Genomic DNA, 144179 nt, shown 5'->3' with positions numbered 1-144179 from the left:
TTGGCCCCGACCTGCTCCTTGGTGCAGCAGGGTCTCCCAGGAGGCTGGAGGGCAGGATGGCAGAGCTGTGGCCTGAGCCCTGGGGTCTTCCTCACTGTGAGGGAGCGAGGCCTCATCTCCCATTCTCCACTCACCCTCAAGGCTCTCCCCTTCCTGGCTGCAGGCTGCCCCTTGGAGCTGGGCTCAGTCTGAGCACCTGGTGTTCCAGGTTTCCCACCAACCCCACCTGGCCCCAGGCAGAGGAGCCCAGGGACAGGGACCCTCCTCATGGAGAACATCACATGACCTGAGTTTGAGAGAAGAAGGCAAAAGGGAGTGGGGAATCTTGCCATGGGGGTGCCAGGCCTCTCACGCCTGTGTGCCACGGGTGTGCAACCCAACAGAATTTTTTTTTGAGTGCACTGAAATTTTGATTTTTTTTCCTTTTTCTCTGATTTCTTTAAAAACTAATCTTTCGTGTCCCCATCACTAGACTGTGGAGACCACGGCAGACAATGTGAACCCCAGAAAATCGCTAACCTGGAAGCATCATGCTTTTCCTGTCTTTGTTCTAGGTGCATGTGGTTTTTAACGAAAAAATGAGGCCTTTTTGTACATTCTGTTTCATCCAGTGTCTTACTTTTCTTACAAAGTGACCTTTTCCCATTCGGTTTCTTTCTTTTTGTCCTTCTGGAGGTTGAACCCAGTGGTCCTCTACCCTGATCCACATCTCCAGCATTTTTATTTTGAGACGGGACCTTGCTAAGTTGATGAGGCTGGCCTTGAACTTGCAATCCTCCTGCCTCAGCCTCCCAAGTCACTGGGATCATATGCATGTGCCGTCACACCTGGCTCCTTTTCCCATTTGGGAAAAATCATATTCTATGACAGTGAACAGCTGCACAGTATGACGATGACTTCATCTATCAAGCCCATCTTAAGTCAGGTGGGCAGTTTCCAATTCCCTGCGATCAGAAAATAGTGGATTTCTTTAGGATCCATTCCAAGGAGTGGTATCTCTAGGTCAAAGAAGGTGCAAATTGAAAATATTTTTGGTTCATGTTATAGAAATTGCACACACTTGCTATCCTAAATTTCAACAAGCAGGGCGTGTGTGCAGTAGGTGCCCTGGCTCTGGGAGGGGTGGTGCAGGGTTGCAAATTCCAGTGGTCACTGCTGATTGGAGAGCAGAAGCATGGCAGGGCCGATCTAAGCCTGCTGGCCAAGGGAGCCTAGAAGATTCCATACTGGAAGAGGCAGGGTCCAGTCCTACTTTTGGTTCCTGCAGGTGTCCCTCCTCCTGCAGGCTGCAGGGACCCAGCACCCACCAAAATTCAGACAAGTCAGTATCGATACCTGGAGGCCTGGGGACCTAGGGCCCCTCCTTCTCCTCTAGGCCAGGGGTTCTTTGTTCCCACTTCAAGATCAATCACAGATCTAGAGGGGACTGTGGGAAATCAGGACCCCAGCCTGGCCTGAGCTGGGGATAGAGGATGCAGGTGGAAGGTCCATCACCAGTAGAGTAAGACTATCATCTGAGGGACTTTGAATGTCAAACTTTGCTTCCTCGGCAGACACAGAGGAGGAGGGGAGGCCCATGGGCCCTGGGCTCCTACTCTCTCATTTATTCCCACTGATCCATTTACTTCCACTGTTCTTCTATTTATTGATTGATTGATTGATTGGTACTGGGAATTGAACCTGAAATATTTAACCACTGAGCCACATCCCCAGTCCTTTTTTATATTTTATTTGGAGACAGGGTCTCACTGAGTTGCTTAGGGCCTTGCTAAATTTCTGAGGCTGGGAGTTGGGGATGTGGCTCAAGCGGTAGCGCGCTCGCTTGGCATGCGTGCAGCCCGGGTTGGATCCTCAGCACCACATACAAACAAAGATGTTGTGTCTACCGAGAACTAAAAAAAATAAAAATAAAAATAAATAAATATTTAAAAATTCTCTCTCAAAAAAATAAAATAAAATAAATTGCTGAGGCTGGCTTTGAACTTTTGATCCTCCTGCCTCAGCCTCCCAAGCCACTGGGATTACAGGCATGAGCCACCAGTCCAGGCTAACTTTTATTTATCTATTTATTTTTTAGTTATACATGACAGTAGAATGTATCTTGACATACACACGTGGAGTATAACTTCCCATCCTCGTGGCTGTACATGATGAGGAGTTACACTGGTCATGGATTCATATATGGGCATAGGAAAGTTATGTCCGATTCATTCTGTTGCCCTTCCACTTCTTACTGCCCTCATTCCCCCTCCCTTCCCTTCATTCTCTGTTGTCTGGTCCAATGAACTTCTATCTCCCCAACCCCTTACTATGTGTTAGCATCCACCTATCAGAGAACATTCGACCTTTGTTTTTTGGGGATTGGCTTATTTCCCTGAGCATCACATCTACTCTTCTTAAGGCTTCCTAGAAAGATCTGAGAAAAAGCTCCCAGGGCTGAGTGTGTTGCTCAGTGGTAGAGCTCCTGCTTAGCCTCCTCAAAGCCCTGGGTTCCACTCTCAGACAAGAAGAAAAAAGAAAAGAAAATCTTCAGTCCGACATGGTGACCCCTGCAATCCCAGCTACTCTGGAGGCTGAGGGAAGAGGGTCCCAAAATAGAGACCAACCTGGGCAATTTGGGGAGACCATGTCTCAAAATAAAATTTAAAAAAGGCTCGGGATGCAGCTCTGGTAGAGCACGTGCCTAACGTGGATGAGGCCCTGAGTTCAGTCCCCAGGACCATAAAAAACAAAAACCCCTCCAGCTTCTAAAGTTAAAAACATTTTGAAAAAGGACTCTTGGTTTCCTTTGTCCTCCATACCCCCACTTTACAGAGCAGGACGCTGAACCAGAGGTCAGAGTGCTTGGACCAGGCAACAGTGAGAGGCAGAGACGGAACCAGACCGAGGTCCCATGGGACCCTCCTCACCTGCGGAGAGGTTGCCCTTCAAGACCCAGCACCTCCCATCTGCCACCCTGGGGCTTCCAGGCCCCTCGTGGAGGTCTTAGGGATGGCAGTGTCCCCTCCTGTGTTCTGGGGCTGCTCAGCTTTCCCCATGCCCACTCCTCTGCCTGGCCCTCCTTCAGCCAGCTCCTTTGCCATCCACCCTAAAGGCTGTCCTGCTGGAAGCTTCCTGGCCCCAGCCACTGCCCCCCTTGTGCTGCCTTGGACAGACCCCTCCTCTCTAGAGGATGGTGGAGGCTCCTCCTTCCTAAGGTTTGGGGCCTCACGTTGGAGAGGAGTGGCCTGGTTGGCGGGAGCCCTGTTTGCCTGGGCAGGAAGCCCGGGGAACAAGGTTGGGAGGAGTTGAGGTTGACATCGTTCCATGTGATTCTGTAGGTGTCAGCAGGGTCCTGGACATGAAGAAAGTGGTCTGGTGACCAAGCAGAAGGTGGACTGGAGCACAGGGAGCAGGTAAGAGGAAGCTCTGGAAAGCCCAGGACCTGGCATGACCTGGTACCCAAGGTCCCCGAGGATGCTGGCTGTGAGCAGAGGCAGGGGCATGCAGGCTGCCGGAGAGAGGTTTCCAGAGCTGACTCTTGGCTACCACCTGGGCAGCACTGAAAAGGAGTATTTAAAGTCCCATTTGGGCTGGGGTAGAGCTCAGTGGTAGAGCACTTGCCTAGCAAGTATGAGGGGCCTGAACATCAAATCCTAGTAGGTATTAACCGTGCCCACCAGCACCATAGGGGGACAGGTCCCCTGTTCAGGTGTCCTGGCTTCTTCGTGACTGTCTGAGAGCCAGACAGCTGGCTGACCTCAGGTAGACACGCCACGCCCTGACCCATGCCTGGGCCGTAATCAGAGTACCTGCCTCAAGGGATGGTGAGGGGGTCAAATGAGGCAATGGGTGGAGAGTGTGGGGGCCACCCAGTGCTGTGCACTGGCACCATCTGTCCCTGAGTCTCATCTCTTAGGCCAGGTAAATGAGCACAAGGGTGCCCGCCTCACAGGACTGTTGTTGGGAGGGTAAAATGAGCCCGAGCAGCCCAGGGGTCAGCACATCTAATCAGTGTGAAAAGCTGCAGTGCCTAGCAGTCTAACTCAGGGCCCCAGTGGGACCTTCTCTGGGACCCCCATGTGGTCAGCCCGGGACTCTGCAGTGTCACCCTGGGAGGGCCTCTGCTTGTCAGCCCAGGAAGGGCCTGCCCTCAAAGGCATGGTGAGGGACAGGGACCCACTAACCCCCAGCAGCCTCAGGAGCCCAACCAGCAGGGAGAGCTGCCCCCACCCCGCAGCAGGAAGCAAAAGAGGTGGGTGTGGATATGGGGAAGCCAGGCGCCTGGTCCCCAGCCAGCCTGGAGGCCCCAGGGGGCACAAGATAATCACAGCAATTGCGGAAAGACAGGACTTCCTGCGGCGGGTGGGGCCCTGGGAGGCTGGAGCTGGCAGGGTTGACAGGATGGCAGGAGGATCCTCTGGGCAGAGCTGCTGCCCGCGGGTGTGGAGTGAGGCCCCTGGCCCTGGAATCCTCCGTCGGTCAGGTCAGTCGGCACTGCCTGGTGTCCCAGGGGAGAGGAGGAAGGGCTCCGAGGCCTTTCACACAAAGAAGCCCAGGATCTGCGGCGTGGGCAGCCTGGAAGTGCCTGTTTAGAGTTCAGGTTATCTTTGTTTACCGCTGAGGGAACATAAAGCCCTACGCAGGTATTAACTGTGCCCACCTGCGCCCAACATTAATTTGTTCCTCCAGAGATCCAGCCAATGGCGCCAGCAATAAAGGAAATTGCTTTTGAAGTTGACAGAGGCCGGGGAGAGAGCTCCAGGACAGGCCTGAGTTCTCCAGGTGGCGGTCGGCCCCTCCCTGTCCACCTGTCCCCCAAAGCAGAGGGTGTGTACTTGTCGCTGGGGAGCTGGGAAGAAGCCTCCACTCCTCAAGTGTAATTTTTACCAAAAGACCCTTTGCCTTTGGTCTCCCGGCCCCCAATACAGTGCTATGCGACAGGACTCCAGCGTTAGGGCAAGAGGAGACGCACTAAGCAGGATTTTCTGGGGACAGGTTCTTGAGCATGAGGCAGAGTGTGGGATCTTTCCCTCAGTTCTTTGAGAAAGCACTCTGGGTAACACGGATTGGACAAGGGGGCCCTCCTGTCTTGGAAGCACTCTGCTGACCTCCCATGATCAGCCTGGTGAGGTCCAGGAAGGCATTCCTGTCTCAAGGGAATTCTCTGCTTTCTGCTCCTGAGCTCCTACTTCCCAAGGTGGGAGGCCCTCACAGAGACGGATCATGGTCCCAGGGCTCACAGCGCCCTCTCCCAAACCCTTGCTCCTGTCACCCCAGACCCAGTTTATTTCCGTCTCCCAGAGTAATGCTGTAACAGTTACTACCATTGGCAACCACCACAGTCACCCATTTTACTCCCCAAACAATGGCCCATGCGGCAGGTCCTGTTGTCTCTTGCCTCCACCACTGAACTCCCAACCCAAACCAGAACTTTCAAACAGACTTCGCTAAGACTCAAAGGAAACAGAAGTGGCATCAACGGAAAGCAAGGATGTGTGTTCCCACCTTCTCCCGTCCCTAGCAGGTCCGCTGCAGTCTTGTGGCATCAATGTTGATTCTCAGGGTCCTTGCCTGTTTTCTTCTCTTTATTATGGGCATGGTGGGTTAAATGGCAGCTCCAGTAAGGGACATCCATGTTCTAATCCTCAGCACCTGCAATTGGAGAAAGACCTTGTTTGGAGAAAGGGTCTTTGCAGATGTGATTTAGTTGGCGATTTGGAGGTGAGATGATCCCAGATCATGCAGCTGGGCCCTAAGTCCAATGACAGAGGAGGCAGACTCAGCAGAGGAGGAGGCAGAGCTTGGAGTGACACGTCTATGATCCAAGGAACCCTGAGGACTGGTGACAACCACCGAAGCTGGGCGAATCACAAGGACAGATTCCCTCCCGAGTCTAGGAGTAAGCCACCGTTGCCAGCACCTTGATTATGGACTTCTGGCCTTCAGAACTGTGGAGAGGATAATTTTCTGTCATTGCAAGTGACCCAGTTGAGGTCATTTGTTACAGCAACTTCAGGGAATGGAAACAACCGATGTTCTGGGATGTCCTCAATGTCCCCAACTTCCACCTCCACCACCTGCTGCTGACAGCCAGGTCTGTCCCTCAGGCAAAGCTCCACCCTGAGTTTCAGATCTCAGTTCCCTGTGGCCTCACAGAGACCTCTGTCTCTGTTCCCTCCTTAGCCATAGGAGTGATTTTCCTTATTCTTAATGGGCCCCTTTCCATAGCACCCCAGTTTATGCTGATGAGGTGGCAAGTTAGGGCCCCTGATAGCCTGAGGGTAAGGCTGCTCACCAGAAACAAGTGATTAGAGGGTTGGGACACTCAGCCCCACACAATTCTGGAAGGGGGAACAGGTGCTGGGATTAAATGCAATTAAACTCTATAGATTCTTGAATGGGGCTGGGGCAGACAGCTCAGTGGTAGAGCGCTTGCCTAGCATTCTAACTCTGGGTTCAATCCCCAACATTGCAAAAATAAAATGCCCTCTTTAAAAAAAAATGTGGTGTTCAGGATTGAACCTAGGGTGCTCTACCTTGAGCAACATGCCCAGACCTTTTTAAAAAGTCTTTGAGGACACCTGCAATCCCAGCAGAACCCAGGCTAAGATGTGTGAGGATTGCAAGTTCAAAGCCAGCTTCAGCAACTTAACAAGGCCCTACACAACTCAGAAAGACCCTGTCTTTAAATAAAATATTTAATATTTTTTTAAAGACATTGTCTTTGAAAAAAAGCAAGGGGGTGGGGGGTGGGGCAGGGCTGGGGATGTGGCTCAGTGGTTAAAGGGCTCTTGGTTCAATTCCTGGTGCAAAAAAAAAAAAAAAAGTTTTTGAGACAGGATCTCACTAAGTTGCTAGGCTGGCCTCAGCTTGTCATCTTGCTGGGCATATGGGTGCATACCTATAATCCCAGTGATTTGGGAGGCTGAGGCTGGAGGATCACAAATTTGAGGATAGCCTCAGCAATTTGGTGAGACTCTGTAAAAATTAAATAGGGCTGGGAATGTGCCTCAGTGCTAGAGCATCTCTGGAGTCAATCCCCAGTACCAAACAAACAAAGACAAACTTGTATTCCTCCTGCCTCAGCCTCCCATTGCTGGGATTAAAGGCATGCGAGGATTATACCTGGCTCCTCTTGAGCACTAAGATTTGATGAGATTCCTGCCCGGTTGCTGAACATGTGGAGGTGACATGCCTGGAGAGAGGATGGATTCGGAGCTCTTTCCTGATCAATTATTGACTCACTAGGGAGAGAGGTGTGGGAACCCCCACTTATAGCTGATGGGTCAGAAGTACAGGTGACCACCTGGGACTTGTGATTGGCATCTGAAGTGCGGCCAATCTGTGGGACTGAGGCTCTGCAGGTAGACAGTTGGTGTGCATCTGCTGGAGGGAGGCTTCGTGTTTGTGGTGGGGAACCCACATCAGGAGTCAGAAGGGTGTGTGAGAGTGTGAGTGAGCAGAGTGTGTTTTCACCCCAGACTGGGTCCTTTTTCCCTCTTGGAATTGTGGATAATGATTCCTAGGGCACTGATTGAGACTTGTTCTCGGCTGAGAACAGGAGAAGTAGGAGAAAGACTCACAGACAAACAGATCCATCTCTTCCCCCAGTTGGCAGCTGGGAGGTGATAGTTATAGAGCAAAGGAACTCGGGGTGGGGGGACACACAGGCTAGTAAGGGGGAGGAATATTCTTTTCTGGAAATGGGCAGAGATTTCCTAGGAAGTTACCATCACCGCGTTTTTGTTCCTTTTACTTTTTTTTTTTTTTTCTGGTCATCCTCATGGCAATTGTCAACTGTCATGGCACTAGGGGTGTGTCCTCTATGAGGCCAATTTGGGCAAATAAATAAATAGGAATGGTATTGCTCTGGTAGAATGCTTCTGGGGTCAATCCCCAATACCTCAAAAATAAATAAATAAGTAGGGCTACTGTAACAAAATACACCTAGCGTTTATTTCTCACACTCATGCAGTATGCAGGCTTCAAACTGGCTTTTTTCATGATTCATTTAAATTTAAATTTCTTTCTTGTCTTTCTTTTTTATTTTTGGTACTGGGGATTGAATCCAGTGGTACTTTACCCCTGAGCCACATCCCCAGTCCTTTTTATTTTTTATTTTGAGGCAGGGTCTCACTAAATTGCTAGGGCCTTGCTAAGTTACTGAGGCTTATCTCAAACTGTGGTTCTCATGCCTTAGCCTCCAGAGTTTCTGGAATTACAGGTGTGTACCACCACACCTTGCCAGGCACTTACCTTGCAGAATGGGCCTTGTTTGGGGTTTATCTGGTGACTCTTCATGATTGAAGTCCTCAGGATGTGCATCTTCTGCATGAATGCTGGGTTCCCACCATATCCTACCAGAGAGATGAAGTCTCAGGATGAAATGACTCTTGTCCGCTTTGTTAATGATACGTATTTTATGAGGAAATGCTTTGGCACTATGTAAATATCCTGTTTCTCACCAAACTTTCAATTAGTTTGTTCATTAGTGTATTATATATTTTTCAGTGCTGAGGATCAAACCTAGGGCTGCGTGCATGCTAAGCAAGTGCTTACAACTGAGTTATACCTCCCACCCTAATTTGTTTATTTACAGCAGTATAAATTCATGGATTCAGATTTTATTCAAGGATTCTCATTTGTTAATATCATTAGATATATTTGATGCTAATTCACCTTTGATTTGGCCAGTGGGACCCCACTCAAGTAGGCTCCTGTGTCCTTTTGACATGTCCCTATATTTCTTTGAACATGTCCTTATTTGTTGCCTCAAGGTATCCCAAGGCTTATTTGTTCTTGTTTATATTTTTATTTTTTGAGGTCCTCAGGATGAACCCAGAGTCTCACGCAAGCTAGGCAAGTGCTGTACCACTGAGCCACACCCCAGCCCTCATTTGAAAACATTTCTTGCCTGGAATCAACCATTGCTCCAGGGAGCCCTGGGTCCTTGTAGTGGAAAAAGGTATTTGTTTGTACTGCGGGAGAGTAGTTTATTCCAGTCCTTCCTTTTAGTTGACATTTGGGTTGTCAGGTTTCTTTCTGATGAAACTGGAAACTGGCACTTGGAAGGTTTTGTGCCCACAGTCCTGTTCTGTGCCAGCTGCCCCTGATTAACTGCACCAAGAGCTGAGGCTGGAGCCAACATGTTGGACTTCAGGGAGGCCAACAGCCCTTGAGGTTTCGTGGAGCCCAACAGGGGGGCTCCACACTGGAAGGTGATGAAGAACCCAATCAGAGCCTCTGCTTTAGGAAGCGTGACCTCCAGTAGTATATAAAGAAGGAGGTCACAAGTGCCCTGACTGTCCCAGATGGCCTGAGATCTGTTCCATAAGAAGGGTTTTGGGAGAAAGCCAGGACTCCACTATAAGGAGACGGTTGCCTGGACCTTGGGTCTCCCTGCTCTGGAAGGCAACCTTGAACTGAGTGAATTGGATTCTTGTAGGATATTAAGCCTTGTTCTCAGTTGTGCTATTTATTTACTCAAGATTAATTTTTTGCATATAGGGTATACAGGGGCATTTCTCCTTGTTCTTGTCATTAGAAGGTCAAATTATGAATTAAAGAGGTTTAAGGGGCTGGTGTGTAGTTCGGTGGTAAAGTGATTGCCAAGCATACACAAGGATCTAGGTCTTGTCCTTACCACTTAAAAAAAAAAATAGGGGCTGGGGATGTGGCTCAGCGGTAGCGCGCTCGCCTGGCATGCGTGCGGCCCGGGTTCGATCCTCAGCACCACATACCAACAAAGATGTTGTGTCTGCCGAGAACTAAAAAATAAATATTAAAAATTCAAAAAAAAAATAGTTTTCTTGCACATGGTCTTGCAACAAGAGCAATGTGTGCACGTGTGTGTGTGTGTGTGTGTGTGTGTGTGTGTGTGTGTGTGTTTGGTGTGAAAGTCTCATATTTGCATTTGGGCCAGACCTGAATGAATGATTTTGAGAATGAGACTCAAGTCATTATGACACAAGGCAACTTGAGGGGGAGGACATCCGTCTACCTGAGGACAGAAGCTTTATTTGACTTTGTTCTCTCCAGGAGGGGAAGACACTGGCGAAGCATTTTGAAGACATGGTCCTCCGGCTCACAGGAGCATGGGCCACCACAGTCACAGGGAGCACAGAGAGGCTGGCGTCAATGTTCCAGAAAGGTGAGACGAGGAATGTGGTTGCTGATGGCCCTGCCGGCTGGATGCAGAGTATTCATGGGGCGGCACATGAGCACAGTGGAAAGCTCCCTGGGCTGGTGATGAGATGGAGGTGTGCCCTTGGGTGAGTTTTTTGACCTTGAGCGAGTTGTATTAGTTCTCTGAGCACATGTCAATGCACAAGTGACACAGGGCAATGAGCCTGTCCTCAGCACCTTCCAGGACTGAATGGGACACTAGGTATGAATTTCAGTCCTTGCAGCAGTAAGACAAGGTATAGACAACAGCTGGACAGACGATCACTATACCCAAGGCATCAGGGACCCAGTGGAGAAAATGAGGCCCTGCCCAGGAAAGCCCCATGCCCAGGAAGACAGGAAGTGCCCAGATCCTACCTCAAGGAGCAGCAGACTGCCTCCTGGGGGCGGCTCTGTCCTGAGTAGCCCCTGGGGTGCTGGGAACCTTGGGATGAATGAGGAGACCATTCAGGTGGAGGCCCGAGAAGGAAGGCAGGCCATTTCCCTTGCAAAAATGAAATTCAAATCCAAGGAGGTATCAGCTCCAGGGGAGGCAGCTGGGCACAGATGGGTTCTGGGAGGCTCTGAGGGGTGGGGATCATGTCACACAAGAGTGCTGGGCCAGGATTCTGCCTGGCCCCTCTTTTTTGCTGTCTGAGCTCTCAAGCTGGGAGGGCTAATTGTTGCCCCAGGTCAGTCTTGGTGTTTCCCCAGGGCTGTGGCTGGGGCCAGAGGTGACCATGGGCCTTGGGCCCCAGTGCCTCCAGTCCCCTCCTGGGGCCACCTGGGGAGGCTGAGAGAGCTGGTCAGGCACAGCCAGCACATGCATTAGTAATGGCCACCGATCCGCTGGCCCCGCGCCCTGTTTCCAGAGGAGGATAGTAACCCAAGCCTGGGCGCCCCTACCCGCCAGACTCCACCCTACATTGGTGGGGCCATTGGACACCGCCTCTTGTCCTTAGCCTCTGCATTGAAATGAAGAGAAATGCAAACAGGTTACCTCTCCCCCAGCGGGTGTTGTGAGGTCAGTTCTTACAGAGGCTCCCGCCATCACAAGAGTGAGAACAGAATCTGGAAGGCCTCTTAGGACACCTTTGCTAGGGTGTGAGGCCTCCGTGGGCTGAGCCTCAGCTTCCTCTTGGGGAGTGGTCGGGTCTGTTCTGAGGCCCTCTCTGAATCTGGATCTGACCCCCTGCCCTATTGGAGGTCTCCGTGGTGGGGGCCCCAGCTGAGGCACTTTAACTAAGCAGGCCAGGACGATGAGAGGATTCAGGGAGAGCAGGGCAGGGGGCCTGCAGCTCAGGGGCAGGCCAGGGCCCAGCTCTCTCCTGACGCGTCCTAGGCCTGGTAGAGGGAAGCTATCCAGCCTGGGCCTGGAGGCAGCTCCTTCCCTTCCTGGGCAGTTTCCACTCCCAGAGCAGCTCTGGGCTATCTCCTGAGGGTCCCAGACTCTGTCCTAGGCTTGTGGCCTGCCTCTAGCAGCTTTCCTTGGGTCAAAGGGTCCTGGCTGCCAAAACATGCTTCTCCTAGGAGCCCTGAAACTCTCCCTCAGAGAGATAAGGCACTGTTACATGACCACATATCTGGCTGGAGGAAAAAACCGCCTCCAGGAATTAGGCCATCAGCAAGGGAATTGAGAGGCCTGTGTCAGAAGGAAGCCAGAGGGAGGGGCTGCATCCTATGTGGGGCAAGTGAGGGCTTGGGAGAGCCTTGAGCACTGAAAAAGCAGGGTCCTACAGCCCGGAGTGGTGGTGCACACCTGGAATCCCAGGTACTCAGAGGCTGGGGCAGGAGGAGCACTAGCTTGAGGCCAGCCTCAGCAACTTAGCAAGATGCTGTCTCAAAATAAAAAGGGCTAAGGATGGCTCAGAGGTTCAGAGTGCTCCTGGGTTCAACCCCCAGTACCAAAAGGAAACAAAAACAAAACCAGAGAACAGTGGGGTCCTAAAGGGGAAGTGGGGAAGACTTGATTCCTTATGGAGGGTGGGACCAGCCAAGGCTCTATAGGTGTGACCCCCTCCCTGGGCAGCTGGACCCTAGAGTGTCTCCTACCCCACCCCCCAGGCCAAAACTGCTCCTCCAGCCCTGCATTCCCCACAGCTGTGACAGTACCAAAGCCATCTGTCCCGCCTCTCCCTGGTCCTGAGTCGCCCAGCCTTTGCAGTTCTACCAAAAGCCCTTTGATACCTCTGCACCCCTCCATCTGCCTGACTCTACCATGGTCCAGGCCAGCACCCCACTGTCCTCTCCAGGAGTCACAGCCACCGCCTCATGCCCACCGCCCCACCCCCAGAGCTTCCTGTCTACAGAATAGCTGCCAGTCACTCTTCTGGTGACTACTGCCCAGTCACTTTTCTGGTTGCTTCGTAAGTTTTTCTTTCTTTTCTTTTCTTTTTTCCTGCAGTTTCAATGTGAAGTATGGACGTGTAAATTTCTTTTCATTCATTCTGCTTGGGATTTGTTAGACGTTGGGGTCTGGGTACTGGTATTATGCATTGCGCAGGAAGTTTCTTGAGCCAGCGTTGCTCCAGCTGTTCCTTGTGCTGCATCTTCTCTCTGCACTTTAGATTCCCCTGTAGCTGTACTCTCTCCCCTGACCTTCTGTGTTTTCCACCCTTTCTCTCTCTCTACGCTCCGATGGAGAATTTCTGCAGGTTCACTAATTTTTTCTTCAGCGGTGTCTAATCTGCTGTTAAACCTACCCATTGAATTCTTTTTTTTTTTTTAAAGAGTGAGAGAGAATGAGAGAGAGGGAGAGATAGAGAGAATTTTTAATATTTATTTTTTAGCATTTGGCGGACACAACATCTTTGTTGGTATGTGGTGCTGAGGATCGAACCCGGGCCGCACGCATGCCAGGCGAGCGCGCTACCGCTTGAGCCACATCCCCAGCCCTACCCATTGAATTCTTAATTTTGGTCACAGTCTTTGTTTTCCAGTTCTAGAAGTTCTGGTTGATTCTTTTTCATATCTACTATCTCACTTTTTATTTCTTCTTCCTTACAGATATTCTCAATCTTGTCTTTCATTTCTATAAACAGAGTGTGTAGGGTTTTTTTAGCTTGTATATGATAATGCCAATGTCTGGAGTCTTTGTGGGACTGTCATCTGTTATTCATTTATTTATTTTTTCCTGCATGTCCCAGTTATGTTTCCTTGTTTCCCAAGCTACTTTGGATATCTTTGCCTCCGTCTTCATCATTACATTTGGTTATTATGGGGCAAGGTATAGAGAAACATACTAGCATGGCTGATGGGAGTGTAAATTTGCATAGGCTCTTCTGGGGAACTATATGTCAAAGTTTAAAATGTACGTATTTTCTCAGTAGTTCCATTTCTAGGAATTTATCACATATATACATACTGAGATGTGTGACATACCTTTTGTACTGTTGTTCTGCTACTGAGGGTTGAATCCCAAGCTTCACACATGCTAGATAAGTGCTCTATCACACTGAGCTACATCCCCACCTCCTATATTGTTTATAATGGGAAAAGATCATTTATCAACAAAGGATTGGTTACTTAAAAGAGTAAATTAATACAACAGAATTGGTTAAAGATATCTTAAGACAATGGACTAATACACAGCTACTAAAAAGAACAAAGCAGCTCTCTGTGTGCTGTTATAGAATTATTGCTCTATGAAACAAAGCAAGATGCATTGCAGTATGTGTGATTTCTTTCTCTTGCATATAAAGGATCTGTTGCTGCAGGGCAAGGTGCATGCCTGTAATCCCAGAGACTCGGAAGGCTGAGGATGGCAAGTTCAACACCAGCCTCAGCACTTCAGTGAAGCCCTAAGCAACTTAGCAAGACACTGTCTCAAAATAAAAATAAAAAGGGCTGAGGATGTGGTTAAGCACTCCTGGGTTAAAAAAAAAAAAAAAAAAGATGGTAGGCTCATCTGTAGCAGGCACCTATGAAGCTGTGAATGTTGGTTGTCCTGAGACAGGAATAGGAATGTAAAGTATAAGTGGGAGCAGAGAGTTATTTTTCACCATATATATTTTTGCAATTTTTTGAAATTGTGTGCTTTGTTTCTGTATCATCTAGTCAAAAATATTTTTAAAAAATAATACTCCCAGGGCTGAGGGTGTAGCTCATTGGAACAGCACTTACTTAGCACACACAAGTCCTGGGTTCAATCCCCAGCACCAAAAGTAAATGAATAAAATTTCCTTATTCCTGAATTAATAGACTAAACATTATTTAGGTATCTGTTGCCTCAAATAAATTTATGTTGCTTTGCAATCCTTATGACTATCTCAAAAAAAATTGTTTGGGTCTTGACAAAATACGTGTACAATTCATTTGAAAATAGAAGCAGACAATCATTTCAGATATTACGACATAATGGTGGTCTAGCCCTATACCATCAGAATGTGTTATAAAGTGTTAGTGTTTTATTTATTTTTTAATTTTTGTATTTGGAGACTCATTTGGGATAAGCAGTAGTATTTTTTTTTTTTTAGTTGTTTGTTGTTGTTGAGTTGCTGAGGCTGGCTTTGAACTCACCATCCTCCTGCCTCAGCCTCCTGAGCCACTGGGATTACAGGCATGTGCCACCGCGCCCAGCCAAGCCACAGTATTTTAAACAATATGGTGCTCAGCAAAAAATAGAGACATCAATAAATGAAACAAAATGAAGCATTTAGAAGTAGGTCTAATGGGGCTGGGAATATAGCTCAGTTGGTAGAGTGCTTGCTTCACACGTACATAAGCCCTGGGTTCAATCCCCAGCACCATAAAAAAAGAAAAAAGTAGATCTAATGAACATAAATATTTAATATAAAGCAAATTTTCAAAAGCAAGGAAATAGGAAGGAGAGTATCCCTGTCTCCTAAGGTAATGTCTTCCAGTTCCACAGGCTTTCAGCGTTGTCTGTGTGCTAAGGCCTCCTGGGTTGGACCTACTCACACAGACTCACTTCCACAGTTTCCTCCGGACACTTCCACTTGCTAAAGGGTGCTCCTCAACTCGCCATGCCCCCTCCCCAGGTGCCTCCTCCACCTCCTCTCCCACTGCAGTGGGTGGGATCCTCACTACCCAGGGATTCCACAGGTTCAGGTGTAGTTCTCTGCCTCCGTCCCCCCAGCCCCAGCCCAGGCTACTCTCTCTCCAGCCTGGACTTTGGCACGGGCCTCTGGCTTCCATGCGTGTCCTCAACCTATGTTCCATACAGCAGCTGGAGTACACAGACCTTTCCCTCCTCCACCTCCCTTGGCCCAGCCCCGAGCGCTCCACCATCTATGGGTTCTCACAGTGCACTGGGATCCTGCGGGATGCAAGCAAAGGCACACCTTGAACATCTACCTGCCTTTCAGTTCTGGGTCTTCGCTTGTCCTAGGTGTGCACCTATCAAGGGAGAAGCAGGTATTAAAAACTGTGCTCTGAAGTCCGCTAGGGCATAGGCAACGCTGGTATCAGTGACAAATCCTGAGCGCTAAAAATGGTGCCCTGCTTCATCCCACCCTCCTCAGCCCATCAGCCCAAACTTATTTAAATGTAAGGAATGAAGGCCCTGGGTTAGAGCTTCACCTGCGTGCATGAGGCCCTGGCTTCCAACCCAGCCTCGCACACACAGAGCTATTTCCAGACTAATCTCAGTGTCCTTCTGAACACACACCACTGTCTGAGAACATTATCCCCAAAATACAAGCACCATCTCTCTCGCACACGCCTATTTGTCCCCTTTCCTATTCCTTTTAAACCCAGGGTCTTGGGGTTCCAGGAAAGAGCTCCACCACTGAGCCACATCCCCAACGCTTTACATTTTTTCTTCTGAGACAGGGGCTGGAACTGCACAACCTGCCCTGGGATTTGTGACCCTCCTGATCCGTCTCCTGAGAGTGGGGATTGCAGGTGTGTATCACCGTCCCTGGCTCAAGATTCAATTTTTTAAAAATAATTTTCCCTTAATATTTGTTTAAAGATAATCCTCATCTGTATATTCTGGTGTAAGTTGTCATTTCCTCGCTGTCTGTGAATCACGTGTTTCTTTTCTTTCCTTGGTGTTCTACCACTGGGTACATCCCTGGCCCTCACCTATTTTCTTTCTTTCTTTTCTTTCTTTCTTTCTTTTCTTTTCTTTCTTTCTTCACTAGGGATTGAACTCAGGTACACTTGGACTCTGAGCCACAGTCTCAGCCCTATTTTGTCTTTTATTTAGAGACAGGGACTCACTGAGTTGCTTAGCGTCTCCTCATTGCTGAGGCTGGCTTTGAACTTGTGATCCTCCTGACTCAGCCTCCAGAGCCGCTGGGATTATAGGCGTGTGCTACCACACCCAGGCTGTTTATTTTCTTAACAATGGACTTTGGTAAGCCATTTTAATTATTTCTTTTTTCCTCCTGTTCCCTTCCCTTTATTCTACCATTCTTTCTGTTATTTACTTAGAGGTTTTTGGTTGTTTTTTTTTTAATTGCAGTCTTGTGGATATACACTGAAGGTGAGATTCACTGTGGTATATTCATGTGTGCACAGAGGCAGGTTGGGCCACATTCATTCCACTCTTCTTCCCTTATCCCATCCCCCTCCCTCTTCTTCCTCTACTCCATTTATCTTTCTTCTATTTTGATGGAATTCCCTGCCCACTTTTTCCTTTCTCTCTCTCTCTCTTTACTTTGGATTAGTGTCTATATATCAGAGAAAACATTTGCCCTTTGACTTTTTGGTCAAATCCACTTTTTGAATTTGCATATGATTGTGGGTTTTTTTCCAAATTAAAATATGTTTTATATACTAAGGTACTTAAAATTTCTTTTAAGTTTTGTCATAAATTATTATTATTATTAAATATGATTTTGCAGTCCTGGAATTGAACCCAGGATCTCACATATGCTAGGCAAGTGTTCTGCCACTGAGATATACCCACAATCCTAAAAATTATTTTACTATAATGTTCCAATTCTAATTAACCTTTATTTTATCTACTAATATTTTTAATGTTTTCTTCTTCTATTAACAAAAATAAAATTATATGCCAGCTGACAGATTGATTACTTCTTTTGCTTTTCTCTTTTAGAATTACTGGAAGAGTTTAAATATGTGCATAACAAAAATGATGGCCTTCTTTTTTATTTCCAAATACAAGATTCTTATTAATTTCTCCCCAAAACCTAACACCAGAGGTTATTTTGTTGTTGTTGTTATTTTTTTTTTCAGTACTGGGGACTGAACCTAGGGTCTCACACATGTTAGGTAAGCACTGGACACTGAACTACATCAGAACCTCCCTAAGTGCCCAGGCTGGCCTCAAACTTGCCATCCTCCTGTCTCAGTCTCCCACCTGAGTAGCTGGGATTACAAGTGTGCACCACCACATCTGTCCTAATACCACATTGAAACACTCATACACATTTATTGGAGGAATTCTGTGCCTACTCATGATATTTAAATCATAAATAGCAATGTATGATTTTAATAATTATTAAATTTATTATTTTATTAACACTTTAATTGCATTGCTATATCTTAAATATGAGTGGAAAAATAAATTATCTAAACATGGAAACCGGTGAAAGGATGGCTTTGTATTTTTGTTTTTAAATGACTTATAAATATTTTCTTTCACTTTTTTATAGTGTCCTTTGAAGAATAAAAGCTTTTAACATTTTAAATTGAAAATAATTTATTTTTTCAAAATTGTTTCAAAATTGCTGGGTTTTTTTTATTTGCATGTTCTTTTAGTGTCATACCTAAGAACCTATTACCTAATTTTCAGTGGATGCAAACAGCCAGATGTGGTGGGGTACATCTGTAACTCCAGCTACTCAGGAGGCTGAAGCAGGAGGATAGAAAGTTCAAGGCCAGCCTGGGCAACTTGGTGAGACTCTGCTTAAAAGCATAACAATTGCTGGAGCTTAGCAATTGCCTAGCATGTGTGAGGCCCTTGGGTACATACCACCAAAAAAAAAAAAAAAAAATTTACACCTGTTTTCTTCTAAAAGTTCTATAAATACTTAGATTAACTTTGAGTTGATTTTTGTATATGGTGTGAGATAGGTATCTAGATTCATCTGTTTGAATGTGCATAACCAGTTGTCCCAGAAATATTGGTTATTGGTTGAACTGGGAATTGAACCCAGGGGCACCTTACCATTGAGCTACATCTCCAGCACTTTTTATTTATTTTATGACAGTGTCTCACTAAGTTGCCCAGATTGGCCTCGAACATATGATCCTCCTGCTTCAGCCTCCCCAGTTGCTAGGATTACAGAAATGCACCCCTGGACCTTTATTCTGATAACATGGTATATTATATGAATTCTTTTTTCTTTTTAAAGAAGATACTTCCCAGTATTTTATTTTATTTATTTATTACTTTGGGGCTGAGGATGGAACCCAAAGGTACTTGGCCACTGAGCTACATTCCCAACTCTTTTTATTTTTTATTTTGAGACAAGGTCTTGCTAAATTGCTGAGGATGGCCTTGAACTTGTGATCCTCCTGCCTCAGTCTCCCAAGTCTCTTGGATTATAGGTGTGCACCACATTAATTCATTTTTACACGTTAAAACTATGTGGCAATTCTGGGACTAATCCTAGCTGATCATGGTGAGCAGTTTTCTTATAATGTCTTTGGCTTCAGTATCGTAATGATGTTAGCTTCACAGAATGAGTTGTGAAGTGTGCCCTTCTTTTATTTTTAATTAAAAAAATGTATATGAGTATAAAGTTGATATAAATTCCTCTTTACATTTTCTATAGAGTTTATCAGTGAGCCTTATGGAGCCTAGTATTCATTTGTGGGTGGTTTTGTAATTACGGATTTAAGCTTTGTTGTAAGTCTGTTCAGATATTGAATTAGTTTGTCTCTCAAAGAAGTTGTCAGTATCATGTAAGTTATCAAAATTGATGGCTGTTGTTGTTCATGATATTCACTTTTTTCTTTTCTTATTTCCTTAAGGTTAGTAATAATGTCCCTTCTTGAGTTCTTTGTTTTTCCTTGAGATCTCCCCTTGCCCCTGGCCTTGGTACTGGAGGTTAAACCCAGGGTCAGTTCTTTGTATTTTTTTTTTTTTTTTGAGAGAGAGAGAGAGAATTTTTAATATTTATTTTTTAGTTCTCGGCGGACACAACATCTTTGTTGGTATGTGGTGCTGAGGATCGAACCCAGGCCGCACACATGCCAGGCGAGCGCGCTACCGCTTGAGCCACATCCCCAGCTCAGTTCTTTGTATTGTTTTGAGAGAGTCTTGCTAAGATGCAGAGACTGACCTAAAACTTACCATCCTCTGCCTTGGTCTCTGTAGTCTCTGGGATCGACTTTAGTTCCTTTAAATGCATTAAGGTTTGTTTTTATGGCTTAGCAGATGTACCATCCTAGAGAATGTCCCATGTGGCAGGCACAGCGGTGCCTGTAATCCTAGGGACTTGAGAGGCTGAGGCAGGAGGATTGCAAGATCAAGGCTAGCCTCAGCAACTTAGAGAGGGCCTACACTACTTAGTGAGACCCTGTGTCAAAATAAAAAATATAAAGAAAGGGCTGGGGATGTGGCTCAATAGCGGTGCACCCCTGGGTTCAGTCCCTAGTACTGGGGGAAAAACAAAAGTCAGGGGGTGTGTTCTGTGGCTATTAGGTCGGCCTGGTGTACAGGCTTGTAATTCCCTGCTTATTTCATTTCAGTTCTATTTCCCTGTGCTCTTCTATCTAGTTTTTCATCTATTATTGAAAGTGGGGCACCGAAGTTTCCAACTATTATCACGGCAGGGTCTGTTTCCTCCTTTGATGCTGTTTTTTGCTCCATGTGTTTTGCGGTTCTGCTGTAAGGTCCTTAGATGTCTGTAACAGGGTGTTCCTGACGGAGTGGCCCTTGGTCAATCAAAACCTCCCTCCTTTCCTCTAGTAACATATTTTTCGTTTTGAGACAGGGTCTATGTAGCCCAGGCTGGTCTCAAACTCCTGGGCTCAAGTGACCCTCTTGTTTCAGCCTGCTGGGTGACTGGAACTTCAGGTGGGGCCACTGCACCCAGCTTTTTGTTTTAAATTCTATCTTTGCCTGATTTTAGCATTGTGACTCTCGCTTTCTTATGGCTGCCATTTGCAGGATGTATCTTTTCCAGTCTTTATTTTTAGCCTATTTGTATCATTGAATCTAAAGTGTGTCACCTTAGATAGCATGATATTGGAACCTGTTCCCTCGTATTTAAAATAGGGATATTAAAATGCTGATCAGAAGCTCTGCGTGTGTGGGTGAGACTGTCAATGGGTGATGTTCATTCATTGTGATCAGATTTCATTGGGACACTTCTAACGTTAGCATTTTTGGGTTTTTCTTCTTGAGTTGATCAAAGTGTCCAAAGAGGACCACTTCCATTTCCTGCCTGGCTTTTGTGAGAGAAGGACGTTGAGGTACTGCTGTTTAGTGTGTTGACTCTCACCTTGAGCCTGGGTTTCTGGGAAGTTCATATCCCCTAACTGTGCTCCTGTCTTTCTGGTTTACTTTTTCCTTAGCAAAATCCTCTGGTCATCTGTTAGGTTGGGAGAGGATCAGAGACCGAGTGCACAAAATTGGGGAGGGAGGCCCGGCCTCTGACACTTTTCTTTTTTTCTTTTGTCGGTGCTGGGGATGGAATCTAGGACCTCACAGGTGTGAGGCAAGTGCTCAACCACTGAGCTACATCCCCAGCCCTTTTTATTTTTCATTTTGAGATAGGGTCTCACTAGGTTGCAAGTAACTTGGGATCCTCCTGCCTCAGCTTCTGAATCTCTGGGGTTACAGGCAGGCGCCGCCATGCCTGACTGTGTTACAGATTTTTGAGAGGACAGAGTAAACTTGGGTTTATAGCAGCCCCTTTGGATTTTCTTGCCTAATAATGAAAACGCTGATTAGTCAGGATTCTTGGCTGTAGGTGACAGGGAGACAATGCCACCTGGCTTAATGCGGGCAGGCTCTCCTGGCCTGGCTCCAGGCTCCCATCAGCTCTGTCACCGAGGGGGGAAAGAAAGTCTCTTCTCTTTCCCAGTCCTTCCAACAGCAGCCCTGGCTTTGTTCTCCTCTCTGAACAAGTCAGCTGCCTGTGAGGGAGGGAGAGCGGAACCTCCAGAACCCATATGGCTGAGAATGAGCAAAATGGCATTGCAGTACCTGTGGCAGCACAGGAGGCAACAGCTGCTGGGCAGGCAGGAGTAACAGGTGTCCTCTGCAGGCTGATGCGCCAGCCTCGAAACCCTGATGTAAGTTAAGCCCTCAGCTCAGTGGCTGGAACATGACAGCGTTAGCTGCTGTCGCTGTTGGTCACTGTCATTATTGATGAGAGACTTCATGGCCCAACTTTTTATGCTGAACCTTGCAACAGACACAGAGGTACCGTTTCCTGTGGCCCCAAGTCACACTGTGGGCATTGAAGCTGGGCAGAGCCTCCTGATGGAGTCAAGTCAGGGCCCAGGCCTCACCCTTTTTGACAGCACACGCAGTGCGCTTGGCCAGACTTGGCTCCTGTCTGGGAGTGATCCTTGGAGCCTAGGCTCATTGCGTGGGCCCTGGGCAAATAAATGAGAAACCGCTTGGGCCAGGGCTGGGGTCTCCTAGGCCTCCAATGCTGGCTTTCTCCCTCCTCCCAGGCCCATAGTGCAAGTCTGGGCACATGCAGGTCAGTGAAGTGTCTGGTGGCCTGGCATGGAGAGCAGGGACAAAGCTGTTGGGGACACTGGATCATGGAACGTCACCTTCTAGTAACTGACGCACAGACTGCTCTGCATGTCCCCCAGAGCCAATTTCCCCTATTTCTTAGAAAAAAAGGATCCCAGTTTTTAGGATTCCAATTTTTCAAATATGGATCTTAGTACTTTTACTTAAAAACAGAACTTTAAAGAAACTTACGATTGTGCGGCAATTGTGTACAATGGATCAAAACGCATTCTGCTACCATATATAACTAATTAGAATAAGTGAATTAATTAAAAAAGAAACTTACGAAAAATGTTTCATCTAATCTAAAGCAGAGAGAATGGCATAAGGAACTCGCAAGTAACTGTCACGTCAGCAACCAGTCAACACCGTCTTCTCCTTTCCTCAGCTTGTCACACCCCCTCCCACTATTGTATTATTTTTGAAACAGATCCAGACATCACATTGTTTCTTCCACAAATTCAGTGTTTTTTTGTTTTTGTTTTTGGTACCGAGGATTGAACTCAGGGACACTCAACCACTGAGCCACATCCCCAGCCCTGTTTTTGTAGTTTATTTACAAACAGGGTCTCACTGAGTTGCTAAGCCCCTCATCATTGCAGAGACTGGCTTTGAACTTGAGATCCTCCTTACTAAGCCTCCTAAGCCACTAAAATCAGTGTGTTTTTGAACATATATGAGATGTGTCATTTTTTTTTAAAAGCTGACTTGTTTCAACAGATTCCAAAAACAAAAGCTCCACATGTTTCATTGGTAGAATCCTAATTTTGTTCAAGGGGACAATATGCTCTGCTGAAGAAGTAAATTTCCCAACTTCCCTGAAGCAGGGTGTGGCCATGTGGCTCAGTTTGGCCTTGGAGATGTAAGTGGAAGTGGAAGTGTCCAAGAAGACTTTTTATAAGGAGCTGTCGGCTGAGAGAGGAGCACCTTTTATTCTTCCCTTCCTCCTTCTACCTGGAATTTGAGATATGATTTCTGGAACTCTAGCAGCTCTATCTTGGACCAGGAGGTAGGTGACCTTGCAGATGGAGGCCAAAGCTGGGGTTGCAGACAGAGAGATGGAAACTAACCCTTCTACTGTTGTTTACAGTGTTTGTGTGTGTGTGTGGGTGGGTGGGGGGGCAAGAATCAAACCCAGGACCTCAGGCATGCTAGGCAAGTGTACTGCTACTACTAAAATACATCTCCAATCCTTCCCAGACTTTATTATCAAATAATTTAAGGTTAGTTTCAATTGTAATGAATAGAAAACAAAAATATTAAAGCAGTGGCTTAAATATGACAAATTATTTTTCTGTAAGGCTAGAGATGTGCAGTCTCGGGCTGAAACAGTGCTTCCACAAAGGCATGGAGTATTGGGTGTCTATTGCTGCATAATGAATTACACCCAAAGCTTCCAGGCTTAAAACAATAAACATGTCTTCCCATCCAATTCCAAGGGTCAGGAGTTCAGGCTGCGCTCAGGTGATATGGCCCAGGGTCTCCCCATGGCTGGATTGGTCTTGGGGATGGACTTCCAGCTCATTCCCCTGGGGGTTGGTGGCCCTTGGCTCTTGCCAACTGCATTTTCAAAGCTTCAGTTCCCAGACACGTGGGTCTCTCCAGAGAGCTGTCAGCGCAAAAGTAGCAGTGGGCTTCCCCAGAGCTGGAGATGCAAAGCAGAGTGAGGAGTGAGGGGGCCGCCTCAGGGTGCAGCCTAATCTTGGGCTCAGTCTGCCACTGAACGCCCTGAAGCCCCCTTTCTGCGTCCTGGCCCTTCCTCTAGCCCAAGTGCGTGGCTCCAGGGCCCTTGGCCTGCAGCCCCGAAGGCCCCTGCGCTCAGCTTCCTCCTGGGCTTCACCCTCTTGCCCCTCACCCCCAGAACGCTTCAGGTCCTGGCCATGTCTCTTCTGCTCTGTACCCTTCCTTGTCCCTCTGATGCACGATCTGGTCCCAAGGCACCACTCTCTTCCCTGTAGTCCTGACCAGCCCCCCCAGTCCCGTCCTCTCCCACCTCCCTGCACTCCCCGGCACACCGTTCACCCAACTCCTTCCCAAAGGCAGCCCCTCCTCCCGGGAGCCCCGACCTTTTTATAGTGTCTCCTGCTTTCGCCACCCCTTTCCTCCCTTTCCCAAAGGTCACAAGTCAGAGGGGAGGTGGAGGCAGGAGGGTAGGGCAGTCTCCTCATCTCGCCCTGCTTCCCTCGGCCCCTGGCCCCTGCGGGGAGGGCCGGCAGTGTTGTCCCGGAGGCAGTGAACTTAGGGCCTTACCCCGTTTCCGTCGGGGCTGGTCCCCTCCCAAGCAGTGGAGTCTGTACCTGCCAGCCAGGGCGGGGCTGGCTCCTGGGCCTCCAGTCCAGACTGGAGTCGAGGCTCAACGTGAGGCTCGGGCTCCCCCTGGTGGTCAAGGAGGGGACAAAGCGAGCTCCTTGTTGCAGGTGGCAGAACTCAAGGGTCCCCGACCAGTGGGGATAGTTGGGGGACCCTTGAGTTCCGAGGAGAAATGTACCCACAGAGTGACTCCATTTGGGCCGTCCGTTTCTGGAAGTCACCCTACAGGGGTTGGAGGTGCTCCCCAAGAGTCCCTGTGAGCCTGTTGTGGTCACCCAGGCCACAGGCACACAAGGTCCCAGCTGCAGGGACATCCCTTGGTAAGGACTGGCTACTTTGCTTCCAGACCCTGATCATTCTGTGGACTGTGAGGTCCTGAGTTGACTCCAAACCCCCAAGAAAAGCAGCGTTTCCACTCTTGTGATTCCCCCCCAACCACCACCACTTAAATTCTTGCAGAAGCGGGGATGTTTCTAGGGCTACCTGTGCAACAGGTAATCATGTGTCTATTGAGTACCCAATGTTTTATTTTTTGCGGTATGGGGCAAGCACCAGATTTTTCATGGTATGTAATTTCAAATAAATTAAAATCTGAAAACAAGCAGTGTTTTTCTGCAAAACAACTGTTTTGGTAGGCCTAGGTATCACTTTAAACAGTGAATTGAAGATTTAATGTCCAGGGGCTGGGATTGTGGTTCAGCAGTAGAGCACTCGCCTAGCATGTGCAAGGCACTGGTCCCATCCTCAGCACCACATAAAAATAAATAAATAAAATAAAGGTATTGTGTCCAACTACAACTTAAAAAAATATTTAATAAAATATTTAATGTCCAAATTGAGATATGTTATGTGAAGTACACACTGGATTTCAAAGAAGTAACTATAAGATTTTAAAATAACTAATTAATTTAAAATATTAATTATACACTGAAATATTTGGAGTATATTAATTTTTAAAAATTTTTGCTTCTGGGGAGTGAAACCAGGCACACTCCACCACTGAACTACATCCACAGTTCTTTTTATTTTTTAGATTTTTGAGATAGGGTTTTGCTGGGTTACTCAGGCTGGCCTTGAACTTGCTATCTTCCCACCTCAGCCTCTGTGCCATTGTCTGGCTTAATTTTATTTTAAAACAAAACCAAAAATATGTGGGCACTAGAAAGTTTTTGGTTACTCACGTTCACGTAGACCACATTCTATTTTTATATTTCTGCTGTAGGGAGCAGGTCCCCAATAAATCTGGTTTTATTTTCTGACTCCCTTGGAGGCCTCAGAGGTTGGGGATGTATGTGGGGATAAGCCCTGATCCTTAGATGTAGCACAGGGTCAGAAGAGGGACCACTGGACAGCTCAGGTAGGTGACATCTGATAGGGTCCCAAATAGCAGAAGGTTAACAGATAATAGGTGCCCACAGCTAGTGGGGCTGGAGATGGGACCCCGGCTTAGCACAGCATAAGCTCTTGGAAAGGCACTCAGGCGGGGCCTGAGGCCCCAGGTTCAAGCCTCAACCATGCTTCTCCCTGTGTGTCTACACTGCTTGGCACCTCACAAGAAGTTAATGGGCAAAAGAGTCAAAGCCTGTTCTGCTTACCAGAGTACTCTCCGTGAGGCTCACAAGGAGAGCCCTCTTCAGTCATGGTTGGTGGTGGGCATCACTGGAGGGAGGCATTATGGAAAAGTCTACATGTTTCTGGAATGATTTGATGGCACATTTTTTTAAAAATCTGTAGAAATGGGGACTGGGGTTATAGCTAAGTTGGTAGAGTCCTTGCCTTGCATGCACAAGGCCCTGGGTTCAATCCCCAGCACCACCACCACCACCACAACAAAAACCTGAGAAATGTATTTTTTAAAAGGCTCATTTCAGCCTGGTATAGTGCCTGTAATCCCAGTGACTCAGGAGGCTGAGGCAGGAAGATTGCAAGTTCAAGGTCAGCCTCAACAGTTTAGTGAGGTCTTGAGCAACTTAGTGAGACACTGTCTTAATAAAAAAATAAAAAAGGGATGAGGATGTGGCTCAGTGATTAAGCATCCCTGGGTTCAATCCCCAGTACCAATCAATCAATCAAACAATCAGTAAATAAGGCTGGATGTGTTGCTCAGTGGTAAAGCACCTGAGTTTAATCACCAGTACCCAAAATGAATTTGTGAATGAATAGGTCATTTCATGCTTTTAAATGAATTCAAGTGGCCTATAGCTGGCCAGGGATATAGGAGGGCAAGCTGAAGGAGACCCAAAGCCCAAACTGCATCTGCCATCTGACACTGCCTCTTTGGTTCACTGACTACGGGGCACCCAGAAAGTTTGAGTTTTTCTGTTAGGGTGCCCAAGTCTGTTCCTGCTCTGACTACTTGACTTAGGAGCCAAGTCCTGAACTCCAAAGAGCTCTGAAGAGTCCAGGACCACAGAAATGCCCAGTCTTTGTTCAAAATAAATATCCCGTGGGTTCCGTGGCACAGGTCTGTAATCCCAGCCGAGGAAGAAGGATTCCAAGTGTGAGGCCAGCCTGGCAACTTAGAACTTGTCTCAAAATAAAAAGGACTGAGGATGTAGCTCAGTGGTAAGGCTGCTCCTGGGTTCAATCCCTAGTGCTGCCCCCGCCCCAAAATCATTCATTACACACACACACACACACTCCCACCCACCCCCCCACACACCACAGCCAGAGGGAAAATGCTCCTTTTCCATCTTTTAATGTTAAATCCCTGAGGGTCAGGGGAAGACTTTCTTCCATGAGGTGTTAAATCCCTGAGGGTCAGGGGAAGACTTTCTTCCATGAGGTATTGGGCTAGAGAGCAGAACTTGGCCTAAGGCAGGCTACCCTGGACTCCTTACAAATAAAACTGCTCAGTCTGTCTGGTGGCTCCAGGGCATCTGCAGGTCCAGAGATGTGGGCATCCTAAAAATCCTGTCTGTTCTGGTTCTAGGTGGGGACGGGGACATCCCAGAATCCAGTGTCACATCAACTTACTCCCTGGGGACAGCAGCCTTCAGAGATAGCAAGTGAAGTTAGAATGAATTCAACTTCTGGGGCTCTGGGCCCTCGACAATGTATCTTAGAAACTTGGGATCCCCCTTCCCAGGAAAGGGGCGATGCCTCAGGCAGGAAGTGGCAAGTCACCTGTGACCCAGGGAAGCAGCTGAGGGGTGAGTGATGCTGGGCTCTCACTGGGTGGGGAGGGAAGGGGCACCAAGCTCCAGTGAATGCAGAGACTGCTTCTGGGGTAGTTTCAGAGGAGCTGCCCTGGATCTTGTTTAAGCAGAGGGATGGGTCATGTGACCCAGGCTTCTCTTCTTCCTTTGTCAGTTGAATAGCGGATGCTCAAAACTCCCAAAGCTCTTGGGGTTTAACGCTACCTGTCTTGAAACTGGTATCCCGAGGATTCATGTAGTGTCCTCTGGAGATTGAGATATGGTGCTTTGGAGCACGGAGTTGGAGTCACAGGTGTCAGAAGCACTAGTCTGGAGACCTCTCATTGTACAGCTGAATGCCTGAGGCTCACTGAAGCTCCATCCAGGAGCTCAAGGTCACCGCTGGTAATTGGAAGGGACTAGAACTAACAGCTCTGGTGGCCCGACCTCTGGTGGGGGGGGTTGGTGAGCACCAACTGCAACACACAACCATGCAGGGAGAAAGAAAATTTGGGGAATGAACGAAGGGGAAAGTGGAAGAGGGGATGGGCAAAGAGCAGGAAACCAAACGAAAATTCTTCCCTTTGTTTTACAGCTTTTTAACAAAGCCACGCACGGGCAGTGCTGGTCAGACTGCCTGAGCAGCATCGCCATCTGGCGGTCATCAAGGGCATGCGTACTAGGAAGGAATGTCCAGTTGGTCTAAGGCAGCGATGGCTCACTGGGGAAACCAGCTGCTGTCCCACCTGAGGCAGGGTGGAAGCTGGCAGAGAGCCGAGAAACTACTGTTTTGGCTGATCCTCCCAGAAGAGATGGCTTTTCAAGGTACTAGTGGAAACTCTTCTCAGCCCTATTTCTAGCCAACAGCCATCCTTATCTGAGGACAGAACTGTGGGCAGGGCCTCCTGGTTATTATTACCTGTGGGCAACACATTCTCTTCCCACACTAATCCGGTCAACTGTCTTATAAAAGTTGTTCAGAGGAGCTGGAGGAACAGCAGGTTGTTTAGGTACCAGGGAATTAATTTAGGGACTCTACCACATCCCCAGCCCTTATCTTGTATTTAGAGATGGGGTCTCACTGAGTTGCTTAGTGCCATTGCTGAGGCTGGTTTGAAAACTCCTCCCTCAGCCTCCGGAGCTGCTGGGATTATAGGCGTGTGCCACGGGGCTCAGAGACATCATGGGGGTCTTATCTTATTGATCAAGGTCCAGCCATTTGCCAAGGTATATACACATTTTATTTAAAAAAGTTTACAGTTTTAATTATACACAACTATTAAGAGGTTATAGTCAGAGGAGGCATTTGTCTTGGTGACAGACATGCCACAAGATCATCACAATGCAAGGAAAAAGGTGAAAGGAAGGAGATGGGGCAAGGAAAAAATAAGCAATAAAAAGCTTCGATTTCAATGAAGGGCTGGTAAGTCCCTTTTCTCTCTTCAAGTATCACACAATATGTACCAAATACAATCAGTAAATAATGGCCATTTCTTCCCAAGCCCACAGCCAAGATGAGTATCTGCTAAATTAAGAGCCCTGGCCCTTCCTCAGGTGAGCAAAACCCCTCCTGCCCCAGAGGGCTCCACTCCATCCAGTCCCTGGCAGGATCACAAGGTGTCCAGTGGCCAGAGGAAGTATGAACATGGATTCAGAAGTCCAGAGAAATGCAGTTCTTTGTGCCCAATCAGAATCTGATTTGATTTTACTCAACAAGGCTGTGAACCCAGTTAGGAAGTTGATGAAATGAAGTAAAACTCTTGCTCACTTTTGTAAATGGCTTTCACTTTTCTAATCGAGTCACTAAAACATTAAAGGGCCACATGCCATTTAAAATCAAAAAGTAGTTCCCAGAAACATGTGCCTAGGAACTTGACCCACAGAGGCTAGCAGAGGGCCTGTCATGATTCTTGGCCATCCCAGCAGGAGGCCTAGGAAAAGCAAGCGTCAGGCCAAGGCCATCTAGGGCTTCAGGGAGCCTTTTTGAGGGCAAAATTCCTTCAAGGGGAGACACTCCTCCGCAGCCTAGATTAGCCAGTTGGCAATTAGAACAGTTTTTGAAGTGGATGAAAAGTATCAGCATTGGAGAGTTTATATGGCAACTTTGATAATTATCTCACTAGTAGAAAATGCTGGTTGAAAATGCACAGTAACCTCAAGAAGGGTGACGAGACTGAAGACAAGCTCAAACGCCAGTGTCTGATTGGCTACCGCTGAACATGGCCCAATGGTCACCATGCTGGGCTTCTGGAGGGCATTGGGTTCATGCTGCAGGGCTACAGTCACCTGGCTCCTTAGTGCTTGGTGAGAGCTTGAGCTGTCATTTAAATAGGGGCAAAGGATAGTGTGTGCTGGTAAACCAGTTATGATTTCAAAAATTATGGGTACCAAGAGTAATTTCCAGATGCAGCTTTTGACCAACTTCCATTGCCTCTAAAGCCAAGCATGTTCAGCAGAGTACACACACACACACACACACACCCCAACACCCTGGAACCATCTCTGGAGACTCGAGTGTTAGAAGGGACACTTTTGGACAGTTCTGAAAGGCTTTTGGTATTGTAACCCCCGCCCCTCTCTACTGCAGATTTAACTCCTCTCATAGGTGAGCAACTTAGAGACCCAGCCAGGCCTTCTTCCTTTTCTGTACCACCTGTATCAGCTCCTATTCCACCCTGCCCAGGAGCTGGGAAGGAGCAGTGTTACAGAAGAGATCCTTCCAACCTACCAAAAGCCAATTTACCAGAGCTGAGGAAAAGGCCGAGTGCCAAAACATGCCTGCGACCAGGGTTAGTGCCAAGATGGGGTTAGTGCACAGAACCAGGGTAGTGTGATTTGGGTGGGAATCACAGGAGCTTCCATTGCTAACAGAAGCCCAATTAGACCTTCCCCACAAACTCAAAAACACGCACTCCCGCACACTCCGTAACCACACTCAAGACTTGCTGCTTAGCCCTTGCAGCCCCCACCTGTCTTCACGTGGAAATCCCGCACTATCAGCCCCGGACTGCTGCCACTTCACGCCAGGCAAGCTGATGGCTTTTCCCTGAAGCAAAGTGGAGATGATTTTCCAGTGAGGGGCAGAGCTGTGACGCTGCTCACAGACCTTCCCTAAACTTTGTTCTATTAGAGATTTTTTTTTTCTTGGACAAGATCAACCAATTATTATTTTTTTGGAAAGGTAATTAGAACACTATTGTTTGTACAATATTGAAAAAATACAATTTATTGTTTGAACTCAAATCATCACCCAGCACTTCAAGCCTACTCTAAGTAGCACCGACAGTAAAGGCTACAGAACAAGCAAACTGCTAAAGTGCAGGGAAGCAGGTCCCACAGGGCTGGCAGAGACCCTCCCTCCCGCAAGGCCATGAAAAGACAGCAAGCCAGGTCAAGTACACCATCACATGTTAAATAGTTAATACTACCCTTCCAACACGCCACAAATGCTAGCAATAGTCAGTATAGTTAACTAACCACAGCTCTACAGAACTGCATTTTTCAAAAAGAAAACCTTTTGCCTTCATGCCCGTAATTAACATAAAATTAGTAAATTCTGTGTCTTTTTATTTAGGAAAATAATCATGCTAAAAGCAAGTTGTACTTTATAGATTTTCAAAGAAAAGATTGATTGTGCTTTTTGAATTAAAAAAAAATAGGGTATTCTTCCAACCTCACTGACTTAAACCTTGTGGAATACAGCACTTCTAAACTAAAGACACACATCAGAAAGAAAAATTATCCCAGGGATACTCAAAAGTTGTCTTTAGAGGCTTTTAGGATTGACTAATTCTGCTTTTGTCCTACTGGTTGCAGGGCAGGGGTGGGGAGCTGCTGTCTATAATGTCTCCAAATTCCCCTCCAGATACAGCAGGCAACACTCAGATTTGAAAGAAAATTCCACCGCAACCTGGACGCAGGGTTAGGTGAGCAAACACGAGACTAGCAGGCATTTTAAACTGAATTGCTCTGAACCCACCCAGGACAGAAAGAGACCTTCCTTCACAACCCACCCTACTAGTGCATGTTTCAGGATCCCTTCTTCCTTGTCAGTCACTCTCCGAAGACAGCGGTTTTTCCCATGTAGAGCCACTTTGGGTACAAGAAACTTTATTTGTTCCAATTATTATGCATCTTAAATTTAGCATGTGTGTTGGGTCTGAAATACTCATTTCCCACTCCCACAAGCATATGATGACCAGGCTGCTGCCAGGAGCAGCAGCAGGAGAGAAAACAAAACCCAAGCATTAAAGAGAGCCCAGGGCCTTGCGGCCACCAGGCAGATCTTCTTCCCAGGTCTAAAAGTCCACTGAGCGGCTTGTCCAGCGAGGAGACCATCTCTTGGTAGGTGAAGTTTAAGTTTGTTACCTGTCTAAGCACAATTCTCACACACATCCACACACACCAAAAAAAAAAAAAACCCCCAAAAAACAAAAAACCAACAGTAAAAAAACAAACAAAAAAAACAACAACAAAAAACACCACACACACACACACACACACACAAAAAAAAAAAAAAACCCAAACAAACAAAAAACCACCACCAACAAACAACAAGCCCCTCCAGTTTAAAGCTCTTAGTCCAGGGCCGTGGTCTCAAGCTGGCCCAACACTAGGATGTGACTTTTCACTGTTGGATGAGAGGAAGCATCTTCCAGTCACTTTTCTCCTCCTGTCCACTCAAAAAAGGTCTGGATTACAAGCTGTACCCCAAGAAAAAGAATTGGGTTCAGAAAACACTTCCAAAAGCTTCTCCAAAACAAAATGCTGTGGCCACAGGTCTGGTAGCGTGAAGGGCAGGAATCTATGTATAAAAACGTACTTAAAATCAGTCAAAAAGATGTTTTAAGTTTCAATTCTCCAATTGGCTCCCTGTTTTACACTGTTACTCCACAGAAACGGGCCCACTGAGGACTCTCGGAGGAGCAGCTGATTCGTACACGGCTGGCTCTACATGCTCCCACAGCAGGCCTCTTCCTCCCCAATTTTTTCCTTTCCACTTTGAAAAAGCACTATTCTATCTTCATGTCCAAGAGCTGGTTGGTTTGGTTTGTTTCTTTGGAACCATCAATAAAAGAAGCAACTTTTTCCTGTTAGTTTTACTCATGTCTACCTATCGAGCGGCTATTTCTTTTGACAGTTCAGTAGCACATAGGCTGACTTGGCCAAATGGACTTATGAATGCATGCATTCAGACCGCATATTGCTACCAAAATGGAATGTGGGAATATGCTATGCACCTCAGGTTGAGAAATGACCAAGAAATCAAGATCTAAAGGGTGATATATAATATATATATATCAATGCTATTATTCATAAAAACCTTGTTTAGTAATAAAAAAAATTGCTTTGTTTAAATATGAATATTATAGTCTGCTTCTCATGGTTAGGAAATAATAGTCTTTCTGAAAAGCAGGTGCTTTTTCTACTACAACTCCATGTCCTGGGCCTCATCTTCCGAAAAGTCAGACATAGAACTCTCCGATGAGCTGTCACCAGTGCCCTCTTCTTGCTCCTTCAGGGCCTCCTCCGTTGCATATTTTTGGATGTACTCTGCATGGGGTGGGGGAAAGAAAACACCAGTAGGTGAGTGGGCAGACATGTGCTTTAGTGACCCCAATGCTGTCAACTCCCACAGAGGTTCAGACTCCTCTTCTATAGCAGGAGCGACAAGATGACATTTAGTGTGGTCATTGTAGCTAAGGGGGATCCTACAGGGGAGATGGCAGTGGCAACACGGAATACTTGATTTTCAGAAGGATAACTACCTTTCATCACCATCCTGGAATGCTGGAGGGGTGGGAGAAATGATATTTCTCCACACTTGATATGTTTTACTTTGATGTTAATAAAGCGACTCACACCCCAGATACAACAGGACTAGTTAGGATTCCACAGAAATTTATCAGAAAATCCCCATCGTTTTCAGATTTGCAGTTGTATAATTACAGCTAGATCTATTATTATTTATTTTACACAGATCCTGCTTCTCAGATTTTGGAAGCAGCCAGCAAAAATCATCTCCCAGACTGTTCATCAGAATGAGCTGCTATTTGGAGGCACAGGAGCCTCTGCGTGATTTTACCATGCATTATTCACCTGAAGATTTATGCTGCTAGTGCCTAGTCTCAGTCTACTGGCTGAAAAAGAATTTAAGAACTGCTGAATAAACAATGAACATGTTCCTAAAACTGCACACTGTTTTCAAGTAAATCACACACAATATGAAGAGACAGGCAGACAGTACAAATCACATCAAGAATGCAAGCTGGTGCCAGTAGTATGCGCCTGCAATCCCAGCAACTTGGGAGGCTGAGGCAGGAGGATCCTAAGGTTCAAGGCCAGCCCCAGAAACTTGGTGAGGCCCTAATCAACTTAGTGAGACCCTGTTTTAAAATAAAAAAATTGAGCTGCAAATGGCTCAGTGGTAAAGTACCTCAGAGTTTAATCCCCAGTAACCCCTACCCCGATAAAAAGATTGCAAGCTGTTCAGGCACAATGGTGCACTCCTGTAATCTCAGCAAGTCGGGACATTGAGGCAGGAGAATTACAAGTTTGAGGCCAACCTCACTGACTTAGCAAGGCCTTGTCTCAGAAAAAAAGTGGGGGTGGTGGGGGTGGGAGTGGTTTGGTATAGCTCCATGGTAGAGCAACCTGAATTCCCACTACCACACCCACCCACCCACCCACAAATGTTAAGCAGGACACACACAAAATCACGTGTCCTTGTAGTTTTGTCTTTTCTACTATGTTGTTGCAGGGATGGAGATAGGCAGATGGCTTCATGGACTGCCAACTTCTAGGAAACCACAGGGCTATAGCTAAGAATATTTTTCATATTTTCTTTACAAAGTTTGCAGACTTGAAACTTTAAGCCCTTTAAGTTCATTAACAAAACTTGATACCAAGATCATGAAGTTTAACTAGCCCTAATCTAGGTAAGAATTTACTTTTTGGAGTGAGAGAAATATTAAAGCCTTAGAAATTTTATTTGTGCCTGGCTATTCTGCTTCTTCCTTCACAGAAATTGGTCACACTGACATTGTTTTTTGACATTGTAATTTGATCTATCAGCTTTCTTTAGTATAGTCAAGGGACAGAGCTGGCCTATAATCCTGGCACTTGGGAGGCTGCTCAGGCACCAGCAGGGAAGCAGCTTGGGAAGAAATCAGTGGAGGGTCCTGGGAGGGAGGTCACAACCACACTGATCCCAAGCTCTGCTAGCTACAGCATAGGACAGGCCATTCTAGGAGAAAGGCTTGGAAAAGGTAAGTGGCTGGGAGTGAGAGCACAGCAACAAAAGAGAACTGTTTGAGTCTTCTTTCTTGAAAGAAATCTGAAGTACATAAGGCAGAATAGTGAGGTTTTGCCACAGGTCAGTGGTGTGTTTATGGTAACTGTTTTTCTCCATAGATTTGAAACTATCCATGACAATGAAATTATCCATTAACGAAAGAAAAAGAATATATCTGGGTGTCTGAAACTCTTCCAACTTGATTGTCACATAGTGACACATTTAGAGAAGTAAAGGCAAAGATGTCGATTACCTCAGTAGCAGAAAACCTGGAATGGCACACTTCATGCCACTCAGTAAAGGTTTTTGAGCAGAAAGTGACATCTTTACACAGCTCCAAGGGTGCCCAGTTCTTCAGGCTGTTCAATATTTAAACCTGTTTTCAGGTTTCATTTCACATGTACACTCTAAAATGGCACTGACAAGTTTCCAGGACAGGAAAGGGTTCGAAGTGATGTAAATGTGCTGCTTTTGTGGTGACTGCCACACAACAGCTATGCCTGTCAGGCAGCCTGGGAATGGGTCAGGCTGAGACACGCATTGACCTGGAGGAGTACCTGATACGGAGAGAAGTAGATAGCTCCCCAATGGGGTACAGAGGGGTCTAAAGACCAATACATATGAGAATAGTCACATTTGGCAAGTGAAATGAGAAATTTTCAGAAAGGTAAAGAGTGAAAGATCAAAGCTGCAGAGAGGTCGAGGAAAATGGAACTTGAGATGGGTCCACAGGATCAGAAGAATTGAGGTCACAGATTCAGGAGAAGAGGGGAAACAACTATGGAGTTTAAGGCAAGGAAGCAGGAAGTTTGAAGATGAAATAGATAGCAAGATTCCTAGAGGACCCCACATGAGCAGATAAAGGCTTCTGAAACAGGGCAGCTCTGACAGCTGGGATAGAAGAGGAAGGGGATAGCGGGGAGTACAAAACACAGGCTGGTGAGAGGAGTGAGTTTCAGAAATAAAGTGGGACACCTCTTATTCCTGTGAGGACAAAGAAAAGGTGGGAGGGCTAGATAATAAAGGCACAGCAGGAAGCAGGGATGCACTCAGGTCTGATGGCCATGAGTCCTCAGGTCACCAGGAAGATAAAATGATCACCAATTAACAATGGATTCCTTTTGTAACTGGGACCAGAGAAGATATGCACAAAAATAAGGCTAATGTTAAACTGCTGAGGCATAATGAATATGAGAGCTATAGAAATATATTCTGCACTGAGATATCTGTGGTTTGCAGATGCTGTTAAGCGATTCCTATGTCAAATTTTAGTATGTTCTCATAATAGAACTTTATCTGGTTGAAATGACTGCCTCTTTTTTGGAATACCTGTTCACTTGGATATGCAGATACTGTGCTACATAAATTAAATATTAATTTGAGATCTAAGTAAATTATACTAGATTTATTTCTGCTTTATCTAAAGAAAAGCTCCAAACAATACCCTACAGAGACTACAGAAAATGAGGAAACAAACAGAGGAAAATAACTGTTCAATAAATACGCACAATGCTCCTGTTTGTTTTATGCCTGACACAGTTAAGACTTAAGGACTACAAATAAGAACTATATCTTCAAGCTCTAATAAAAACTACTGCAGTCTCTTACAAATATATCTCAAAGGCCCACACATTTTGAGAAAGCTGACACATGGATCCTCTGCAGATGAGCAAGTTGTATTAAAACTGGGAGGATACCAGTGCCTGCCATTTGTTAAGAGCAGGTACACTTTCACCAATTGAATTTTTCTTCTTTTTAATTGAGTTTTATGTATCTAGACTTTTCAAATGTGAAAGTTCTCAAACACACAGAGGTGAAAAGAAAAAGTCAATGATCATGAGTAAGACCACTGGAACTATAGCTTTCTTTCACATATTTTCCTTTCAATAAAATTTCAGCTCCATTAGTATACAAGCTGTCTTAATTATGGGAGAGAAAGGGATTCTAAATCCTAAGGGCAAGCCAATTGGCACTCTACATGATAAACTGGAGGTTGGCAAGTACAACTGTCTCTTTTTTTAGGTCTGAGAAAAATTGAGGAACTAAGCAACTTAAGACTTTTAAGTGACTTAAATTCTTTTGACTCCAGTTTAAACTATGTACCTTCTTACCTTTAATTTTCTGCTTGTATTCTTCTGGTCGGTGGAGGTACATGGCTGCAGCATCACCATTGAGAGGATCTATTGGGTTAGGATAGGCCAACAACTGGGGCAGGAAGGATTCAAATATATTGGTAAGATCTGAAACAGACAAACAAACAAGCACTTCATGCATGGGAACAGGAACATGCAAGTTCACCTAAACCAGAATTCAGCAGTAAAACCTGCTTAACTTCTTAGATTAAAAAAAAAAGTTGTTTTTTTTTGTTTGTGTTTTTTTACTTTATCTGCTATTATTTTTGTTTATTTTTATGTGGTGCTGAGGAACCTGTGCCTCACATGTACCACTGAGCCACAACCCCAGCCCCTTAGTTTTTTAAAACTACACGAGGATGACTTTCCATAAAAGTGTGCACCACTATATGTGACCTATATTACATATGCATTTCAATGACAACAACTTTTAAATTTGAATTAATTTTTTTTGCAGTGGGTGGTAGGAATCAAGCCCAAGGTTTCATGCATGGCAGGCAAGTGCTCTGCCACTGAGCCCTTTCTCCCCAGCCCTTAGATTTTGAGGCAGGGTCTCATTAAGTTGCCCAGGCTGACTTTGTCCTTGAGATCCTCTTGCCTCAGCCTTCTGAATCATTGGGATATGCCACCATGCCCAATTTCATTTTAACTTGAAGAACCAGATTCAGATATACCTGATATGTGCTTTGAAAGGCAATTCTCCTTAAAATATAAATAATATATTTAATTTTGTGGTACTGGGATGGAACTCAGGGCCTCAGCAAGCACTATTCACTGAGCCATATCCCCAGCCCCAATTTCCCAATTCCAAGTTACTCTATTTTCCAAAATGAAAACTTAGAAATACTGCACATATTATTAAAACGTGTGCCAATACGCTAAGGTACCCTATATTCTTACAAAATGAATAGTTTCTTAAAATAGCCATCTTTACAACTTTTAAAGTCCTCTAAAAAGTATTCAAGTACCAGATCTTATAAGAACTGAACAAAATTGTATAGGACTTGATATTTTAATTCTCACTTTTTTTTTTTTTTTGTTACTAAGGATTGAACCCAGGGGCATTTTATCTCAGAGCTACATTTCCAGCTCTTTTTTTAGAGAAGGTTCTCACTAAGTTGTTTAGGGCCTCACTAAATTGCTGGGACTGGCCTCAAACTTGTGATCCTCCTGCCTCAGCATCTCAAGCCCCTGGGATTACAGGTATGCGCAATTGTGTCCATCTCTAATGATTTTTATTTTTACAATGAACCTTCTATGCAGTGTTACATGTGAATGCGCTGCCAAGTCATATCACTTGAGATTCGTGGTTTTTTTAACCTCAGGTTTTGCTCCCCAGGGGAATCTGGCAATGATGGGAGACATTTTTGGTATTATAACTAGAGGCTGCAACTGGCATCTAGTGGGTAGAGTCCAGGGATGCTGTTGTAGCATCCCACAATGCACAGGATAGCCCCCCTCCACAACAAACAATTTTCTGGACCAGAACTACAGTGTTGAGGCTGAAGAAACTGGCTATTGAGAAGAGGTGTGCAAAGCTTTTTGCAAAACATCAGTAAATACCTTAGGCTTTGTGGGCCCACTTAGTCTGTATTCAACAAACAGCTCTGCTACTGTAGCACAAAAGCAGCCAAAGATAACAGCTAAACAAATGGGTGTGGTTGTATGCCAGTAAAACTTTATATACAAAAATGGGTAGATTGTTTGCCAGACTCTGCTCTAGAAAACTCTCAACTTAAAGAGGTGGCTCTTCCTTACCACTGTAAGGTTAAGAAACTGAGCAGTTAGAATACTCTGGAGCTGCATTATTCAGCAGGACTTTCTGCAGTGATGAAAATTTTCTCTACCTGTACTGTCCAAAACAGTAACCACCAGTCACATGCTAGAATGACTATGGGAATAAATTTTTCATTGTATTTAAATCTAATTTGAATTTAAATGACCACTAATGGCTAGAAGATGCTGGATTGGGAGGCACCAGTCTGAGAATGATGTACATAGCTCCTTAACAGCTAGATACTGAAACCAAACAACTTTTTTTTTTTTTGGATACCAGGATTGAACCCAAAGGCACATAACAACTGAGCCACATCCCCAGCCCTTTTAAAAAAATATTTTGAGAAAGGTCTTGCTAAATTGCTTAGGGTCTCACTAAGGGCTGGCTTTGACCTTTAAATCCTCCAGTCTCAGCCTCTGAGATTATAGGCCTGTACCACTGTGCTCAGCCTTTGTTTTCCCTCTCTTAATCCTTGGGTTGGTGGGTGAGTTTTTAAGGTAATGACAGAAAATGCCAAAGAGCAAGCAAACTAAAAAGATTCACAAACTCTCCATTTTACACATAAAAAAACCCAGGTACACAGAGGTTAAGTAATTTGCCAAAAAGATTGGATTTCAAACCTGGGCATATCCACTATGCTACCTCTGTTAATGGATTAAAAAAAAAGGAGAGGGGGAATGTTTCAATTTTCATGATAGCACAAGCTCCCCATATCTCTGCAGCAAAACTGTACAACTTCTTGGGCAGGGGAGCCAAAGCCCACGGCTTAGAGACAAATCCACCCCTTTCTACAAGTGCTAGTCCAGCAGGACAAGCTCTAAGAAGACCATGTTTGGGCGTTTCTATGGTCCTTTCTAAGAAGCAATATGCTTGTTTTTAAGAGGAAGTGACCCACACTAGTGACAGAGCTAGAGGCTTCTGTCACTCAGAAGGATTAGCTGCTGACTACACCTACCAAACAACAGAAATCCTTACCAAACAAAGTATAGGTTCTGTTCTCTGTAAGTAATACCGAGAAGTGCTTCAGGGCTATAGAAATGCTGCAAACAATATACTATATAACCAGAGGTTTCCTGTATCACAAAAAGAGATTTTATACCCTTTCCTACTACCTTTAAGTTTTTACAAGCTACCAATAAGTGGCTTTGCCTATGTGTTTGTTCCAAACAAGTAAAAGAGCCCTTAATTATTGGTTCTTGCTTCCTGTGTCAACACACTTTTGATCCATTTTTACAGCTGCACTGAGTCACATCTACAACGAAGAGCAGAAAAGGAAAGTCCATACCTTGGCTCTGGGTGAAGATGATAGCTTCTGCAGGCCATCTTAAGATGTTCTGGTCCTGACCACTTTAAAGCAGTGTGGCATTCCTCAAAGTGGCTAATAAGGGTGCTAAGAAGCCACAGTTTTCCCAAAAAGGAACATCTCTCAGATGTGCAGATAATCTGCATTCAAGCTAAAGATGCTGCAATGGCACAGTGGCACACACCTAAAATGCCAGCAAATTGGGAGACTGATGGTAAATTCTAGGCCAGCCTCGGCAAGACCCTGTCTCTTTCTCTTGTGTGGAGTACTAGAGATCGAACCCAGGGATCTGTACATGCTAGGCAATTGCTCTACTCCTGTAGCTACATCCCCAGCTTATGACACCCTGTCCCAAAATAAAAAATAAAAAAAGAGCTTGAGATAAAGCTCAGTATACCCAATCTAGTGATTATAGTCAGCTGGCTCCATTTCTGGCTGCCCTATTTTGTACAAACTGTCCCAAGATCCCTGAGAAGCACAGTCTATGATGAGCCCTAGACTAAATCAGCAGGTATTGAAGTGTGGTTCTATAGTATTCATGTAATATTCTTACCCCAGTTAAGGAATAAAAACTATATATTCATATTATTTTTTTTAAACACTCAAATCATGATTTCTCATCAAAAGCAGCATCATTTACCTCACTCAATCTACAGCAGTGGTCCCTAGGTGAGTCTAGATCTTAGCTATGAGTTTATCAAAATCACCCACAAAGCTCTTCATACCTACCTCAGGGCTTCCAACTAGGACTGGCTGGCCTTGCATGCACATGATACAAATATCTGAGCACAAATGAGCAGCCAGGGTCACTAGTCTATGCAGATCCTACCCCTAAAGACCAAACTGGAAAGGTGTGGCTATTTGTTTGCAGGTTCTTTGGCTTAAGAAAACACAGGTTTGTCAGCTGAGCTGAAGAGGCTATGGCTGAGCAGTCTTTCCTGACCTCTTCTCTCTTTCTGCATACTGCAATCATCACCACCCTCTTCAGGTGGAGGTATGCCAAACCACAGGCAGGAAAAGGTGGATCCATTAAAGCAGCATTAAAAGGCTGATTTAGAGAATGGTAGGACACACATTGCTTAACACACTGTGGAGAGCAAGCAGATTCCATTAGGATGGAGTTTCCAGCAAAATGCAGGTTGGTTTCTCAGTGGTGAACAATGAATGAAAACCTAAAGTCTAATCTTGGGCCTTTCCTGACTTACTCTTTGACCTTGGGCAGGTCTCTTCCTCTCTGCATCTCAACTTCTGCAAAAAGAGAAGTATAACACTGCTGTTCCTTACCAGGAAGTATTACACATTGCTAAAAATGACTATAACATCTGCCACAAACTACACTAAGGAGCTACACTAAAATATTAATACAAATGTAACATCTCTTAAGAGTAGAAATTTCAGCTACTGTAACCCTTAAGGATTAAATGTTAATTAAAATGAGTCACATAGAAAAACAAAATCATACTAATTCTTAAAGTAAAGCCACCCTACCCCAGGTGATTCACAATAAGATGGCCTATCGTCTTAAGTGGAAAACACAGGAGGAACAAATAACACATCCATGTCTTATTCTTGGCTATTTATGATCCAGTGACCTTAAGTTATTTCTTCGTCCTCTATTTCCTTTGAACATCAAAATGGAAAATTTGGTAAAGTATGCTATTTTCTTGAGGTTATATTCCTATGGATGTTAAAGCAGGACACAGTCTGCCCACCAGGAAAGCAGGCCCCACTTAGCAAGCAGGCGGTCATCTTGGGGACTTTTATTTGCAGGATCTTCACTTGTTATATAATAATAATAATAATAATAATAACATATACATATATATATATATATATATATATATATATTTTTTTTTTTTTAAGTTACCAGGGATTGAACCTAGGGATACGTAACCACTGAGCCACGTCCACAGTCCTTTTTGTTTTATTTTGAGACAGGGTCTCATTAAGTTGCTTAGGGCCTCACCAAGTTGAGACTGACTTTGAACTTGTGAGCCTCCTGCCTCAGCCTCCTGAGCTGCTGGGATTATAGGCATGTGCCACCGTGCCTGTTTTTTCAGATTTAACACTTAAAAAAAAAAAAAAAAGCTGTGACTCAGATAATACCACTATCATATAATATAGTCACAACCAGGTGTCAAGAAAAATCAAAGCCATTCCTACTTTCTCAAAAGCCACCTAACTCACTCCTCTTTCTACTTCTACTCCCTGTTCTGGATGTCCATGTGCTGCTCCTTTTTACAAACAAAAAAGCAACTTATTTGAAAAGATAGCAGTTCCTGTACAGCAGTGTGAATTCTGAGGTATTTTTAAAAATTAGTTTTGTACTCTCTCACTATGAGAAATCTATTCTTAAATTTTTATTTTACTTATTTTTGGGGAGAGGAATAATCAAGTCATATACTTCTGAAACCCATTCCCTCCTCTTAATAAAAAAAGTGTAGGTTTACTGCAACACCCTCGCCCCTGGGTGCCAAATCTTCAGAGGAAATGTAGTCAGGCTTTCTTCTTATACAACACTCAGTTTCCTGACTTGCCACGAGCTCTAACAAAACATCTCTAGTTCCTCTTCTTCCCAGCCTGTCTAGTCAAGCCCCATCCATATTCCAGCCCTGGATCAAGGCAGCCATCTTCTAGATAGCCTTCAGGGCTCCATACTCTTCCTTTTGTAATCAGGAAAAAAAACTTTCCTTAAATCGGTCAGGTAGGGGCTGGGGTTGTCGCTCAGCGTTAGAGTGCTTGCCTAGCAAGTGCAAGGTGCTGGGTTCAATCCTTAGCACCACATAAAAATAAATAAAGGTATTTTGTCCAACTAAAAAATACTAAAACAAAAAACAAAAAACAACCAATCAGGTAATTTCTCACTAAGGGCAAGTTGCTCTGGTCCAAAACTCTTCTTACTTCAGAAGCATGCTATCAAACAAACAGAATTCTCTGTCCCTCTTCCCTCTGGTGGAAGACTTCTTGCTGCCCAAGAGGAAAACCAAGGGAAGTCTGTTCTGTAATTTAGTGAAGAGAAGGGTTGAAAGGAGGGGAAGAAAATAAAAAATCCTGTTCACAGAAAGGGAAAAGATGCACAAAAATCACAACAGGTCAATTCTCATGGTCTAGAACTGATGATTCCCTCTGTGATTTACACAGAATTTTTCCCCCTGGGTCTAGCCAGTAGAGTTGAACTAAATAAGCTGTGGTCACCTGGGAGTTTCAATCATGTTATTCATATCCTCAATACTAGGGAAAATCAGCTGCCAAATCCCCTAGGCTGACTTTTGCTCATCTTCTAAGAATCTGTTGAATTCTTCATCATCAATCGCAGAGCAAGTCATAAACTGATAAATGGTGAGAACAAAGCCAACCATAAAAATGTCATTTCTTTCTTTAGACAAGTTTTTATTGGCAGGGGGTGGAGAGGCGTGTATCTACTGTATGTATAAAAACCAGGTAGCTAAATTTTCAGTGGTAAGATTGAGGGCTGGGGATGTAGCTCAGGGGTCTAGTGCCGGCTTAGCCTACCTTTTCTTCCCCCTAACAAAGGAAAGGGAAAGTTTGGAATTAGGATAATAAGATTTCCAGAATATGTAATAATTTTGGGTTAATTAACACATCTTCATCTTTTGCTCTTTTTCCAGTTCCTAAGAAGTTGCAATAATAATATATTTGAGTTTTTACTTTCTTACTTTCATCCATAAACATTGAAAAAAACTAAAATTCTTATAATCCTAGTGACTAAGGAAGCTAAGGCAAGAGAATCGAGTTGGAGGCCAGCCTCTAACTTAGTGAGACCCTGCATCAAAAAATAGAAAGGAGCCAGGCACAGTGGCACATGCATATAATCCCAGTGGCTCAGGAGGCTGAGGCAAGAGGATTGCAAGTTCAAAGTTAGCCTCAGCAACTTAGCGAGGCCCTAAGCAACTCAGCAAGACCCTATTTCTACGTAAAATATTAAAAGGGATGTGGATGTGCCTTAGTAGTTAAGTGCCCGTGAGTTAAATCTCTAGTACTAAAAAAAAAAAAAAAAGAAAGAAAGAAAGGGCTGGTGGGGATGTACCCGAGGTCCCTGGGTTCAATAACAAAAAAAAAAAAAAAAAAGAGTACAAAACCTATGTACCTCATCAACCAGAGACTCCTGCATTGTCCACATTTAAGCATTTGTTACGTATAGGGGAAAAAATATCTTGGTAAGCAGATGGCCAACACCCCTTGACGTTTTGAAACTTCAAAAAGCTAATCAGGAATACCCTCAGGTAGGCTGACTTCAAAAGAGAAAAAGTTTTAAGATTTAGAGTAAGATTCTCTAAAATGATTATTTTAGAGAAATTAAATTATCAAGTGCCCACTTCTCTACTGTTCCAAGGGCACACAAGATGCAAGCTGGAACAGCCTACCCATAAAAATTTCCTGTGGTGGGTGCCATAGAACAGGCCCTATTGGCCACAATTCATCACATCAGATTCAGTTTGCTAAATGCTAACAAGCAACAAATACAATGGTACATACCACCACCAATTTGCTAAAAGGCAAATTAAAGAATGTACATAATATGGGGTTGGGGGCTGTAGCTCAGTGGTAGAGCACTTGCCTGGTGAGGTACTGAGTTTAATTCTCAGCGTCACAAATAAATAAATAAATGTCCACCAACAACTTAAAAAAATTTAAAAATATACATTACTACTGAACTGAGAGGGTCTTACGTGTGGATAAAATATACAAAAGGTATGAACCCGTAATCCATGCTAGTTCACGGATCTTTCTTTTTAAAGGTCTCAATGCAGGCAAAAACCAAAATAAATCGTAACACCTCCCTCCTCACAACTCTTCTGCTATTAGCAGGGATTAAGAATTAGTTCCGGTCTGGGGCTGGGGCTCAGTGATACAGCACTTGCCTAGCATGTGTGAGGCACTGGGTTCGATCCTCAGCATCCATGTGAAACAAATAAAGGCATTGTGAAAAAAAATTCTTAAAAAAAAAAAATTCATTAAAAACTTTTTAAAGTGAATTTTTTGCCATATATGCAATATATTTAACATCACTTTGTGGTAGCATTTTGCCTTTTAAGTATTCTAAGATTAGAAACAGGTAGTTCTGTTATGTGTGGGAAAGGGCCACGTCAAAGATGCAGTATACTAAAACCTAGACAAGAGCAGCTATGTCCTCTGAAGTACCGGGTCACCAACATGAGGTGTGTAGTTATGTAACATGGATGATTTTAAAGAAGTCCAAACCCAGTTACAAAATCATTTCCCATTCATTGCCTAAAAGTAACATCCCCACCCAATGTATTTAAATTGCATAGTCTACAGAAGAAAACGAACATTCTTACGTAGATCAGAATGAAGAAAACAGATCTTGTTCATGGAAACCACTGTTCATTGCCTTGTCAATCTCAAAACATTTCTCACCTTACTGAGGTATTTCTTAGAGGTCATTCTAGTTCAAACCTTATGTGACCTTGCTTACCTTAAGAGACTGCAAGCCAAAATACATTAATAGGATTTGTTATTAACCTTTCTGAAATAAGAGCAGTTAATGTGTAATTAGCTAGCTAGGTATTCTTGCAGTTACACTAAAACTCCTTATTAAAGCTTTAATTGCTAGGCAATAATATAGTTGTTAATGCCAAAAAAGAGTAACAAGAGATAATGTCATGCAATCATAAACCAAATGTTCATGCACGGGGGAGACTTTACCCACACATTGTAATCACAAGCAAAGTAAGAGAAAATAAATCAAGGTTACTTGTCTATATAATCAAGAATGAAACTTGAGCTCCAAGAACTACAGCACCGAAGAAAGCAGAACACAGCTGTGGCTATCTTTCAGAACCATCATGTTCCATGATCCACAAAGCCTGGACTACTCCATGATTATAATGCTGATCACTACCAAATGTGGTATGTTTTCCTTCCTTTTTGTTTTTGTTTTTTTGAATGGTACTAGGGACTTAGGGGCACTCCACTGCTGAGCTATTGCCCTGGTCCTTTTTATTTCAGACACAGTATCACTAAGTTGCCCAGGCTCGCCCTGAACTTGATATCCTCCTGCTTCAGCCTCCCAAGTCACTGGGATTAAAGGTGTGCACCATCACACCAGGCTGAATTTGGTATTTCTACTAAATTTCCACTAAGTGTTCAACACACAAACTCCATTTTCCTGGAATAACTAGCTGAATTCCTGAACCACATATTTATACCACCTCTGAAGATTTCCAAGCAAATAAAGGAGGATGGTCAAGGAGCTAACTTGTACTGCTAAACTCAACAAATCCAAAACTTAGCATATTCATATTTCTTCTTTATTTACGATAGGTGACATTACTCCTAAGTACTGAAAATAAACAGCTCTACCTGGCCTCTATCTACAACACTCAGAATTGACATCCAGCCACTTCAAAGGCAGGATGATGTCTGTGATTCCAACATGCATGGATCAAAAATACTGAATACTGGAGTTCTGAAATCTGTTCAAAAGAGTAGCTCTTGGCCAATCAATCATCCATGAGCACAAAGATTTCTTTATCAGTGTGATGACACTATAGTGTCTGGAAACAACATATACTAAATGCAATATAAACCAGTAATTTAAAAAAATCATTACCTTGAATCAAAATTTGAATTATTGGAAGATGTACAGGCTACTTGGCTGAAAAGGTGAGTAGGATGACTACTAAATCTGTTTTAAGTTTTTCCTAATCACCTGGTAAAAATTACTTTGCTTCTCTTGCCTAATCTCCAAGTTCCTGACACATTCCTTCTGTGGTAGTCAACTTCATTTGTCTATTACTAATGTCCTAGATTACTAATGGAAGTAATATCCTACATGTTAATTTTTCTCCTCAGCAAAGATACAGGGAGTGTAGTGTTTACTGGCTAGCAAGCCTAAACTTAAGAATTTTATAAGAAAATAGTCTTTCCACTTTATTTATAGAATCCACAATATAAGTAATTTACCAGTCAAATGGGGATGATCACAATAAAGGCTGGAGAGAGAAACGTTAAGTGCAAGTGTCAGCGTGCATAAGATCACACTGCACTGCAGTGACGGTGCTGCAGCCCCAGGAACACAGCTAAGGATAAAACATGTTTTGGAGAAAACCAGAAAATGACAAAAAAACGGGGGGGGGGGGTTTAAAAAGCAACCCATGGCTTAACACTCTTTCCATCAGTTCTTAAAAATCACATTTGTTTTTGAAACTGAAATCAAGATTCCCTTGGCTGCATTTTAAGTTTTCTCTTGCTTTTATCACAGCTGTCTGCAAGAACAGAAAGGATGGTAAGAAAAGATGCTATCATGCAAGAAGCCAAAATAAATGAATTTTGTCACCTGCTACTTTCCTTTTAAAGTCACAAGAGTAGCAATAGATAACTTCAAACTGATGACAAGCACCTTTATAGAATTAACTGTATTACCCACTATAATCAGTTCTCTTGCAAAGTTAAATAAAATTAAAAATTACTGGGTAATTAAACTATGATTATGCCAATTTTGAACTTCTGAATGAACTAGCTGCACATTCACTTGGCAAAGAGAAAACAGGATGCTAACAGGCAATGTGTCAGATGGGCTTCCAGAAGTCAATTTTCTTTGGGGAGACAGGGAGGATTAAATTTACCATAAAGATGAACACTTTTTAAAATCAGGCTACGGTAAGTATAAATCTAAAATTTATACTACACATATGTATACCCATTGCACAGTACATGCCTGGAGCAAAGTGAACTGCAGGAAATTTCACAATCAACTCCCAGCTACTCACCATATTATATAGTAGGGGTAGGTGCTGAAACAAGTTTCAGGTGCCATACTAAGCCTTTTGCTTTTCAGTTGAAAAATTATGCTAACATGCCAACTTTCTCCTGTTATTATTAGTTTTTTTTTTTTTTTTGGTCATTTGAACTACGATTCTCTCAAAAATCAATGTAGGAAATGAGTGATTCAGAACTCGCCAATTGTGTTCTAACCCCAATGCCAGAGGGTTTAGCAGTTTGTAATAAAAACAATTCTAATCAAGATCAGGAAAGTCTTTAAACAAACAAACAACAACAAAAAAAACACCTTCAAGGTCATTTGAACCAACTCTTTTCACCAGTACTGTGTGTTATTGAGATTGAGCCCAGGGCCCACCTCTAAACTACATTGTCCCCCATTTTTATGTTTTATTTTGAGTCACTAAGTTGCCCAAGTTAGCCTCAAATTTACAATCCTCCTACCTCAGCTGAGATTTCAGGCCTGCACCATGGTACTTAGCTTATACCAGTACTTCTATATATATTATACTAGCCTGCTTCTAAAATGTCTCATGGAAGAAATGCTGAATTTTCTTGAGAAACTGTTGGTATTGAGCAAAATATCAGAACAGTTTTCCCATGCTGAGTATATTTTTGATCAAACTCTGAAAGGTCTTGCTAAGTTGATGAGGCTGGCCTCAAACTTGCAATCCTCGTGCCTCCCGAGTTGCTAGGATTACAGGTATAGCCACCATACCTGACCTGTGGTTTAACTCCTTTTGCTTATTAAATGCTTTGCAAGCAAATATAAGTATTTATCATTTTATAAATGTGATAAAGCCTTAGTCATGTTGGCTTCTGCTTTCAAATATGTTCTGACACTCACACAGCTGATAGAAATGTGAAGATGATACAGCAACTTTGGAAAACAGACTGTCATTTCCTTAAAATGGGAAAATACAGAGTTACCATATCATCTATCAAACTCACTCCTAGGTACATACCCAAAGAAATAAAAACCTATGTCCATGTTGAGATTTGTGCACAAATATTAACCAAGGGATTACTTATAATAGCCCAAAGTGGAAATAATCTAAATGCCCATCATCTGATAAGCACATAAACAAAATGTGGTAACAATAGAATATTATTCGGCCATAAAAAGGAAATTATGATACATGCTATGTCAGGGATGGGCCTTGAAAACATTATGCCAAATGAAAAGAATAAGTCACAAAAGAACACATATTATATAATTCCATTGATAAGTAATGTCCAGGACAGATAAATCTATAGAAATAAAAAGTAGATTAGTGGTTGCCTAGAGATGGGGGGGATGTTGGGGGTGGGAATAACGAAAGACATGACTTTCCCTCATTCCCTATGCAATACCAGGGGCACTTTATCACTGAGCTTCATCCTCAGCCCTTTTGATTTTGAGACAGTCTCACTAAATTGCCAAGGCTGGTCTCAAACATGTAATCTGCCTGCCTTAGTCTCCCAAGAACTGGGATTACAGGTGTGTGTCACCATTCCCCACGAGTTTCTTTTAAAGAAAATGTTCTGAATTGTCTGGTGATGGTTGTTCATAACTGAATATACAAACTATTGAATTACACATTTTCAGTGGACAAGTTGTGTTTGTTAATTACAATAAAACAGTTACTAAAAAAATTGTTCTGAGACATGAGGTGTTTGAGAATCAGCAAACCTCTTCTAGAAAAAAGGTTTTGATTAAACTAAAACCACTGTAATTGAAACCAGCTTGCAGTATCTTGATGTGTATACATTTCTAAAATGTGAATGTAGTTTGAGGAAAACTACATCATTACATCAGATATTCCAGGCAGCCTGCCATGAGACTTTTTTTTTTTTTAACAACCCCCCACAAAAAAGTCTTAAAAGGAATCCGTTTAATCAACTTCAGAGTATATGTTCTCTCTTGTTGCTTCATCTTCTTAAGCCATCATCTCCCTAAAACACGCATGTTAAAACAGTACTTGGGCATGGTTAATTCATTCATTTAACAAATAGTCGAACCTGTCCTGTACACCAGGCATGGTTTTAGGTATGTGAATGTGTGTGTGTAGACAAGCAGCAAGACAAAGTCCTTACTCTTGTGGAGTATTTAACTCAATAGGACAGGAGAAACAATAAATGAGTTTTAAAAACTTATCTAAAGCAAGGTACCATATCATGGAGTGGTTAGGAAAGGAGGCTTCTCTGAGGAAGTGATGCTTGAAGTGAGAAAAGAAGGTACAAACCACACAAAGATCAGGGAAGAGAACTGCAAATAGAGGAAATAATTCCTGAATAGAGAATGGGGGGAGGGGTGTTAACTGTGAGCTGGTGACCAACCCTCCTCTGTGATTCTCATTCACTAACAAGCACAAAGATATCTGGGAGGACCAAGATGCCTTACCCACCTTAGACCATTAAAATGTCTCCTGACTCTTCAACTAAAGGAAGCTGTTTTTCGTCCTTTAGCAACTGACTCACTCACTCTTGCAAACCATAATGGACTGTGTGAAGAGTCCCAGGACTTTTAAGATAACACATGCACCTGACAACTTTTAAGGTAGGAAACAAGCTAGCAGCACAATAAATGAAGGTAAAATCAACAAATACAGAGTACAAAGTAAAAGTAGGCCAGAAAGAACCGTAAAATGTGAGGGTATCCAGGATGAGTGCCAACAGGAGAATCAGAGGAGTTTCATGGGGTGGAACCACCAGAGCAAGGAATGTCTAGCCTGAGAATTTGGACATATGGGTAGAACAAACAGATTCGCTTTTATCTCTAACTTCAAATATACTTAAAAAATATTTTCAGCTCCCCAACCTGGTCACAATCTCAAGGAAAAAAGGCTTGATACTTCTCCTATCTCTGTGATTTTCAGTTTAGTATTTTGCAGAGATGGGCCATTCATTTGTTCATTCACTGCAAGAGATAAGTTATTAATTTCAGCCCTAAAGAAAGGCTAAATAAATTTTGCTTCATAAAGAGCTTGTGGCCTTTGAAAGAAATGATTCCTGAATACCACTTACTACACCATTCATTTCATTTCAGAGGGACATTCCTAAGAGTTTTCCCAAAACTAAATCATATTACATATAAACAGGGATCTGCAATGTGCTTCTGAATATAATACACATATTTAAAAATTTCCACATGTACTTGTGCCTATATACATATGCCTTAAGTTCAGTATCTCAAAAATATTTTAAACTTGCACTGCTAAACTGAAGCTTTTTTTTTTTTTTCCCACTCAACACACTTTATCATCCAGTCCTTCAAAATCCCTTCCCGTCCCAACAAAGCATCTTAAACCAGAGAAGAAAAACCAACAACATTTTCTTAGGCAGCATCTCAACACCTCCAAAAGGTATTCCATGGCCAAACTCACCATAAAGAGCTGTCCAAGTTTGATTAATTACATCTAGACACACAGTTCCTGACCTGAAACAGATGGAAAGAATGGTATTTTTTAAAAAAATTAGAAAGTTAGTTGCATGTATCTGGCAACTAATTTTATTTATCATGAAAACACTTTTAATAGATCCTTAAATTTAAAAAATGGGGAAAGTATAATGAGGAGCAAAATATTTACAAGGTCATAGGTGTCTCCTTACAGACTGAAAAGGAAAAATAATTATAAGAAGCCAATAAACACCTGAGCCAGGTGGTTGGAATTAACATTGGAAACAAGGGGCAGATAGAGCTGTGATACCCTGATAAACACAAATTTTCCCTGTGTTTGATTAAGCGTGTGCATACCCTGAAACTAATACAGAAACGGACAAATCCAAATTGAGGGAGAACTTGTAAAATAAATTATCTATAGTCTAAATGAAAGTAATTTTAAAGAAATATGACAAATAAATGTAATATGTGGTTCTGGACTAAATCTTTTACTAAAAGGGGAAAAAATGCTAAAAAGTACATTACTACAATATAGCAATAAACTAGAGTATTACATTAAGTTCCTGAATCTGGAAACTACTTTGATTACTACATTTTGTTGTTAGGATGACTGATATGCTGAAATATTAAAGCACAAAGGGACACAATATATGTACCAAACCTACTCACACAAAGTTCAGAGAAATCTCACAGGTAAGCTTTATGAGGGCAAAATGGGATACTGTGAAAAGTAAAAACTGCAGTCCAAATGGTCATGCTTTCTAAATAGCACTGGAGAGGGACACAAAGGCTGCACTGGGACCACTTTAACATATCATTAACACCACAAGTAAAGAAAATGAAAATGAAGATTCAGAACTGAAACGAAACTAGTCATTCATGGTTGCTTTTCTCTCAAGAACTAAGAAATACATTCATGGGCTAAAAATGGCAAATCTGTATGCCAAAAACAGATCTCTGAGCTGTGTCTATATGATGAGAACTAAGATGTGAAATATTGCAAATGTTAGCTGGATATCAAGGGAAGTGAAGGATGCAGGCATGACAATGGAAAAAATTAACAATGTACAGCGAACCAGAACTCAGTGGTTTAGAAGAGCATATCCCTAGGACTGTACAGTTTAAATGACACTCATAGTCCACCTCCCCCATAAAATCCTAGATGATAAATACAGATTATTTCATGACCAGGAGAGAAAAAGGAACTCTAATCAAAAGCAGTTGCTACTAAAATGTAAACATTTTTAAATAGTTACTTACGCTTCATCAATGTTGGGATGGAAAATTTTATTCATGAATCCTGTAAAAAGAGATGTTAATTAGCAGCAAAAAGTATCCAGAGAACAATGAGTTTTAAAGTATGTCAGAAACAACTTCAATATGATAAGGAAAAAGGTGATAATACTCATAAACCAATACTTTCAACCTTAGATCATTGGCTATTGATAAGACTATATTCTGTTGGCTCCAATTAACTAAAATATATGAGAGTTCTAGTAACAAACAAACAACTTTCGGGAAGTAATGAAGCTTTATACAAAATAATTTTAAAAGCAAGTGCTTCCTAAGCTATGAAGGTACTTGCCCAAAGATTTTTTTTAATACTAAATGATTTACAACTAGTGTTATGATAAACATTAAGAAACTTCACTGACAACCCCCCACCACACACACACACAGTTTTATTGTTCAAGCTCTAAACTTTAGGTTCTGCACTTGAACTTCTCCTTCTGAGGCTCATTTACCATCATCATTAGGCTACACCTTGTACGGAACATGAATGAAGCTGTTGAAATGCTGTAGGAACACCACTTGCAAACCACAAAGGATTTCACAAGAAGTGACCAAAATATTTCCTTTAATTTTGTCTACTCATTTAAGGAAACCCATCTTGATTAAAATTGAGGCAACTAAGAAATTAGGCAAGGAGTTTTAAAAAATTCTTCAAGATGGCTGTATCTGTCAGGGATTTTTTTTCCCCTAAAAAACAAGTACAGATTTTAATGTACTGCTGTTTAAATTGCAAGGAGAAATTATTTTTTAACTTAGAATCAATGATTTAAGCAATATTTGTATATGCAAATGACAATACTCTAAAGCAGAGATCTACTGTCAAAGCTGTCATATTGTTATTTTTTCCACTTTATTTCCTTATTTAGGACTCTCTTATTCCATTCCAAACTTGCAGTAAATTCAAGTTCCTTAGTGCGGCAGTTTTTGCTATTGCTGTGCCCCAACCCCACCTTCCCTCACCTATCCCCACAGGTTCATTCCCTCATTAGAAACATAGCAGCAACACCTACATGACAGCAGTTGTGCTTTTTTAGGGTACAAAAATGAAACAATACACCATTCTCCAAAAGGTCACTAAAGAAGGACAAGAGCCAGGAAGAAATAAATGCAATGTGTATAAGGTATGGACACAGGGGGCATGTGGAAAGGGGAAGAGTCTTAAAGATGCAGAGAGGCAGCACCGCAAGTGCTGCAAGTGAGCTGCCATGGATATTATCTCCAAAAATCTTAGAAACTTTATTCGAATTAGCAATTGTGGGAAAAGAATACAAAACCTCCAATATTCCAGTCTTTGATTGCTCTAGCTACTCCAAGTACTAATCCTGCTTCAATTTCTGTTTTTATATTCTTTTGTACTCTCTGTACTGAAACAGTTTTATCTACTATAATGAAGAGTGTTTAAATTCTTTAGATGCCCCCCACCGGCCCCAAAACAAAAGCCAGGTTCAATATTAATTTTTCATTAAGGAAAATGAAGATGTTTCAAAGTCTAGACTTAAGATGTATGTATTTTATGAAGAGATCATAATAAGCTGATAGAAATGGTCATGCCTAAATATTAAAAAGCAGGGGGAAAAGTTCCAGATGGCCATAGTTATTCATAGCAGCATTGTTATAAAAGCCTAGAACCAAATTCAACCTCATGAACACGAGATGAGCTATAGAGTACCCATATACTTGGGAGTCCTATACAGCCAAACATAATCAACTAGACCAATATGCACTAACTTGGATAGAGATGAAGCTCAGTTAAAAGAAAAAACACATAACAATTATATAGTTACAGCATACTAAAATAAAGCAATAATTCTTATCGCCATGCTTTAAGTATGGAAAAACATATCAAAGTTGTAAAAGTATTTCATGTAGGGTACAGGGCCATGGTCATGGTGGGAATAGGGAACAGAAGAGGAAATAGCAATTAAAAATGATTTTATCTGTCACTATATTCCTTTTAAAAAGGGACAAAGTGCTTGTATATTATTTACTATTTTTTTAAATTTTTAATACAAGCATGCACATAGACAAGAAACAGGAAGCAAATATGAACAAAGATTAGCAGTGTCCAGTTCTTGATGGTGCAGGCCTTTTCTCCCCTGCATTTTCCATATCCTATCACTCCCTCTGTCACCCCTGTACCAGAAGTGGGATTGAGGAGATGTGAAAGGCCAGTGTCAACAGTAGTCATTTTTGAGAGACTCCCCCATGATTTCTCTCTTCTTTTGACTCTCCTAAATTTCTACAATGTGTAATGTCAATAGTTAAACAAAAATCACTTTCAGTCTGGGTGCAGCAGTCCAGGCCTGTAATGCCAGTGACTTGGGAGACTGAGGTGGGTACATCTCAAGTTCAAGGCCAGCAAGGGCAACTTAGTGTAACTATCTCAAAATAAAAAAGCCTGGGGATGTAGCTCAGTGGTAGAGTGCTTGCCTAGCATGAGTGCAGCCTTGGGGTTAATCTCTAGTACAAAAACAAACAAAAAACTCTTTAAACAACATCAAGTCTTCTAAAGTAATCTAATTATACATGAGTTAACCAGTGCTGAACCCTTTTAAGAGAAAGTTATCATGTTCACATCTTAATTTCTCTTGCTTAAAACAATTTTGGGGGAGGGGAATGGTACTGGGGATAAACCCAGGGGCCTTCTACTACTGAGTTACGGCTCTAGCCCTTTTCATTTTGAGACAAGGTTTTGCTAAATTGCCAAGGGCAGCCTCAAATTTTTGATCTTCCTGCTCAGTCTCTGGGATTACAAGTATATACCACAGCATTAATCAAAAAACCCTTGGGTTCTAAGGCATGTCATCTTCAAGATCAGTTACATAGGAATATGCTGTTATCCCTAATGCAAGGAAACTTTTTTTTTTTTGGGGGGGGGGATGGGCACGGTGAGGCCAGGGATGAAACCCAAGACCTCACTTGTACTAGGCACTACCACTGTTACTCCCCGAGCCCAAGAAACTTTCTGAGGATTGGGAAACAATGTTGGCCCACCATGTAGTCTAACTAAAGAGAATGGTTCTACTATGGGAAAAATATGTTCTTTTTTTTTTTTTTTGGTGGTGCTGGGGATTGAACCCAGGGCCTTGTGCATTCTAGGCAAGCACTCTACCAACTGAGCCATACCCTCAGCACCAAGTAATATATTCTTGGTACTTACTTAAAATCCTGCCTCTGTTAGAACCCTTAAAACTAATACCTAGTGGAGAGTATCTATGGCAAAAGTTCCTGATGCTGGCTATAGATGAGAATCACCTGCAGAAACAAAATAAGTGCTAGGTTATAAAGTGGCTAGTGTTGGGGCTGGGGTTGTGGCTCAGTGGTAGCGTGCTCACCTAGCATGCATGAGGCACTGGGTTCGATCCTCATCAGCACATATAAATAAAGACAATAAAGTCCATCAACAACTAAAAAAAAAAAATTAAAGTGGCTAGTGTTATAGGAAGGCTGGGATAGGAGTTGCAATTTTAAAAATGATGGTGAGGAAAGGCCTTCCCGAGAAGATGCCTTATTCTGAAGGAGGAGCAAGAGCACCAAGGGGAAGAACATTTACTCAGCCCAAATGCTCAAGTGCAAAGCATATCAGGAGTTTGCTTAATGCATTTGAAGGTCAGCAAAGGCATTAGTGACACTGAAACGGAATAAGGGATATAAGACCAGAAGTGGGTCACAGAGGTGATCAGCACACTGAGGGCTCTTTTACATTCTGAGGGAGACAAAGCCACTGAAGCTAGTGTCTGACATACTAATATAGTATCCATATCATTGAATTAAAAAAGAAAGGCTAGTTGGAGAACAGCTCAATCAACTCATAGCAGTTCAGTGTTGGGGAAAGAAGATGAGGAATGGCTGGTCTCACATAAAATGGAAAGGGAATCCTAGAAATGAATTAAGCTTCAACAGTTTGATGCCACAGGGCACCTTAAAGGTGTAAGTCAAGAAAACAGCTGTGGTAAAGAACTTTAAATGTTTATCAAAACTGTCTCTAAAAGATTAAAGTGCTTCCCTCATTGACCATGGCCTGGAGAATACATTTGGAATCAATATAGGTTCTACACTGTTTTCAATTAAATCTAGATTTGGCCTGGTTGAGTCTAGAAGTACATAGTAGACAGGCCCAAAAAGGACTTAGTAAACATGCTTTAGTAATAAGTGAATTGGGCCCTGTCCCTAGTGCCCTGCAAGACTAAAATACCATATGAGCTCTGGAACAGGGCAGAAGCAGACAGCAAAGAGCAAAGTACTACACAACAGTTCTAATCCCAGTTCTGCTCTCAACCATAGGCCCTGGGTCAGTCACTTTACTTCTGGGGTATGTTTCTTTATCTATAAAGAAAAATAGCTAGATTTCCAAAATTCCTACTCTTATTCTATTTCAAAAGGTCCTATCAGCACCAAAAATCTAGGAGTTAACTATAACTATAATGAACAGAGTTCTGAGACGAGAGGACTTAGGGAAATGTCCAATGCTAAAGACCTTAAAGAAAACTGATCTATAAGGCAGCATTTTTTAGTTATGAAAGTATTGTGGAGAATACAAAACAAAACTACCACAAAGAGCTCTAAAACCTACTGACAATTTCAAAGTAGGTGAAATCAGAGTTTGTAACCTTGCCTTTGAGAAGACACTGCTAGACCAATGCTATCAAAACACATTTTCTAAATTAAAATGACCTCTCCTTATTCCAAGCTTTTTTAATTGTTTAAAAGAATGTATCCAAAGTAAGTCCACGAAAAGGGACATGTCTCCTTTGCATTTGTTCTTGGACAAGCTGTGAGCAGTATTTCTGGCATTCATTTACATTCTGGACAACGATGCCAACAATGGAACTTCTGGACCAGGATGGGAGACTGGGAAAGAACAGGCTAGGAATTCAGAGAAGGAACATTCTCAGGACCCAGTGTTTGCCCTGGCATGTTCTCCTTCCTTTTGGCAAGGGTATCACCCCACTAATGAATATGTCTGCAAGAAGAAAATTTTCCCAACACTTGTTTCCATTCAACCAGGAACTATTTTGAAGATATTTTAAGAGAACATATTTTGAAAAAAAAAATTTATTTCTTGGAAACATGATAAAAGGAAGCGGCAAGTCTTTTTCCTTTTTTTTTTTTTAGTGCTGGGGATCAAACACAGAGCCTCAAATGTGTTAGGACAAGCATTCTACCTGAGCCCATCAAATAATTTTTAATCTATATGACTTGAGATTTTATTTACTACATTTTGTAATGATATATTTCAGTTATCTCCACCAGAGAAAATGAGAACTCCTTTAAATCTTCTGGATATTATTATCAGGCACTGCTCTAGCTACTTATTAAAAGGCGGGGGGCTAGGAATAAATATCTAGCTAGGAGAAGAAATCCAAACCATGCTTAATTGATGCAAAACTATCTTAACACACACACACACACACACACACACACACAAATTATTACAATAGAAAACTATTCTGTGCTTTTGCTTATTCCACTCCAATACTCAACTGCTCCAGAAGAGAAAGTAAACATCAAGAAGCCAAATCATGCTGAGAATTGGTTTTTATTTCAGCTTATTTATTTTTATGTATTTTTTAGTTATACATGGACACAATATCTTTATTTATTTTTATGTAGTGCTGAGAATCAAACCCAGTGCCTCACACGGATGAGGCAAGTGCTCTACCACTGAGCCACAACCCCAGCCCCTTATTTCAGCTTATTTCTATATCCAACCCAAACGAGCTCTGTACAAAGTTGTACACACCTGAGTAACTAACTTCTAATGTTGAGGTAAATGTGTGAATAAATGAGATGAAAATTAATCTTTTAATTTTCTGCTTTAATTTCCTTTATTTGAGGAGGGGATATTAATTATCAAATTTGTGGGTGATGAAATATCAATTATCTATCCAGAAACTTCACTCAGAATTACCTTGACGATAATGAGAAGTTAGCGTGTTTCCTTTGTCACTTGTCTAAGTCTACCCTAGTGGAAGCTGATGAAAAGTGCCAAAGGCAAAAATGAGCTCCCTTCCCAGGAATACAATGGACCTATACTAAGATGGTTAAAGCAGCTGTGGCCTGATGTAACAATGGTAAGTTTATGATTACTGTGTGAAAACATTTAAGTCATTCTGATATTTCTACCTTTAGGACAAATGCCCACATAAGGTAGACTATTCACAACCAAAATGACTTAATTCCATTTAACTAGGTATGACTGTCTAAAACATGTTCAGGGGCTAGGGTATAATTGAGTGGTAGAGCATGTACTTATTAAGCACGAGATCTCTGTGTTCAATCCCCAACACCAAAAAGAAAAGAATCTATATATACTTATTAAAGATCAGACCTTGGCCTGGGGACATAGCTCAGTTGGTAGAGTGTTTGCCTCACATGCACAAGGCTCTGGGTTCAATCCCCAGCAACACACACACACAAAAAGATCAGACCTTATCTTCCCATGTAATATCTCAGACAAAAATTTTTAAAGGCTAGTAACTTGGATCTCAGTTCCTAACATGGAGATGACCTGAGTCAGAATACTGCAGCTGATTCAAAGGGAAGTGATGCTGCCAGTCTCATCTGTGACAGCCAGAGGCTGTGTCTATTAGTGTGCATTAGTGCACACTCTAACAAATTTTTCATCTTACCTCAGAGAGCCAGGCCCAGCCTGCACCCGGGCAGAAGTCTCTTCAGAGAGGTGGGCCTTTCCTACTCAGGAGAGATGGACCTGGGCTGGTCTCTTCTTGGGTGAGGAACCAAGCAAGGAGCTCACTCAATGCCCTGTGTCATGGGAACTTCTGAACTGATCCTGTGTGTGTTCAGGAGAGCTAAACTCAACAAGGGGTCCTCTTTTCTGTTTCTTCCTTTCTCTCTGATAATATGGAATCTGAGGAATGGGCTGGATGGATAAGAAAAGTTCATTTATATCTAAGAAAAGGTGAAGAGTTATCCTTCAACAGCATAATCCTTCTACTGACCTAGCAGATCATCACAACCTTAGCTGTTTCATTTTTGGAAGACTGTAACCTCTTTCCCATTTCCAGAGTTTATCTTTTAGTCTCTTGGTCTTTTGTATAACCATACTGTTGGAATCCAGCAGCAGTTTCATGGCCAGAGGCAGGACAATATAGAACACATTGGACTTGAAATCACAAGACCCAATTTCAAGTCTCTACCACTCACAACTTACTTCTTTGACTTTCTGTTCCCTTATTTCTAAAACCAGATGAAATAATGTTCTCTACATATCATAGGACTGTCATGAAGATTAAATGAATTAATATGTGGTCTACATTTTCTAATGATATATTCCAGTAAGCATTCATTGATGTTAGTTTCAGTTTAAAGAGTTTAGGCAAGTAATTCCACCTCACTTTCCTTATCCTAAAAATGAAACTATCTGCCCTATGCATCCATCTCTTAAGCCTTTAGGTACTGTTAAGAATATTAGAGGATATTTTGATTCAGGGAATATGCTTATAATCTTTTCACACTGGAAATGGAAAATATAGTTACTCTATAATGGTTTTTTAAAAGACCATTCTGACTGCATTTGGTATGGTGAGAAAATGAACAAAACAACAAGAGAATGGAAGGCAGATTCTGCAACAAGTAAGTAATGATATATCTCAGCCTCATTTTTTCCCATCCTTCAAATGAGGCGACTAGATGACCTAATCACTAAAGTTCCTTTTAACAATATGGTTTTCACCAATACCAGGAATATAAACAAATCTTTAATCTGTGTGAACAAGTTTTTCAAAAGGAGATAAGACATTACTCTTGTCGTTTTTGACAGAAATTCAGTTTAACTAAAGAAAAAGAAAGCCAAGAATACATGTTTCCATTCTGATATCAAATCCTAAAAGGAAAAAAAGTGGACTTAATACCAAAAAAACGTCAGAATAACCAGCTCAAAAAGCTAGAGGTCACCCACTCTAAAGCAGGCACCCAGGCAGCAAGTAAGATGGAATTTTTATATAGCAATGGAAAGATTATATAATAATGAACTGTCAAAGGCAGAATTCAAATGGACATAAGTCAACTTCCAGAAGGAAATGGAAAAGTCCTCTGATGGTAATAAGCAAAAGCAAGGTTACTATCAGAGGAGGAGAGGAAAAACTTGTTTGTCCTCTAATAGTAAGATGAAAGGAAATGGATTTAGATAATGCAGATCACTTAAAGCAGGTTTTCATATCAATAAGGCCAATTTGACCACTGGCTTTTTCCCTAAAAACTTTAGCATCTGGTCCCTAAGCCTCTCTTCACTCAAATCCTGTCCTTTTCAGTCACATTACTATTAAGACCACACATCTGACACCCTGGCATCTCAGTTCCTTATACTTCTCTTCAATGACCTTTCCTCTCATTGCACTTCACATTTCCCAGAACATACCTTGAACTGTTATCCCTATAAAGAGTTCTACCTCCCATATCACAAATTCAGACATTCCCTCCCCTAACATTGTCTCCTGTCCTTGTGAAGGAGCTTCCTATCCCATGAACTAGTCTTTTGCCTGTGAACTCCAACTTATGGATCCATTTTCTACCTGCCAGCACTCTAAACTTCACTGAACCTCTGTCCTCTGTCCCTCTAAGGTGATGAAGAACCATCACTATTACCACTCTGCTCTAGCAATCCTCTGAAAAATCCCCTGCTCTCTCCCCTCCAAAATGCCCACCCAGCAAATCTACAACTGGAGCAAGTCAATCATGCATACTCTCTCTATATTCATTCCTCAGTTCCAAGGGAGAGTGGTTCTCACCTCCTCCCCTAGAATCTGCTCAAGTCCCTACTCTAAAATGGCACAACATTTGCATATAAAGTGTATATGTATGTGTGTGTGTGTGTGTGTGTGTGTGTGTGTGTGTGTATATATATATATATATATATATATATATATATAAAGTATATATCATGTACTTTATGTCTTCTCTCATAATATATAATACAATATACTTGCTACATTGTTACACTGTATTTTTCAGGGAATAACAAGAGAAAAAATGTTTTCAGTATAGATGCAAATTATTTTTCCAGAATATTTTTGATCCATGGTTGTTGGTTGAATCGATGGATAAAGAATCTTTTGGGATGGGATTGTAGCTCAGTGGTAGAGTGCTCGCCTAGCATGGGCAGGACCCGAGTTCGATCCTCAGCACCACATAAAAATAAAGGCATTGTGTTGTGTCCATCTACACTTAAAAAAAAAAAAAAATCTTTGGATTTGGAGGACCAACTATACTTGGACATAAGGGTGCCTGCCACTAAGTAGAAATTCATTCACTCACTTATTCAAACATTCTTTGGAATAGGCAATGTTATCAAACCCTAAGTATTTGCTGGAGTGAGTGCTATCAGTAAAATAGAGCCGGAGCTGCCTTAATGGATTTCCTATCTATTGAACTGCCAGGGAGGTATGATGTAAATAAACAAATATATACCAACTTGTCAAGATAGGCTCATCAATTACCTTCTATGAACTCCACATCACCTACAACTTTCCTCTCTCCTTTCTCTAGCATCTTGCTCCCCCCATTTCTCAATGAGTTTTTCACTTGCTTCATTCTGCAAATTTCCCACTTCCTTTTCCTCCCTCATCCTTCTCTCCTTGCCCATTTTAAGATGGGAGCCAACTGGCAGAACCCCCTACTTTCCATTTCTAAAATCCTCCCTGCATACATATTTTATTCTCTTTCCTCAACAGCTCACACCAATGCTCATGCTCTTGCCAACAACAGTCCTCTGTGCTCTGACCTTGCCCTTTCCTTTCCAAAGGCATGGCTCCTCCAATCCTCCTTCCAATTCCCAGCATCACCAAGCTTCCCTCTTTTCTAGACAACTCCCTACAAAGAACATTTAAATATCCTTCCAAATCTTCCATTAAAAATTTAAAATACAGACCTACCCTACTTCTTTTAGGTACGCTTCTCCTCAATTTGGATGGTACCCTTAATATAGCCAAATTTCCATAAAGCTACAAAGATCTAGACCAGAGCTTCTTAATATTATTACCATTACTATTAGCTCTAACCCGGGCCTCTTTTTTGAAGAAAAACATGGAACAAGGCGATGGGGAAGAACAGAAGAATCACAAAGAAAATCTGTTCCTGATAATAGCTTGTATAATTTTACTTTTACCCTGTCACCCTCACTTTCCCCATAGCAGTAGAGTGATCATTTAAAAATGAAATCTGCTGGGCACAGTGGTGCACACCTATAATCCAGTGACTCAGGAGGCTGAGACAGGAGGACTGCAAGTTCAAGGCCAATCTGGGCAACTTAGATTCTGTCCTAAAATAAAATAAAAAGGGCTTGGGATGTAGTTCAGTGGTAGAGCATCTCTGGGTTCAATCTCCAGTACTGCCAAAACATTAAAAACCACCACCACAACAACCACAACAACAACTTAACCTTTTACTCCTCTTAAAACCTTATGACAATCTTTCCATTAAACAAAATGAAATTCACACCTTTAACCTAGCTTACAAAGCCCCTGCCTATGTTTGGGCCCTATATTACACCTCACTTTCTACCTAGCCCCCATCAGCCAAGTGCACTGACACTTGTGGTTTCTTCTGCTTGGATGCTCTTTCCCTAGTCTATAGGGATCAGGCTGGCTTATGTTTTTATTTGAGTTTCAGCTTAAGTTTTCTTTACCAGAGAGGCTTTCCTAAATATGTAACCCAAGGTAGCTATTCTATTACATCAACTCTCTGTATAAAGCTATCAAAATTTTATATTTTGCTTTATCTTCTTCCCTCGAAAGAAAGTATCGAGACTTATTTGCTCACTTCTGAATTTTTAACACCTAGAATAATGTCCAGTACACAGCAGAAATCCAATAAATTTGTGGAATCAGAAGATCATGTCATATGACTCTTAAACCTCAGTCACTGGACTAAGTTTTTAGAAATTCATCCTGAAAAATCTCATTTTCAGAACACCAGTAAACAGAAAGCTTTTTTTTTTTTTTTAAAGAAAGAGTGAGAGAGAGGGAGAGAGAGAGAGAATTTTAATATTTACTTTTTAGTATTTGGCAGACACAACATCTTTCTTTGTATGTGGTGCTGAGGATCGAACCCGGGCCACACGCATGCCAGGAGAGCGCACTACCACTTGAGCCACATCCCCAGCCCCCAACAGAAAGCTTTTAATTATGGCTATATTTTCAGAGCTTTATCTCAAAGAACATTTACAAAACTTTCCTCCTAGGGCTGGGGTTGTAGCTCAGTGGCAGAGCACTTACCTAGCATGTGTGAGGCACTGGGTTTGATCCCTAAAATAAAAGTACTGTGTCCATCTACAACTAAAAAAATATTTTAAAAAATACTATTAAAAAAAAACCTTTCCTCTTAGAACTTTGCTTCTCTTGATTGGAATTCAAAAGATATATAACTGCTATTGTGTAGTGATATAACTAATTGAGACAGGAACTAAATTCAAACCCAAGGTCATGGAAGTAAAGAAGTATACAGATGATCTTAATGAAATTTTGCTTCCTCAGCCCAAGAATTTATTTTATTTGTGGAAATACAGTGGCCCAAATAGGCCTTTGTTAAATGAGTAAGCAACACCTCTCATGAATGACACACTCCTCTCCACCCTGACTAAATACTGCTCACTTAAGTTACTCAAACTAGTTCTTGAGGGAGTAACTGTAGAATGTTTTCACTGAGGAACATAGAAAATATATGGTAAATATTCTAAGTTCTATAGTTAGTTTAGTCATACCATATTATAAAATTACACTCCAAAAATAGTGTAAGGTATTTCTGGCCATAGTGGGGAAAAAAATTATTCCAGAAGAGTCTACAATTCTAACAATAAAAAAGATTGAATCATTTTCCTTAATCACTGGCAAAAGATATATATATATATGGCTCACTGATTATCAAAGTATTTTTCAATGAAGAAACATGATAATAGGTAGGCAGGTTGGCTCACACCTGTAATCCCACTTCCTTGGGTGGCTGAGGCAGGAGAATCACAAGATGGAAGGCCAAGCTGGACAGTGAGATCTGGTCTCAAAAGGAATGTAGCTCAGTGATAGAGTCACTTGCCTAGCAAATGGGAGACTCTGAGGTCTAAGCCCCAGTACTACAAAAAACAAAACAAAACAACAACAACAAAAAAACCAACCAACCAACAAACAAAAAAACAACCCTATGACAAGATTGGGAGATTTAAAAGGGATTTTGACAAGTTATCCAAGTTCAGTGAAAGGACAACCTAAACCATCCTATTTAGATGACAGCTTGATCACAGCCACTTATACAGCTCACTATAATATTTTAACTATCTTATTGTTTCCTGTGATTTTCATTTTGTCTCCATTTACTTGCCTGGGTTTGGCTAGCTCTTTTTTTTTTTTTTTTAACCATACAATTTATTTTTATTTTTTTTAGACATACATGATTGGCTAGCTCTTGATGTATGCCACTTACATCAAATTCCACATTGCATGGGCTTGCTGGATTTTTTCTGGCCATTCTATTGACATTCTCAGATCACCATTATGCAGTCTCTCCAGAACAGTGTTCTTAAGCACCCACTTCTCCTGCATACTCCACTGTGGAATTAAATTACAATCCAGACAGACTACACACAGCTTGCTCTGAGGAAAGGACCTTCTTCACAGAGAACATGTAGATACATACTGGTAGCATTTCAAAAGCTAGTTTTTAGACTTGTGAACTACATTTTTCAAGATAGTTTTCTATTTTTTCAAAAAATATTTTTTTTATTTATTTTTATTTTGTTTATTTAGTTTTTTTTTTTTAATGTGGTGCTAGGGTTCGAACCCAGTGCCTCACATTTGCTAGGCAAGTGCTCTACCACTGAGCTACAACCCAAGCCCCAGTTTCCTATTTTTAAAATAAAAGTAAATGGTGACATGGGTCCCATGCTGGTCTTAATAGTATTTGCAAAAGATCCTAAAATACTCTACATTTTTATCTGAAATTAGCAAAATGTGATTCTATTAATCCACTGGCCAGCAATGACTATTTAAATATAAGATAAAACAACAATTTAATTTTATCTAGCACTTAGGTAGATATGATCTGAGGGCAACTACTATACATTCTGAAGAAGACTTCATGGTACTTTCAAGACCTTCATAGGCTAAAAGCCCTGAATCTAATGTTTTATATCTATATTAGACTTGCAATTTTCTTTTTCCTTGACTCAGGCTTATTACCATCATTAGCTTTATACTGGGCCCCCTTTGAAGAGAAACATGGAGCAAGGGTGGTGGGAGAGAGTGGAAGAGTCAAAGGAAAAGATGTATGGTAAGAACTGCTAGAGAAGACAAGAGAAGAGGGAAAGGGGGAAGAAAAGGAATGAAGAAGTGTGTAAAATTAGACTATAAGCAGAAGAAAAAGGAAAGAAAAGAGTATGCACACTTACCTGCATACACAATTAAAATTTAAAGGAAAAAAGGAGGTTGGTAGGAAACCTGCAGGTCAGACAGGTTTTTAGCAAGCTACCAGGTAGGAATTCTGGCCAAGGATAGCTTGGTGACTTTCTAGAATGAAAGACAGAAGTGCAGACAATGATGCGGACAGGACATTCAAAGGTCATGCCTTTGTAATATTTTTAAAAATATTTACTTTTGTAATAAAAGCACACAGTGTAGACTATTTAGAAATTACAGAGCAGTTATGTTTTTAACCTCTAACTCAACAGTTACTGATAACTATAGCCAATATTTTGACATTCACAATTGAAATTTGCATGGAAAATATTTGCATTTTCCTTTTTGTTCCTCAAAGATGGTGTTAAAACGTGAGTAATGGTTGTAAAACATTTTTGTCCATTAAGACATACTATAACTAGTTTATTACCAATGGGCTATTCAGGATACTTCCAATTTTCAAAAATAAATTTTAACACTAAAATTTTTATCTTTTTATCTGAGATCACTCATCTTTATTTCACCTCCATTGGAACTGCAAGTCTGTATTTTCTTTGATGAAAGCTTTTCTCCTTAGTTTAAGCTAAGTATACATGTACTAGGTAAAAACTGTGAGTGTGGAGAAGTAGGGAATAAATAATACAGTCTCTGCAACAACATCTTTGCATAAAATAAAATCTTCATGGACTGGGGAATTACTTGAGGTTCTGAAAGGATGCTAAAGTTCTCAGACGCACCTTCACATCTTCAAAGCATTTAAAGACTACTTTCAACATACAAAACAAATTTTCTTTTAAATAAAACCCATTTCCTCCTTGTACCCTGTTATAAACAGGCACTGACTCACTCACAGCTCATCTAAAAACACAATGAAGGGCCACAGGCATAGCTCAGTGGTAGAGAACCTGCCTAGCACATATAAAGAAGGCTCTGGGTTCCATCCTCAGTACCACAAAAACAAAACAAAATGAAACAGTGCCACCAAAGAATATGTGTTGGCACACACCTATAATCCCAGTGACACTTTAGGCTAAAATGGGAGGCTCGCAAGTTCAAGGCCAGCCTGAGCAACTTAGCAAGACCTGTCTCAAAAAACAAGCGCTGGGGATATAGCTCAGGGACAGTGTGCTCCTGGGTTCAATCCCTAGTATGCCCACCCCCCAACACACAAAGAACATGTGCTATTTTATTTATGTTCATCTTCTAACTGGTAAAGGCCGCCTACAGTTTTCCTCATGTCCAGAAGGATCCCATACACTCTCAGTATTTAATGTCCTGGTCAGTATCAAGCATACAGAATTAACTTAATTCCAACAACACATTTTTCTTTTTTTTTTTTGTTTTTTAAAGAGACGTGGGTATTACTTCTATTGTTGCCCAGGTTAGCCCTGAACTCCTAGGCTCAAGCAATCTTCCTGTCTCAGCCTTCCTAGGAACTGGGTTTACAGACACGCACCACTGTACTCAATTATCTTGTTTTCTAGAAGAGGAACAACAATTTTCATTGGTCAAGGAGAACTGGGTCCAAAACTTCTCATTCCTGATAACCAGTGATAAATGTCTAATCACTCACTTTTAACTCTACATGGTCACTAATCCCCAGCAGCATTGCTAAGTACTCTAGGAAATATTTCTGAGTGAAAAGATAAAAGTCAGTCTGACTTCTCAGAACTTTAGAGACTTAAATATGATTCCTTTTGAAGCAGTCTTTTCTGGAAGAATATGTAAATATTTCAATGATGTTATAGTTGTAAACGAAGTTTTCTAATTTCTCTTTGGAAATACCCACAGGACCAGTTTTATACCAACTGATATTACTCAGTTTTTCTATTCATCTTACTTTCTGGGATTAAATCACCATTTCAAAAATTCATTTGTAGCTTCAAAGCATCAAGATTCATCATTACTTATGATATTCAAAGAGAATGTAAAGATGAGCTCTAAGTGGTTGAAAAGAGTCCATAACCTCCCAAGGTGCTCATTTATATTCCTTTTCTTTCCCAAGAGGATTTAGGGTAGCTATGTCACTATTTGGGGGGGAAAAAGAACTTATTTATAGATGTAAATTGTTTAAAAGAACATCTCATGTAATCAGGCAACTACTAAAAATCTTCTCAAATTAAGTTTTCAAAAAGTATCCCAAAGATAAGGATGTCAAATTATATCGAATGTACATTAAATATGCAGAGGAATGTTTTAAATATCAGACAATATAAATAATGATACCCATTTAAGGCATAAAATTATGAAATGTTTTAATTTTTTTCCTTTATTTTTTCTCACAACTTTCTTACACTCCTTAATGGATATGATATTTATACAATTAGAAAATATACACAAACACAATTAAACAGGTATATATTTTAAAATTCTAAGATGTAAGCATTAAAAACATTTAATCTCAACTTTTTTTTTTTTTGGGGGGGGGGCTACAATGGGAATTGAACTCAGGGTCTCATGAATGCTAGACAAGTGCTATACCACTGAGCTACATATTCCCCATTGCAGCTACACCTTAGTATATAAGAGCTTAAAATTTGGCTCAGAAGGAATGTACATCTGCCAGATACAATGGAAACAAGGTTTAAAAAGAATGTGTTACTTTATTTCCTTTCCCTTCTGTATAATTTAACATCTACACAACTCAAAAAGGAAAAGTTGCCTTTTCTAAGTGAGCCACTGCTTTTCGAAATGCTTAAAGCACATCAACAGTAATTACACTGTTGATGACTTGAAAATGGGTCACCCCACACAACTGATTAAAACTCTCTTATGCAATCTTCCTTTGGAGGAAACAAGGACAGCTTGTACAAATATTTCAACTAGATCTACTTCCTTAAGAGAAGATGATACACATTTGTAGACACTACCAAGTTTGGAAAACACACAGAAAGGAAAAGGAAACTAATGAAGTTAAGATGGTCTGTCCATTTGCCCCAATTATTTTTTTTGCAGTGGTGGTGACAGGGTACCAGGGATTGAACTCAGAGGTACTCAACCACTGAGCCACATCCCTAGCTCTATTTTGTATTTTATTTAGAGACCCGGTCTAACTGAGTTGCTTAGCACCTCACTTTTGGTGAGGCTGGCTCTGAACTCAGGATCCTCCTGCCTCAGCCTCCCAAGCTGTTAGGATTGCAGGCGTGCACTACCACGGCCAGCTGTCCAAGTCAATTTTATACAAGGTCACTGACTTTTTGGAAAGGACACAGGCTTGTTAATAAATAAGCAGTGTCTAAAGTTTAGATATTTTAGGGATGGGGGTGTAGTTCAGAGGAACAGCACCTGCCTCATATGTACAAGGCCCTTGTTCTAACCACAGCATCAGGAAAAAGGCATACTGAATAAAGTTGTAGATATTTAGGATATTTTTATCTATTTTATTTAGAAAGCTAAAATGAATCAATCATGTTACCTGGAACAATAACAATATTTGGGAAATAACTACTTTTGTACAGGATATGCAACTGCATTTCTATAGGTTAACTACTAATTTCAATAAGGTTTATTGTCTCCTCTTTGACTAGGAATGTGGTGTAACAAAACTGTATTTGGAAGGCTAATTTTTACTTTTTAAATAAATGTATTTATGAGATGTGTCTGAATGAATTTACATGGTTTGGGTAATTTGTAAAGGCTTTAAGACCATACCACTTGACTACATACATGTTTCAAATGTCTGAATAGAAACACCCCTCTCAAGGTAAGAGATGAATAAACTAGCGGCAGGGAACTACAACATGCTGTCATGGATTGGAGGCAAGAAAAGGCTGATACCCTCAACCACACAGCTATTAAAGTTAGATGCGCTCTTGAGTTGTTTCAAACTCTACACACCTCATGATACCACTTCACTATTCCTAACTCTAAAACTTGGAGCTCGTAAACCAATGAAAAAATTTCAGATTCATTTATCCATAAAGTATCTTCTTGAGTGCTGGTTTAGAAAACTCACCTAACAAACTCAAGGAAATTACCACTCTATTATTCAAATGAGCACAAAAGTTCTCCAGTCTAAGAACAAATTTATAGATGCTCTATATTTTTAAAGCATAAAATACTAAAGCATGTAAAGTAGTTAGATATTAAGGAAGAGGTTACCACTTTTGGACTTAAGTCTGTGACCATCCTAACTCTTCTGTACTATTTGCCTTACAAAGAAATACAGAAGCATGAAATGAAATCAAAACTTCAGAAAGCTTTGGTTCTTTTTAACTTTTTTGTTGTTTGCAGCCAGGAGATCTATCTGGCTTTAGCTCTGAAGACAGTTACAGTGGTACCAAGATACCAAGATATTTTAACTCTGGCTGTTCTCAGTACAAAGCTCAGTCAGACCATCAAAGATTGTTCAATATATTCCAATTTTATTTTACTGCTCTTACTTAAAATTGGTCAATATTTTATAATATTTTAGTTACGTATAGACTAAAGTTAAAAAAAGTTTACTAAAGTTAATGAGAGAACTATCATTCTACAATCTTAAATATTTAGAGTTGTCACCTTCAATCAGAAGTACTAAAATAACTTAATTATTACTGAGCACACCTCAGTGGAGAAGACAGGTTAATAACATCACAAATTGAGGTATAAGGAAGATGAAAGCAAGGACACCTCTTGTATAATCCCACACTGAGGTTGCTATTCTTCTGTCTACTGTTTATATGGCTAAAAAGATTGGAGAGAATGAAAGAGTCGTTTCATTGCTTAGTACCCAGAACTGGGGTTAACCAAAGTAAAGTAAGATCTAGGCTGGGTTTTTAGATGACAAAATTAGAACAGATATTATATACCATTTGTTGACACCTAAAGAGAAAAATCTACACTGTAAGTCATTATAATCGTGCAAAGGTGTGTGTATGTATGTGTGTGTGTGTGTGTGTATATATATATATATATATATATATATATACACCTTTATCTCATTATGGAAGTTTCCACCAAGTCACTGATTTAACCAACCAAAAATTCAGTTAAATCATCATTTCTAGAAATATCTCCCACAAAATGTAGGATATCTTTTCCTCTTAGATTTCAAAATTCCCTAAGGAGAGAAACCAAACCAAGTACTCACATACCTATAGATGGAGATTTGAAAGGGTATTTATCAGGAAGATCCACTCTAACTTTCCATACTCCACCTTCATACGGTGCTAGAATAAAAGTAAAAAAGGTTAAACATTAGAATTGTGTCCTTAAATTAGAAAATAAATCTTAGTAGAAGTTAAATGTTAAACCCTAATCTCTTCTGAAAACACTCAAATTAATTCTTTCAAGAGTCAGAACCCTACTATAACCAGTAGGTTCTCTATGTACTTTAAAACATCAAAAGTTGGAAAATCAGCAGTGATTGTCTCTTTCAAATTTATTTGATTCTATTAAACACTATAATCTGGTAAGTAATAGCTACTTACATTCCCTTTTCTCCTATCTCAGCCAAGCCCCACTAAAAAAAAACAAAAAAACAACAATAATAACAAAAAAAACAAGAACAAAATGTCCAGTGTGGTGGTGCACACCTATAATCCCAGCAGCTCAGGAAGCTGAGGCAGGAGGAGTTTAAAGTCGGCCTCAGCAATTTAGCCAAGCCTTAAGCAATTTGGTGAGACTCTGTCTCTAAATAAAATACAAAGAGGGGCTGGGGATGTGGCTCAGTGGTTAAGTACTCCTGGGTTCAATCCCCAAAAACAAACAACAACAACAACAAAACCCAAAATGCACTTCCCAGAAATCACTCTCATAGCTCATTAGAGAGAAAAGTGTATAAAGTAATTATGATGAGAAATTGGTTTTCTCACTGGTTCTAGAGTTCAACTGAACTTACTTTTCAGCAAAAACTATACATGCTACTATTTGTCCTTGATGTTCTGTCTTTAAGAATAAAAGACTATAAAAGAAGAACACATATACTTACTTCCTTGTGGTCCATAAAACTTCACTACAAATTCATTGAGTCCTCCCAGGATTGTAACCTCATGCTTACTCTCAATGCTAAGGTGGAAGGTAAAGGAAAGTACACAGGCTTTATATCAGAGGAAGAACTACTGTTAACATCCCCAAGATATGCCAACTAAAGTGTTACCAAAACTTGACATAGTACTGATACAACACAATACACAACAGCTCTAGGGTTTAGAAGGCATCTGGCTCTAATGAAAAGAATATGAATGAACTTTGGATTCAGAGGGAGACTGCTGTTCAAATCCCAGGACTGTCATTTACTTGGTTTGTGAGCCTCGACAAAATAATGCCCTTTGTGGGCTGGGGCTGTAGCTTAGCAGCAGAACGTGAGGCACTGGGTCTGATCCTCAGCACCACATAAAAATAATCAAATAAAATAAAAGCATGTGTCCATCTACAACTACAAAAAAATAATGCCCTTTGTTCTCACCCTGCGAATTGGGAAAATAGCATTTAATTTGTGAAGATTAAATATGGAAAATGTATAAGAATACATCTGCCTATATGTAAATGAAAAATGGGCACTTTTAATATTTTTCCTAACCATACCTTCTACTCCCCAATAAGCCCTCAACATAATTCAGTACTCTTTAGTCAAATTCACATGTCTGGTAAGTCACTAAAAATTCTCCTAAACTAGAAGTGCTGTGCTCCTAAAATTAAGGATTTAACTAAGGAAAGTCCCCACAACTTTCTCCTTGGCTTATGAAATACTCAAAATAATTAATGATACAACTTTACTATAAGGCAGACTGTTTTATTTGTTGTATTTATTTTCCTCCCCAGACTCCACTCCCTTTAGACCTGCCTTTAGGTTCTGGTGTGGTCCAGGGCTTTAATTACAGAGAGGTAATTCAGAATTCTAAGTTCTCTTCCTAAAAAACTGACCTGGCCCTGGAGCTCTCACCGCTTCACTGACTCAGTTACAGAAAACTAATTAATCCATCTTAGTAGAAGACAGTGCTACTAATCTAAAACCTATTTGAAGTCTTTGCTTTGTGGACTAACTCAACAATGACACTACGATAGGAATTTTAGGTGGTATGGCTTTGGAAATTTTTCAAATCTAAATGTAACAATAAAGAAAAAAACAGAAATGACAGAACAGGTATCATCTTTCTCAATCAGCAGTGCCAATTACATTTTAATTACACATATGAATATACAAAATAGATAAATCAAAAATTTTTAAATGATCTCAAATAATGGGAAAAAATGATATTTTTAAAGGTTTGAAATTGAATATTTGGCTCCCCAAGTCCTTGTCCTATAGGCTACAGTACAAACTGCAAAGAGACCAGGTATATTTTGGGTAAAGTCCTTGCTTGAGAGCCTTGGATAGTATCCACAAGAGATATTTAAATTATATAATCCAGACTATACTAATTTAGTCTCATGCTTTTCTAACTGAAAAGTATTCTCATAACAAACATACTCAAATAATATTCACATAGGAAAACTGGAATCATTTCTCACTGGTCTAATGATGCCTGCTCTGGTATACTAAATTTTTCCTGACCAAAGAGTCACCCCTCTGACACCCACAAAATATCACAAAGCTAATGCAGTATTTTTTGTTTGTTTGTTTTTAAGTACAACATGTTTAAAACATTTTAAAAGTTTTTAAAAAGCACCCTTGTGTGAGTGTGAGTGTGTGTGTGTGTGAGTGTGTGTGTGTGTGTGTGAGTGTGTTGGGGGAGAGGGGTCAACTGCAGTTATAATATAAAAATTAAAAACAAACAAGAAGCCCACAAAGAAAATACTTTTCTATGGAAAAGGCTTTCCTGAGACCAAAGCCAGAAACCACAAAGGAAAAGATTAGCAGATATTATACATATTTAAAACTTTTATATTATAAAAGATAAAAAAGACAAAGGAAAGGCTAGGGAGAAAAAATATATAGCATACAACCAAAAAATGTAGATTTTGCTGGGGATATGACTCAGAGGTGGAGCATAGGTATGTTAGCATGCACGAGGCCCTGGGTTCAATTCCCAGCATAAATAAATAAATAAATAAATAAATAAATAAATAAATAAGGATTTTTAAAATAAGGAATTACTACAAAGCAATAGGGAAGGAGAAAACATCCTGAAAAAGAAAAGGTAAAAAACAACCAAGGTCAAGAAAAGAAAATCAAAATGAAAAAAAAATTAAGGCATAAAAAGTTCAACTCACTGGGCTAGGGTTGTGGCTCAGCGGTAGAGCACTCGCCTAGCACGTGCCTGGTTCCATCCTCAGCACCACATAAAATAAATAAATATATTGTGTCCAACTACAACTAAAAAATAAATATTAAAAAAAAGTTAGGGCTGGGATTGTGGCTCAGGGGTAGAGCACTACCCTAGCACAGGCGGGACCCGGGTTTGATCCTCAGCACCACAAACAAATAAAGGCATTGTGTTGTGTCCATCTACACCCAAAAAAATAAATGTTAAAAAAAAAAAAGTTCAACTCACTTGTTTAAAAAGATTTTTCACTATAAAATTAATAAAGATTAAAGAAATAGATAAAATCTTGTGTTCAGTGGAGTATGAATTTTTACTTCTGAGGACAACTTTAGCACCATATTCCACAACTTAAAATAAATTTTTTTTTTAAATATTTATTTTTTAGTTCTCGGCGGACACAACATCTTTGTTGGTATGTGGTTCTGAGAATCGAACCTGGGCCGCACACATGGCAGGCAAGCACGCTACCACTTGAGCCACATCCCCAGCCCCAAATTTATTCTTTTATTCATATTTTTCTTTTAAGTTAATTTTTTTCTTTTTTTTTCTTTTTTTATTGGTTGTTCACAACATTACATAGCTCTTGACATATCATATTTCATACATTAGATTGAAGTGGGTTATGAACTCCCAATTTTTACCCCAAATGCAGATTGCAGAATCACATCGGTTACACATCCACATTTTTACATAATGCCCTATTAGTAACTGTTGTATTCTGCTACCTTTCCTATCCCCTACTATCCCCCCTTCCCTCCCCTCCCCTCCCATCTTCTCTCTCTACCCCATCTACTGTAATTCATTTCTCTCCTTGTTTATTTTCCCATTCCCCTCTTTTAAGTTAATTTTTTAAAAATATTTATTTTTTAGTTGTAGTTAGACAATATCTTTTATTTTATTTATTTTTATGTGGTCTGAGGATCAAATCCAGGGCCTTACATGTGCTAGGCGAGCACTCTACAGCTGAGCCACAATCCCAGCCCTAATTTTTTTTTTTTTTAAATAGCCAGCAGAGAGTGTGATATGGTTTCATTGCTTTGAGAAATTGCTGGCAGCACTGAATCTGTACATAGGCATGTCCTGTGACCCCTCAGTGCTATCTCTGGGTATATATCAACAGATAAGTACAGCCATGCTCTCCAAATACATGTTTAAGAAAGTGCACAACACTATATGTAATATCCAAGTATTATAGACAATCACAGGTTCATCAAAAGTTAAACAGGAAACTATGGTATAGTCATCCAACAGAATTTTATACCACAAATCAACAAAGAGAATGACTTGATACACAAACATGTAAGGGTTTCACAGATAAGTGAAAAAACAGAAACAAAAAAGCAGGTATGATTCTGTTTATATACACTACAGTCAAGCTAAATGAATCAGTAGTATTACAAATTAGGATAGTGGTTACTCTGCTAGGGACTGTGAGAAGCTCAGTGTTAAAACACCCCTGGGTCCAATCTCCAGTACATTTTTTTTTTAAATGAAGTATTTTTGATACACAAATGTTTATAGCAAAACCTGAACCTTAAAGATGGAAAACCACCTAAATTTCTATCAACAGGAAACTGGTTAAATGAAATATAAGCCATCTGTATTACATAGGCTACTACAAGGGTCTCCTAGTGTCCCTGGCCATTGGCTCCACCAATGTTGTTTCTGCTCAACTGAGGGTATCTAGAAGTTAAATATAAAATAGTGGCATAGGTAAAGATATCCTAGCCATTAGGCAAAACTACATAAACTGGCAAAGATAATCAAAGAATAGAGCAAGTTAAAAGATAAAATTAGTTAAAAAGAAATCAAACTAATTTTGTAATATAAAAATCTGTATTAGCAGTATTCTCCATCAATTAGAAATAATTTGCTATAAATGACATTGATCCATAAGCAATTATTCAATCATTTAAAATTATGAGTTATTTCATGTATGTCACTTCTGGAAAACTGAAGATATCTTTTCCATCCTTTACCCAAAGAATGCAATATAACTGGGTTTCTTCTATTTTGTGATTTGTTTCCACACTTATATTTACTTGACAAAGACGATTCTACTTTCCTAACTTATGTTAAAATGAAATTAGAAAAATCAACACTCCCTTTTCCCTATGATGCCTAATACAACTCACATGTCAGATACAATAAGTCTCTCTTGAGCTACACCATGCCCAAATAGTCCATTTCATATGAGAAAGCAAACCAAATAAAACTTTTAAAACTTCTACCAACTTGGTAAATGAGACACTGTGCTAAGTTTAGGACATCTTGGAATGATACAGATGTGAAATCAGAAGGGGGATAAATTAAAGTTTAGTCAAAAGAATAACACTGCATTAAAAATAAGCCATTCCATCACCACCGAATGACTTGCCACAAAAAATATAAAACTACTTGACTACTGTTACCATGAGTATTTATGGTAGAGACCACAAGTTTCTTTCCCTTCTGCTACAAAATCAAGGGCAAGAAAATAAGAAGGCTGGTTAAAATGACAAAAATAATGATCTATTTCTGAGATGGGTTGGTCAGGCTAGTAGACAAGTGGAAACTCAATCAGAAGGTTCCTTTAATACTTTCTCAGTTTCAAAACTTGAAAATATAAAAATTCCTTGGATGCTACTCTGGCAAAAATGTGTTATATAAACATAAATCATATTTTATTCACCTCCAACCTAAGTTATCACAAAATATTAGTTTTTACCCACTTAGCATTTCACTATTGTGGATTATCACTACTTTCAGAAGAATAGTGATTAACATTCCCAGAAACCGAAGTCCATTTCACTTTTAAAATGCCTGTCATCCAGCACCTTATTTCTCCTGAATGGCATTATGATTACACAATTTAAAGGTAAATGCCAAAATGTCAAGAGATAACTGACATTCCTGGCAAAATTCATCCATCAGGATTTCAGAATTAATTTTTATATACTTCTGAATTTTTCAAGAAAGGGAGCCAAGAGCTAAGCCTATGCCACAGGATTGACATTGACAGGCCAAAGACTCAGATCTCACACATCATATCCTAAGCTTAGTGATAGAGTTTATAAAATACATTCTAGAGTAGTGTTTTAGGGAGAGACTGGGATTTTAAAGAACTTGCTTTTGTGAGAGGCAGCAAACTCTACAGCTTTTTCTCTCTAGGTTCAGACCTGTCTGTTTCTGGTTCTTGAGATTAATCACACAGTAAAGTTAAAGAAACTCAGCAATCTTCACCACCTACTTTTCTTGGTAAAAGATGGAAATCCATTAATAGGAAACTATCACAAAAATACTTGCGGGGTTATGTTTATAAAGAATTATTCTCTTTTAGAAATACATATTGAAATATTTACTATTTTAAATGTATTAAATCTAGGGTATAATACAGTGTAAAAGGGGTACATGAGGTACTGAAGAAATGGTATTGGCCCTGAGTTCATAATTACTCAACCTGATTGCTCGATACACGGGGTTTGCCATACTATTTTTGTTTATATTTGGACTTTTCGATAATAAAAGCTCTTTAAAAAAAACCCTAAAAATATAGTCAGTTATAAACAGAACTCTGTTTTTAGCAGAGATGGGGATGGAACCCATGGCCTCATGCATGCTAGGCAAGCATTCTACCACTGAGTTACATCCCCAGCCTCAGAACTCTAGCTTTGAATAGGCACGACATTTTAGAAAAACTCAGTTATTAGAACTCTCTTAAGAATTCATAAAATGATCCAACATTTTCCTAAGGTATAATACTTAGTCTGGGGAAGAAAAAGCTAAGTGATCCAAACACTTCACATTGCTGGACAAGGTGGCACACACTTTCAATCCCAGCAGTTCAGGAGGCTGAGGCAGGAAGATCATAAATTCAAAGACAACCTCAGCAAAAAAGGGCTGGGGATGTGGCTCAGAGGTTGAGTACCTCTGGGTTTAAAAAAAAAAAAAAAAAAAGACAAAAAACCCAAAGAAAAAACTTCATATTGAAAAATAATCTGCCAAAGACAGTAAAATAGCTAACACCCAGAAGTAATCAAATTTAAGTGGCTTCACAAAAATGTCTATAAAAACTCCAACCACAGCTGGGCATGGTGTCGCACACCTGTAATCCCAGCTACTCAGGAGGCTGAGGCATGAGGATCCCAAGTTGCAGGCAGCCTGGGCAACTTAATGAAACCCTGTCTCTAAGCACGATTTTTAAAAGGGGTGGGGTTGTAGTTCTGTAGTAGAGTGCTTGCCTGGTATGCATGAGGCCCTGAGTTCAATACCCAGTCCTGGGTTAGGGGAGTGATCCAACAACGGTGAAGGAAGACTAGTATGGCTTTTGTGTACCCATGACAAACAGCCTCTGGGCAAAATAATAACCAAAGAAGTGTCTTTGTTTAAATTATAAGTGAAGAAAAACAAGAGTCCTGTTTATTAAAAAGCCTTCTGGCTTAAATGAGTTTAAATATAAAAGGTGTGGGGTTTGTTTAAAGGCTTTTGTTCTTCATATTAGAAGGGGGAATTTTATTCAGAGAAATAACAATAAAAATAAGCTATTGAGAAAATAAGCAGAAAAATAAAAGGCTTATGGGGGAAGTCTTCTATGAGTAATGGAATCTAAGTGTGTGTATAATATAAAGAATTCAGAAAAAATTTGCTCATTTATCTCTATCTCGAAGGAAAATACTACAGTGTGAAGAGTAATCAATTCATGACTATATATTTGTTACTATCTCCTAAGCTGAAGCATTTTGTTCTTTTTTTTCCTACAACAATTTTTTAGCTTTTCACATAAATTAACAGGATCCTATTAAGCTGAGCTATAGAGAATGCAGAGTGGATCCATTAAATCCACAAAAGATCAAAGAGGCTTTATGTCTAATCAGAACTGGGTTACGACACACTCTACACACCTTCTACATACACACCATTAGGCAAACAAAAATATATATATATTCTTAAACACAGCCTGTCTTCAAGAAAAGTGAAGTCTAGTATGAGAATACAAGATTTGGTCATTAAGCAATAAACACAAAAAGGGGTTTGCATAAAATGCTAATAGAATTTGAAGTAGAAAAATTTCCTTTGTTCTAACAAGAGAAAGCACAAGTTGGCTATGGTAAGCAAGAATTTATAGAATACTTTAAAATAAGAATGTGATTTGGACACATAGAGATAGCAGGAGCCATTTAAAGCAAATAATTAATTTAGGTCCAGAGATGGCTGACACTGAATTTTTATTTTGAGTGGACCCCCAGGAGTTCTAACAGAAAGCAGGCCAAGACCAGATTATGGAGCAACCTGAAAGCATGGATTTATCTAGTGAATAGGGACACAATATATCCACACATAGTACATGTAAGTGTGTTCTACATAGATAAATTAGTTTTGGTGTACAGAACAGGTAAAAGGTAGAATAAACAGAGTTAAAGCAAAAGAGCAGAAAGAAATGTTCAAGACCTCAACAAAGATAATAGTTGCGGGAATCATGGGAAAGATTGTATGGCCTTTACAGTTGACTGGACATGGAACAGGTGTAGAAAGCTCTGGTGTTGCTAGAATGTCACATTTTCATGAGAAATCAAAAACCAGATTTCTACATAAATCTAATTTCTAAATGTACACAATGCATAGATGTTCCAGTGTGTCTCAGTGAGGCCTGCCTGACAACGCCATTTTCAACCACACACTCTTGCCACAATGTGATACATTATATATGTATTTTATTTTATTTAGTGTATTACTTATCTCCTATTTAAAACAAACTCCACAAGGGTATAGGTTGTCTGTTTTGTTTGCTGCTGTATTCCTGGATCCTGGAAGAGCTCCCAGCAAACGGTAGGTATTCAGTCAATATTTATAAAATGAACACATGAATGAAATTGCAAGATAGCCATGGCCTGTTGCTGCCAGTCCAAGATCTGTGTCTAGTTCCAAGGAAGTCAGACAGGTGAAGTGATACCATCAATGAAAGGCACAGTGGAAGAGAGAAGAAACAGGTTTTTGTTTTTGTTTTTTGTTTTTAATGGGAGATTCTTAATTCACTTTTGCACCTGCCGAACTTGAAGTATCATCAGATAAGCCAAGTGATGATGTATTAGAAACAGGTGGATGACTCATGAATTAAAAAGAAGTCACCCTGTAAATCACTTAACTCTGAATATGTCTTCTACACTCTAGAAGAGCAGGAGGAGGGGGAATTGGGAGGGGCCGGATAGTTGGATAAAACCTCACTTGCAAGGTCACTGAAGATTTAATGAAACACATATTCAGGTACCTGGCCCATCAAGAGACAGGGCCTCATGCACACTAAGTAAGTGCTATGCCACTTGTCTATTCCCCCAGCCCTCAATTTTTTAAAATGTAAACTAAAGAACACTCTACCTAAAATTTACTTAAGCAACAAACTTTTTTAAAGCAATATCTAAAAATTTTGTTTTTTTCTGTATTCTGGTTAAGAGAGAGATACTTTTCCTCATGCTGGGTTATTACTATTAATAATAGTTGATATGCTGTACTAAAAAATACAATGATGCCCTTAGGAACTAATCAGGTAGAGACTCCTTACACTGTGATGCTAAAGTCCTTGCATTAAGAGGTTCTTAGTTTCTCTCTCTCTCTTTTTTTTTTCTTACATTACTTAAAGTTTCTCCGTTCTTAACCTTCTTTAGTTAGATCTGGGAGCTATCACTAGGCTACTATCCTTTAAAAAATATCTAGAGTTAGGCTAGAAAGATTAGATAACCAAAGCTCATGAAATTACATTTTTTTAAAAAAAGGGTAAACAATATGTTCTAAGAAAGATAATCTCTAATGAATAAAATACACAACTCTTAGCAGTTTTACAACTAAGTAAACTAAGTCCCTTCTAAGAAATGTACCACCTATTCAAAAATTGTTACTTCAAGATAGGTATGTGCTGGGCACAATGTGCATGCCTGTAATCCCAGCAGCTCAGGAAGATGAGAGCAGGAGGATCACAAGGTCAAAACCAGCCTCAGCAACTTAGTGAGGCCCTAGCAAAACGCCCTAAGCAACTTAGCAAAACCTTGTCTCAAGTAAAAATAAAAAGGGATAGAATGTGACTCAGTGTTTAAATGTCCCTGAGTTCCTGGTACAAAAAAAAGAGTATATGTTGTTTAAAAGCAAATAAAGCAAAAAATTTTTGGCAACTTACTATAGTATCTTAAAGACATCACTAAGGAGAAGCATATATTTTTATTTTTAATTTTTTTTTAATATTTATTTTTTAGCTCTGGCGGACACAACATCTTTGTTTGTATGTGGTGCTGAGGATTGAACCCGGGCCGCACGCGTGCCAGGCGAGCACACTACCGCTTGAGCCACATCCATATATGCCCAGAGAAGCATATATTTTTAAAATTTTACATAGTCAAACATTTACACAAGTATGCTCTGGTATCAATATGGTTTAAGTAGGCCTACCCAACTTGTGTGTTGGAAACTTGGTCCCAGTATGGCACTGTTATGAGGTCACTGAGAGTGATACTATTGGAAGGGATTAAGATAGTTTCAGTAGGACCCTGAATTAGTTTCTGGAGGAAAAAATTGCTATAAAAAGGTCCTCAGCACCACATAAAATTAAAAAAAAAAAGAAAAAAAAGAAAAAAGAAAGGTCAAGCCAGGGGCCACAGGGGTTCAGTGGTTAGGGTTCACCTAGCACATGTGGGGCACTGGGTTCCATTCTCAGCACCACATAAAAAGTGAAATAAAGATATCCTGTCCGCCTACAACTAATATATATATATATATATATATATATATATATATATTTTTTTTTTTTTTTTTTTTTTTTTTAAAAAGGTCAAGCCTGGCCCCTCACCTCACTCTGGTTTCCTGTCTGGTCATATGAACTCTATTATATGCTTCCACCATGGTACCACCAACCAACCATCAGGCCCTTACCAGAGGATGAACCAATGTGGCTGCTCAATCTGGAATCTTCAGCTTCCAAAACTGTGTAATACGTAAACCTCTTCTCTTTATAAAACCACCCAGCATTAGGCATTTTGTTATAGTAACAAAATGCAAACTAGTACAAGACAGGAGTAAGGTTAAATAGCAAGTATGTTCATTACCTCCCAGCAGACTATTATACCAGCTTTAGGACAGATTGTTAATAAAAATCTCAAGTGTTTCACTTCATTTAGAGCTTCTGTATCAGAAACCAAAGTAAACACTGGCAAGATCCTAGAAAATATTATTTTTTAAAGTGAAAAAAATCATTGCTATAACTGACTTAGCTTTTCCTTGAATGTATTATTTTGTTTAAACTTTATTAAAAGTAAAAATTCTAAACAGAAAAGTTAAATCATAAGTTACAGAAAATAATTTTTAAAACAGGTTTAGAAAAGGTATATTAGATATATAAGAAAGCTCATCTCTGTCCCCATTCCTAATAAAATATATTTAAAAGTAGATTTATAAAAACAAATACTCAGATGACTCAATTGTAGAAATGCAGAGAGAGAGAGAGAGAGAGAGAAAGGTAAAGGGAAATAGGAAACAACAATGATGCCATCTTGAAATCAACAGGATATACATTCCAAACCAGAATTAAGATTTATATTTTCAAAAAAATACAAATCCCAATTATGCCTTTAAAAAAATTTGGAAGCTAGAGGCTATCTATAAAATTCAAATTACTTCTTAACAAACTTCACTACTTTGCAATTTTATGGCAACAGTATCTTTAGTTTACTTATAACTGAAAATTACAAATTTATGTAATATATAATGCACATAAGTAAATTAGCAGCACATCAGCTCAGCAGTGTTATTTTTCTTAAATAACTTATAGAAGGTTAATCCTAAATTTATTTTTCACAATTTGGTTTCCTTGATATAACTGATTCAAGGTAAAACTGCAAGCATATTAAAAACCATCACCTTGGGCTGAAGATATAGCTCAGTTGGTAGAGTGCTTGTCTCACATGCACAAGGCCCTGGGTTCAATCCCCAGCACAAAAAAAAAAAAAAAAAATCCATTGTCTGGCATGTGCAAGGCCCTGGGTTGGATCCACAGTGCCACAAAAGCAACAAAAAAACCCATCATCTGTGGAACACAGTGGCACAAGCCTGTAATCCCAGCTAGCTGAAAGAAGATAGACTGATAGCAAATTTGAGGCCAGCCTGTCTCAAAACACAAAAGGCTATGGATGCGGTTCAGTGCTTTCCTAGCATATGTGAGCCCATGGATTAAATCACCAGAGCAAAAGTCAGGGGATTTATTAAAAGCATCATCCTCCTAAAGCATTGCTATTTTCTTTTTCTTTTCTTTCTTTTTTTTTTTTTTTTTGAACTATGGATTGAACCAGAGCACTTAAACACTGAGCCTCATCTCCAGCACCACCCTCCCCCACCCCGTTTTCTTTTGGTCATGCTGGGGATTGAGGCCTTGTGCATGCAAGCCAAGCATTCTACCAGGTATATATCCCTAGCCCTCCCAGCCCTTTTTTCAATATTTTATTAGAGACATGATCTTACTAAATTTGAACTCTTGATCTTCCTGCTCAGACTCCCAAATCACTGGGATTATAGGCATATGCCAACATGCCCCCCTCTTTTATCTTTTCACAGTGCTGGGCGACAACGCAGTAACTAAATTGCCCAGGCTGGCCTTAAATTTGTGATCCTCCTGCCTCAGCCTCTGTAGAACCTGGGATTATAGGCATTTGTCACATCTGGCACAATCATTATTTTCTTAAGTATGATATAGCATGATGGTTATTTTAAAAGAAACCCATATTTTTAAGAGAAGCATATTAATATACAAAAGGCAGTAAATGACAATGTGTCAGATTTGCCCCAAAATATCTGAAAAGGAAGAAAGAAGATGTATGAGGAAAAAAAGTGATAATTGTGAGATGTTAATCTGGGTGATGGAAATTCATTATACTACTCTTTTGGTCTACATTTGAAAATTTTTGTAACCAAAAGATAATTTTGCTTTTGTTTCACTTCTAATTCCTTTTCCATTTTTTCCCCCAGAAGACTACATATCTGACTACATTCTACTTCCACAGAAAGATGACATTGTTAAAGAACTACCAGTTGGTCAAGAATCCAATTTTAAATCTACAAACTTGGAATATAACTTTGAACAATTGAGAAAAAAATATAAGCCTTCAAGATTCTTAGGACAAAAAATCAACAATCCACAATGTAAATCCAAACAAATGACTTAGGAAAACTTTTAAAAACTTTTCTGAATCTAAAAAAGAATTTAAAAAATAAAATTTTTCTGAAGTATTTTAGAAGGCCAGACTCAAGAAATATCTGGTACTTGATTAAAACATTTAGTTTTCCTTTCCTGATCTCAAAGGATTATAAAAATCAGGTTCTTAGGGCTGGGGATGTGGCTCAAGCGGTAGCGCACTCGCCTGGCATGCGTGCAGCCCGGGTTCAATCCTCAGCACCACAAAGAAAGATGTTGTGTCTGCCGAAAACTAAAAAATAAATAAATCAGTTTCTTAGACAACAAAACTCTTTCCTGATTAACTGCATTTAGCTAGGGCTATGTCACAGCCTGTAGCACCTGTCAGATAGGAGCTGTGGTACAGAGAGGAGGCATATGTGACACTCATGACCTGTGAATCTTCAGTGTGGAAGCAGATGAAACCACACATGTGTGAGAGAAGCCAGCAGAGACAAAGAACCCTGTCATTTCAAAGTCCTACTATATCTTACCACAGGAGGTTGGTAAGGCAGACTAGAACAACAACAAAGAAATCCCACCCTTAAGGATGACAACATTTAACCTTGAAAACTTCCAAGTTATAAGGAACATTCAAATTCCCCATAAATAATACAGAAACATGCAAATAACTGGTGGTCCTCTGCAAAATCCTAATGAAAACGTGTTGCAAAACATCCCATTTCTCCTCCAGGACTATGTGCTCTTTGCTGCACCACTCACAGTGCTTAGAACAAAGCTCATCACAAAGCCGTTTCTCAATAATATTAACTAAGCTAAACTTACTACGTGCATTTGATGTTCATGTTTCCGATGCTGTTCTCCCTGAAAAATCTTTAAGAACACTAACTCCTTTTTTTTTTTCATTTTAATTATCACCCAAAAGACTATACATCACTTTGGCCTTAGGAGAGGACACAAGCCAATTCTATCAATGAGGACAGAATTAAGCTAAGCAAGTGTTTAAAAATCCCCACTCATAGACATTCAAATCAAGACCCATGAATCATTGACAGTAAGCAGTGGCATTTTATAAGGCAATATTTTCTTTGGCTTTCTTCATGGTGACATATATATGATACATTACACTTACAATGTGGTGATAGGAATTAATAAATACCGAGCATTGTACCTATTCAGCAGACAAAGATTACCAAAGTGTGAACAATAATGGATCACAGATAATAAGCAGAAAGCATCTTAGATATGCTATCATCCTCTTCCTCTTACAAAACACTCAACATACCCTGAAGTGATGATCTATGTAGTAAAAGACCCTAATTAAAAAGGTCCACAACACAGACCAACCATGGCTCTTCCTTCACTTCTGAAGACTGGCTAAATTACTAGTTTGGATCTTTAGAGATCAACAATTTTCATCAGCCTTATTAATTTTTATGACTTCAATAAGATCAAGGAAGATTTCTAAAAGCAAATTCTTCAAAATTCAAATGTAAAAATATAAAAAGAAAAAGATAACACATATGCATATAAAATTGGTTTTCCCTTATAAACAAGTTAGAAACCCCTGCTCTAAAGCTCTGATCAGAAGAACTCCTCATCTCTTCTCCAGAACATGAAGAACTGACATCTGCTATTCTCTTTTATACTATTCCATGTTCACTAAGCATAGCAGGTATCAAGTATTAAGTGGCAGTAATGACAATTCAACTTTGATTTCATAAAAATTAAAAGGGTGCAGAGAACACAGACAAGCCTTTTTGAAGCAATGCATGCACAAAAGGGTAAGAGATTCAAGATCACTGTCAAGATTTCATACTGAAGAAAGCAAAACTACAGATGAATACACTAGATAAATCACATGTAGATTTTATTTACTGTTCTATTAAGTAGAGAAGAAATGTGTGTTTCAAAACAACACAGATTTGTCGAAACTGGACTCAACTGGACCCAGTTTCTATTGCCCGTTTGGAAGACTTTTGAGAGGCAGTAGCAATCATCTGTAATTAATAAAGGCCTGGATAAATAGATTTTAAAAAGCATCAAAAAGTAATATGAAGTGATATGGAAAATAACTTCCTCTCAATTGAAGTTCTGCATAAAATCTAAATTAAAGATTAGTTGATAGGCAAAATACCCTATTTGATAATATGCCCAAATAGATATAGGACACTGCCTTATTTATTATCTTTATGGATAATTAGATGAAAGAACTGAGATGGAAAATAACAGAAACTGTAATGTTATTTTTATTTAAAAGTCCATAGGGAAAATGGCAAATGAAGGGGGGGGGATTTTTTTTAAAAATATGCACAAACAGTAAGTGAATAAAGGCTGGATTGTTAGGAGGTACAAGAAGGAAAAAATTTTTGTTTATTTTTGTTGTGCTGGGGATCAAACCCAGGGCCTCACACATGTGGGGTAAGTGTCCTACCACTGAGCTACCACCTCAGTCTAGAAATGAAATTTTTAAATGAAAAGAAACTGCTTTAAAAGAAACATTTTACTATAAGAAAATCATTCCAGTGTAAGCAAATGAGCAGAAAACCCTGGAAAGTCAAGAGCAGAGAGGTAAAAGGAGACTGTAACTAGGTGTGCCATGTGATACAACAACAAGGATGTCAGAGCTATTTTCAGCATTAACACAAGTAACAGGTGGTAGAGCTCAAGAGGAAGCTGGTAGCCCTGCCACTAAGACTGCTAGCTCAAGACCAGCAGAAATTAACAAGGAATAAGAAATGGGTTATCAGATCCAATGAAGAGATATGAAAGTGATAAATAAGTTTGAGGAAGCTAATCTAATAGTTAAAAGTAAACAGAGGTTGAAGAATTAAATATGCACAAACAGTAAGTGAATAAAGGCTAGACTGTTAGGAGGTATAGGAAGGAAATTAAAAATCAAGTCTCTCACAAGAAGTATTTCCGGAATAGTTGAACAATGTGGAAAAAAAAAGTTATTTATCAAAACAGGAGAAAACAAACCTAGACACATATGCAAGGATGGGTGTATATATAGTAGGAAAATTTGGCACTGAAAAGGTGACAAAACTATTGGATTTCCCTCTCTCATGTTTGTACCACAGGGATAAGTAGAACTAATAACCTCAGGTGCCACTGAGACATGCTGGTGCTGCAATCAGGACAGAGCAAAGACACGGGTGTGTGGGGGCATTTACCAGGGATTGAACTCAGGGGCACTCAACCACTGAGCCACATCCCCAGCTCTATTTTGTATTTTATTTAGAGACATGGTCTCACTGAGTTGCTTAGCCTCACTTTTACTGAGGCTGGCTGGCTTTGAACTCATGATCCTCCTGCCTCAGCCTCCCAATCCATTGGGATTACAGGTGTGCACCACTGCACCAGGTGAGAAAACACCTTTCAATACAGCAAAATAACCTCATCAGATCCAGTGCTGAGTTTTAGGCCTCTGCTTGTTGCATGGGGTTTAAGCAGCCTTCTCATCCCCTAGTCCTGTAGTTCCACTATCCAGAAACTTCCATTACCAACACATTTTACACAGAAATGTTTACATTTTTACACAGAAATGTTTACATATACACATGTTCATGGCATCACGGACACAGGTGTAAAATGTTCTGCAAATACCTTTGTCGATGCAATCCAACTATAGGACATCTTTATGAGTACATACAGACCTAGGCTCTCCCCCCTTTTTGGATATCTGCAATAATATCAATATACCATAATTTAAGCATCCATTAGTGAACGTCTGATTGTCAGACATATTCCCCCATTACAATGTTACAATGAATAGCCTAGAACATGTCTCTTGCTACACTTTTTCAAGTACCTGCAAATTTCTAGAAGCTGAACTTCTAATTCAAAAGGACACATTCCCAGTTTTGATATCCAGTGCATAAATATCCTCCACAGAGGGTATTTGTGTCCAGCTAATTTCTAACTACCATCATATAAACAGAACTATTTTCTTTACTCTCACCAATACTGGTGTTAAAGTTTTTGAAGTGAAACAAAGTGCATCTTGAAACACTACTCTCATTGCCACGTGCATGTCAAATTGCCCAGTGCTGGGCTGGGGATGTGGCTCAACCAGTAACGCACTCGCCTGGCATGCGCGGGGCACAGGGTTCGATCCTCAGCACCACATAAAATAAAGATGTTGTGTTCACCGAAAACTGAAAAATAAAAAAAAAAATTCTCTCTCTCAAAAAAAAAAAATTGCCCAGTGCCCTTTCTCTCCCATGCTGCTCACCAGTTCAACTGCAGCACTGGTAAGGTCACCCCAGGGAAAAGCAAAACACATGCCTTTCACAATGACCCACTCTACTGTCCTTCTTCCCTAACACAACAGTGCATGTAATCAGGATTAATGAAGAAAAATACACTGAAAGATGAAAGTACTTTTCATTAACTCTCTCCAAGACTAACTAATTAAATCTCAACTTAATCCACAAGACAGGTTAACTCCAGAACCTGGACAGCAAAAGCTTAAAAATAAGAATTTAGTTTAACATGGCATCACATAATCAAATACCAAATAGTATCTTATCTACATTTCTAAATACTGAAAAGTACTTTCACATCTAAATTTATAACCCAAATAGGATGTTATGTGAGTTTATCTCTTTGATGGATCTGACATTATAAATAACTCCTTACTCCAAACTACTTTTGCTATTATAGCATACAAAAAAATAAGTCCTTACAAAAGGATTACATGGATTTAATTTCTTCACTGGGTATAGTTTCAGGAGCCTGTAGTCCAAGTTTCTCTGGAGACCAAGGCAGGAAAATGGCTTAAGCCTGGAAGTTCAAAGCCAAAGCAAGATCTCATCCCAAAACATAACAAAGCCATATTTAACATTTTATAGGAGTATGTAATGTTACTTTCCAATTTACTAAAAGCCAATTTACATTTGACTGCCTGAAATAAGAGATTTCAGAGAAGATAACTGAAACATATGGAAGATAATTCAATATACTTACATCTAAATAACATCCTTATATACTTTTATTTGATTTTCTAGTTTCAAATATTATCCAATGACTTTCTCATGACAGAACGTCAGCATTTTTACCTCACCTTCATATTCTCACTTTCCATGGAACAGTTATGAATCATCATTGGTCAAATTAATACACAGAGATTATATTACGACCATATACATTATTCACTTCTGAGGCTTCCAGTTTATGACTGAATTTTTTTTCAGTTTTTTTTCCACAAGGAACTAATTATTCCCTTAAAAAAATTAAGTTAAAAAAGCTACCAATATATTGACCCTTAATTTGTCCCCTCAACTCTGACAGAACTGTCTCAACATGGTTAAATACACCAAGGTGAATATTTGTATGTGAATGTTTTCCCAGCAAATTTACCTTTTTCATTTCTTTGGTTTAATCAAGCAACATGCATTCCCTGGACATACACTGGATAGCAAAGGAAGGTGACCCACGAATATGCTACTTAACAGCAGAAGCCACACAGGAAATCAATATCTGATTCCAATCCACCACCAAAGGATAATTAAGAATTCATTTCACTAGTCAAAAGAAACTACTAACGTCACTTTAAAAGAAACACAATGTATCAATAGCAGCATTACCTGAACTGTAAAATCCGAGACTAAAAAAAGTTATTTATGGAAGACTGACAGAAGACAGCAACTCCTAATACCAAACTACCTTTCTGTCACTCAGTTTCACTAAGTCACTCAGTGTCAGAGCTCCCTTTTCCAAAGGAAGAGGATTCTTTTCTATGAATTGATATTTCATCCTAGTGATCAGAGTGGGCTTGTGAGTCTGAATCTTAATAATTTACTTGCCATATGGTCTTGGGCAGGTCACTTAACCTCTCTGTGCCTTGGTATCCTCAATGTACAAAGTAAGTAATAGTAACTATATCAAAGGATTAAGGAAAGGGTCAGTGTTCACTCTGTTATCATTACTCCACAGATTTAACAAGGTACATTAGTGTCCTCGACCTACAAATCTGCAATTACATCTAACTTTTTACCTTTAACATGGCTAGGTCATTATATTGATGTTAGCACTTGCTAGTGAGGAGCTTATTTGTATAACTTGTCCCAAAGACAGCCCAATTTCCTGTTAGTGAAGCCTCTCGGCTCTTTTAAATTGCTACTTTCCTTTTTCAGTCACAACAGCTCACAACCTCAAAAGTGCACTGAGCACCATTCTAACCTTTTTGTACTGAATCATAACCCTTGCAACAGCTCAGGAGGTAAATTGTTATTACAGAGACAGGTTAAGGAACCAGGGAACTGTGGAGCTAGTGTAAGAACCCAGGTGGTCTAGTTCAAGTATGGTCCTATCTCATCCTATGCTTTCTCTTTCTACAAAGCTTCTCTTTGTCACAGCTTTTGGAGAGGAGGGTGGCATACTCAGGTTGATTCTGACTAGGAAGATCAACTCCAGTCAGACTGCAGAGTACCACAGGGTGGGAGAGAGACTAGTGGGGGTCTGATGCATGGACAGGTAAGACCCGACAGGCAGGACTGGAAAGGAAGTCACACTACAATGATATTCCTAAGAACTGAAAGAACTTGATGACTAACTGTACACAAGGAGAGGGAAGACTCAAGAATATCTGATGTTCCCAATCTGGCAGAAAGGTAGATGTCGATCCTTCTAACAAAAATAAAAAGGCAGGCAGAAGGAAGAACAAGTATGGAGCAGGAGAGAGACAAGAATAACATGCGGCCAAGCATGGTGGTACACACTATCAGCCCAACTACTCAAAAGGCTGAGGCAGGAGGATCACAAGTTCAAGGCCAGACTGGGCAACAAGTTATCTGAGATCCAGTCTTAAAATAAAAGGGTAGAGATGTATCTTGGTAGTAGAGTGCACTTGAGTTCTATCCCCAGTACCACAAAAAAAAAAAGAACAGATCTTTAAAAAAAGGAATTGAGAGCTGGAGACATAGCAGTAGCATAGCGATTGCCTTGCACAAACATGAGGACCCAGGTTTTGAACCATAGCACCAATCCCCCAAAATAAAACAAACACAAACACACATACACACACACACACACACACACACACACACACACACACAGAGAAAGGGGAGGGGGACTGAGCATATGAAAGTTTCTTTTTAAATACTAAACAGAATGGCTTCAGATTCTTACAAACTTATTTTTTTTAATTTAATTTTTTTATTGGTTGTTCACATTACAAAGCTATTGACATATCATATTTCATACATTAGATTGAAGTGGGTTATGAACTCCCAATTTTACCCCAAATGCAGATTGCAGAATCACTTCGGTTATACATCCACAATTTTACATAATGCCCAATTAGTAATTGTTGTATTCTGCTACCTTTCCTGTCCCCTACTATCCCCCCTCCCCTCCCCTCCCATCTTCTCTCTCTACCCCATCAACTGTAATTCATTTCTCTACTTGTTTATTTTCCCATTCCCCTCACAACCTCTTATATGTAATTTTGTATAGCAATGAGGGTCTCCCTTCATTTCCATGCAATTTCCCTTTTCTCTCCCTTTCCCTCCCACCTCATGTCTCTGTTTAATGTTAATCTTTTCTTCCTGCTCTTCCTCCCTGCTCTGTTCATAGTTGCTCTCATTATATCAAAGAAGACATTTGGTATTTGTTTTTTAGGGATTGACTAGCTTCACTAAGCATAATCTGCTCTATTTACAAACTTATTTTTCCATAAATCCCTATTCTAGTAATGAGCATAAAAAAGGCTCTGTGTGATGGATGAATGCTCTAGAGTAGAGCAAACCTGGATTTGAGGCCTAATTTCATCATTTCCTAGGTGAGTACCAAGTGGGAGGGCTTGTTAGAAATACAGAAACTGGGTTGAACTGCAGACTAATTGAATCATAATCTGCATTTTAACAAGATCCCCTAGTAATTATCATGCATTAAGAAACACCAGCCCAGGACAAATGAAATGTACTCTAAGCCTTGACCACTCCCCTTCTCCGTCTCCCATTGACAAAAGTGAAAATGATCACATTTACCTTTATGGTAACAGAGAATAACAAGTGCCAAATATTTACCAAGGCTCTACAAAAAGAAATTAATGCCATACATATGCTATTTTTATTTAATTCTCTCGACCATTCTATTGTGCAAATACATTTTCTATTATAAAGATGAAGACAGTGCCAGTTGCAGCACTATCTAGGGCCAAACTGTTGGCGACTGGTACAACTCCTACTCAGTGTGGCTCTCTTTCCTGTCTTTTGCTTCCTATTAACCCCAACAATGCACATGCAACCTAGAGCAGTGAAGAACATAAAGTGAACTTAAGAGCTAGGAAGGAGAGAAGTCTTGCACTGGTAGGGAACTAAAACAACAGTCTAAAACACCAAACATAATTCAAAAACTGTACTCACGCACATTTAAGGGTCTAGGATGTGCTTATCCTGAATTGGTTTACAGATGAGGATGCAGCACTAAATTACCAATATTTATTTCAATAATTATACTAAAATAGCAGACCAACAGCAGATATTAACAATGATCGATAGAATTATGTTAAAATTCTCAATATGATACAGAAATTTCTCAATATGTCTATATTTTGGGTTCACTTGAGATAAGAAATTCAGACAAGAGAAGGAACATCTTAAGAGTATCTGGAAGCCAGGCACACACCTATAATTCCGTGACTTTGAGTGGCTGAGGCTGGAGGACCATAAGTTCAAAGCCACCCTTAGCAGCTTAGCTAGGCCTTGAGTAACTGAGCAAGACTATTTCAAAATAAAACATAAAAAGGACTGGCTGGGGATGTGGCCCAGTGGTTAAGCACCCCTGGGTTAAATCCCTGGTACCAAAAAAAAAAGTATTCTCAGCCAGGCATGGTGACACATACCTATAATCTAAGAAATTTAGGAGGCTGAAAGAGGAGAAGCACAAGTTCAAGATTAGTCTGGGCGACTTAGTGAGACACTGTCTCAAAAAGTAAAAAGGACTGAGGTCATAGCTCAGTGGCAAAGCGCCCCTGGATTCAATTCCCAACACTACCACACACACACACACAAAAAAAAAGTATCTGAAATTGTAGGATAAATGTTACTATATAAGACAGAATTCTAGCTTTTCAATCATTATTTGTCAATATTAACACTCCAGAAAATAATATGCTAAATGAACATTTAGAATTATAAATTTTAAACCAGGGACAGTGGCAAGCAGATTGTGATTTTCTGTGATTGATTGATTGATTGATTGATTGATTTGTACTAGGATTTGAACTAGGGCTTTCATGCATATTAGGAAAGTGTTCGGCTGAGCTACATCTCCAGCACCAAGGATTGTGATATTGAGGCCAGTCTGAGCAACCCAGCAAAACCCCATCTAAAAACAAACAAACAAAAAACCCTAGAATCACAAGTTCTAATATTTCTGGTTCCAAACAAACCTTAACCTATGTGAATCATTGTCTTAAATGCACTCACCCATGCCCACAATATGACTAACACAGTAGGCCACACTCTCCCTCTCTGCCTTTCTAGCCTCACTGGTTGTCTTCACTTCTTATACATGCTGTCTTCTTCCTTGGGGCCTTTCTGGCCCTGAATTCCCTGTTTCTAAAGCTAGCTTTCTTCTTTTCTTATCCTTTATGGTGTGTCTGAATGCCTTTTCCTCAAAGACCCTTTTGATCAAATAAAGTACCAACCCTAACAGACCCCCCCCACCATCTTTTTTAAATTCTAATTTTTCCTGTGGTAGAATATGTATAACTGCCCAATTATTTTCTATTTCAGCCTACTTTGTGTCCTTGTAGATCTTATCATGAGTACTATTTTTTTGTTTACTTCTCACCTATAACAAAATTCAAGTTCCAAAGGGTAAGAACCTTATTTGACTTGTCTATTTCATTCCTGACACTTACCTGAGTGTCTGGCCTACAGTGGGAGCTCAATAAGAACTGGTTAAACAAATAATGAGAATGGATGCCAGGCACTCCACTAGAGTGGGATCTGGAAATACAGCACCTGCCTTTAGATAGCTCAAAGTTCAGTAAGGAAATAGACAAGCCATCAGCTACCAGGCAGGAAGATAAAAGTGATGTGATAGAGTTACCTAGAGGTGGTAGGGAGGTATTCTGAAGATGCTTCTATTGTAATCTAAGAGGGTGGGGAAGCAAAGGAATTTTCAGGAGATGCTGTCTAAACCCAAGAGGAGATTGGCATTTTGTCCTTATATAACAGCTGCAATGAAGCCTTCCCTAACACATGAAATAAGATGGCTCCTCACAGTTTAAATTGAGATCAATGCAATGACTAGCAAAGAGATTGGAAACTGAAACAGAAAACTTAGTTTCTCATAAAGCAAGATCCAAATATAGCCATACTGAGTTTACTCATACATGTGAAGAAATAAGGTATCTGACATAAAGGACCAACTCTATAAGCACTAAAGAATTAAAAAGAGAAAGATTAGCAGGGGCCATTGAAGCCACTGAAAGGGGAGAAAAAGGAGACTGTGCAGATACCTGAGTCTGCTGGTCATAACAGATCACTCCACCATGAGAAGGTGACATCAACAGATTATGTCAGAACATTATTACTTGATTCATCTCATTCCTGTTACGATTCCAGCTCAAACAACCTTCCATTTACAAAACAGGCTCCTAACTATGTCTATCTACAGGACAGAACACATTGGTTCACACTGACAATTATATACTGGCTTTCAGATTTAAAACTCTGGTTAATCAAAGTCAGGAAAATGAACTTGCTTAGTTCATTAAACACACACTTGGAGGGCAAGAGAGAGAGACAACAAAGGATCCGGCTATTATGAACTCAGTAAGAGGGAAAAGGATTTAAGAAAAATGTTTCAGGTAGACCTGGCAAATGTATGAAAAGGGAGCTGCGCATGGTGGCACACACCTGCACACCCAGTTATTCAGGAAGCTGATGCAGGAGCATCAAAAACTCAAGGCCAGCCTCAGTAATTTAGAGATACCCTGTCTCAAAATAAAATATAAAAAGAGCTGGGACTGTAGCTCAGTGGTAGAGGGTCCCTGGGTTCAAATCCCAGTGTACAAAAGAAAAAAAAGGAATAGGGCAGGGGGACAAACCAAAGATGTTATTTAAAAATTTGGCTTGACTTATTTGGGGATGATAGCAACTGAAGAAGAGAGACACAAGTCTTATAGAGAGACATTCCTGTTCAACACCAGAGCTGCAAATGCCCCTGTGTTTACCCATCCAAAAGAATGAACTTGGAAGACTTGACAGAGATTTTGGCATTTTATCATTTATTCCTTGGTCATGGTGGTGGTAGGCCAGGGTATAACAGAAGGCTGCCCCACATCTACAAGGGAGGTGGGGGACGTGTGTTGATTGTGTGTGTGTTTGTGTTGAGTATGTGTGTGTGTTTTTGTGTGTGTGTGTGTGGGGAGGGTATAGGTAGCATGCCCACCATGCAGGTAGAATCCTTCAGATGTTTTATAAACATTCATTTATTTTACAAGCAGCATCACTGTGTTTAGATTCCCTCCTAAAGACTGGAGATAATTGGGTGGACCTCCCTTCTCCATTTCTTTATCACTTCTTATCTTACTGCAAGCTTTTGGAGGCACTGATTAGTGTTCAGCCCAACAGTCCCATTTAGGACATACTAAATCTGAGGCCCCTGAAGAGCAACTACATGAAGATATCCAATAGGCATTTGGCCATCCTCTGGAGCTCAAGAGTATTCAGGCAATCATAGAGAACTCACCCAAGAAAAATCTGTCTATTTACAAGAAATAAAGATCAAATGTGGAACCCTGAGTAAATCCAGGAATTAAGGGATAAAAGAGGAACCTGCAAGGGACACTGAGAAATAGGCATCTAAATTTATTTTAAGAATTTATAAGATTATTGATGACAGCTTTCAAAAAGAACATGCAATTTCTACAGAGAAAATACAAGTTTTAAAATGAAAAGAAAAATCAATATGCATATAGTAAATTTACTGAAAGAGACACAAAATTTCTTACAGAATACCATATTATGGCTTCCTGGGACAGGAAGGAAACCAATGAGATACACCCTCCTGCCTTCTCACCAGTACTTCAAAACACACAATAATGCTGTTTGAGAGAAACAAAGAATTTGCTTTTAACGCCTACTTTTAAATGTCTAATTCTCACCTAAAGTCTAAAGCCCATGATGTTAAACACCTTTGGATGAATTTTCAAAACAGAGATGAAATCTGCAATGTGCATCTTAATAATTAATACTGGTTCTAGGAGACATTACTACATATTTATACTCCTGAGAGACCAAACTTCTGAGAGGTTTATGATATATAGCACAGTACTAGTCTCCAAGAGGTGTCCCAGAGTTAGAAGAATTGCTTAAAGGTTTACTGTCATTAACAGCCATTTATTGCTAGGCATGATGACACATGCCTATAATCCCAGCCACTCAGGAGGCTAAGGCAGGTGGATCTCAAATTCAAGGTTAGCCGCACTTCTGGGGTTCAATCCCCAGTACCACTAAAAAAAAAAAAAAAAAAAATTATCTTTTGAGTGTGTATTTGGTGGGGGGGTTTGAATTCAAAGGCACTCTACTACTGGGTGACATCTCCAGCTCTTTCTTAAAGTTTTATTTTGAGACTGGGTCTTGCTTAATGGCCCAGGCTAACCATCCTCTGCCTCAGCCTCCCAAGCTGCTGGGATTACAGGCATGTGCCTCTGTACCCAGCTGTTTACTGTTGATTATCAGAGCTAAGTGCTAAAACTTGAGTTGTACAATATTTCTAGCCTATCATTTTATAATTTTGTTGTGGGAAGACCAAACACTCCATAAAAACCTAGGATTTCACTACAAGTTGCAAAATTAAGTGGTGTGATAGATTAGATGAAGGAATAATCCTTAAGGATGAACTGTATTTAAAAAAAAAGGGGGGGGGGCTTGAGCCAGACTTTTAAGGAAAGACAAGATAGTCAAGACAAAAAGGAAGAGAGCAGGGTGTAGTGATGCTTACCTTTAATCCTAAGGACTTAGGAGGCTGAGACAGGAGGATTGCAAATTCAAGGCCAGTCTTAGCAATTTAGTGAGTGCCTAAGCAATTCAGTAAAACTCTGTCTCAAAACAAAAAACAAAAAGGGCTAGGGATGTGGCTCAGTGGTAAAGTATCCCTGGGTTCAATCCCTAGTATCAAAAAAAAAAAAAAAAAGTTTATGCTAACCACAGTGGCATAATTTATAATCCCAGCTATTCAGGAGACTGAGACAGGAAGATCATAAGTTCAAAGCCAGTTTGGGAAAAACAGTTCACCCCCCTACATTCCCAGCCTCAACAACAACGACCAAAAAAGGAGTAGAAAATGCTGCACATTTGATATCTGAGATTAATTCAAGCCAGCTGATTGTATCCATCTCTTCCCAACTTCAAATTCAATGACATCACATTGGTAGACTGAAACCAACCCTGGTAGAGTGTTTATACTTCAGCAAACACTACAACTCAGGGCTTTATCCCTGCAAGGGCAGTTGTTCATTATTCAGCAGCACACACTGTGTTATTTCTATACAATCTCTAGCCTGATTGTGGCACTAAATGAAGAGTTCCTTGACATTTTCTTCTAACTAGAAATAACATAATTCTGAAGTGCCATTTCTTAATCTTACTGTCAATAGATGGTTATCAAAAAGTATAAGATGTAGGAGCCTAATGTTTTACTAGTCTCAAAAACTAAAACGTGCTTATGAATAAAACAGAAACCTTTGTTTGTCTCTCAATCAAGGTTTCTAGCTATTATATGGTTTGCCTTGGAATAACATCAATTGAGGATGATAATGCAAAAAACATTCCAGCATTCATTCCATTATAATAAAGGCTAATTGCATGGGCCTATTATTGGAATATACTTTCCTAGTTCAAACTAGCTGCATTCAATAGAGTAAAGAGGGTTTTCTGGAGAATCCCTACTGTGAAAAGATGAACTTTGTCTTAACAACTTTAGTTTCAAAAACTATTCATTTACAGATGCCTATTTCACATCTCTGAAGCAAAATGGCTCATTTGTTATGTAGATTACAAAGCAATCACTTAAGAATAAAGAGGTTTCTTTTTTAGAGGCTCCAGCTAACTATCTGAATAGGCTCAATCTCAAAACCATCAAAAATATTTCCAAATATGACAGCATTGTTTTGAGGCTTCAGATTTAGCTGCCAGGAACAAATGAGCACCTCCTTCCCACTTTCCAGGAGACAACCTAGGGCAACTCCTAAGAAAAGTTGTCTTTAGAGAGTTATTGGAACTGTATAGGTATAAAAGTGAAAAATAGGTAAGAAGAGTAGGGCTGGGGATGTGGCTCGCTGGTAGTGCGTTCACCTGGCAATGTGTGAGGCACTGGGTTCAATCCTCAGCACCACATAAAAAAATAAAGATGTCGTGTCCACCTAAAACTAAAAAATAAATATTAAAAAAAAAAGGAGGAGGAGGATATGCAAGAGGTACAGAATGATGTTCTTTACAGCAGGTCTGAATTCACAAGTCCTTCAATAACTTACAATGTAACCTCTCAGTAATAAACCAATTTAACTCACTTGCATCTGAAGTACACTATTTTACTCTAGAATATTACAATGTTTATTTCTTCTAAATATGTAAATGCACTTCAGAGTTCCTGAGACACTAACACCTTCATCAGTTGAAACTCACTACTAGAACCCTTCTTTCTTAGAGAAAGGGAAATACATAGGAAAAAAGTCACAAAGAACTATGTAATATAAGGAGCAGGGAGAAAATGTCAGCTGGGGAAAACACCTGAAAACATGAAGTATGTGTACATGAGGATCACCAGGGCATTGCCATTCCTTGCCCCACTGAAAACTGGGAGTGAGGTGGGCAGAGGGTATTAATTGGACATGTATACTTGACTGAAGCACTCCTTGAATTTCTCTAAAGAATCACTACTCTAGGAATTGAGCTGCCAGGCCATGAAGAGAACATAAGAGGACAGTTCTGAGCCTCAGGCCTCTCCACTGAGCACTCTTTGTACCACAGACTCATGCCCATGGATCTTTTCACTCCTTTCCTTAGGCTTTAATTCCCCCAAAGAGTAGAAATAAGAAACTTTCAATAAGAAAAAAGTGGCCAGGTGCAGCGGTGCAAGCCTATAATCCCTGCAGCTTGGAGGCTGAAACAGGAGAAACACGAGTTCAAAGCCAGTCTCAGCAATGGCGAGTGCTAAACAACCCAGTGAGACCCTGTCTCTAAATAAAATACAAAATAGGGCTGGGGTTGTGGCTCAGTGGTTGAATGCCCCTGAGTTCAATCCCGGGTACCAAAAAAGAGAAAAGAAAAAAGTGTACACGTGGTTCCACTCTTCCCAGATGTTTAATGTACGATTAGTTATAGAAGCAAGTGACAGGGCTGGGGATGTGGCTCAAGCGGTAGCGCGCTCGCCTGGCAAGTGCGCGGCCCGGGTTCGATCCTCAGCACCACATACAAACAAAGATGTTGTGTCCGCCGAAAAAAACTAAAAAATAAATATTAAAATTCTCTCTCTCTCTAAAAAAAAAAAAAAAAAAAAAAAAAAGAAGCAGCAGCAAGTGACAAAGGAATAAGACATAGGACAGATCACTTAAGAGTAACTTAAAGGAGATAAAGAGTTGGAGCCAAAAAGCAAACAGCTCAATTACATAAAGTGGTAACTGCTTATCTGAGGGAGAAACAAAGAGCACTATTAAAGCATACTACAGGCAGGAGAAGCATCTAAATGAAATATTGAGGGTGAGGGGAGGAAGATGCAAGGCTTCAGATGGATAATGAAGAATAAATTAAAAAAAGAAGTCAAAGAAACAGTGCAGAACAGTTAGGAACTATCTTAAGAGGCTAGTGACTGTCACACAGTGTGTGCACCCAGCTAAGCAGCACCACAGTTGCACCTATACCTAGTAGTGGAGCACTTGCCTTTCTATGGAACTGATTTTTTTTATTAATATTGGAACTGATTTTTTTATTAATATTATTATTTTTAGTTGTTGATAGACCTTTATTTATTTATTTTTATGTGGTGCTGAGGATCGAACCCAGTGCCCCACCATGCTAGGCAAGCGCTCCACCACTGAGGTACAACCCCAGACCCTACAGAACTTATTTTTATACCAAGGCTAACCTCTCTACCAGCCTCTCTATCAAACTGACTTTTATATCAAGGTTAGGTTTTCATAGGCACTGAAGAACAACTAAGGGGTTATAAGTAGGAAGTGGCAAGATCTGATGTACTAAGAACAGGATTGCTCTGCAGCAAAATGAAAGGCAAATTAGAAGAAGAAAGACACTAGATGCAAGGAGCCCTGAAGCTGTGAGATGATTTACAACAATCCAGGTAAGATCAGAGGGTCTAAACACAACAGTTGGTGCTGGGGACTGGGCGGGGGGGGGGGGGGGGGGGTTAGAATGCAGAGGGCAGAATAAACAGGATAGGGAGGAGTTAAAACATACAGGCTTCCCACTTCAGGCAAGGGATGAGTGAACCTGCACCCACAAAAACAGACTGCAGAGCTGGGGAGGCAGCTCAGTAGTGGAGTACTTGCCTAGCACATGCAAGACCCTGAGTTCAGTCCCCACCATCACCAAACAACATCAAAAAAAGACTGTAGTCTTGAGTTTGGAGGATATAGCACTGAAATCACTATTTGCACCTATTGGAATACTCTAGGAAAGACATTTAGAAGGTGGGAAATTATACTACTCTGGAATTTGGGGAACAACTCAAGACAAATCATTTTATAGCAAAGGATATATACGTGAGGACTCCGGAGAAAAACCAATCTTTGATAAATATATACAGAGGGATGTAGGACCAAGGTAGGGACTCACAATGAGACAAAATTCAGAATGTTCCTTTAGTCCAGGGATCCACAAACTATGGACCATCGTTTGTTTTTTAAAATAGTTTTCCTGGAACATGTAAACATATACCTATACATTTAAACAAGGCCAATGGATGCTTAGAGCAAAGCTCTGCCATTGCAAAGATCATGAGGTCCACAGATTCTCAAAATAGTATTATTTGGTTCTTTACAGGAAAAAGTTTGTCCACCCTATTCTAATCAACAAAACTTGAGCTAGAGTAAAAGCCCATCCCTATATTATACCTCAGTTTCTCCATTTGAGAAACGAAAAGTATATTGTATTTAAGTTCAACGAGAACGTAAAAGGTTCATGAAAGTGTTTATTTAAAATTGTCAAAGCCATTTGTCATCTGGGCATAGTGGTACACATCTGTAATCCAGCCACAAAAAAAGGTTGATACAGGAAGATCCCAATTCCAGGCCACGCTGGGCAACTTAGCAAGATCCTGTCTCAAAATAAAAAGTAAAAAGGACTAGGAATGTAGCTCAGTGGTACAGCAACCACAGTACCACTAGATAAATAAATAAAACCATTCATGAAAACATTTGCTCAATTCTTCAATAATTTTGTTTCCCTACACCAAGTGTTATTTCCAATTAAAGTCAAGATGAGACTTTAAAATTTTCTGCAGAGGGCCGAGGATGTGGCTCAAGCGGTAGCGCGCTTGCCTGGCATGCGTGCGGCCAGGGTTCGATCCTCAGCACCACATACAAAGATGTTGTGTCCACCGAAAACTGAAAAACAAATATTAATTCTCTCTCTCTCTCTCTCTCTCTCTCTCTCTCTCTCTCTCTTAAAAAAAAAATTTCTGCAGAGAATTGAGAATATAGTATTTAAGTTTCAAGGCAATTTACTGACTTACATGTGACTACAATAAAAGGAATCTCCGACTTTACCTTATACCCAATTTGGAGAGTCACATACTCTCTACTCTAGAAAGCATTCACCTCCATGATAAGCACTGGTAACAGAAGAGATGAACCACACAGTAGAATAAGTTACCTTATATGCCTGCATGCCTATCATGTTCAGGTACCATTCTGAGCAGCTAATGCTGGTCTGTTTCATTTAAGCCCCACAACAGCCCAAGAGGACACTGATCCATATTACAGATGAGGAAAATGAGCCTTAAAAAGGCCAAGAGCTTCACCTCACATCCCGTAGGGAGTGGGGTGATAGAACCATGTCTGACCTCAGTAATTCTACTTAACCACATTTATCTATGCTGAGAGAGAGAATGTCAGTAAAGGAAGGAATAGAATCTGGAAACATTAAGAACACATATCTGCTTCTTTTTTCCCCTAAAACTCCCTGCATGTCTTAGAAGCCACTGGCTTCGAAGGAAAGCCATCAACTGTACCAACTGGCTCTGGCAAGCTAACCTCAGAACCACCACTGAGTATAGCACTGCTGCTAGCAGGCAGTGAATTCTGTGAGCCAAATACCAATGCACAAATCAACTAACTTACTTTCTCTTTTGTTTTGTTTTGTTATTGGGGATTGAATCCAGCAGTGGTTTACCATTGAGCCACATCCCCAGTTTTTGTTTTTTATATTGAGACATGGCCAAACTGTTGCTGAGCCTGGCTTTGAACTCTCAATCCTCCTGCATAGCCCCTCAAGTCCAGAGTATTACAGGCGTGTACCTCTGTGCCTAGCCACAGGTCAACTTTCTAAACAACCCCCTTCATTAACTGAAGGAAGCCAGCACAAGAAATAAAAAGATCTTTGTTAATCAGATATTACAGTAATGTATTCTTAAGAGGTCATGTGATACATTCATGGAAAGAACATAAGCTTTCCCTTCAAAGTGACTCAGGTTTGAATTCTGGTTTCAATACAAGCCTTAAGAAAGTGACTTACTTATCTTTACTGAGCTCACTCTCTCCATGAGATAAGGACATCCTCTTTGCTACCCAGACCAGTGACTGGTACTATGATGTAAAGTTAGTAATTCAGAGTCAGAGGCAGACAGGCTGAGTTTATCAACCAGCACTGCAACTTACTTGCCATAAACCTTAGGTATCTCATCTGTAAAACAATGAAAATAGTTTTCTTCTGCTTTGGCTATAGGTGCAGGCAGGCTGTTTTAGAAAAAATTAAAATTCTACTGCTAAACAGATGCCTTTCTGTCTTAGTGTTTCATTCTGGTACTTGGAAAGCTGTATGCTGGGAAAATCATCTGTTTTGTTTATAAGTTAAGGGTATTGTTTGCCTGAAAGCTCCAGTGGTAGTAGTATGTATTTCAAGACTAAAGCAGCAGATGAAGAATGCTTCTCGCCATTTAACAAGAGTCAAGCCAGTAGTTTCAGTCTCAGAAATGTGCTTCTACCACTCCTTCAAAGCTAGGAAAGTTACTTTCACAGCCTCAGGGAAAGAAGTAGCTTCCCCTAAAGAACAGGCTTAGGAGGGCTGGAAGTTGTCATTTGGTCTAGAGTTTAAATTGATAAAAGAATCTTTGAATGCCTCCTGAGTCAGACACATTACTGATGCTGGAGTGTACCACCCTGTGCTGGGCACTGTGCTTGTTAGCACTTTCATGACTTCCATAGAATGAAGCCTGAGAGGTAGGTACTATTTTCACTATTTTAAAGATGAGAAATCTGAGGCTTAAAAGGAAGGAAAATAGCTTTTCTGTTTTAGATTTCATCTCTGGAAATGGAAGTAGAAGCAAGGCTTCAAGGTCACACAGTACACACAAAGAACATCCTGTCCACTTGCCTAAATACACTCTGAGCATGCTCACAGCTAATGGCCAAACCACCTGCAAAAGTCCCATTTGCTCAGTCTCACATGTTGTCTACAAATTCAAGATTATGCTGTTTCATTTTGTTTATTTTAGAACAGTCACCTTGTATCCAATTGATCCAGCCTACTTTCACTGCCAAAGTGTTAAAATGCATTACATTTGCTAAAGGCAGGAAGTAAATAAAAGAGTCCCAGCCTCTAACCTGAGGACATACCCACACACCCCTACTCCTTCCCCAACTGTTAAATGTATGCATATATGCATTTGCGGTTAAGAGTGTACATGTTAGAATTGAGGCAAGTTTGGGCTGGAGATGTAGCTCAAGCGGTAGCGCACTAGCCTGGCATGCGTGCGGCCCGGGTTCGATCCTCAGCACCACATACAAACAAAGATGTTGTGTCCACCGAGAACTATAATAAATAAATATTAAAATTCTAAAAAAAAAAAAAAAAAAAAGAATTGAGGCAAGTGACAGAAAAGGATGAGGCTGAAAGAATCAACATGCCCCAGGGAGTTTCTGAGAAAGGCCCAGGCAAAGATAATCTCAAAATGGTTCTTTCAGTAAAAGCTCTACCAGGATTAAATGTGAAACAAACAAACAACAACAACAACAAAAAACCCAAATAGCTTTGTCTTAGAGGTATCATGGAGGGCAGGGCACGGTGATGCACAATCTCAAGTCTGGGAGACTTGAGACAGGAGGATCACGAGTTCGAAGCCAGCCTCTCAGCAATTTAGCAAGGCCCTAAGTAACTTAGTGAGACCCTATTTCTAAATAAAATACAAAAAATGGCTGAGAATGTGGCTCAGTGGTTAAGCACCCTAGATTCACGCCCCAGTACCAAAAGAGAGAGAGAGACACACACACACACACACACACACACACACACACACACACACACACACCATGGAGGAAAGAGTGTAATTTTTATTTCTTTACCTAAGATAAATTGAATTGTAAAGTATAGAAAAGCTAACCCACCTACATATGGACTCTCTTCAATTAAAAACAGCACAAAGGGGTAGGTGTGGTGGCTCATGCCTGTACTCCCAATGACTAGGGAGGCTGAGGCAGGAAGATTTCAAGTGTGAGGCCAATCTAAGCAACCCAGTTAGGCCCTAAGCAACTTGGCAAACAGTGTCTCAAAGTAAAAAAATGAAAAATAAAAAAAGGGATGGGGATGTAATTCAGTGGTAAAGCACCACAGGCAGGAAGATGGCAAATTCAAGGCCAGCCCTGGTAATTTAGCAAGATTTTTCTCCCTAAATAAAAAAATTTATGTAGTTCAACGGTAGAGCACTCCCTGAGTTAATCACCAGTACTAGAATTTAAAAAAAAAAAGCACCAAGGGCTGGAGGTGTAGCTCAGTGGTAGAGTGCATGCAAGGCCTGGGGCTTAATCTAACAAAAAATGGAAAAAAAAATACATATATATACTCTTATATATCACTCATGAAACCCTCAGGATTTCCTCAGTCTCTCAGTGAACAAATCTTTGAATAGCTACATTAAAATAAAAAGCAGGATGGAATGGCACATGCCTTTGATCCCAGCTTCTTAGGGAGCTGAGGCAGAAGATTATAAGCTTGGGGCTAGCCTGGTCATTTTGGCAAGACCCTGTCTCAAAACAAAACCCTTTAATAAAGGGCTAGGGAGGGCTGGGGCTCAAGTGGTAGCGTGCTCGCCTGGCATGTGTGAAGCACTGGTTCAATCCTCAGCACCACATAAAAATAAAATAAAGATATTGTTTCCACCTAAAATTAAAAAATAAATATTAAAAAAAAAAAGATAGGGATACAGCTCAGTGGTATAGTGCTCCTGAATTCAATTTCCAGTGCTGGTGCAGCAGGTGGGGGAACACTGAGAATTTCAAAATACAACTCTCTTAGTTTGGTCTCCTAAAAATTGCTCCTATTAAATAATGCTGGCAGGCCTCAACATTCGTGCCCTAAAGACAAACACTCCTATTAAAAAAGGACTAACAGTTTAGGAATGCCACAAGTGGCAAGGAGCGCAAGGAGATCTCATATCACCATCTATACACACACACACACACACACACACACACACCCCTCCCCACCAGTTGATTAACAAGAACAGGCTTTCTAAAGGAAGTTCTGTATTCATATTTGCTATGATGTAGCAAGAGTAAGAGATAAAGATTGAAAATATCTTCACAAAAGACACTGTCCAAAAATACAAATTCCGCCTATTCCTATCTGACAACAGAAAACACCTGTGAAGACCATCTGACGTTCCACTTAAAACCAAGGAACATGGATGAAACCAAATATATCCCAGGATAGGCCACAATCCATTCTACTTTCCCACTAGGAGGAAAGTTATTAGAAAATGCCAACTCCAGTTAATGGAAAATTAAAAATTTCTATTATTTACTTGTTTCAAAAGGCAGTAATAAACCACAGCTAACAAGCTTGAAACTAAAATTTAAAACTTGACCATCAAAAAAAGCAACAAAAAATTATTTGCACCCTGCTTAAAACCTTCAACCACCAAAAAAATATATATATACATATATGTATGTATGTATGTGTGTGTGTGTGTGTGTGTGTGTGTGTGTGTATATATATATATATATATATATATATGAAAATTTTCTTAAACCTTTCAGCTATACTCTGGGTGCCTATAATTCAAAATTCTCATCCTGCCTACATGTCTGCTGGCTCTCCTCTGCTTATCCTCTGACCTCACCAATCCTGGGACCCTGCACAGTCATTAACACTCAATGTTTGAGTGATGTGGTTTTACAGCTCTATTCCTCTGCTAGTCCTCTCCTCTCTACCCACAAGGGCCTTCAACACCACTTCTCTCTGAAAATGCCTACTCATCTTTCAAGACCAAGGTCAAGCTTCATCTTTCTCAACAGTCCTGTTTCAAGACACTGTCACTGGTGCTTTAAATATTTTACCACTTAAAATTATTTTTTATTTGAATGGTTTTATTTTTTAACTACATGACAGCGGAATGCATTACAATTCTTATTACACATATAGAGCACAATTTTTTATATCTCTGTTTGTATATAAATTATGCTCACATCAATTCATGTCTTCATAAATGTACTTTGGATAATGATACCCATATCACATTCCACCATCATTGCTAACCCCCTGCCCCCTCCCTTCCTCTCCCACCCTTCTGCCCTATCTAAAGTTCGTCTATTCCTCCCATGTTCCCCTCTCCCTACTCCACTATGAGTCAGACTCCTTATGACAGAGAAAACATTCGGCATTTGTTTTTTTGCATTGGTTAACTTCATTAGCATTATCTTCTCCAACTCCATCCATTTACCTGCAAATGCCATGATTTTATTCTCTTATTAATTTTTTAATGAGCAAATGACTAAAAATTTTTTTAAAAAAGCAAGCTTTAAAATGTTCTAAACTTTTAGTTTCAAATCAACATTTTAATTTGAAATATATTCCACCCATATATTTATATATATTCCACCTAGGTGTTATTCAAGGAGAAAAAAGCTAAAACTGAAGTGCTTTTGTGCTGGATACTGTGCTAATGACTACCAAGTACACAAATTGACTTACCTGGTACACCAAGACCTTTCAAGGAGAGTATTATTTTTCTGTTAGACTGCATCACAGAGTCTCTGGTTTTTAATATTGAAGGTCCAATTTCATTCATGATTCTCCAATTTCTTTTTTTTTTTAATTTTTTTTTTAGTTGTAGATGGGCACATATCTTTATGTATTTTTATGTGGTGCTGAGGATTGAACCTAGTGCCTCACACATGCAAGGCAAGTGCTCTACCACTGAGCTATAGCCCCAGCCCAATTCTCCATTTTCTGAAGGCAGAAAAATGGACTATGGATTCAATAGTATGGATTCAAAAAGATTTCTTCTGCTTAACTCTCAGTTAATCCATGAAAAATCTATTCCAAGAATGACACATAATTTTACTTGTTCTATAATTTGTCCTGTCACTGCAGTCTGTTAAATAAACACACATTTACTAAATAACTAAATGACTGACTGGGCTCCATTTGATCACTTTGCTTTAAATCTGGGGACACAGCTCAGTGGTAAAGCACTTGCCTAGCATGTATGAGGCCCTGCGCTGGATCCCTAGTGCTGGGGGGTTGCGGGGGAGACATACTCATCAAGTACACCCTTACAGAAATTGCTAAGAAAAAAAAAAAAAAATGCAGCTACACAGTAAATTTAAACTCTAACTTAAAAGCTGACTTTATAAATGATTAGAGTGTATGAAAACTATTTTCCCCACTAGGATAACAGGGGTTTAAAGCAATCTTTTTTGTACTAACCTTTTCCTAGTAATATGTTAAATTGTTTAAAGAGAAAGAAGACTATACACTTTCTTCCTGTGAAATGGATGAATTAAAAATCTCACCATTTGAATATTTCCCCTTACAGATATTACATGGCATGCGTGTGGCCCGGGTTCAATCCTCAGCACCACATACCAACAAAGATGTTGTGTCCACCGAGAACTAAAAAATAAATATTAAAAATTCTCTCTCTCTCTCTGTCTGTCTCTCTTTCTCCTCTCTCACTCTCTCTTTTAAAAAAAAGTAATTATAGCAAAAATATTGAGTCTACATAATGGGGTAGTATACAGGTATTCATTTATACTAAACTTTATATTTAAACAGTTAATATCTGTTGAGCATAAAACTTAATACTGCTGTCATTATACAACTAAATCTAACGTACCCTTATCAATAACCTTAATTTTCAGAATAAAATGACTTTTTACCTGCTAAGTTTGGTTTTACTCATAAGAATGTGACAAATTAAATAAAAACATCTCTAATGTGGCCATGTTAAAAGTCTCCCACTTTAATTTAATGAACACTACCTCCAACCTAGAGTTAGTTCTGCTATATTAATAATTTACAGCAGCCTTTTCTTGCTATTGGACAGACACTCTTTATGTGACTACAAAGTTACGTTGTAATTTAGAAAAATATAAAATTTCTTCAATCATAGTTCCAATACAGACTGAGCATACCTAATCCAAAAATCTGAAATATGAAATGCTCCAAACTCCCAAACAGTGAGCTTCAACATAATGCCGTAAGTAGAATAATAGAAAAATTTCACATCATGAAACTGTTTCATACATAAAATTACTTAAAATATTGTATAAAATTATCTTCAGTCTATAGGTATACAGTATATATGAAATACAGATGAATTTTGTATTTAGACCTGGGTCCCATCACCAAGATACCTCATCTGGAATACGCAAATAGTCCAAAATCTGGAAAAATCCCAAATCCCAAACATTTCTGATCCCAAGCACTGAGATAAGGGACACTCAACTCAAATTCAAATAAGCCAAATTCAGCTTAAAGGATCTATCATTTAATACCGGGCTTTACCTAATAATTAAAATATCCCAGTAACGAACTACAAATATCTGTGGTGACTAGTATGAGATACAAATGGTTCTAAAACACGGAAGCAGTCTAAAAATCTATTTTTCATAACACCAGCAATTAGAGAACAACAATGAAGGAGGAAAATTTTTTTTTGGCGGGGGGTAAATTTATGGCTCAAAATTGCATAATTATTTGAAAAGAATTCTAACAAGGGCTTTGTTCTATTTACTAAATCATACCGCCACCCTAAATGTATTATACATGAAAACCAAAACTGAAACAAGACACGAAGGAACCACAAGTCTTTCTGTCCTGGAACATAAAGTAACAGACACACTTGCCCCACCAGACACAATCAGAAGTTCTTAACTTAGCTGCTTCCCACACCAGACAAAGACCACCTGGATCCTACCATCTATAATAATGATTCATTCAGACACTGGCCAAAGTTTTACCTAAACATGGAAAGTATAGCATTTGAATTCTTAGGTAAGCAGGTGATGAGTTAACACTAGCTAGCATTTTAAAAATTGCACTTTCACAATACTTGACCTAACTCCAAGGATCATTTCTAGAAACTCATTACTGGAATAAGACAGAGGCTTTTCCTACTCAAACTTAATAATGACACCAGTTTCTAAATATAAAGCAACATTTCATTGGTGTATTTTAAAATCAGAAATGAAGATGCCAAAGGTTTTCTACTTTGGATTTCTAAAAAGCCCTATAAAAGGTGCCCTTTAATAGATGAATGGATAAAGAAAACATGGTATATCTACACAATGGAGTATTACTCAGCTGTAAAGAAGAATGGCTTTTTGACAATTGCCAGCAAATGTATGGATCTGGAGACTATTACAATGGGTGAAGTAAGCCAGTCCCAAAAAACCAAAGGCTAAATGTTTTTTCTAATAGGTAAAAGCTAACCCACAATAATGAGGGTGGAGGTGAGGGGAAGAAAGAAGTGTAGTAGATTAGACAGTGGGGAATGAAGGGAAGGGAAGGCAGATAAGCAAAGACAATGGAATGAATCTGATAGTTTTTCTATGTACATAGACGAAAACAATTCAGTGAATCCCACCATCATGTACATCCATAAGTAAGAATAAGACTCCTGGGGCTGGGGATGTGGCTCAAGCGGTAGCACACTCGCCTGGCATGCGTGCGGCCTGGGTTCGATCCTCAGCACCACATACAAAGATGTTGTGTCTGCCGAAAACTAAAAGATAAATATTAAAAAATTCTCTCTCTCTCTAAAAAAAAAAAAAAAAAACAAGAATGAGACTCTAACTATAATAAGATATGTTCCATGTGTGTATAATTATATCAAAATAGATTCTGCTGTCATATATAACTAAAAAGAACCCATTAAGCTGGGTGCAGTGGCCTGTAATCCCCAGCAGCTCAGGAGGCTGACACAAGAGGATAATGAGTTCAAAGCCACCCTCAACAACAAGTGATATACTAAGCAACTCAGTGAGACCCTGTCTCTAAATAAAATAGGGCTGGGGATGTAGTTCAGTTGTCAAGTGCCCCTCAGTTTAATCCCTGGTACTAAAAAAACAAAAGAACCAATTAAAAATTAAAAATAAAAAAATAAGAGGGCGCTGGGGCTATAGCTCAGTGGTGAAGCGCTTGCCTCCCATGTACGAGGCAGTGGGTTCAATTCTCAGCACCACATAAAAATCAATCAATAAATAAAATAAAGGTATTATGTCCAACAACAACTAAAAATACATTTAAAAAAAAAGAATAAGGGGTCAGGGATTTAACTTGGTGGCAGAGTGCTTGCCTAACACATGCAGGCCCTGGGTTCGATCCTTGGCCCTAAAATGTTAAAAATAAATAAAAAAATAAATTCATATTGAGAAAGTTTGGCATGGTGGCACACACCTGTAATCCTTGTGACTCAGTAAAAACTGACAAGAGGATCACAAGTTCGAGGCCAGCCTTAGCAACTTAGTTAGACCCTGGTCTCAAAAATAAAAAGGCTAGGGCTATAAGCTCAGTGGTAAAGTACCCCAGGCTTAAATCCCTACTACCTTTAAAAAATAATACATACACATACACACAAAGTAACAAACTATAGAGCTTATCTATTTTAAGGCTCATATTTATCTGTGAAGATTTAAAATAAGATGTTATAAATTAATAACTTTTTTCAATTCTATGTTCCCTAAAAGGCAATATCAGGTATGCATATGGCTATGAAGGTCTTTTGCACTGATATATATACACAAAAAATAAGTTTCATGAAAAAGGTCTGGTAAAAACAGAATATTCAAAATTGCAAAGATTTTAAATTATCTAAACCAACTCCTCATTTGATATATAAGGTCACAGAATCTCAAGAAGGAAGTAAAAACCCCAAAGCCTCCAGGCCACTGAGCACAGAGCCAAGGGCAAGAGCACTGTTCTTCAAGCACTGTTCTTCAAGGCTATCTCCTTTCGTACCAACCTCCAACAGCAACTAGCTCCCAAATTACGTCCTCTGAGTGTGAAGATACTAAATTATAAATGAAAATAAGCAGGTTATTTTTTTTCCTCCCTTAATGCTTAAGAGTAAATAATTTTATCACATAAGCCCAATCTCCCAGCAAAACAGAACCTAGAAGAGACATGGGACATAAAGGCAAAAGATAAATTTCATGAACAAAAATCTAAAGACATGAGACATTTCATAAAACCTAGACTTACATAATAACACCCTCAAAAATGTAAATGAAAGAAAAAACATTTTTAAAAAAATCACTATGGAAGACCCTGCTAGACTCAATCCCATATTTAATAAAACATCAATTTAATTCAACACAGTCAAAAAGTTACAGTTCCCAACCTCTCTTGCAGCTAGAGTTCGTGAGTTGATCTTTATTGCCCAGGATTATCAGTGCAACTGGTAGGGGAAGGACACTCAGCAAAGTTCCTTAAAAGGCAGGTGTGAGGAGGGAGCAGTCTGCTGGTTCTTATTCCTTTGGCTTCCTCATCACCTTTCTTCCCCCTCCTGCATGAAATACTAATGTGATGGCAGGAGCAGCCCTCTAGGATATAAGCCATACAGTATCCAATTGAGTAGACAGTCAGAAGGAATCTGAGTCCCACAGAGCCTGCCTTCCTTATCTGCCTGCCAAATTTCCATTACTGTCACTAAATTCCTAACTGAGCTATTCACCAAACAATTACTTTCAAGATACATTCACATACATATATTTCACATAAACCTCAAACTATAAGTATTTTCTTCATTTTTTGGATGAGGAAACAAAGGCAAAGACAGATGCAAACCCAAATTTAAGACCAAAGCCTGTATCATTCCTCTGTATTTTACTTCTTCAAGTATATTACATATCTGAAAGTGTATGCATTTCAAAATAATACAACAAAATTCCATGCACTCTTTCCTATCCATTAAAACCCTGCCAACCCGTGATCAAATTTCAACCACCTCTGTGGGTACTTTCTTTTCCAAGAGTCTTCCTTGGGTTGACAGATGAAGGATCACACCACTAAAAGTACCAGGTGTGGCCCTATGGGTTGCAGGGTGTTCCTCAGATCAGAAAGAGACAAAAGCTCAGCCTGTTCACTTTAAGCAACCCACACGATCTTGGTCACATACCCTGCACTTCAGTACAAGTATATATCTAACCACAGTGAATGATTTACATCCTTGGGTCCTTTAATCAAGCTAAGCCACCTATCAACTCCCATTTCATTAGGGACCTCCTGCTCCATGACATTCAGCTTCCTTTAGGAAGCCCTCTCCGATAGGCTAAACTACATATTTTCTCAAGGCCCTATCCTTGTTTTAAACTTAATTCCTGTGCTATTATTCATATAATATCTTTATGTCTCCAAGTCATGACCCTATTCTTTTTTATACAGAACAGAGGCCCAATGTTAATAACAGACTTCGTTAACATCTTTAAATGAACTTACTGAAAGGATGGGGGAAGTGCTGACAAGAACATAAACAACATGATTAAACAAGAAAGCAAGCTTTACATATATAAAAAACAAGATTTGTATAAGCTTTATGTGTAATAGTGTATATTATAGCATTTAAGTCTAGTCTTCTGGCTTTTAATAAAAATAATTGCTTTATGAGTAGAATATTCCAACAATGAGCCCATTGTCAACTGCCCAGTTAATTCAGTGCCCAAGAAGAAAAACATCTACTGGCTGGGCAAGGTGGCACATGCCTGTAATTCTAGCAACTCAGAAGGCTGAGACAGAAGGATCACAAATTTGGGAGCTACCTCAGCAACTTTGTGAGGCCCTAAGCAAATAGTGAGATCCTGTCTCAAAAAGTAAAAAGGGCTGAGAATGTAGCTGAGTGGTGAAATGCCTCTAGGTTCAATCCCCAGTACCAGGGTGACAGGGGAGGGGAAAGATCCTATAACTTAGAACTGAACTACAATCCAGGATGTTTCCTTTTCTCTGCAGTCACTACCATCCTTTGTCACATGTACAACACACCACTACTTTATAAAAATACCAAAAAGGAAAAAGCTGCAAAAAGTGACTCACTACCAATTTTAAGAAATCTCAATTTCAAAGATGTTAAGATGTGGAAAAAAGTCTGTTAGAATTTAGAAAATATGCAAACTTGACATTATTTACTAACATAAAAATATTTGCCATCTTTTATGCAATAACAATTTCCCTTCCAGGCTCAATGTGTATTTTCATGATTTACTGTGTAATTCAACTTGATCTGATTCAAGTATTTTATTTTTAATATTTATTTTTTAGTTTTAGGTGGACATAATATCTTATTTTATTTTTATGTGTGCTGAGAATCGAGCCCAGTGCCTCACGCATGCTAGGCGATCGTGCTACCACTTGAGCCACATCCCCAGCCCCATCAAGTATTTTATTAAAGAACCTACTAATGGGGCTGGGGATGTGGCTCAAGCGGTAGCGCGCTTGCCTGGCATGCGTGCGACCCGGGTTCGATCCTCAGCACCACATACCAACAAAGATGTTGTGTCCGCCGAGAACTAGAAAATAAATATTAAAAAAATTCTCTCTCTCTCTCTCTCTCTCTCTCTCTCTCCTCTCTCACTCTCTCTTTAAAAAAAAAAAAAAAAAACCCACAGGACACAATACCAATACAGAGGAAAATCTCTTTAATAAAGTTGATCAATAAAGTATATTTAAAAAAAAAAAAAAAGAACCTACTAATATGCCAGACAGTATGCTGGGTACAAATTAAAGAATTTCTGAAACTTTATCACAACATGACAAATTTATAATCCTCCTCAAATTGCTGGTATTACAGGCATGTGCCACCATACCTGAGGACAATTTCCTTTCAATCTGTCTTTGTTAGAGTAGTGTTTCTCAAATGCTTTGGTAAAAGTAGTTTGAGATTTTAAGAGTGTCTTTAGAACTCAAAGGAATTTTTTTTTTTTTAAGAATGAGTTGTACTTTTTGATATTGACCATTTTATATATTAAAAATAATTCATTTAGGGCTGGGGATGTGGCTCAAGTGGTAGCGCGCTCGCCTGGCATGCGTGCGACCTGGGTTCGATCCTCAGCACCACATACCAACAAAGATGTTGTGTCCGCCGAGAACTAAAACATAAATATTAAAAAAATTCTCTCTCTCTCTCTCTCTCTCCTCTCTCACTCTCTCTTTAAAAAATAAATAAATAAATAAATAATTCATTTAAAAGTGTTAACAAGCAAGGCATGGTGACACACGCCTGTAATCCCAGCTACTAGGAGGCTGTGGCAGGAGGATTACAGGTTCAAAGCCATCCTGGCCAACTTAGCAAGACTATCTCAAAATAAAAAAACAAATTTAAAGAGTTGAGACGGTAGCTCAGTGGTAGAGCACTTACCTTGCCTATGCCAGACTCCATGTTAACCCTTAGTACTGAGATAAGAAAAAAGAATTTCAATTCCTATACTTGTGGAAGAGCTGCACCTCTTCAGTATGACTTCCAAACTGTTTCTATTATGAGTGCCAAAATTCAGTCTAAAAACAACCCAAGAACTTGGGGGAAACTCTGAAGTATATTATTTATTCTATTCATTTAACAGGTATGTCTTAGGCACCTATGACATATGTAAACTGTGCTATGAAGGAAACCCCTGTCAACCCCAAATCCACCATAAGGATTTACTCTATGATCTCAGAACTTTGAACAGACCTACATGGCCCAGGCTTTTAATCCACAAAAAGTGAGCTGTAACATCTCAAAGCAAAGATACTGCAAGAATAAATATAAGGGGCTGGGGATATGGCTCAAGCGGTAGCGCACTCGCCTGGCATGCGTGCGGCCCGGATTCGATCCTCAGCACCACATACAAACAAAGATGTTGTGTCCGCTGAAAACTAAAAAAAAAAAAAAAAAAAAACTGAAAAAAAAAAAAGAATAAATATAAAATACATTAGAATGAAAAGTACCAGGGCTGGGGTTGTGCTTCAGAGGCAGAGCGCTTGCCTAGGATGCATGAGGCACTGGGTTCTATCCTCAGCACTACATACAAAAAAAGATGTTGTGTCTGCCGAAAACTAAGAAAAATAAATAAATGAATATTAAATTTCTCTCTCTTTAAAAAAAAGCAATAAAATAGATACTGTTGTCCACCTACAACTAAAAAATAAATATTAAAAAAAATTTTTTTTAAAAGTACCACCTCACACAACAAGGATAACAAAGGTCAAATTAAAGACAGAATGGATCAGATGTACAGAATTTAGCTACTCCCTACTAAGATTTTTTTGAAGAAAGTAAAAAGGTCAATCTGGAAAAAGTTACATGTTTCTAAATTTAAAAAATATTTGCTCCCCAGGTGCAGTGGTCACCACCTATAATTCCAGCAGCGTGGAAAGTGAGGCAGGAGGATTTCGAGTTCAAAGCCAGCCTCAGCAAAAGCAAAGTGCTAAGCAATTCAGTGAGACCCTGTCTCTAAATAAAATACAAAAAATAGGGCTGGGGATGTGGCTCAGTGGCTGAATGCCCCCAAGTTCAATCCTTGGTACCCACCCCCCAAAAAAAATCTTGCTCAATCCCCAGCACCCTCCCTAAAAAAATCTTTAAAATATATATAAAACTTTTATACTATAAAAATAGCATTCTTATATTTTTATTTAAAAAGTTAATACTTTTTTTTTTCTCTTAAGAGTACTAGAGGGCTGGGGATGTGGCTCAAGAGGTAGCGCGCTCGCCTGGCATGCGTGCGGCCCGGGTTCGATCCTCAGCACCACATACAAACAAAGATGCTGTGTCCGCCGAAAACTAAAAAATAAATATTAAAAGTTTCTCTCTCTCTAAAAAAAAAAAAAAAAAGAAAAGAAAGAGTACTAGAGCTCTGTTCACTGAATGTGACCCACAGGGCACTAAATTTAAGGTGAGCAAAAGAACCAGAGAGACAAAGAACCAGTTAATCATTGCCCAGAGTCATCAAGTCAGTAAGGTGGCCTTATGTGCCACACAGCTGACACTTAGCACCTATGTGACATCTGAGTGTTAGTATTATATTTAAAGCCAGAGGTCTAAAAATGCATCACCTGGGTTGCTGAACCAATTTAAACAGCTGGTTACATATACTTTTGACTTACAGATTGTACAAAAAAACAGGTATCCTGAGGAATAAATTCTGAGTTGCAATAACATGCCAATGTTAGTTTCTTAGTTTTGACAAATGTACCACAAGTGTATAATGATAACATAAAGGAAACTGGCTGAGGTAAAGGAACTCTCTGAACTATATTTGCAACTTTTCTATAAATCTAAAATGCTTTGTCCAAAAAAAACAAAAACCAACTAGGCATGATGGCACATGCCTATAATCCCAGTGATGAGGCAAGAGAATCACAAATTCAAGGCAGCCTCAGCAACTTAGCAAGGCCCCATCTCAAAATAATAAAAGGGATGTAGCTCAGTGGTAAAGCACCCTCGGGTTCAATCCTCAGAACCAGGAGGTTGATAGGCATCTAAAGTCTTTATATATGCTTAACTGTCTTGAAACTAAAATAATACCACTGTAAAACAAAGAAAAACTGACAAGAGTCTAAACATCAAGAAAAATGCTAGCAATTAAATTTCCTAAAAAATACATTTAAAATATCTGGAGAGTACTAAAAGAATAAGGATAAAATACTTACGTGCTCAAGTACTGAACTATTGCAAACTCTTTAACAGGATCCTACCTGGACACTGGAATATTCTTTTACTCAATTACGTCCATATCCTAGTCCACCTTCTAAAAAGTAAACATAATTCTGGTGATTAAATACAAAAAAATTTGAAAGGAACAGCATATTGCCATTCTATTCTGACAAAAGCCTCCAAAATCAGGCACCTTAAAGGGCTATTTTACTTTTTCAAATTGACAAGGGGGCTGAGAGCACTCGCCTAGCATGGGCAGGACCTGGGTTTGATCCTTAGCACCATATAAAAATAAAGGCATTGTGTTGTGTCCATCTACACTCAAAAAATAAATGTTTAAAAAAAATTTTGACAGGGCACTTAAAATTTAGATACCTCAAGAATATAAGATGTAGCCAGGTGTGGTGTCACACACCTGTAATTTCAGGATTTGGGAGGCTGAGGTAGAAAGATTGCAAGTTCAAGGCCAATCTCAGCAATTTAGCAAGAACCTATGTCAAAATAAAAAGACATAAATAAGCATTGAGAATGCAACTAAGGAGTACAGCACCTGCATCCCTGGGTTCAATTGCCACTACTGAGGGGAAAAAATACACATCACACAAACACACACACATGAAGCAATGTGCCATCTGATCTATAGTTGTAAAGAGATACCAAAATACATCCTACTGTCTTTTTTTTTGTGAATCTTATATTCATAAATATAATTAACTGAGGGATTATTAGACTATGTTTTAATTTCACTTTAATTTTATTTTCACATAACAAATGTGATTACTAACTAGTAAAACTGATTTTAAAAGTCCCAGATGAAAAGTAGTTTCCTTATTTCAACCTTGGCCTCTCTTTTTCCTACCAATAATAAAAACAAAGTTACCAGAATTTATTCTCTCAAGTGGAAGAAATACAGCCAAGCATTGGTACCTCTGAAACTGCTACTGAAGAACAAAATAATATTATCTAGAGAGCATAATTATTAATTTCCATTCAGAAAGCAACCACTGCTTTGCAAATACTACGATTTGCAATCCAGGTTTTTTGCAAGTAAAAAAAACATACTAAAATCTATGTAAGTATAATAAGTACTAAAATTTAACTTTAAATAATAAGATGTCATCAGAACTTCATCTGAGCTGACAAAACACTTTAAGAATGACATTTAAGAAATAAAACAGCCAGAATTGGCAGACTGAAACCATTACGTTTTATCCAATTCATTAAATGAGTAATAAGTCCCAATTTAAAAGCATGTAAATCATACACTATTTTCTGATTATATAAAAAAAATAGGTGTTCTAATTCTATTTCCCAGTTAGGAAAGAGAAAAACATATACATCTGTCAATTAAGATAATCAGTTCAGGGGCTAGGGTTGTGGCTCAGTGGTAGAGTGCTTGCCTAGCACATATGAGTCCTGGGTTGGAACTTCAGCACCACGGAAAAATTAAATAAAGATATTGTGTCCACCTACAACTAAAAAATTTTTAAAAATTTAAAAAAAGATAATCAGTTCAAAGGCATGAATACATTTATCACGTCACCAAAAACTGGAGAATACAGACAGGGTTGTCACTCATTGGTAGAATGCTTGCCTAGCATGGAGCAAAGCTCTGGGTTTAATCCCTAGCGTGGGGGAAAAAAGGAAAATAAGCACAAGTAGACATGGTATTTCATCATCCATTCTTTCAATTATAAGATACAACAGGGCTAAAATTTAATCCTGGCAATAAGCTTCCTCCTTTACCTTGCCTGTAGGAGACAACAGGAGGTTACTATGAGAAGGAGACCTCTAGACTTCCTTCCTTGAAGACTTAAGGAAAACACAGTAGGCAGTTTCTGAGTCTCAAATGCACTGACCAGACTGTATAAAAGTAGCTTAGGGGGGAAAAAAAATCCACCAGTGATAAGGAGAGCCAAGAACCAATAAAGAACACAAAATTCAGGTGCCAAACAAATTCCTTGATGTCTGACTTCAGTGACATAGTTAGGATAAACTTAATTAAGGCTTTGTTGGTTTTATTTATTTATTTTTATGTGGTACTGAAGACTGAACCCAGAGCTGCCCACATGTGAGGCGAACACTCTACTGCTGAGCCACAACCCCAGCCCCAAGGCTTTGTTATTTTTGATATTCATAGGATACATATCAAAATTATAAACTATTATACATTTTTAGCATAACCAAGTATAAGTTTAATATATTATCAAACTATACAAAGTAAAGTAGACCAAGTATATTTTTTCAAACTCCTATGAAAAAGGATCTGGCTTTTTTTTTTTTTTGTACTGGGGATTGAACAACAGAGGTGCTTGTCACTAATCTACATCTCAAGTCCTTTTTACTTTTCAGACAGGGTCTCACTAAATTGTTGAGGCTGGCCTCAAACTTGCAATCCTCCTGCCTCAGACTCTTTATTCACTAGAATTATAAGCATAGGACACGTGCCCATGCCCAGCTTGGATTACTTTTAATTAAGCTTGAATGTAAGATACTGAAAAAGTATCTGGAAGTATCTTCCCCTCAAGGGCAGGATGGAGAGGGAGAGATATTAAAGTTACTTTCCTGCCAAGAAGAGTTTAACTGTCTTGCTTGATTCTTAGAAATCAAAAGTAGAAGCTAGGTCTGGGGTTGTAGATCAGTGGCAAAGCGCTTGCCTAGCATGTGTGAGGTACTAGGTTCGATCCTCGGCACCACATAAAAATAAATAAATAAAATAAAGGTGTGTGTCCATCTACAATTAAAAAAAAAATTAAAAAGTAGAAGCTAAGGGGCTGGGAGTATAAAACTCAGTGGTAGAACACATGCTTAGTAATACCCACAAGGCCCCAAATTTGATCCTCAGCATGGCATAAAAAAACAAAACAAAAGCTAAGAACACTAATATAAAACAGACATAGATTTGAAAACTATATATGAAAATGAGAATGAAATGGTACTTCGCTAGGCATGGTGGCTCATGCCTATAATACCATCAATTCGGGAGGCTTGGGCAGGAGGATCAAAGTTTGAGGCCAGACCCAGCAACATAGCAAGACCCTGTCTCAAAATTTTTAAAAAAAGGACTAGGAATGTAGTTCAGTGGTAAAATGCCCTTGGGCTCAATTCCCCAGTATTAAAAAAAAAAGAAAGAAAGAACAAAAATCGCACTCTTTTTAAACCAACCTGTGGTCTTTCCAATACAGCATGGTTTACATGTTATAAAGACCTTAACTAAATCACAAACAAGGGAGAAGTCACATTTATTACTCAAAGATAGAAAGACTATGGTTTCTAACTATTCTAATCCAGGAGTCTGTAGAGAGATAAAATTAAGTTTTCACAAAGGCATGACTGATGACACAAACAAACATATATATGTCACTGGATAATCAAGATAGCATTTAAGAGCTACTTTTCTTTTTTCTTTTTTTTTTTTTGAAAGAGAGAGGGAGGGAGGGAGGGAGGGAGAGAGAGAGAGAGAGAGAGAGAGAGAGAGAGAATTTTCATATTTATTTTTTAGTTTTTTTTCATTGGACACAACATCTTTGTTGGTATGTGGTGCTGAGGATCGAACCCGGGGCACATGCATGCCAGGCGAGCGCGCTACCGCTTGAGCCACATCCCCAGCCCAAGAGCTACTTTTCTTTACTGTCAGAAAAAAAATGCTAAACAATTCAGATAATCTGACTAAAGAACATATTCAGAGGTCTATTTCTTCCAACTACAGAACAAATCTAACAAAAAAAAGGTAGATGGTTTTCCAAAAATCCTTAAGGTTTTAAGGCTGGGGGTATATAGCTCAATGGTAGAGCACTAGTATATGCAAGGCCCTCAGCTCCAGCCACAGCACTACATAAAACAAAAACTATGGGCTGAGGTTGTAGCTCAGTGGTAGAGTGCTCGCCCTGCACGTGGAAGGTACTGGGTTCAATCCTCAGCACCACATAAAAATAAAGGTATTGTGTGCATCTAAAACTAAAAAAAAAAAAAAAAAAAAAATCTTTTAGAATACAACAGGGAGCAAAAAGCAGGAATTTTTTTTTTCCCCTTCTTATCAAGATGGCGGCTGGGGGGCTCACTCCGAGTGTGGCTTAATGGTACAGCACTTTCCTCCCACATGAGACGCTAGATTCAATTCTAAGCACCATGTAAGAATAAAATAAAGGTATTATGTCCATCTACAACTAAAAAATGTATATTAAAAAAAAGATGGCAGCTAGAGAGAACTGAATCACTCAAGTTTGTAAAGTTAACAGACATTAACAATGTTCATGTTGCCAAGATCGGTGCTTGTTTTCTCAATTCATCTGCCGATTCTGCTATCAAACACACTGTGTTCTATATTTTGGTATACTAAATATACTTTAAGCAATACAGCAAATTACAATAAAGAGCTAAAATTCATGTCAAAAAATACAAGCACTTAAAAGGGGCTAGGGTTGTGACTCAGTGGCAGAGTGCTCGCCCTGCACGTGGAAGGTACTGGGTTCGATCCTCAGCACCACATAAAAACAAAATAATGTGTCCACCTAAAACTAAGATACATAAATAAGTAAATAGTTTAAAAAATACAAGCACTTAAAATGCATTCCCTCCTGTGTTCATCAACTAGAATATAATTTGTAATATGAACCTAAACTGCCCAAAAGCAACTTCATGAGATGATTTCATTTTTGCAAAATTTTTCTAAATTTTTTTTTTAGTTACCAATAGACTTTATTTTATTTATTTATATGTGGTGCTGAGAATCATACCTAGTGCCTCATGCATGCTAGGCAAGTGCTCTACCACTGAGCCACAACCCCAGCCCTGCAAATATTTTTAATATCTAGCTTAATAGAAGACAGTTGATTTTCATAATTGGGATGATTTCTTGATACACTCAGTTTGGATTAGTGATCTGACCAATTACCAATTCACAGCTGTGAGAACTTAAGGCCTATGAAAATGACCATTTGGTGTAAACAAACAAAAAATCCCAACCAACCAAGCCAGTTCCTTTCCTGGGGAGTGAAATAAAAAGGTCATATAGGGTTGGGTTGTAGCTCAGTGGTAGAGCACTTACCTAGCACATGTGAGGCACTGGGTTTGATCCTTCACACCACATTAAAAAAATAAATAAAATAAAAAGTATTGTGTCCATCTACAACTAAAAATATTTCTAAAAGATTATACAGTTTCAAGCTGTTGCCAAGGAGACTTAATAATTTATTTGCAGATTTAGATTCAAAGATTAGAAAAAGGGTACTCAACAACCAGCAGTCAATATTAAGACCAGAAAACAATATATCCAACTATATTATACTTGTTGGACACACTCTAACTGAATCAACCTTGTATAAACGCTACTTTGTGGAAATGTTTACCTGAACTTTTTGTTGTTTTTTTGTTTTGTTTTGTTTTCTAAACAAAATAAGTTTACTACTAAGCCACATGCCCAGTCCTTTCTATTTTGAGACAGGGTCTTGCTCAGTTGCCCAGGCTGCCCCTAGAACTTGTGATCCTCCTGCTAGTCTCCTGAGTCGGCGTGTGCCACCACACCTGACCTCTGAACTTCTTAATTAATCAAATTTTCAGAAAAGCTGTCCATGCAATATAAAGTCAAATGACTAAAAAGCAAAATCCATAGAACCAAAGTTACAATGGCAGCAATGGAACAAAACAACAAAATTTATTTTTCACTAGGCTGAGTGGCAACTTGATTGCTTCTCAAGTGTCACAACCAGGCACACTCTGTATCTAGTTTTCTATTTATATTGCTTCAACTAAGATTTTATAATCCAAGAAACCCTGAAAAGTGTACATGATAAAAATATGAAACATGGAAAAAACTGCCTAATACTAAAAAGAAGATGCATAACTTACATTAATGATCTCAGACGTAGGGAATATATCCTTTCATGCATAATGCCTCAATAAAAATAAAAATGGTTTAAAAGTTAGAAACCAAACCTGGCAAGGTGGCACATGCCTGTAATCTCAGGAACTCAGGAAGTTGAGGTAGGAGGATCACAAGTTTGAGGTCAGTGTGGGTAATTTAGCAAGATCCTGTCTCAAAAGATAAAAAGGACTGTAGACCTACCTAGGTGTTAATGCGTTCCTGGATTTAATCTCCAATACTACCAAAAAAAAAAAAAAAAAGAGTTAGCAACCAAGAAGGTTGAACAAAACACAATTTCAGCTGGGTGTGACAGCGGCACATGCCTGAAATCCCAGTGACTCAGGAGGCTGAGCAGGAGTATCACAAGTTCAACACCACAAGTAATTCAGTGAGACCCTAACTCAAAAAAAAAGGGATGGCAATGTGGCTCAGTAGCAAAGCACCTCTTAGGTTCAATTCTCAGTACCAAAAAGAAAAAAAGACTTTATTCCCATTAAGTAATATTTTCTAAATCCCTAACTATAGTTCCTCCTAGTGTTACTGCCCAGGATCCTTTTATGAGCCCAAAGACAAACCCACCAGCTATACCCATCTTCCTAAGAGTGATATGGCAAGGTCCAGCCAAGCTTCTACCTTATTCCTTCCAGACTTCTACACAGGGCCAGGCCAAATCATGAGAACCTATTCAAACCACCTACTAAATGCCCTACATTCCATGGGAAAGTAAAAAGGCTCTTTCAATCCTCTGAGCAGACAGCTGTCCTACAGAGCTACCCTCTTGGCCCTTGGAGATTTGAGTTCTGTTGGGCACAGGCAGTTACCACAAGAACCAGGCTACAAACAGCCAGTCACCTTCCTCAAGAATCTAGTAAGGTACACAGAATTACACAAAACCTTAGAACCTATCCATAAAAATACAATTCAGACTAAAAAGAAGCAATTAAAAAATACACACACTTCAGGTGGGCATGCACCTACAATCCCAGCTGCTCAGGAGTCTGAGGCAGGAGAATCACAAGTTTGACAACTTAGCAAACCCTGTCTCAAAATAAAAAAGGCTGGGGGGCTCAGATAAAGTATCTGTGGGTTCAATCCCCAGTATAAAAGATTTTTAAAAATTCCTCTCAAATGTCATACTGAGCTATTAGAATCACTAATGCCAACAACAGCCTCTCAAAAAGCATAAACTGACTTCTCTGCACAGATTTCTATACTGCACTTGAACTCCACTTGGGCAATTAGGAAATACATTTTAATTTACATGCTCAGAGCACCATCCCTGTGTCTGACCAGTGAAACAGTACTCACTGAACACAGTGCTACTGACTCCAACCTAAAATAGACTTAAACCAAGTTCTTTTTCTTGTTAGCCAAACTAAAAGTTCTGGCTGTCAGTAATGTTATTTTAAATAAAATACCAAATATAAACTCAAGCGTTCTTAATTTACCAGATAATGCAATAGTAACAATTACAAAGCAGCTTTTTATTATGACAATGTTTATTAGGCTACTAAATAACTCATATGGGAGGTCAAAAAGTTTTTTTAAATACCATATTAAAAACTTTTAAAAATTCCAGAAAAGGGGCTGGGGATGTGGCTCAAGCAGTAGCGTGCTCGCCTGGCATGCGTGTGGCCTGGGGTTCAATCCTCAGCACCACAAACAAACTAAGATGTTGTGTCCGCTGAAAACTAAAAAAAATAAATAAATATTAAAATTAAAAAAAAAAAAATTTCCAGAAAAGCTTATTAAGGAATATCCTAACCTCTTAAAATCTATTTCAGATTCTGCCACTGAGTTACTACTGGCTTCTTTTACCTAAGTTCGCTCCATATGAAAACTGAAGATACTATTCAGAGTATTATGCAAGTATTTGTAAACAGATATAAATTTCACTGGAGGGCTGGGGATGTGGCTCAAGTAGTATCGCGCTCACCTGGCATGCATGTGGCCTGGGTTTGATCCTCAGCACCACATACAAAGATGTTGTGTCCGCCGACAACTAAAAAATAAATATTAAAATTCTCTCTCTCTCTCTTTAAAAAAAAATAAATAAATAAAAATAAATTTCACTGGAGGTGCTAAAGTAATGTCATGTTAAAAACAAATTCTGTCAGGTACAATGGTGCACACCTGTAATCCCAGCTACTTATGAGGCTGAGGCAGGAGGATCCCAAGTTCAAGGCAAGCCTGGGCAACTTAATGAGACTCTGTCTCAAAAAATAAAACGAAAAGGGCTTGAGATATATATAGTTCAGTGGTAGAGCACCTCGGGTTCAATCCCAAGTACCACAAATAAATAAATAAAATGAAAGAGGGATAAGGGTGTAGCTCAGTAGTACACCACTCTGGGTTCAATACCCTGTACTACAAAAAAAAAATTCACGTCAATACAGGTATCATCAAAAAAGTATTTATCTTTACAAAAAGACAGAATCTTTTTTTTTAAAGAGAGAGAGAGAGAGAAGAGAGAGAATTTTAATATTTATTTTTTAGTTTTCGGCGGACACAACATCTTTGTTTGTATGTGGTGCTGAGGATCGAACCTGGGCCACACGCATGTCAGGCAAGCATACTACTGCTTGAGCCACATCCCCAGCCCCCAGAATCTTCTTAGCAAATACAAATATTAAATAGGTATTTGTGACCATAATTATGGAAATGTTATTTCAGGTTGAGGATGTAGGTCAGTGGAAGAGTGCTTATATAACATGCTCAGGGCCTGGGTTCAATCCCTAGTACCACAAAAAAAGTGCCATTTCAAAGGTCTACAAAACAAAAATATTTCACAATGAAAATTTAGTTCTTGGCTAGTTGTGGTGGTGTGTGCCTGTGATTCTAGGTACTCATGAGACTGAGGCAGGAGGTTACAAATTCAAGGATTCAAAAACAGATTAGGAAATTTAAGGAGATCCGGTCTCGAAATAATAAAAAAGGGATAGGGATGTAGCTCAGTGGTAAAGCTCCCTTAGTTTCAAGCTCCAGTACAAAAAAAAAAAAAGAGAGATAGAAGAAAATTCAAAGCTGGGCACAGTGGCACACATCCATAATCCCAACTCCAAAACTGGGGAGGTTGAGAAAAGAAGGTCATAAATTGGAGGATAGCCTGGACAACTCAGCAAGATTCCACCTCAAAATAAAAACAAAAAGGACAGAAGATGTAGCTTAGTGGTAGAGTACCCTGGGGTTCAAATTCCTAGTACAAAAAAAGAAAGAAAGAAAGAAATCAACTACACAGCTGAATCTCAAAATTGAGCAAAACAATCTACACACACAAAAATACATACTCTGACTCCCATTACTCCATTTACATGTAATTCTTGAAACTGCAAAATCATCTATAGTGATAGAAATCAGATCAAGGATTGGAAGGAACGAACAAAGGATTACAAAGGGATACAGGAAATTTGGGGTGGGGGAAGATGAATGTGTTCCCTATTTTGATTATGGTGACACAGGTTTCGTGTGTGATCTATAACTTTAAAATTTACCAAATCATTTTAAATATGTACAGATTATGTCAATTAAATCTCACTAGAAAAGGGAAAAAAATCAAAAGATACCAAAAATTTTAATATTATAGCTCTTGCCATTCAGAGCTGTGTGTTCATGAATGTAACATATCTAACTTATCAACTTATAGTAGATACCTAAAGTATACCTAATTTGTGAATAACAATTAACACAAAATACAAGAACATTAAAACAAAGAAATCAGAACTCATCTTTAATCACTATTCCAGGCTGTTTCTGTAACAAAATGACACCAACAAAAATGCAACAAAATAGGGCTGGAGCTGCAGCTCAGTAGGTAGTAAAGCACTTGCCTCAAATGTGTGAGTCACTGGGTTGATCCTCAACACCAATAAAGAAAGATACTGTGTGTTCATCTACAACTAAAAACATTTTTTAATAAATAAATTGCAACAAAATAAATGAGGCCACTCAATGTGGGACCTATTTTTCAATTAAATATTTTAATTCAAATTTCTGCTTTTCAAAATCTAGAATTTCATTTCTGGAAAATAGGAATAACCTTAAGAAAATGCCTTATGAGGAAAGATTTTTTTTTTTCTTTTTCTGGTGGTGCTGGGGATGGACCCAGAACCTCATGGATGCTAGACAAGTGCTCGAACACTGAGCTGCAAAGTTCATTACAATCTTATTCAATAAAAAATGGCAAAGAAATCAATAGCACAGCTATGGAAGGACATATTACAAGAGCTATTCCTTATATCTAATGGTTTTAACTGGGAATAAGTTGCAAAAATATTGAGCAAAAATAAAGCAAGCACATACAGTATGACCAACAGGTTTAAAACAATATATCCTAGGGAGAGTAAAAAGACTGATATGAAAGAACAGCAAAATGTTGACTTCTTAAAAATTTTTTTAGTTGTAGATAGACCTTTATTTATTTATATGTGATGCTGAGGATCAAACCCAGTGCCTCACACGTACAAGGCAAGCACTCTCCCATGGAGCCACAACGCCAGCCCCAAAATTAACATTTAATAATGATTATTAAATGGTGCTGAGACCAGGCACAACAGTTATCACCTGGGAACTACTTAGATCTACTGAATCAGAAAACTTTGGGGGTGGGACCCAGTAACCTGTTCTAACAAACCCTTCAGGTGATTAAGATCAAACTGAAATTTAAGAACTACTGTTAAAGGATAGGATGATGGGTGACTGTTTTCTTTCCCTTATGGTAACCTGTATTTTCCCCAATTACCTTATTACTTTTATAATCCAACTAAGTCTTTTTACTATTTTATTAAAACATATACTCTGAGTCTATAGGTAAAATGCTATTACATTGTAAAGCCCTGCAAGCCTAAAAAAACAATAGCTCTTAGAACCATTAAATCTGTTAATAATAACCAAAATAACAAGTGTATGTATATAGTGTATGTATATATGTGAAAAACACTGGTGAAGGAGCTTGAAAATCACAATGCTAGAAAAACCAACAAAGGTAGATTGTTTTAATGCATGCACAGAAACAGGGAAAGGGACTTTCATGGGTCACATCTGCAATAGATTATTTCCCTCTAAAAGCTGAATTTTTAGGCTTGTAATTTTTAGGCTTGTGTGTAAATGCACTGCAGGAATCAGATGTTCTGAAGTTGTCAATGCTTACTCATGTAGGTTCCTGCTTAACCAAAATAAGTACCAGTATGTTATATTTGTCACCAAAATCTAAGCAGGGAAAGCAAATTCACAACACTGGGAGTTGCCAAATCTTTTAACTTTTAGCTTGAAGACCATAAGACTATTCCAACTTTCAACTCACTAAACAAGAGGCCACAGGAAATAAAAGGCAAACCGCAGGTTCCCAATTGACACTGGAGCTAGTTAAAAGATTACAGAATTGTCTATACTTTGAACACAAATTAAAGAGTAACGAAGACAACTTAGGGACAGAATAACTATCCATTAACAACAAAATCCCAAAGTTGAAGTCAAAAACAAATGGTTACACATTTTAATGTTTGGTTTTGTTTCAGGTTTTTCAAAGTATATTTTAAATACCCCACTGCACACTTTTTTCTTTTTGGTGATGGTGCTGAAGATCAAACCCAGGGCCCTTGAGCATGGTGGACAAGTACCAATAAGCTACATCCCCTAGCCCTTAATCTTTCCATGTAATTAAAATTCTGAAACTAAATACAAGTTACCCAAACAGCAAGGTGATGCATGCAGAGCTGACCTGACACAGACTGTTCTGATTTAAAAAAAAAAAAAAAAAAATTGTTGTTTTAATTCCATAAGCATCATGACCACTTACACTGAATTTTCACTACTACCCCCCTAAAAATCCATGTCTGGACTGGCACAAAAGGGGTGTTCAAACATTAAATTTGTTACAGAAACCCTAAAGCAATTCTGTAAAACTCATGCCATTTGTAAGTACAGTATACACTGCCCCTTTCATCACTGTTGAAGCTTTTGAGAGGGGAGCTTACATTTCTAACATACTTTTGAATCCCTCCCTATGAGTCAGTTAGGTACATTTGAAGTAGCATATCCTATTTTGTTACTGAGCTCTCTCTGAAAAATAGAGTCTTTGAAAACTCTTGGTATTCTAAGTTTCCAAATCTTACAACAGTAACAAATATGTGTATGCCAAGTCTCCATTATAAATAGATCTGCTTTTCTAGTCTTAATTTTCCTGAACATTTCTTATTCGCTAACAAGTCAGGTTTTCCTATTATTACCTCTTAAAAACACACTTTGGTCCAGCTCACAAGGTCTCCCCAGCCCCCACCTCTTTTGTATGTAAACACACTCTTGTCACACACTCCATCAGCTGTTTAGTAGCTCCACCCCTCCTCCTTTTCCGGGTAGTAACAGAGCAACCAATGAGCTGCAAGGAGCTCTGCCTGCGGCCTTTTGCCTGCATACGCTTTTCCAAAACAAGCAGCTCTAGCCTTCAGCAAGGGCCACTGGTTCACAGATAAAAGGATCACCAGGGCTGTGCAACCGGGTGAAACGAGTAACCCCCACCAACAAGGAAACCCATGTAATCTGAGCTCTTTGTTCCTCCACTGGGGAGAACTTAAACCGATATTCCTTTAGGGCAAATCATGCTTTAAGGTCACCGGAGTCCCAGTTCTCAGGCAATCTAAATCAGCGAGTTGAAGATGGAAAACCTCAGAGGTTGCCAGGTTGAGAACAGCAGAGGATCACCAATCCACCTGACTTTGCAGACAAATGGCCACACTATTCCACAGGATTTGGGCTAGCTGCAAGCTCTTGGATGTGGACACATTACTACAGCACTCAAAAGTCATGTAAATCAGTTTCTAGGCTCCTAGGGAGGTTTGCACAACCCTTAAGCAGAGGATCAGAAAGGAAACAATGAATGAGTCAGAGTTTCAGAGCATAATCGCCCAGCAGATTATTAAGTGCATCGGTGCAAAACACACTCACTCCCTGCATAACTTGGGAGTCAGCTCTCCTCCTACCAACCCGTCACAAAAGAAATATCACTGACTCCAAAAAACAATCAGAGATGGTATCTAGCAGGGTGGTGGAAAGCAGTGGCCAATGAGTTACACATCCTCTTCTTTCCCTACCCCCACACCGCTACTTTCCTACTATATAGGTTCCCTGCCAGGCTGTAAATCCTGATGGTATAATTATGCTCAGGAGACAAGACAAAAATGGGCTGAAACAGGAGATTGCAATGAAACCAGCTATCAGCCTCTACACCAAGGAAATCATCAAGGGGCAGTGAGGGCCAAGGAGTAATGTAAATTCCTTCAGACCTTTTATTTCCACTTCCTCTCCACCATCTTTCATTTCCAATCCTTAGCCCTTTCACTCAATCATACTCATTTTAGTAATGGGTTGCAGAATTTTCCCTTCAATTTTTTACTAAATATATCTTACTAAAAAATTGTGGGCCCCATTTCGGCCTACTAATGTGAATTCAAGAGAGAAAGGAGGCCACAAAAATCACTCACCCCCACAACATACACATACACACACACATACACACACACACAAAAGGAAAGCAGAAAAATTTTAACTTCCAAACTAAATTACACCAGAAAATAAACACAAAATAAAGATAACCTCTGGCTTTTAAATACCCAGACTATTATCCTCCTATCTCAGAGATCTACAATTTTAAAGCGCCTCTGCTTTCTTTTGTCAGCAAGAAGGAAGGTGGGGAAAGAACAGAAGGCCAATGCATCTTTGCCTTTCTTCATCTTCTACTAAAAATAAGCTATGAAATAAGCCACTTAGGGGGAGGGAAAAAAAGACACCCTGCTGTTCTTTGTCTGTTTTCCTCTCCCTCTCCACCCCCCCACACCCCAGCTTCTAAATGCGGTAATCATTCTAGATGCCACAACTACTAAATGAACAAAAGGCACTGTATGGAAAAGGCATCAGGTCAAGTTAGGCCTCACTCTTTATCATCGATTTTTTTTTAATCTCTATATGTACATAATTTGAGGCTCTGACATAGATCAAAAACAGCTGGAATTCTCTCCCTCACTCTATCCCAATTATCCCTTAGGTAGAAATGTGCATTAGGTGTGACAGTAACTCTGAAGATAAAAATAACTCAAGACTCTGCCACCATGTCATTTCCTAGTTTCTAAACAAAAATAAAACCCCAAACTGCTTTGTGTAAAATGTACACACAGTAATAGAAGTTTTCCTGCAACCTTATGAAAAGCCAACATTACTAGTATCATTCACACATTTACAAAACAATCACAGCTACAAACAGCTCAAAGAGTTGCTTTCACTTGTGTCTAGACATATTTGGTACATTATTATTTGCTGCTCCCTAATCCCTGCTACTACTCCCACCCCACCCCCGAAAAAATTCTAAACTTGAAACCCTAGATTTAGAAATTTATCAGGTATTCCTAATTTCTAGCCAATCTCTATCCCTAGCAAGGAGAAAACACCTTTTTATTCCTGAAAAGGTTATGAAAAAAAATCTCAAGAGCCCAGGCAACTTCACTCCCATCCCCCACTTTCATATCATATACAAAAACTACTTTTTTAAAACTTTACCAAATTCCATACTAAGCATTTGACAATCATCATTGATCTCTACAAAGAGGTAAAATAGTAGATCAAAAACAGTAACAAATAAAAGAAGTAATTCACCTGAAGAATCTAACCAAACAACTTGAGTTATATAAACAAAACCCTGCAACAGGGGGAAATGGAGGGGGGATGGGGGTGAAGCAGAAAGAGAAACAGGAGACAGGACTTTTTAACTGCCTTTCACAAGCTACCGCCCCCCATTCCCTCTTCCCCCTCTCCCTAGGGATTAGCTATTCAGAACAGTGGCTCACCCCACCCTCTAAATTCTCCCTCAAAAAAAAAGAATCCCTTGATTTGTCTCAGGAACCTTCGCGAATTTCTCTAGCTGGTCATGAAATAATCAGTCTGGCTTCCAACCAAAACCACTGCCTGAAAGACTCTTATCAGTTACAGCTTTCCCACTGCAACCTGGAGTTTATAAGTTGGGGGGAGGGGGACAGGAAATAAAGGGTGTCACTTGGCAAGACAGGGCAGGCAGTCTAAAAGAGCCTGACCCTCGCTGAGGGAGTTTTGCTCAAAAGGATAGTACAGGGACTATTTTGTCCAGGAGCTCATCTTTCTCTCTTTCCTCCCAGCTGTCAGATCCACAATATGGAGGGTGGCTAGCTGGAGGGCCTGGGGGTCCTCACCGCATACAACTATGGGTGGGAGAGGCTTTGTCAGTGGAAAGGAAAACAGGAAGGTTCTCCTAGAGATCAGAAAGCTTAACAGGACTCTCTGATTTAAAACACACAGAGCTCTTTATTAGAAGAGGGGCCCTGAGCAGACTACTCTCTTCCTAATATAGAAAGGAATTAGGGATAAAGGAGGTCGCTTTAGTTACCCCAGTTCAAGAAGCACTGAGCAGAAGGAATGGGGGCATCTCAAGAGAGAAAGGCTTCCCTCTAGGGAATTTCTACCTTGAGTACCTAAATCCAGGGTGAACAAACAGGAAAGAAAAACCCTGAAGATGCTTCGGTAGTGAAAAGAAAAAAGAAAAAAAAAAGAAAAGAAAAAGCCGTTTAAGGAGTCCAAACGTTGTGGAGGAAAAGTCACGGGCTCTGGGGATGCAGAGAGAGAGAAGCAACACATATTTCGGGGTGCTGCAGATAAAGAGGAGCTGAAAAGGCCCTGGGCTCCTGGGAGGTGCCAAGGAGCCGCCGTAGGCACTGGGGGAGGGAGGGCGACTTGGACAGTGGCCTCGAGTGCCTCAAGGCCCTTTCTTGGGTTTCAGGGGTGCCCTTGGCATCCCCACACCGCCCCCACACGCAGCCCGAATTCCCCCTCCAAGAAGGATACAGCTTGACCACGTCCGTGTCCATCCGCCTCTTGCCCGGACTGGGGGATGACATGGTGTCGCCGCCGCTGCCTCCCCGTCGCCTGAGCCGCCGCCGCCTCTCTCCCTTCCTCGGCCGGTCTGTCACGGGCCCCGGGCCCCGGCTCTGAGGAGCCCGCGGCCGCGCCGGCTCCTCGGCGGAGGTGGCAACCCCCTGCGGTTCTCTCGGGTCCCGTCAGCCGCCGCCGCCGCCGCCCCCCGCACGGGGAAACACCGGGCACTGTCCTGCCGAGTGGGGGTGGGGACCCCGCGGCGCCCGGCTCGGGCTGCCCTCTCCGGCTGTGGTTCCGCCGCGGCCAGGCCCCGGCTCTCCTCCGCGCGGCGCGGCGCGACGCTCCCTTCTGCCTGCTCTAGCTCGCACGTCTGCCCGCCCGCTCACCCTCTCTCCGGCTCCTAGCAGCCTCCACGACAAGCGGACGACTCCTGCTCGGTCGGCCTCTCTACCCCAGCCTCTCTCTGGGCGCCGTGACGTCACCTCTGTGACGTCATCAGATGGGCGTGTTTGGTCGTGGAAGAGGTGGGGCGCCGCCGCGGCGTGTGCTTTCCCAGAGCATTCTGGGAGATGTAGTTCCTCTTTCTCTCGTCCTCTCAATACTCTGCCCCTCCCCCAACTTCCCCACACACTTCATCGCTTAACTGTCATTATCATCATCATAAACGATAGTAGTAAATAATGGAAATATTATTACATTTACCTGTTTTACGATCCTCCTTGTTACATGCTGTTAAAAAGGCTATTTGGATCTGGGGGAGGCCAAGGCGTCAATTATTCAGGTGCCAAAAGCTAGGAAAATCCCACACAGGCATGTTCCCTACACTCTGCTCATTCGTGGGGCGGAGAGAATTTATTTGCAGGAATTGTGGACTATGGCAAGGGTTCCTCAGAGATTGCAAACTAGGGTTCGTTACCCTCCACGTGTACAGATAGGGCCACTATTTCAAGGACTAGAGTCAAGGCTGCAAGGTGCAAAGGCTAGAAATAATTGAGTATGGGCTGGGGATGTGGCTCAAGCGGTAGCGCGCTCGCCTGGCATGCGTGCGACCCGGGTTCGATCCTCAGCTCCAACAAAGATGTTGTGTCCGCCGAGAACTAAAAAATAAATATTAGAAATTCTCTCTCTCCTCTCTCACTCTTTAAAAAAAAAAAAAAGAAAAGAAATAATTGAGTACTAACGTCTTCGTTCTGCAGAGTTTGAGGTAATTTCCCAAAATGAGTGATTGATGGAAATACCCCAAATATGCTGTAACTCAACACAAAGACTACTCTGCCCTGCAAACTCCTGTGCCAACCTAATAGACTCCTTCATTAATTCAATAACTATTTATTAAGCACCTTCTGTGTGCCATCACTTAGCTGAGCATGCTATGGTGGTGAACCAAGATTAGATTTACATGGTCCCCTCAGTATGGATCAGTATAGTGTAAGCATTATCTGGGAACTTGTTAGAAATGCAGAATGTTGGGGTTGGGGTTATGGCTCAGTGGTAGAGCATTCACCTAGCATGTGTGAGGCCCTGGGTTCGCTCTTCAGCAAAAGAGCGAAATAAAGATAAATAAATGTATTCTGTCCATCTACAACTAAAAAATATTTTTAAAAAGAAAGAAAGAAATGAAGGATGGAGTTTCATCTCAGATCTACTAAGCTAGAATTTGCTGTTGAACAAGGTCCCCAGGTGACTTCAATGCACAGTGAAATATTGTTCTACAAGGCACAGAGGAGTCATATTGAACCGAGAGCCCAACCAGACAAAAGGAGCAGAAAAGGGTATTCAGGTATCTCCCCTATTTAGATCAGATTTTCAATGCCCTCTGTTTTCAAAAGTTTTAATTATTTCCTTGCTCTGATAAGTACGCTTGTACTTTGTCAGATCAGGTGCCATGAGTTGGGTCCCATTATGTAAACACACACACACACACACACACACACACACACACACACCTGGAGCAACAGCAATCTGCTAAAGTTGTACATCATTTGCTTCTGTGATTCCATCTCTCAAAAAGACCAGCTTTTTAAATTATAACACATATGTAACGTAAAATTTATCATTTAAACCATACTTAAGTGCACAAACAGCATTGAATCAATTTAATGTTGCTTAATCATCTCTATTATCCATTTCCAAAACATTTTTATCAATCAAAACAGAAACTCTGTACACATTAAACAATGACTCCTCATTCCCAGTTCCTCCCAGCCCTTGGTAACCTCCTTTCTGTGTTCCAAAAGAGATGGCTATTTTAACTGCTTTTAAAGGAGTTAAAAGTCAAAAGGAGTTTTCTTTCATTGCTCTTTCTTATTGCACATGGTGAATCTGTCAGAAGCAGGACAAGTCTGCATGAAGAGACTTCCAACCCCCTCTATTTGACCACTTTACTAAGGGGAGATAAAGATGGAGTGGAGATTTGTCTTCCTCACTGTGTCTTCTCTAAGCTCCCTGAGTTTCTGTTGCTGCTACCTCCTCTTTCCCGCTCTCCTTCACCTGCTTAACTCCCACTCCAAGGCTAAGACGGCGGTTCTCAAGTTTGAGAATACTCCACAATCACCTGGGGAACTTGTTAAGTTCACAAATGTCCAGGCACCTTCCCAGGGAATTCCAATTCAGAAGATCTGATATGGGACCTGAACATCCCTGTCTTTAACAAGCTCCTCAGATGGTTCTAATACAGACTAAAGTTTGAGAACCACTGCCTTTAAGATTCCAATAGGGGCCGGGATGGTGGCTCAGTGGTAGAGTGCTTGCCTAGCATGCATGAGGCACTGAGTTCTATCCTCAGCACCACAAAAAAAAAAAAAAAAAAAAAAAAAACAAAAACAAAACTATTATATCCACCTAAAACTAAAGATACATAAATAAATATTTTTTTAAAAAAAGATTCCAATAGGCATCATACTTTGAGAACACCTGCCTGACCATGCAGGTAGTTAAGTATGCCTATGGTGTCCTATACAAATAGGTCAGGGACTGTGTACCCTCCATTCCTCATTCTCACCTGAAAGGAACAATGTTGCAAGTTTAGAAGGCATCATTTGTAGATGAACAGAGTATAGAGTCCAAAACAGACAAAAAGAGGGGATACTTGAAAAAGAGGATGAGGGAGTGGGACCTAGGCATGTTCCTTGGCTCTTTATTCTTCATTGATACTGTAACTGCTATGATCTAAGTACTGGGCAAAAATAACCAATGTGTCAGTGATGAAGAATATGTGAACAACACTGGAGAAGGTGGGACTGCTGTATCTTGAAATGCAGCAAGGTGTGGTCTCCAAGCTTGTGGAAACAGAATAGTCATGGGAAAGGAATCATCCTAAAGAAGAGTTACTATGTCTTTAGGAAGCATTTTGGCTCTGGACTACTTGGGACAAAGCTGCCTCTCCCTGCTCTTAATTATGCCTCAGTTAATTGCATATATCCTCCCTGGGCCTCAGTCTTCTCATCTGTAAAATGTGACTCATAATGCCTTACCCACTCAAGTGGGTTGAAGGAATAAATGGAAAAGATGAATGTGAAAGCCCCTTGTAAACTATAAACTGCTTTCATAAAGTTAATGTGAAGTGTTGATTGCAAGGTATGATGTGGTAATGATGCTGGTATTATTGTGTAACTATTACTATACAATCAATACCCCATTTGTCCCCTCATATCATTGAAGAAGAAAGGTATTCATGGGGAGGGGAGCTTTAGTTTTATCTTTTTGCAAATGTCATAACTTCAGTTCTCTCCATGGCCAAAGTATATTCATATTTTTTATGATACACCGTTTCTCTCTGGGCATTTTGCCATTTATTCCCTCATAAATCTACCTCCCCTATTCCAACTTCCTCTTCCCTCCCCCTCTGTGATCCTTCCTTCCTCTTTCCAGAACTACAGAGGACTCCTACGCCTGCTCTTGAGGTTGAAAAAGGTGTCCCGAAGCAGAGCCTAATGGCAACCCTGCTTTTACTTGCTTTAGCTTAAGAAAAGTGGCGCTCCTCTTTAGCAGAGGCTCATTGTTTGTTCTCTCCCTTTTCCCCTGGTGTTTCAGCCATTCAGAATGTCAATAATTTACTCTAAGACAACACGGGGCCTGGGAGTGTCTGTTTATATGTGTGTGCTCACAAGACGGTGCACCACTGCACCGGAATGAGCCATGTTCTTCCTTATCAGGTGCGCCCAGGGGTGACTGCAAGACAGCAGCTGTCCGACCCTGCCTGACTCACTAGTGTTGCAATCTGGGAAATGTATTTCAGGCCTGTTTATCTCTGCCCAAGGCAGGGCCAAGCTTGACCCATGGGGCCTCTGATCTCAGGAGCAGCTTCTCCAAAGCAAGAAAATAGGCCTGGAGAGAGTATAATGCTTTGAGCGTGATACTAGACAGAACAAGATGACCCTGGTCATTTGGTCATTAGTGGAAAAGCCCAGCCCAGAATCTACTCTGTCTCCAAAATTACTTATTAACCCCTCTAGAACCAAAGTGAATTTATCACTGTCCCTGACTGGTGGGAAAACCCCCAGACACAGCCTCCTCGTTCCATCCGATGGTTTCTTCTCAGAAAAGAGGGGATTTGTTGTTGTTGTTTTTGGTTTTTTATTTATTTTTTATTCTAATTTGTTATATATGACAGCAGAATGCATTAATTTCATATTACACATATAGAGCACAATTTTCATATCTCTGGTTGTACACAAAGTAGAGTCACACCATTCATGTCTTCATACATGTACTTAGGGTAATGATGTCAATCTCATGCCACCAAGAGGTTTGTTTTGAGCTGGTCCACTGGCATCTGGGATCACAGGTGCAGACCCCTCCCAGAAGGTCATCATATCAGCAGTTTCCTTGCTGCTGTGGAAACAGAAGCTCAAGACTTATTGCAACTCTTCTCCATGTGACCTTGTCACAGTGTGTCCCCAGAGAAGCAGTCAGGAGAGCTCAGGAACATGCAGCACAATTCAGTGATAGCTTGGAGACAGAGAGCCCCTCTAGTCCTGGTTCTACCTGTTACCAATAGAATCTTGGGCCAGGTCACCCAACCCTTATGCCTCAGTTTCCTCATTAGTAAACAGGATGACAGCTTCTGTACTCCCTTTGCCTGGATCCAACAGGAGATGTCGCAACCCTGACGGTGCTAGTCAGATGGAAGGTATGATCCTATCCTCTCCCCTCACCACATCTCCACCCCAACACCAAACCTCCAAGAAGGAGTGAGTTTAGAAATATCACACACCTGTATTTAGGGAGCGCTCTCCTTGTGCCAGCTTGCCCTGGTTGTAGCCCTTGCTTTGCTGGTTACGGCCTCCGGCATTTCCTTTGTTGCTGTCTCACCCCCATCTGGAACTTGGAGGCCTCAGGCCTCTGCTTCTTATCTATAGGTGAGCCCCAGGTGACCTCCTCCAGTCTCAGCTTTAACTACTGTTGTTGACTGCCTGCCTGACCAGCGTTCCTGAGAGAGGTCCTCAGCCCTGAATTCCAGATATATACAGCTGCTCCTGTGGCATCTCCTCATGAGCCAGAATAAACTTCAGATACCTGCCCCCACCTCTTCTTCACATAGTTTTCTTCATTTAAACAAATGGCAACTATTAAGCTGAGATATATGAAATCGCCTGTTGTTTTGTTTTGTTTTGTTTTTTGTGCTGGGGATTGAACCCAGGGGTGCTTAACTACTGAGCCATATCCCCAGCTCTTTTTATATGTATATATTTTTTGAGACAGGGCCTTGGTGAGGCTGACTTTGAATTTACAATCCTCCTGCTTTCAGCCTCCCTAGCCTCTGGGATTACAGGTGTGCACCACCCATGAAATCATCTCTTAAGGTTAAGAACTGTTAAATGTAGACCATTTTGTTTGGTTTGACCTAATGCACCTTTTTCTACTGACAAATCAAGCGTCTCAGACTATGATGCTTGACTTTTCTCTTCCCCTAACCCCTACAGCCAATCATCAGGAAACCCTGAAGTTCTCCCATCAAAATATATCCAGTATCTTTCCCCCACACCCCATCAAGCTACTATCATCTCTCAACTGGATTGCTCTAGTTAATCACTTCCCAGCCAGCCTCCTCCCTCCAACGCCCATATTGACTCAGATAGAAGCCCGCTATTTTAAAAATTCATAAGTCAGATTCTATCCCCACCACTTTTCAAAAGCCCCCAGAACTTCCCATTTTATGCTGTGCAAAGTCAAAGGCATCACAGGCTTCAAGGCCCGACAGGAGCTGCCCTACTCTTCCCTCAACCTCTCCTTTCTAGCCACACTGGCCTTCTTGCTGGTCCTCAAATACACCAGCATGCTTGGGTCTCAGGGCTCTGTACTTGCTAACTTCCCAGCCTGAAGCATGCTCCCCCAAATAGTAAAATAATTAGAAAGCACATCTTTCTAATTCCTGGGGGGTCTTTGCTAAAATGTCACCCTCTCAATAGTTCACCTGAGCACCTTATTTAAAATTGCAGCCTCCAGTCTATCCCAATATCTCTTCTCTTGACTTACTACCATCATGTGTGTGTGTGTGTGTGTGTGTGTGTGTGTGTGTGTGTGTATTATTTTGAGATAGAGTCTTACCAAGTTGCTGAGGGCCTCACCAAATTGCTGAGGCTAGCCTCAAATACTTGATCCTCCTGCCTCAGCTCCCAAGTCGCTGAGATTATACGTGTGCACCACTAAAACCACCCCTTTTTATTTTTTGTTTTGAGAAAAAGTCTCACTAAGGTACCAAGGCTGGCCTTGAACTTGCAATCCTCCTGCTTTAGCCTCATGAGTAGCTGGCATTATAATTAGAGACAGGGTCTCACTGAATTGCTTAGTGCCTCACCATTGCTAAAGCTGGCTTTGAACTCACAATCCTCCTGTCTCAGCCTCCAGAGCCACTGGGATTATGTCATGTGCCACTGTGCCCAGTTAATTTGTTTATTTTTATTTTTTAATTATTTTTTTTAGATTTAGGTGAACATGATATCTTTATTTTTAATATTTTTATGTGGTGCTGAGGATCAAACCCAGTGCCTCATGCATGCCAGGCAAGTGTGCTACCACTTGAGCCACATCCCCAGCCCTAGTTTGTTTATTTAATACAGGGTCTCACTAAATTTCTGAGGCTGGCCTTGGATTTGTGATCCTTCTGCCTCAGCCTCCAGAGTGGGTGGGATTACAGTGCCTGAGGTTTTCTAGAATGACAGAAATTTTTGTATAATAAGCACCTATTCTGTTCCAGGTGCTGTAGCAACATGTGTTATTTCCTAACAGCCTGGCAGAACAGAGGTTATTTTGCCTGTGGAACAGACAAAAAACCTTAAGTTCAAAGAAGTCCAAATAACTTGTCCAAGGTTATACAGAAAGTAAAAGGAAGCAACAGGATTTGAATTCAGGTTCCCAACTTCAAAGTCCATGCTTCTTACAACCTTCTACGTCACCCTATTTGTTAACTCAAATGAAAAACTTAATCTGTAGTTGATTATAAACTCATTATGTTTAGTTCCTCACCCAAATTTCAGCTCCTTCATGACCAGGAAGACTTCCAGGTCATTCTAAGCCAAATTAGGTTTCCTCTAAAAGAACAAGTCTTTGCCTTCTTCTGGTGTTCTGTGACTTAGCAAAGTGACCATTGGGACAATTGCTCAAACTAATCCCTTAGACTCTCCCTTTTCCACCAGCAAAACCCATGACACCCCCTTACTCATATTTGCCAAATCTGAGCCCTCTCCCCACATTGCCACCTAACCTGTTACCACCCTCTTTGCAGTAAATCCCAACTGGCCTCTCTAGTCCCACTCTTGCCCACCACGACTTCCACCCTCACGGGCAGTCCAATCTTAACCCAGTAGACAGAAAAAATTTTTTTTCTTAACTTTTTAGGCATAAATCCTAGGTATAAGTGGGTCCAGGACCCCTGTGGACCTTCAGCACTTTCAGTTGCCTAAATCCTTTCCATAGAAAAGCACAGTATTTGTGTACAGCTTACACACACCCTCTCTTTCCCCCATTTTATGTACGTATGTATTTTATTTATTTATTTTTTAAAGATAGAGTGAGAGAGAGAATTTTAATATTTATTTTTTAGTTTTTGGCGGACACAACATCTTTGTTTGTATGTGGTGCTGAGGATCGAACCCGGGCCGCACGCATGACAGGCGAGCACGCTACCGCTTGAGCCACATCCCCAGCCCCTTATGTATGTATTTTAAGATACAGACTTACTCTGTTGCTCAGGATGGTCTCAAACTGCTGGGCTTAAGGGATCCTCCTATCTCAGCCTCCCCAGTAGCTAGGACCATAGGCACATCACCACACCCAGCCTTCCCAAAACTTTAAGCCATTTCTGTATTACTTATAATATTTAACACAATGCAAGTGTTATATAAATAGCTGTGTAAGGAATAATGATGAGGGGGAAATGTCTATGTATATATTCAACATAGACATGACTTTTAGTCATATTTACTACTGAGCTACACTCAGTCCTTTTTATTTTTTAGTTTGAGACAGGATTTGTAAGGCTGGCCATGAACCTGGGATTCTCCTACCTCAGCCTCCTGAGTAGTTGGGATTACAGGCACACACCACCACACCTGACTCAATCCATGATTGTTGATAAATTCACAGATGCGGAACCCATGGATATGGAGATCCTATTATAAACTTATGTTTATGTGCTTACAAGGCACACATGTGCTGACTGCATATATACAGTTCTGCTACTATTTCTCTTTATGAAGGTATAGTTAATAAAGCCAGACATGGTAGTGCATGCCTGTAAGTCCAACTATTCAGGAGGCTGAGGTAGGAGGATGGCAAATTGGAGGTCAGCTTGGGGAATTTAGCAAGATCCTGGGTTGTAACCAGTACGGCAAAAAAGGAAAATGTGTGTGTATGTATATGTATGTGTGTGTGTGTGTGTTTACAGATAGATAAGATAGAAGATAGATAGAACTTTTTTAAAAAAGTTCAAATCACTCTCAACTCACAGCTGTTGCTACCTCAGGACCTCTGCTGCACTTGCTGTTGCCTCTTTCTGGCTTATTTTATTTTATTTTAGGGGTGGCACTGGGGATCAATCCCAGGTCCTCCTTTTGGTTTGCTTTTGTTTTTCTTTTGTTTGTGTTTTTGGTTTTGATTACTTTTTTTGGTAATTTTTAATAACTTATTTGTTTAAAAATAATTTGTTTTCCAATACTAGGAATTGAACCCAGGGGCATTCCACCAGTGAATGAATCCCTTTTTCTTTTTAATTTTGAGACAGGACAGCACCATGCTAAGTTGCCCATACTGGCCTTGAATTTGCCATCATCCTGTTTCAGTCTCTCCAGTAGTTGGGATTATAGGTATGCACTATTGCACTGGGCTGGCGATTTTTAAAAAATTTTTATTTCAAAAATATTCAAATATACTTTAATATTATTAGAATAATGCATTGACTACCCAAATTAAATACCTGTCATCCAATTTTAATAACTGTTAATATTTTGCAGAATTTACCTTATTTACATGTAGGGGTGTGTGTGTGTGTGTGTGTGTGTGTGTGTTTTGTCTTGTTTTTTTGCTAAACCTTTGCAAAATAATTTGCAAATACCAAGCTGTTTTAGTTTTATCTACCTTAACACACATATTAAAAATAAGGACATTTTTAACTGGGTAGGGTGGTGGCACAAGACCTCCACAATGAGCTATATCCCCAACACTTTTTATTTTTTATTTTGAGACAGGGTCTTGCTAAGTTGCCTGGTATAGCCTTGAACTTGCTATCCTCCAGCCTCAGGCATCCAGGTAGCTGGGATTACAGGTGTGGGCCATGGCAACACCTATAATCAGTTCTTAATGACCTCTTACAGTGCCATGTTTTTTAAACCAGGGTTCATTAAAGGTTTACATAATGTGTCTGGATTTCTATCTCTTTGGTCTACTCTAATCTAAAAAAGTGCCCACTCCCACTCTCCCCACCTGCATTTCAGGTGTAGTCTTGAAGTTTTGAAGTAAAAAGCAAATTGTCTCAAGGAACCTCTTATATTATCATTAACTATTGTTTCTTTATAGTGTCATTTAACTTCTTCTTCTCTTTTGTATATTTCCTATGTAAAAAAGCAGATGTAAGCTGGGTGCCATGGCCCATGCCTGTAATCCCAGCGGCTCAGGAGGCTGACACAGGAGGATCACGAGGTCAAATATAGCCTGAGCAACTCAGCAAAGCCCTAAGCAACTCAGTGAGACCCTGTCTCTAAATAAAATATTAAAAAGGGTTGGGGATGTGGCTCAGTGGTTAAGCACCCCTGGGTTTAATTCCTGGCACACACACACAAAAAAAAGAAACAAAAACAAACCAGATCTAAAGCCCTCGATATACTCAGGATAAATATTTGGGGCCAAATTACAATGTTTGATAGGTCATGGTTTGTGCTTGAGATTGTATTGCTTCACTGGAAATGTACCCTGCCAGGTTGTCCCTCTGGAAGAGATGCTAAGGTTAATCACTTGATCAGGGTGGTGACCAACTGCCCAATCTCTCTATTGATGCAACATCTATTTTCCCTTCGCAGTTAGTTCTCATCCTAGCACTTGCCTCTTGATTGCATACATGGTTGGTTGATGGTACATATCTATAGCTCACTTTTGTTTCGGATTTTATGAATCCAGAGCACCTGCAATAAACTTGACACAGAGTTGGTGCTCAACTCACATACATTCAGTGGGCGCAGTGGCGCATGTCTGGAATCCCAGCAGCTTGGGAGGCTGAGATAGGAGGATCTTGGGTTCAAAGCCAGCCTCAACATGGTTGAAGTGCTAAGCAACTCAGTGAGACCCTGTCTCTAAATAAAATACAAAATAGGGCTGGGGATGTGGCTCAGTGGTTGAGTGCCTGTGAGTTCAATCCTAGTGCCCACCCACCCCTCAAAAAAAATAAATAATTAAATTTATGTTGAATGAATAACCAGCACTGTGCCTGCCTCCATTCATTTTGGCATTGGGTTGCTTACACAGGTGATACAGAATGATGGTTTGGTTATCCTCTGATTGGCCATGTATTGATAATCATTAAAACTGCATTACAGCTAGGCGCGGTATAATCCCAGTGACTCAGGAAACTGAGACAGGAGGATTGCAAGTTTGAGGCCAGCCTTGGCAATTTAATAAGACCCTGTCTCAAAGTTTGAAAAATTAATTGAAAGGTCTGTGGCTACTGCTCATTGGTAGAGCACCTCTGAGTTCAGTCTCCAGTACCAAAAAATAAAAAGTGAAACATAAAGTGGCACAATAGATATACGAAGTTTATTGTGCTGGCTTCTCTAATGTTGTGTGTTTGAAATATTCCATTATATTCTTTTTAAAAAGAATGATATGGACTGGGCACACCTGTAATCCCAGTGACTCAGGAGGCTGAGGCAGAAGGATCACAAGCTTGAGGCCAGCTTCAGCAAATTAGTGAGGCCTTAAGCAAC

General features: G+C 40.2%; 1 protein-coding gene and 1 non-coding gene across 2 annotated transcripts; both read right to left on the bottom strand.

The window, feature by feature from the left end:
- Nucleotides 1-28460: 28460 nt before the first annotated feature.
- On the bottom strand, nucleotides 28461-133366 carry Ube2h (ubiquitin conjugating enzyme E2 H). Its single transcript, XM_026392788.2, has 7 exons — nucleotides 132736-133366; nucleotides 71488-71564; nucleotides 70652-70726; nucleotides 52141-52180; nucleotides 50864-50916; nucleotides 36634-36762; nucleotides 28461-32781 (listed from the first exon to the last, which is right to left on the bottom strand). The coding sequence occupies exons 1-7, from the start codon at nucleotides 132786-132788 to the stop codon at nucleotides 32657-32659; spliced, it is 552 nt and encodes a 183-aa protein (XP_026248573.1). The 5' UTR covers nucleotides 132789-133366; the 3' UTR covers nucleotides 28461-32656.
- On the bottom strand, nucleotides 55231-55309 carry Trnas-aga (transfer RNA serine (anticodon AGA)). The gene has a single exon. It is a non-coding gene; the product is annotated as a tRNA-Ser (tRNA).
- Nucleotides 133367-144179: the final 10813 nt, after the last annotated feature.

Source organism: Urocitellus parryii, chromosome 3 (assembly GCF_045843805.1).
Source record: "Urocitellus parryii isolate mUroPar1 chromosome 3, mUroPar1.hap1, whole genome shotgun sequence".
Taxonomy (NCBI): domain Eukaryota; kingdom Metazoa; phylum Chordata; class Mammalia; order Rodentia; family Sciuridae; genus Urocitellus; species Urocitellus parryii.
This window is presented reverse-complemented; position numbering and strand designations above follow the sequence as displayed.

What these genes read in the sequence shown, in the direction of transcription:
- Ube2h (XM_026392788.2), bottom strand. Translation starts at nt 132,788, where the DNA reads ATGTCATCCCCCAGTCCGGGCAAGAGGCGGATGGACACGGACGTGGTC. An exon ending in GTTTTATGGACCACAAGGAA is followed by an intron (nt 70,727 to 71,487) that starts GTAAGTATATGT and finishes CTTTTATTCTAG; the next exon opens with CACCGTATGAAGGTGGAGTA. An exon ending in CATCCCAACATTGATGAAGC is followed by an intron (nt 50,917 to 52,140) that starts GTAAGTAACTAT and finishes CATCTGTTTCAG; the next exon opens with GTCAGGAACTGTGTGTCTAG.